Source organism: Gossypium hirsutum, chromosome D06 (genome assembly GCF_007990345.1).
Source record: "Gossypium hirsutum isolate 1008001.06 chromosome D06, Gossypium_hirsutum_v2.1, whole genome shotgun sequence".
Lineage (NCBI taxonomy): Eukaryota > Viridiplantae > Streptophyta > Magnoliopsida > Malvales > Malvaceae > Gossypium > Gossypium hirsutum.
In genome coordinates this window covers 3637596-3781774 of record NC_053442.1, presented here as the reverse complement: position 1 = coordinate 3781774, position 144179 = coordinate 3637596, and the positions used below count along the sequence as shown (strand labels likewise).

Below are 144179 nucleotides of genomic sequence, written 5' to 3'. Positions count from 1 at the left end.
TCTCCCTTGCTGATTTCGTTCACCATGGAGAAGATGAGCACATTTTGCCATCTTTTTCCCTTTTTAATTCTTTTTATTACTAAATGACTAAAATGCCCCCATTTAAAAAAATCTATTTCACTCATTTCTTATATCTATTTTTGTCCATCAATTAACTAATGGTCTAATTACCATATAAGGACCACCAATTTATAATTTTATAACAATTAGACACTTCTAATATGTAGAACTCAACTTTTGCACTTTTTACAATTTAGTCCTTTTGACTAAATTGAGTGCCCAAACGTCGAAATTTTCGAACGAAATTTTTACGAAATTTTTCCGTGAAATTGTAGATCATAAAAATATAATAATAATATTTTTCCTCGTCGGATTTGTGGTCCTGAAACCACTGTTCCGACTAGGCCCGGAATTGGGCTATTACAAAAAGGGTTAAGATAATGTATTTCTTTCTTCCTTCATTCCTTAGCCTTCTTCTTTCCTTTTCATTCAATTTTATCCTCTCCCTTCTTTTCTTTTTATTCAATTTCATACAAAACATATAATATTTATAAGTTAAAACTAAAATCAAATAACTCTTCTATGTTAGATTATGAAAATAAACATATATGGCATGATAATTTCATCATTTCTTACCTTAACCCCTTGAAAACCCCAAACCCTAACTCTTGTTTTTTCTCTCCTTTTAACACATCTATGGGGGTTCTCTCATGAGATTAAGATGCTCACTAGCCTTCTTTATAGTGTTTACAAAAGAAATTCTAAAGAAAAAGGAAGGTTTTGAGCTTGGTTTGTGCAACAACGGAGAAAGGATACAAATGAAATAAAAACAAAAGATAGGGTAAAGATAGATATGAAAGTGATATGGGCTTGGTAATAAGATGATAAATTTTCGTGTTTTCTCCTACTTTCTACACCATTCCATAAAAATATCTCATGATTTTTTTATTAAAAATGTCAAATTGCTAATAAGTCCTTAAGACATCCAGCTTTACACTTTAGTCCTAATCATTATGTCTAAAAATATCTACTTGACTAATTATCATCTTATCATTTTTCATCTTTTATAATTCCTTGGATGACACTTTAGTCCTAATCATTATGTCTAAAAATATCTACTTGACTAATTACCATCTTATCCTTTTTAATCTTTTATAATTCCTTAGATGACTCATAACTATTTTTGAGTAAAATTTCTTCTTAATCCTCCCTTTCTTTCCACTACTACTATGTATCTCCTAACTTTTTTTATATTTTTCCTACTTTGGCCACAACAATTTCTCTACTCTTTCAATTTAGTCAATACATCTATTTAAAATTTTCCTATCTAAGGAGTATTTGCTAATCTCATATCGGGTTTAAATACTTTCTAATTTAATACTCAAAATTCCTATTGTTCTATTTCAAGAATTCTCCTATAATTCCTAACTCGATCCATCATTGTACCTAACTCCAAGTTAAAACGCAGATGTTACAATTATTCATTGGTATGAAACTTGGTTAAGATATGTTATAATTTTATTTTAGTATGCTTATTTACTTAATACTTTTATGTGTTTGAATTTGAATTATGTTGCTCAGTATGCAAATTGCAAATATGTTTGTTTCCATGCGTAGGTATTAAGTAGACTTTTGACTAACTTGTGAGGTTCATAGCATTTAGTACTCAAGCTCAACTCATTACGGTGTACGTAATGCTCTTTTGAAATTAAGATTATAAATGGCATGTACCTAGCTTTAAGAAGTTTTATAAGTCCTTAATGATTTTGGTTAATTGGTATTCGTTGGTCATGTGTATAAATTAATGATCTTATTTTGGATTTATAATAACTCAAGCGATGAACTTTAAAGCTTGATTTGTTTTGATATATGCATGTCGTTGAATATTATTCATAAACTATGTGCCACGCTTCTTGATTCTCTTTTGACGTCACATTTCGGTTTATTAAGTTGTCTCGGCAACGAATAGATATCCTGCATTCGATTATATCGATTCCCCAACTTCCCTTATCTTTGAATTACGCATCTGAATCTTCCTGTCATTCCTAGTTCCTTAATTATGTTACTCAACAACTTAAACTGAAAGATATAAACTGATTTAAGCCTCCAATTCAAACATCGACGATTCTTGCAACACATTCAGATACCTCAAGCATATTCAAGGTGAACTTGCTAGAGGGGATCAATGAACCGTAAGGATCAAACCCATTTTTCGGTTTTCAAGTTGGTTCTAGTGTCACGGGGCTAGACCTTTCATCTCGCAAACCGTGCGGCCTTAGGCGATCCGTTTGCTCCAAACTCGCCTAAGTCAGCCTTTACGCCCAAAAGTGAGGATTCCTTAGAACTCCTCCAAGGCACCAATTTGTATAGCGGAAGCGATTGTGCCAAAAGAAGCTACAAAAGAACAACAGAAAGCCAAAGAAAGAATACACACAAAGTGTTTTAGTAAATGCTCAAGAATTCTATTACTCTTAAGAATTCAAGTTACAATGGATGATTTACAAATAAGAGGGAGGCTCTTTATTTATAATTGAGCTCCCCCAAAACAGACGGTCAAGATACATTTACATCGACGGACGAGATTCACTATATCCTTTGATTTTAGGGATTTACAAGATTTGCCATATCAAGTCTAATCTAATCTTTACAAGATATGATTTACTCTATCTTTTAAGATTAGTTACCATATTAGCCTAAGTTGCCATCTCTTCGCTATCGGGCCAACCAGGCTCTAATCTGACAGGCTTCTCCAATATCTCTTTGAATCGGGTCAGTTCTCATGGGCCAAATGATCCCCATCTGAGCAATAGACCTCCATTGGATGCATTTGGTGTGATGGTCACGGGCTTTGCACTTTGGCCCGTGACATTCTCCCCCACCCAATCTCACAACGTCTTCGTTGCGACTTTCGAATGGCACTGACTTGATTCACCTCGGTCTCGTCTCGACGCCTTAGCCTCTCCCTTCCTTCGGGACTTTTTCTTTGGCTTACGTGGCTTCTTCACTTGAACCGTCCTACTCGTCACATTTTCTCTGGTCAACTGTCCCACATGCATCACTTCTTTTTCCTTGAAGTGAGATGCACCACCCACCTCTCCCATAGGTGGAAGCCTTGTCGATGACTCGGCCAACTCTGACGTTTCACTTAGCTTGAGCCTCATTGGTCCCAACTTCACTGTTTTCATCGCAACTTTCTCCACTAAGTTCGATGACAAACTCACCTCTTCCTTGGGTAGAAGCCCCTCCGACGACTCACCAAGCTTAGACGTTGTCTTTCTTTCGACTCCGGCTTGCTTTGTACAGTTTCGCAACTCATGCGGACCACGGCACAAGAAGCACTTAACTTGCTTCTTTTTGCTCCTCTTTGCCCTTTTGGCTTCAGCTTTTCCCTTGCCCGAACCAAGCTTCTTGGGCTCCTTGTCTGCTCCATCGTTCCCCTCGATGACAGACTTCCTCGGACACTTCCGCAACCTATGCGGACCCTGACACAAGAAGCACTCTACTGGCTTATTCTCGCTTTTGGCCTCGTTGGCTTCGACACCCCTTGCGATCGAACCAAATACCAAGGCCTTACCCACTGGCTTCTCCTTAAGCGCGAATTTTCTCGGACATTTCTTCAACATGTGTGGACCGTCACAGAGAAAGCATTTTAGCTTGTCCCTTTTTCTCTTAGGTTTCTTCTTCCCAACTCGTGGTTTCCCATTACACCCATTGTCGCCGTTACCTTTGCCATCAACTATATCTTCCTTGTGATCCATTTCACATACGCACCTTCTATCAGACTTGAAAGACCCAAGCTTGTCTTTCCCTAGACCAAGCTTCACCACGGACTCAACTACCGTCATAGCTTCCGACAGCTTTTGGACACCTCTTTGTTCCACCTCCTGTCTGACCCACGGCTTCAATCCATTCTGAAAAGCAAGCAACGCTTCTCTTTCGGTCACCTCTGAAACTTGGAGCATGAGTTCCTTGAACTCTTGAACATACTCCCCTACTGTACCTTGTTGCGATATACTTTGCAACTTTGCCCGAGCTTCTTCCTCGACAAACTCTGGGTAAAACTGTCCCTTCAACTCGCATTGGAACTCTTGCCACGTCCCAATCTCCCATTGCCTTTTATCTGTGGTCCTACGTCGCCACCATAAAAGCGCAATGTCAGTAAGAAACATTGAAGCAGTATTTACCTTAACCGCATCATCCACGATGCCTTTGGCACGGAAATAGTGCTCCATCCTCCACAAGAAATTGTCCACATCGCATGTAGATCTTGTCCCCACAAACTCTTTCGGCTTTGGGACATCCTCGTTATTGAGTGCTGCATTTGCCACTCCTTTCCCCACGGCTGCTTGACACAATGCCAGCTCTCCCTCAAGCTCCTCTATTCTTGTGCTCAAAGCCCTCGTCGTGGCCATTGTTTCCTCTTTCAAAGCCATCATCATGGCGTCGAGAGCATCGTTCCTCTCCGTCAGCTTCTTCCTTTGGGAATCTAGCAACTCTCGCACATTATCCCTTTGGAAAGTGAGACACTCGGTAACAAAGTCCCTGGATTGCTCCCTTAAGTCATCAATTCTTTCCCCAAGCGCATTGTCTGACTCTTTTGCGTCTTCCATGGACTCCTCAAGTTTACCCACGCATTCCTCAACAGCCGACAACATCTCTCTCAAAGGCTTTCTCGCCCACAATTGTTCAAATGCTTTTCTCGATATCCCAACGGTGCCTTCGAACCAACTCGAATAGCACTTGGCTCAAAACTTGGCTCGGATACCACTTGGTTCAAAACTTGGCTCGGATACCAGTTGTCACAGGGCTAGACCTTTCATCTCGCAAATCGTGCGGCCTTAGGCAATCCGTTTGCTCCAAACTCGCCTAAGTCAGCCTTTACGCCCAAAAGTGAGGATTCCTTGGAACTCCTCCAAGGCACCCATTTGTATAGCGGAAGCGATTGTGCCAAAAGAAGCTACAAAAGAACAACAGAAAGCCAAAGAAAGAATGCACACAAAGTGTTTGAGTAAATGCTCAAGAATTCTATTACTCTTAAGAATTCAAGTTACAATGGATGATTTACAAATGAGGGGGAGGCTCTCTATTTATAGTTGAGCTCCCCCAAAACCGACGGTCAAGATACATTTACATCGACGGACGAGATTCACTATATCCCTTGATTTTAGGGATTTACTAGATTTTTCATATCAAATCTAATCTAATCTTTACAAGATATGATTTACTCTAGCTTCTAAGATTAGTTACCATATTAGCCTAAGTTGCCATCTCTTCGCTATCAAGCCAACCAGGCTTTAATTTGACAGGCTTCTCCAATATCTCTTTGAATCGGGCCAGTTCTCGTGGGCCAAATGATCCCCATCTGAGAAATAGACTTTCATTGAATGCATTTGGTGCAATGGTCACGGGCTTTGCACTTTGGCCCGTAACACTGGATCATTAGAACTTATTTTGATAGGAATTAGGTGGTTTTGAGGGCAAAGAAGACATAAAAATGAGTCGTGAAAGTAGAAAATTTAAAAATTATAGCAATTGAGAAAATAAATAAAAAAGTACTAGCCTAAAATTCAATGCTAGAAAAAAAATTGTACATAAATTCTACACGTTTATCATATAGGTCTAATCCATTACTTTCATTGGAAGAAAAAATCCTTTCTCTTAAACCATAATCACTAATAATAGTGAAACATTTAATATCTTAGTGGCCCATTGTATACCCCACCGCATTAAATCCGTACGGTAATGGTAGGTAACGTTGTTGGCAACCTTATAAATTCTACACGTTTATCATATAGGTCTAATCCATTACTTTCATTGGAAGAAAAAATCCTTTCTCTTAAACATAATCACTAATAATAGTGAAACATTTAATATCTTAGTGGCCCATTATATACCCCACCGCATTAAATCCGTACGGTAATGGTAGGTAACGTTGTTGGCAACCTTTTCTTTAATAAATTAGTTTAGGTAAATTCCATCATTAGTCGCTAAATTATAGTTAAATTTTTATTTTGGTTATTTAATTAAAAAATTTACAATTTAGTTATTAAATTATTCAAAAGTTTTTATTTAAGTTAATAAACTATTTAAAAAATTTTATTTAAGTCACTGAGCTGTTACGTTTTTGTTTTTTAAAAAGTTCTGTCAATGAATTTCAAATGGTAATTAAACGATCGGTACAGTGAATTAGTATTCATCAACAAGTAGAAGAACATACTTTAGATTCAGGTCAATCTGACGATCAATGTCGAAGATTGAAGAAACAGGTTATTTAAATTTTGGTTCGCGGATTCTTAATGTTTAAAGTTGTTTCTTAAAAAAAACTAACCTTAAAAAATATTAGGAAAAAAAAAATTTCGATTAATGCAAGCAGTACGAACAAAAAAAATCATATAATATCGATTTTAAAATTTAAACATCTTAATAAATTTTTTTAGTTAAATGACTAAAACGATAACTTTTTCATAGTTTAGCAATTAATGGTATAATTTACCCATTAGTTTATTGTCAACTTGGTATACATACGGAGTATATATGTTTGTGTATATATATATATGCATAAGTAATGGCCATAGCTTCTCGATAAATTAAAAAGGCTACTTTTATTAGCCAATCTCGTAAGAATCCAAGATATGACAGGGGTTGAATATATCTCGAGTGATATGATTCACAAGGCCGAGTTGAGCCAACTGAGGGTTGAGTTAACTCCATGGGATCTTCAGTTTCTTCTAGTCGGTCCTGTCCAAAAGGGTCTCCTTTTTGCCAAACCACAACATGAAAACTCCTTTATCAACCACTTAAAAGCCTCTCTTTCCGACACTCTACTCTACTTTCCACCCCTTTCGGGCCGCCTAGCCACTACCGAACATGACGACGAAAAGGTTTCGTTTTTCATCGATTGTAATAATACCGGGGCCTTGTTTATCCATGCTAAAGCAGATGGAGTGACCATTTCCGACATTATCGAACCTGTTTATGTTCCTTCGATTGTTCATTCGTTTTTCCCACTCAACGGTGTTAAAAACATAGAGGGCGTTTCTAACCCATTGCTCGGAGTGCAAGTGACTGAGCTTGTGGATGGCATTTTCATCGGTATCACGGCGAACCATTCTGTGCTCGACGGTACATCCTTTTGGCACTTCTTTAACTCATGGTCCGCCATTTCAAGAGGTTTAATCCACTTACCGAAGCTCCCTGTTTTTCAACGTCGGTTTTTTAATAGCATCAATTTCCCCATTCAGATTTCTAAATCTCACGTCCAGAATTTCCCTGACGATTTTGTTGTGCCACATTTTAAAGAAAGGGTTTTCCATTTCTCAAAACAAAGCATTGTAACCCTCAAAGCAAGAGCCAATGCAGAGGTCGGCACCGGCACCACCAACCAAATGGTACAAATCTCATCACTTCAAGCACTCTTGTCCCATCTATGGCAATCTATTATGCGCAACAAAAATTTAGAGCCAAATGAAGACACCCATTACTGCTTTATCATTGGCGGCAGACAAAGATTACATGATTTGCCACAAGAGTATTTTGGGAATGTGATAAAGAACCAAAAAGTGACAATGAAAGTTAAACAACTGCTAGAACAAGGAGTTGGCAGCGTAGCATTGGAAATGAACAAGGTGATTGCTGCCAATACAGGTGAAGATTTCAACAAGTTCATTGAGACATGGATTGCAAGCCCTGAGCTGTTGAAGATTTCTACCATATCAAGTCGGACTTTGGCCACTAGCAGTTCACCTCGGTTCGACATGTATGGTAATGATTTTGGATGGGGAAAGCCAATAGCTGTAAGATCTGGGTCGGCAAATAAATTTGATGGAAAAATAACTTTGTTTTGTGGAGCTGAAGAAGGTAGTATTGATGTTGAAGCATGTCTTTCACCTGAGACATTGAATGCTTTGGGAAATGACGAAGAGTTCATGGATGCTATTATTAACAACTAATGTCAGACTTATTTAATGCTTTCCACGTTCTAAAATGGGTGGATATCCCTATTTTTTCTTTATGGCACCTAATCTATTATTGTTATGCAAAACAAGGCTTCTTTTCTTTTTTTACACCAATATTATAAAATAAAAAATTAAATTCGAAAAATGGTATGTCCAATTATATATGAAAATAGAATGTTTGAGGGATGGAGGATGATGCATAGCTTCTTCTTTCTTTTATTTTTTTTTTAGAAAATGGTTTTATGTAAAAGAATTAATATTTTAATGGGTCACACCATTATGATTGGCTACACTTAAAATATATAAGTTTATACTAAACCCAATTACAAAATACGAGTATAAGTCAGCAGGAGATGGTGCCAGGTAGGTAGGCGGCAGGCAGTACTAGTCACTCCTCCCTGACAGGTGATATTGGTGCCAGGCTTCAGTCTCATCCGTCAACACTATCTAGTCTCATCCTCAGAGAAGAAAGAGGGAGAAGAGAAACGGTTAAAAAAAAAAGATAAGAAAACAACAACAGTGGAGAACAAGAGGAGAAGAAAAAGATAAGGATGAGATATTTTTGTTTCTTTTCAAATAGAAGGAATTGTTATAAATTATTTTCTTAGTATTATTTAGTTTTTTATTGTGATTTTTATGCTGTTTTTAATTTATTTTAAAGTTATTTTGTCAGTAACTATTGTAAACTGTTTGTTTAGTTTAATGATTGTGATTTATTAGGTTATTAATGTAATTTTTTTTATGTTTTTTAAATTTATTTTATTAGTAATTTATGATTAGGTTAATTATTTATTTAGTTTAATGTTTATTGTGATTTGTTATGAATGTATTTTTTTTATTTGATAATTTTTTTATTTATTGAGATGTTGATTAATTTTGGTTTTATATATTTTTATAGGTTGTTTGAAAGAAACTAAACAATTATGTTTCTGTTTTATTTTTGGATTCGTATGTTTTATTTGTTTAGATAATTTTGGTTTATTTTAATTGTATTATTACTGTAAACTAAAATAATTTTTATGTAGATAAAATATTGGAATTTATGAGATTTTTATTGTAATTATATTATTATATTATTATATTTATCATAAAATCCAAATTATTTACCTATCGTACTTTGTTTTTTTGCAACAAACCAATTAAATTCATTTTTTAAAATTGTAGATTTCTAAATAGGTTCTTTGATTAATAATGATGATCACATGTCAAAAATGTTAATGATATGGTAAAAAAATTGTTATTTGTTATTTACGTAATTTACGGAATTAAATTAGATTATATTAACTATTTCGGTAATTTAATAGTGTTAGGGTCTATACCGCCCATTGAGGGGTTGTGTGAATAATGTAGGCTATCTGTCGGATGAACACCTCGTGCCATACTTGGAGTTAGTCGAATTCGAATCAGTGGCATTGATCCAAACGTTTAATTTGTGGTACAACTTAATATCCGCTTTGGTCAAGCGATGGCGCCTATAGACTCACACATTTCATTTGTTGTATAGGGAGTGCACCATTACTCTACAGGATGTTGCACTGCAACTCGAGCTCTCCATTAACGGGAGTGCAATCACGGGCATAAGTTCGATCTCTGAGCTGGCCACTCTTTACTATAACTTACTTGGACGCTTGCCTAATGAGGGGAAATTTACGGGTTTGAGATTTTCATGGCTGAAGGCTAATTTCGAGCATTTACTGAGTACTACCACTAAACGAGAAATGACGTACGCTGTTTAAACATACATTATGCACATCATAGGGAGTGTACTCATGCCAGATGCAAACAACAACAAGGTCCACTTGATGTACTTGTCCATATTATCTTATTTGCATAACATTCGTTCGTATAGTTAGGGGTTCGTAATGCTAACTATGTTGTATTGCGAACTTTGTTGAACAACAAACCTTTTTACCGTAGACATAGGCGGATGCCTCATATTGCTACAGTCTTGGGCGCTTTACCGGATGTCATTATTGACATCGACTAGTCACCAAGCATATGTATTTCTACTCATGAATAGGTGATAAATTTTTACCCATTATAGCAATTATTTGACATTTTTGCATAATGATATTATTTTAACAAGTTTTTTTCGTAGATAGAGTACTAATCCGGGTATCTGGAGGTCATACACGATTCCGATATATCATCTAATGATTGAAAATCATGTTGGAGGAGGGTAAGTTATTCCAATATTCGTGATATTTAATTATTTTATCTTACTCGACCGCTGTTATAATAACCATGTTATTAATTGTACAGTTCATCTTGATGCCCTATTCTCTCGTGGAAATTTCAACTGTTATTCCCTTGTCTACCCACTCCACTCAGACTGATAGTGCATTAACGTACTAATTATAAATTTTCAGATAGTGGAGTGGTATCATGGAGATCGAGTACTCCGGCAGTTCGGTTGTATATAGTATATCACGGCTCCGCCAGTACAATTGGGGGACATCTATGGGATTAACAAGAGGGGGAAACATGAAAATAATTAGGCGGTAGTACATCAACAATATATTGCAAGATGGGGATGATACTTTAGTTGGTCATAGTTTCGATCTGTAGCCCTCGTTAGAGTACATACAGTGGTACTTTGAGATGGGAAAACAATATTTATTTCGTAGGCAGTTGGTGATAGTCCCTCTGCACATGACACGACTTGGGCAACTGTCTCATCCCCTTCCACATCCGTCTCTTACACCCGAGCCAAAGCCAGAGCCAGACCATATTTCAGAAATAGTTATTATTAATTAGATTTGGGGGGTCGATGACTATTTTCTAGGCTTGTCAGGACATAAATATAATTTAGAGTTTGATATCTTCAGCCACCTACTACAATAGTACTCCACTCATTCTGGCCCATTAACACTGCAATACTCCACTCCTTCCAGCCTGAGTTCATCAATGATTTTGGGGCATATGATTTTTCTTCTATGTTTAGCACAACCCCAGGTTCGAGTGAAGAGAACATTGATCGTAGTGATCATCTGTAACGTGAACGCTGACCACCACAAAAATATACCTCTAGGACCACATTATCAAACCATCAATTTTAGAGTTTTTGCAATTTAAATAGTTAAATTTTGTGTTAATTTAATTGTAGTAAAATATAAATGCAAAAATTCAAACTTTGTAATTTTAAATGACATTTGTTGGAACAAATTTGGAAAAAAATTTGTATTTATTTAATTGAGATTTATTGGAACAAATTTTGTAATTTAAGTTAGATTCATTGCAACAAACTTTGTTATAAATTAGATACATTAGAATACATTAGTTTAATTTCTATCAAATCTCGACAATTATCCAATATAAGTTCACTGCGGGCATTTACTCCGATTATGCCTAGCTAATCTACATACACTACAAAGCTTTCCATTAATTCTCTCTAATGTCCATTTTATTATGGACTCTGGTTGATTGCGGACAACCTTTCAGATTCCTACACAACCTTTTGTCTAGAATAAGCTTGAAAGTAGTCGGAGGCACCTCCCATGTAGACAGATCAGGTAGGACAGGGAATTTGTTCTCTCAGACACGTAACGTGTGCTCGAGAGTGTACACCTCATCGATAAATTGTTCAACATTAAGTGATGTGTGCGCACAGGCTGCTACAATGTGCGCGCAAGGATAATGAAGTTTTTGGAACCTCCTACAATCACCTTGTATGTTTCAGAGATCAACTTCATAAGACCTAGGTGGTATAATGGGTCGATAATCAATGGTCTCCATAACTCAAAATGTTTGAAGATCTTGTGAATATATTTTTACATTCATTGACATTGTCATTCAATAGTTTGCAACCATTACATCCCTAACATTTTTGAAAAACACGTGTCCCGCCTTCATCTGATTAACTTGCTGTTGTCCCATTCTTGGTATCAAGGTACCCAACTTGTATAACGTAGCCGAGAACACAGATGAAATCAAAAGATGTCGTGTTTTCCTCAATACAAAGTTAACCCCCTCTGCCAAGTTAGTGGTCATATAACCATAGCGAAACTGCTTGTCAAAACTTTGAGCCCATTGCCACGGCTTCAGGTACCCAACAACTGTCGAAAAGGTATGTTCGTTTCACCTTTCATGTCACTCTCAAGTCGAGTCATCCTTTACCCAAAAAAGTGTGGCTCTAGCTCATATGTTGTAGGTGTATTAAGAAAAGATAAGTTACAGTCTCGAGTTAAAATATTAAAACATATATTAAAAAGATAAGGTTATCCTTTACCCATTTTCACAACTTGTCTCTGCCAATCTGCATTTTTATACTCTTGGTAAAAGTTTTTCAGGATATGTCAGATGCAGTAAACGAATCTCCATGGTATACCAGAACGTCTAATGGCGACAATTATTCACTTCCCTCTATCAGAGATGATGCAGATATTATTGTCACTAACAACATACCTCCGCAGGTTCATGAAGAAAAATTATCATGATTCCATATTTTTCTTATCCACAATGGCAAACGCTATCGGGAGCACACTTTTGTTACCATCTTGAGCAACCGCAATAAGCAGGATATGCGTATATTTTTCATTTAGACATATATTATCTACTTGTACAAATGGCTTGCAGTAGGAAAATTAGCGCACACATAGATCAAACGTCCAAAACATACATTAGAAATTTTTTTTTCCTAATTGTAGTTGGTCACCTCGACCGTAATAAAGTCATGTTTGTAACTCAATGACAGTCCCCCATTACATACTCTCGCATAGCGACTATCCACCACTGTAGCTCATTATACAACACATCGAAATCTTCATATAATTGCTCAATTGTCATATGTTTAGCTATCCATGTTTTCTAGTATAATACTCGATACTGGAATCATGCTTGCATTTCAACAATCAGTACTGAAACTTTAATTGTCGGGATGTCATTCACCATTAACATGATGCATGTACAGATAGTTTTGGAATCAAGTTTCCAGTGATCTTTTGTTATAAGTGTTGAAGTGCATGTGTAAGGCCTAACAAATTTTTGTATCTCCCACATCTGTGACTTTTGGATAAATATATCTTGTATCCGCCAATTGCAACCCTCCGTCGACCTCCAACACTCCTAATGTATAATGTAACAGCTCAATTTTGGGCCTAGTCAAAATAGTAGTTTCGAGACCCCAAATCTAACGTAATAAAATTTCTTTTATTATATTTTTATGGTTTACAATTTCATAGAATAATTTCGTGAAAATCTCGTTTGAAAATTTCGACGTTTAGGCACTCAATTTTAGTCAAAAGGACTAAATCGCGTAAAGTGCTAAAGTTGTGTTCTATTAGCTAAATGCGTTAATTAGCCATAAAACTTAAAAGTTGAGGTCGTTATTGAGTAATTAGACCATTAAAGGAGAAAGTGGATGCACATGGAGTGTAATTATGATGTTGGATGGTTTAGGTTGGTATTAGGTTATTATATGATAAAATAAACAAAAAGGAATAAAAATATCATTTTTATTTCTTTGCTCATCTTCTCCCACCGTTTTTCACCAAGAGAATAGCCATTGGAGAACTCAAATTTTCAGCAAACTTAAACCCTTGCATGTAAGTGAAATTTATGTTTGTTTTTGTTGATTTATATGTTTTTGGAACCCTTGAAGCTTAAGCCAGCTAAATAGGGGACTAATTTGCAAGATGATTGAAAGGCTAGGGTTTTGGGCCATGAAAGCATGATAGTTGACTATGAAGTTTAATGGAGGAAAATGAAACCTTGTTGTGTGTTGAACATTTCTTGTTAAGTGATTTTTGTTGTAAAATGCTAATAGGGGTTAATTTGTAAAGTATGAAGATTTTGAGTTATATGAGTGAAATTGGGGATTATACGGGCTGCTATGAGCACCTAAATAATTCAGTTAGTCTTTTATGTGGATAAAATTCCATAAATTTTGTTTTACAAGCATAGGGACTAATTTGTAAATATGTAAAAGTTTAGAGGCAAAATTATAATTTTAACAAAATATGAACTGTGGACTGATTTGAATAATGTGACTAATAATTAGGCTAAATGTGATACTATAGATCAAAGAAAATGAGGTTCGGACCTAGAACGGGGGGAAAAACGAGAATTGACGATTATGTTCCTTTTTGCCCTTTTGGTGTCAAGGTAAGTTTGTATGTAAATAATATATCGTTTTTACTTATGTTATAATATTTTGTTATATTACATGAGATGTAGTTGTAAATTGAATGATTATTTGATGTAAATTATGAACTAAGATTGACTATGGATGAAATTGACAAAGTAAGAATAAGTGAGAAATTTCCTGGTTGAACTTTCAGAATAGAAAAGAATACGAAGGATGTCATGAGAACTCATGTGTAGTACTATGTGTAGGCTAATATGAGTATAAGATTTTTATTGTAACATGTGTAGTACTAAGTGTAGGCTATTATGTGTACTGGATAGCTTTAGTTACGTGTGTAGTACTATGTGCAAGCTACTACGTGTATTAGATGGTATTGGTCACATGTGTAGTACTAAGTGTAGGTTACTATGTGTACCGGATAACATTAATCATAAGAGTGGTGCTATATGCGGAACCATAGTGTATCTGTTATTATTTCGAAGTGTTCATCGGGAAAATCGACTAAGTGAAATTATGTATGACTATGTGGTGATAAGTGCAGGTATATATATGTGTATCATCATGAGCAATGTGTTCGGTAAGTTATCGAAATGTGGTAAAATTTCAAAGGAGTAAGTGAAGTGATAAAGTCTTGTATCATGCATGCAAGTTGAATTATATTATTGAATGTGAGCATATTATTATGATGTTTCATGAAAGAGTGAAATTTGAAATAAAACAGTTTTAGAAAGTAGCAGTTGTGTAATTTTGAAAAATTACCAAAAATGGTAAAAATTGAATTAAAGGTTGAATGAGATGTGAAATTAAATCTTATTGAGTCTAATTTCAAATAAAAGAAACAGAGTAAACAAAAGAATTTTATATTATGAGATATTTGAATTTTAGTGAGACAGGGTCAGAATGATTTCAGAATCCCCTACTCTGGCTTGGGAAAATCATTAAAAATTGTAAAAAAATAATCATGGGATATAATTTATATCTTTAAAATCCTAAATGGGTTTACTTTCAAAAGAAACAAATGGGAATGTCATCTGAATTCTGTACGAGAAGATAATTAATTTTTAGTGTAGAAAGGTCGAAGCTGTCAGATAGCAGAACAGGGGTAACTTTAAAGAATAAACTGTACTTATTGGCTAAACCAAAAATTCTAAAAATTTTATGGTAAGAAGATATGTGAGTCTAGTTTTGGGGAAAATTAGCAGATCTTAATTTGGAGTCTTGTAGCTTAAGATATAAATAATTTAGTAACTATGACTCGAGCAGACAATTTGATATGAACATGAATAAATAGTGGCACTATGTGCAATTATGATTGTATTATCTTAAGTACATATTGTGGAGATTTACAAAAGTTTGTTAATAAATCGCTTATTATTTACGTACCTACTTACTAAGCTATAATGCTTACCCCCTTCCTTTTATTTTTCCTATAGTGTCACAGATGCTAGCTCGAGTTAGAGGTCGTCGGAGATTCTATCACACTAACAAGTTATTGATTGGTATTGTATCAATGATCTTCAAGTATTTTTAAGTATATGGCATGTATAGGGATTTGATTATGTGTGTATATGTCATTATAAGTTGGCCTAAAATGTTGGCCTATAATATTTGATAGTTCATTTTGTATAAGGCCATTGAGGTTGGCTGATATTAGTTAAGTTATATGTTTATGATGTTGTATTTTGTGGTTGTGCAAAACATGTATGACTCAGTTTAATACGTTTACAAGTGTGTATGTTCTGGTAATGCCTCGTACCCTATTCCGGTGTCGAATACGGGTAAGAGGTGTTACATATAATGTCAATTTAGACATAGCGACTTTGTAATCCACTAACGCATTCATGTTATACCGCTTAATGGAAGATATGCACTTTTCCTTACTTTCGAATTTTTGGCGCATAAACAACTCCTCAGGATCGGAATCTACGGCCAACCGGTGAGCAAGTAGTATATCAGGGTACTTCGAAAACTCAGTTGTATGCGTCACATCGGGGTCTATGAGAGACATGTGTGTCCCAAGATTATTGTGTATCACAATATGTTGAATCTAGTTCTCGGCTATAGACACGTTAACATTTCCATCGTCATTCGCGCATTCGTCATCAATATCATCCGAGACCTCATCCATATCGGGACCACTATCACTATCGATCTTGTGATAAGAAGGATCACTACTATCATATACATTATCACCAACCGCATCAGTCCCGGATGCATCATTAAGACTGATATCTTTCTCGCGTATAGTCGATTGACTATAACGTATAATATCGAAACTACCATACACGACTTTTGAGCTCTATGTTCTTCACCTAATGGAGTGAGATTTTCAGTTGGCTCCACATCAGCTAACTCAGCAAATAACTGAATTGATGCATTTTGGTTACTCCAATTCCCACGATAAAGAGCGACCATTGTCTCCAGGTCATCATCGTCTACAAGTTCCACCTCAGTGAATTTAATGGGGTCTGTCGAAACTGAAAACTTGTAGAAAAGTTTTGAAATCCTTCTCCTACAACGTCTAACAATTTTTGCAGTAATCCTTTCCTTCATATCATCAAACGAGACATTTCTATTAAATATCATTGTTATTTGTTGGCGACATTCAAATATACATCCAACTGTTGTTGTCAAGATTACTCCATCGAAATAAACGTATACGAAAAAATTGATTATCCATCTTCAATGCTAAATATGTTAAAAAATATATAAAAATTCTCAATACAATTTCGAACAGCAAACAAATTACTTTAATAAAAGAATTACTGTAAATCTTGCACTTCTCTCATCATCCTATCAACTTTCTTCCTTTGTGCTGAAGTGGTTATCTCATCATGCAATATCATATTTATTGTCAATTATTCCAATATCTATGATAGAATTTTTTTCAAATTTCAATATTTATCTATTTTCTTCTTGTGTCATCACTAACTAACATTTAATTTATAGTTTTTACTAACAAAATAACTTTAATTTAAATTCAAAACAACATAAAAATTACATTCATAACAAATCACAATAAACAAACTAAAAAATTGCTAACAAAATAATTTATAAAATTCCTAATCCCTTTCTATTTAAAAAAACAAACATACCTTCTGCTTCCTCTTTAAAAAAAAAACAAACATATTTTTCTTCTTTCTTTTCTATTTTTTTTTCTCATTTCTTTCTTTCTTTCTTCTCCTTCGCTTCTTCTCTACTGCTTTCTTTTCTTTCTTTTTTTACCACTTCTCTTTTTCTCTACAGGGAGGACCATAGAGCTGTTAGGGAGGCATTTCAAATTCCCAAAAACCATCTCATCCCAATTCCATGACCATCTCAGTAGAACATGGAAAAACTCAAACGACACTACCCCCTTTAGCAAAACCTCACACCATTCCCCTTCCATTATCCCAAATCCAGCAACCCAAAACCATCTGAATCTCCAACCCAGTAGCACAACCTTCCCTCGAGAAACCCACCCTTCCATCAATCCTACTCAACCTCAGTCCTCAAGAAACAACTTGGGTTTGTATAATTAAGGTTAAAATAATATGTAATCTTTATAAATTTATAATTTAGTTTTTTTTATTTTTACTTTTAGGAATTTAATTTTTTTATTTTTCAGATTTAGTCCAATTATTACCGCTGTTAATTTTTTTGTTAAATTTGTTAGTGTAACTTTTTGAAATTAAAATATATTTACTCAATGTAATTTAAAATTTGACATTGTAATTAACTTGAATTTAGTAAAATAATTTTAACAGTATTGTTAACTGATAGACCTGAATTTAAAATTTGAAAAGAAAAATAACTAAATTCTAAAATAAAAATACAAAGATTAAATTTTAAGTTTTGAAGAGTAGAATGACTTATAACATATTTTAACCTAACGATGGCTTCAAAAGTGGGAATATTACATAAAAAATTTGCATAACTATATTGTTATTATCTTTTAATGCACTATTTTTTAAGGTTAAAGTACTTAGGAGATCCCTGTACTATAGGAACTATATTAAATTAGTCTATTTATTATTAAATAAATTAATCTAGTTCTTATACTATTAAAAAGAATTAAAGAAGTCTAAACTATAACAAAGTTAATTTTTTATATAAAAACTATCTTGAAATTTATCTTTTTTACAATTGCAGTTCAATTTCAAATAAAAAATTTCATTTACAAAATCATGAAAACTTTAAAAATATTAACTTTGTTAAACCATAAATTATTATTTTTTAAACCGTAAATGTTAACTATTTCCAATTTGATCTCATTGATTCCTTTTAATAGTTTAGGGACTAAATTGATTCATTTAGTAATAAAAAAAACTAATTTGAACTCAATTAATACTATCGTCACGAGAAAATTTTAAAATAAATTTTCATTTTTTTTCACCTTAAGAATCTTTCGAAAAACTCATACAAACTCAGTTTCCGATGACAAAACTATATTTCAACTAGTTCTTTCTCTTTTTTAAACCTCGATTTTAATTCATTTCTCACTCTATTTCATAAATCATGTATCATTTTTACTAAAACAACTTCTTCTTCTTTTTTTACTTCTATTTTATTTTTAGAATCAAAACCCAAACTTTAAAAAAAATTAAACATTTGTTGGATTAATTGGGAATTTGTAAATTAAGGGCAAAGAAGACTATATAGGGTTTTCTTTTTTCTTTTTTTTTGAGAATAGAGTAAAGGAATTAAGTTCACCTTTAATACAATACTATGTTGAAGTTAAGGAAATTTTATGACAAATTTCGAGTTAGGGGTGCAAAATGTAGGTTCTTCACAAGCAAGCCTTAGGTTGCAATATCATCTTGTATTTAATGGGTCATATAAGCAGCCTCTTACCGAGTGATGATTGTTGTTGTAGTTCGTGTAGGAGAAGTGAAGAAGAAAAGGGTAAAGAAAGAAAGAGAGAAAAATGATTAAATAAATAAATATCCTTTTCCAATTTCACTTGAAAACGGTGTTATGTATCACTATATTATTGACTAACAGATTTTTTTAATTGAGTTAACACAAAGTGATTATTGCAAAGGAAATATAATTTAGATATTTTTTTACCAAAAAAACCATGTACCTAAGTGAGACAAATGACTATAGTTAGGGGGTTAATTTTAAATTTAAGCCTTTTAAATATGATATTTATATTAAGGGGAGGAATACACTTTGATCAATGTAGAATTATAAGAGTTTTACACATTTTCATAGTTTTTAAATATGATTAATATTTTAGTAATCTTATTGTTATATTTCAAGTTCAATTTTTGTATATCATACATATAAGATTTTGAGTAAATTAAAGTTGTTTAACTATTTGTTTTATATCATTTTCTATAGGGTGCGCTTTTGCCTGCAATATGTTAGCAGTATCTTTTAGCTTAAAAATGCATCCTACAAGTGTGCTTTTGTCCTACCAAGGAGCTATTTGCAATTAATCATGAATGGGTAAAATCAAGGTAATTGGTACCGTATTGATGGACCATATCGTTTTTCTATTGGAACTGATATATATCAATGTCAGTATGTTTTGGTGTATCATTTTGAATTTATCAATATTTTTAAAAAAATTAATAGAAGTGTATAAAAATATTTCAAATATGAAAGGAATGATACTGAACAAATTTCAAATATCCATGCACCAGTTGATGCACAATGTTTCGATAAAGTTTTTATTATTTATACCATATTAGTAAAAAGTTAGAAAATTTATATTTTTTAATATTATTCATGTACCAACCTATGCATAATGTTCTAACCAGTGTAATTGAAATTGGGTAGAATAGATCAATGCGAAAAAGGGAGTTGGTTGCACTAGTTTATTATTGAAACAATGCAAATCGATTAAAACAACCAAAATCAATATAGAAACAACTACATTGGTTAAAACCCTAATTTAAAAAAAGTGTATATCCCGCTAAATTTGCCTCTATAAATATTATTGTGTTGAAATTTCTTATTAATTGTAATCACCAAATTATTATCTTTTGTTGGAATACGAAATTCAAGCTATAATTTTTAGGCATAAGGACAAATTTAACTTTCAATGTCCACAATTTTTTTAATTAATTTTATCATTATTATTATTTTAGCTAAATTTGACTGCTAACCTCTTAAATGAATCGAATCAGTTATTGTAATGAAAATGTTGACTAAAGCATTAAATTTGTTAACAATGTTGGCGTGGCAACTCACATGACAACTCAATTGTATTTTTGTTGTTATGACACTATTTGTCTTGTATATTGTGTAAAAGTTATTTTAAAAATTATAAAAATAAAAAATTTAAAAATTCAAAAAATTTACATAAAGTACACATAAATTGTCATGTTTAAAGTTTTAATTATTTAATTAATATTTCCGTTACAAAAACAAATCAACATTTTGATTATAAAATGTTCTCATGGTTAATTCTTTATTTGATCATTTTCTCCCTTGTAGGCCTGATATTATTTTTTTACAATAACTTCAGTCTCTTCTTAGAAGTGTAAACTTGGTTTTGCTGCAAACCTCAAAATGACATTGTCATGCTAAAATTATCATTGCCATGTCACTTTTCCTAAAGAAACTTGTATTGCAACAGCTTGTATGTGCATTTGAGTTTTGCAATCCATTCGTTTCACTATATGTTACTTGAAAAAATACGCTATAAAATGTCACTCTAATCACTTAAACATATTTTAAAAAGAAAAGAAAACCGCAGCGCCAAGCCAAAGCCACCTGAGAAGCAGAGGAACTGAAAAGGAAAAATGCATGGCCGGCCCCGAAAAGCACCGAAACCTGAAGATGAAGCGGCTTCGTCTGCCAAAGCCCAGAAGCTACGCGCTCTCCAAACTCAATTCTTCTCCTTTCACCATAATAAAATGTAATCCTCTCTCTCTCTCTTTTTTGGGTTAAATTTGTAATATTATTTAGAACTTTTTCTGATCTAATTTAGGATGACTTTTTTGTTATCATTTTGATTTTTCTTGGTATTTAAAATTGGTCAGTTACACCAAAGAGGCGGTTGAACTTAGTGCCAAGCTTCTTGAGATCAATCCTGAATCGTACACCGCTTGGAACTATAGGAAACTCGCTGTTGAGCACTATCTGAATCTGCCCGATTGTAATCCTGACTCGATCAAGTCTGTTCTAGATGATGAACTCAGAGTGGTGCGTTGCTTACTTGCTTTAAGGATTTCATTTTACTGCCCTATTTTAGTTAAACAAATGTGATTTTTTTTTACATTTTCTAAAGATCGAGATTTTCTAGTTTGGATTAGTTAGGATCTGAATGATGCTATAGTTTTATCCCATTTCACTTTATTTTAGAATTATATTTCTTTCTTTGCGTATAAGAACATATAGATATTCCTTCTTTGAAATTTATTGATCGAAGGAAATTGTGCAGGTCGAGAACGCATTGAGGCAAAATTTTAAGTCATATGGAGCATGGCATCATCGAAAATGGGTTCTCAGCAAGGGCCATTCATCGATCGATAATGAGCTGAGATTGCTGGACAAGTTCCAGAAGGCTGATTCTCGTAATTTCCATGCATGGAATTATAGGAGGTGAAATTAGTATGCCTTTTCTGTTAATCTTGGTGCGTGTAGGTGTGGAGAATTATTACTTTGTGCCATTCATGTCTTCTTTTATTATTCTTCCCAGATTTGTTGCAGAGTCAATGAAGAGATCAGAACAGGATGAATTGAAATATACTGAGGATATGATTTACGCAAATTTTAGCAACTACTCTGCATGGCATAATCGAAGGTAAAATTGTTTCCTTAAATCTAAGGTCATAATGTTTCTTTATGGTGCTTTGATTTTGTATATAGGAAGTGAATACCAATTCCTTGTTTGATAAATATATTAGTTATTTGTGCTAGATAATTGTTGATGTTTTCTGTGGCCAAGTTTCTTTTCGCTGAGCTATAGTCAAAGTGTATTAATAAGTTCAAGCAATTCACTGTAATCCTGCCCTTGATATGGTATTTGTTGTTGGACTTAGGCTCTAATTGTGTAATCAAATTTTGTTTTAATGAATAATTATTCCAAATAGCATCTTGATTGCTGGACTATAATGTGTCTCTCCATGCTCAATATATCTGCTAATGATATGAATCGCATGAATAATTTCTGCAGTGTATTGTTGTCTGCTTTATTTGACAAAAAGGCTGAAGGATTTCTCTTGAAAGAGAAGGTCTTGCCAGAGGAATATGAATTCATACACCAAGCCATATTTACGGACCCTGATGATCAAAGTGGATGGTTTTATCATCTTTGGCTACTAGACCAAACAGTTACAACTGACTCTCCTCTCCTTGCTTCATCTTGGCCTGGTCATGGTTCTGATGTCCTTCTAGTGGGAGATAGATGCTATAATGGTTCTGCATTTTCTCCATTTTCAGCTTTGCATTCTGATTCAGGGTCATTTCCCATTGTTCTTTATTTTAATCAACCTGTTAGGGGTGTAAACTCATCTACAGTTACCGTTGAATGTGGATTTAATAAAAATGAAGATCTTCTTTGGAAACCACTTTCTGCAAGTAACTCACAAACTGCACGAGTTTGGGTTGCACATTTAAAAGTTTCATCTTCAGATCTTCATTCTACAGTTGAAGTTAGTGTTGGACATACTAAGGGAATCATTTCAACAAGAGGGTTTGAATATAGCCATCCTTCAATGCTTTCATTTAAAGTACATGTACAGCCTATGGAAAGAGATTCCTCTCAAGTTTCAGTTGCAGAAAGTATTTCATTGAGAGAAGAAAATTTTAAGGTCTATGGAAAACAATCGGAGGAATCAATTATTGACTCTTTTGATCAACTAATTATCAAGAATGGTCATGAAACAACTGCATCTAACTGGCGTTTTGAGGCTTTAGCTAAAGAGATTGAATGCTTCCGTGAACTGTTATCGTTGGTGGACTGGTGAACTTGGATAACTTAATTATTACCTTTATTGAACTCTTAGGAAGCACATTTTTAATAATGTCTCTTATTTTTGGTTTTTTTCTTCCTTTTCTGTAGTAAAATTGGAAAGCTTACACTTGCTAGATTACTGAAGGCTTATGATGCAATGTCATATCCGTTCGCTAACAAACTGGTGCATTCAGAAGAAGTTCTTGAGCTGTATAGTGATTTGATGAAATTGGATCGAACACATTACCAGTTCTACAAGGATGAACGTAGCATTGTCTTGCTACAGAAGGTGAGTGCATACTTTCTCAGTGATTTGGTCACTAAAAGCATCATCATTTAAGCTTTAGAGTTGGACTGTTGTTGTTTCCGATGTTTTGTGCAAGTAGCCAGATCTTTTCTACAACGTCTAAAATGTATGTTTACTTGTTAGGTTACTGTATTTTATGTATGTTTATTTGAATTGGTACTTTGTGGTGGAAAAAAAACCTTCCCCTAGACAGCTAAACTTTGTGTTATAAAGATTCTGTGCATGTTTGGTCCTCTCGTTTGTTTTTTTTTTTTTTCGTTTTTCACTATTGTACTAATTTCTGGTGTAGATTGTTAGATTTGCATATAGGTTAAGTGAGAACCTTTTGTCTATCTATTCTGTAGGTGACATCTAGTAAAGGGTCTTTACTTCAACATTGCTTTCAGTATAAGGACTCGGTTTCATCAGCTATATGTGGTCCTATCTGTCTCCGGCTGAATAACTTATCACTATCACGGATGGGAGCTTTTGAGAAATTATTGTGGGTCCAAATGTTAGATCTCAGCCACAATGAACTACAATCAATTGAAGGTACTGTACTCACACTAATGTTTCAAAATATTGTTTGTCGAATTGGAGACTATTCAATAAGTTCCTTAATACTTGAGCTGTTGTTAGTATTTCTTACAAATTTTCAATTTCTGTCTTCCCACTCCACTTCATACCCTTTTATTCTTAAACGTATGAAAACAAAGAATCCAATGTGAATGTAAAAAATGCATGATGCTCCTTTTTTGGGCCTTTTTCCTACTAGTCTGCCCTGACTTGGAGTAGAACCTTTTAAGCAATTTACACTTGACTGAATGTATTGTTTTAATGTTAGGATTGGAAGCTATGCAGCTCCTCTCTTGTTTGAGTTTGAGAAACAATAAACTGAGAAGTTTAACTGCTCTGGAGCCTTTGAGAAAGCTCAAGTTGTTAAGAATACTGGATATTTCATACAACCAGATTGGTGATCATTCTATTGACACAACAAGGTACGTGTGCTCTTCTCCTTTGTCTCATTCAGTTGGAAGTGAATTGAACAGGGATGAAACCGTGACCAGCGATGTTGCTCTTATTAACAATTGGGAGGCTTTTTATATTTTTAAAGACTTCAACTTGAATCAATTAGATATAGTGGGGAACACAATTGCTGATGAAAAGTTTAAGTCAGTTCTGGTTAAGATTATGCCTAAACTTAAGCAACTAGATGGCAAACTCTTAGATTGAGTTTCAATACATTTGCTTGGTAATCTCTACATTTGATATCCACTTTAGTTCCCACACATTACCATATTCTTGTTATAATTTGAGACTTTTTCTTGTCGTAGCATGAGAACTTATTGAAGATGTTGTAATGTTAAAAGGTGTTGGTCATAAAACATTGAATAAAAGTTTGACCAATTATTTTGTATGTGGGATGATTATCTGCTGTAAGAGGTAAACCATAGTTCAATTTTTGTACCAACAAAAGAAAAGTACTTTACTTTTAATTTTTATGGCGTTCTTGCTGTTTTAAGCTTTAGGGGTTCCTTACATCTCAGAGTCCCCTTAGCAGCTACTAGTTATACAACTTTCACCATTTTTGCTTAATTTGTACTTCATACAGGTTCGAGTCTAGACCCAAAGTGAGAATAAAAAAAGTTACAATCTTTTTGACTTTTGTTTTTGGCTGTTTTAATGTCATGGTTAGAACATTTCTTTAAAACATGAGCAACTCTGAAAATCCACTTTCTATGGTCGATGTTCATTGCCTTTCTTTGAAACTTGAACTGGTCTTATGCTGTCGCAATGATTTTGTTACAATTGCAACCCAAATTTGGAGAGTGCATCATGTGGCTCGGAATATAGTAGCATTGGATCACAAAAGTCAAAGATGAATCAAAAGTTATTGTAGAGGATTATCCGGCATCGATGAGATTGATCGAGTAAATGCTACCCAAAAAGACAGCGACATGATCGAAGGTGCCGGAAATACAGCTGGTGAGTATCTAAACTGTAAGCATCTTGAAATGAAGAAATTTAGAAATTTGACTGTTAAAGTGACAAACCCCTGTTGTACACGCATCACTGCACAATTTATCCGCAAATCCCAATTTCAATATGGTAAGTCAAATCAAAACCATGGAGAACAAATGAAAGGACCTAACAGAATAATGTGGTAGAAGTAACATGGACGCCCCTGTTAAGACTCATATTACATTTAGTCAATTAATCTCTTTACATTAATTCAAAGAACTAAATTATTATTTTTGTTAAGAATTTTATTCATTTGTACTATTAAAAACTAAGGTGGTTAACGGAATAATCAGACAATGACATGTGACGTGTTACGTGTTACGTATATTTTATACTAACATATGGGGACTAGTTTTTAACAGCAACAATAGATGAAATTTTTAATAGAAAGACTAATTTGTTATTTGATTTAACGTATAGGGGTTAATTTGTTCAATTTTTAAGTAGAGGAGGCAGAATGCAATCAAATTCTTAGTATAGAAGCTTTTATGGTACTTTTATTGAATTAGGACAATAAATAAAACGTTAAACTCACCAAATTGTCGCCCAAAATAGCTTCCATTTTTTTCCTCCACATGCTTTAGCAGTCCCTCAATACATGAACGAGCTAAGATACCAAGAACTAGCCCAAACATAGCAATGAAAAGATAGCTTTATTCATGTTTTTCAACTTAGATGCCATTATAATTTGGAACTTGCTTTCTGGGTTTGTAAGAAGCAACCCAATTGAAATGAATAAGGAACAATTTTGGGTTTTCGATGGTCTCAGATTTCTCTTATATAGATGATAAGAAAACAAGTTGATTTGCTGAGTCAATGTTCATATATTATAAACAAATATTATTCAATGAAAATCTTCTCTAGTCAATAACAATGGGGATTCCATATAATTAAGAATTAGCCAGTACTTGCGTTTCATTTAAATATGTTGGTTTTGTTTGGTTGATTGATTTGAAACTTGCCAAGCACGAAGTCAACTTCTTTGTTTTGTAGAATATACGTTGTTATGTCAACTCAAATCTTCCATGTGCTTGAGGGGTTTCCCCCTTATTCGAATATAGTTTAATTAATTTAAGTTGATATCTTTTAAGAAATTCAAATTTTAATTTTCCTTGTGTTCTAAACTACTAAGTTTTGCTAGTTTCTTTTCTTTTTAATTGTTACTTTAATAACTTGGGATAGATACCAAAACTATACATAAGCTATAGTTTAATGTGCAATTGTATACATGAATTTTGATTTGATCTAACTTTTTTTGTAAATTATTAACACAATTATTGATATAACATCATTTTATGTAAATAATTATATTTATTCAATATAAAAATAAATTGATGTATTTATATATTTAAATGTGCATGATTAAATCAAAATTGAAGTTTTAAGTATACATTTGAAGCATAATTAGAGTTTCACGTGTATAGTTGTACCAAATTAAAGTTACTGTATACAATCGTACATTAAATCAAAATTCATGTATAATTTTAAGATTTATCCCCAAGACAATGCCAAATTTTGTGTAATCGATTTCTAAAGTTTATTTTATGTTAAGTATACATGGTAAGGTAATTTCTGTATCAAAATTAGTACAAGTGACCTCCTAATTTGTTAATGGTAGAACTTCAGTGATGTAACTTGATGTTTGTGACCTACATGAAAGCTAAGTAACCTAAAATATAAATTATCTACTTTTGGTCCTTAGATCTTTTCATATTAATTTCATGTTCTTATTTAAAATTGAATTATATAAAGTATTTTTGCTTCATTTGATTACTAGCGTAATAATATGAATGAAAATTTTATTTATTGCATTTGTATTACTATAGTTAGTACAAATTTAAATTTGAATTAAAAGACTTATGTAAAAAGAAATAAGATCTCTTTAAAATAACAAAAAAAAATTCATAATCTTTACCAAAATAAGTCATGGGTGTGATTAAATATTAGCAATTTAATTAGATTATTGCCAACTTATATTAAAACATGTGTAAAAAAATAATACTCCTAGCATTTAGAATTTATGACAAATCCTATTACTTTGTTTATTTGTCAATTGCTCCTCTTTAGCCACTAGCAAATTTTCACATTTCCAATCAAATAACATGGCATTCCAAGAACTAAACAAATGTTTATATTGCAATGAAGGTCAAATATTGATTGTTTGTTCACAACTTCATGGCTAGAAGCTAAAGAACCAATGAACAAAACAAAATGATTAAAAAAAATTGAAAATTATACTTAAATCCCATGATTGATTTTCAACTGATTTAGCATTTTCTTTTCCTTTCCCTACAATTTGTAACACCATTACTTCGGCTTGACAGTCATTTTCAGTTCCAAAACCTCTTTTGCCTGCCAGATTTTGGACCAAAACATTGCCGATGGCCAAGTCACCATGATTAATGTGTTTTAAAATTACAATAATTTACAGAGGAAAAGGATTATCTGCCATTGATGAGATTGATCTTGTAAATGCAACCCAGAATAACAAAGACATTGGTGAAGGTGCAAAAAGCAGGGATCCCAAATATCTAAACTGTAACCACTTAGCAATGAAGAAATGGAGGAATTTGATTGCCAATGTAACAAATCCATCCTTGATACTTCTTATCACAGTGCTTCCAGCAAGTTCATCTGCAAATTTCGAGGATCAATTTGCAAAATTTTAGTACAATTTCCAATTTAAAAAAAAAGAAAATGAAAGAGAATAATATTATCAGTTTATAGTTCAATGACTATGAACAATATTTCAACATTGAACTCACCAAGATAGCTTCCAATTTCATTGTTTTGTGACCCATGAAAATAAGTGCGAGCGATGACCCCAACAAGTAGTCCAAGCAGGGCATGGAATATTATAGCCCGGTTCATGTTCTTCAATTTGGTTGCCATTGTTATGAATCGAAAGCTTGTTTAGGCTTTTTGTGTGTGTGTGTGTGTGTGTGTGTCCTTCTTTGCACTCTTTTTTTCTTTGATGACTTTTTCTTAAAGCAAATGGTCTACAGCAATGGAGATGACAAGCTTCTGGTTTTCAAAGGACCTCACTGTCGTCTTATATATCCGATTAGAAACCGAGTTAATTCACTGCGTCATCATGCATAATTTTTAGACTTAATTAAACAGTTGACCCTTCAATGTTCTTTTTTTTAGTTAAGTAATTAAACTTTTTTTAGTCGAATCAAGTACTTAAAATTTATTTTCGTAACCAATGTTATTTTTACCTTTATATTAATTAACAAAAACTTTTATATTTAATTAAAAAGCGAAACCTCATTAAAATTTATTTACATGAATTTCACTAGAAAATTAAAAAAATATATATTAATATTAAATAAAATAAAAAACACATCCTCTCTCTCTCTCATCTTCTCCACCTTAATTTATACAGGGAGAGGGAAAGGGAGGGAGAAAGGAAGGGGAACGGAATTTTTTATTTTATTTAATATTAATATAATTTTTTATTTAATTATTTTTTTCTTCATTTTCTAGTTAAATGAAGGTAAATTAATTTTTTAATGACACGTGTTACATTCTAATTGGTTGCAAGGTTTTTTAATGGACGTAATGATATGGATCAATATTAGTTACAGAAATAAAGTTTATGTGCTTGATTTTACCAAAAAATAATTTAAATATTTAACTAAAAAAATCATAATTTAGGACCAACTATTGAATTAAGGCTAACCTTTAATAGAAGATTTAATTTCTTAGTAGGAAGCTTATTCCGTCAAAAACTAAATGGGAGTAAGGAGAGAGATTTATTAGTTATTAGTGTTTGTTCCCTCAATAAAACTTCACGTATTTATTTTTTTACGTGAACTATATTATTAGTCATTAAATTATGGATAAATTTTCGTTTTAGTTATTTAAATTATGGGTCAACATTAGTTACAGAAATAAAGTTTATATACGCGATTTGACCAAAAATAATAATTTAAGTACCTAACTAAAAAAAATCATAATTTAAGGACCAACTATTGAATTAAGTTTAATTTTTAATAAAAGATTTAATTTCTTAGTAGGAATCTTATTTGGTCAAAAACTAAACGGGTTAGGAGAGAGGTCTATTAATTATTAGTCTTTGCTCCCTCAACAAACCTTTCCTTATATTTTTTCTTGGGTAAACTATATTATTAGTGGGTAAGTTTTTGTTTTAGTCCTTTAACTAAAACCTATAATTTGATCATTGAATTATTCAAAAATTTTTATTTAAATCATTAAACTATTTAAAAATTTCTATTTAAGCCACTAGACAGTTAAATTCTATTTTTTTAAAAAGTTTCACCAGCTCCAAGCGAAAATTTGATGATCGATATAGTGGATTGGTACCCATCAATGAATAAAAGAACATATCATAGATCTAAGTTGATTTGACGATTTTTTCGTGAAGAAAAACCTATTTGAATTTCATTTCAAAAACTTGTGACGTCCAAAGTTATTTCGGGAAAAAAAACTATTAAAAAGAAAGAGAAGAGAGCTTTTAATTAGTGCATACAATACAAACATAGAAAGCCATATAACATTAATTTTCACATCCGAGTGACTCAAATGAAGACTTTTGAAGTGACTGAAATGAAAACTTTTGAATAATTCAGTGACCAAACTATAATTTTTTTAGTTACGTGACCAAAATGAGAACTTACCCCTAGTTTAGTAACTAATGACTAATTTACTTTTATTTCTTTTAAAATATTTAATTTCTTCCGTTTATTTCGACCTTAATATATGATTTTTTAATCAAATGTTGAATATAATAAGATGGCATACTGCACTTTTAAGAAAAAATATAAGTTCGAATAAAGCACGCTACACTCTTTAAGAAAGATACAAATTCTTAAAAATGACATTATTAGAAAATGTAACTATATTTCTAAAATAATTAACTTTCGTAAATAATAAAATAAACATGAATAATACCTTAGTTATACCACAAAATATACGGACCAATCATTTTTTTAAATTATATATATATTTTTTATTTGACAATATATTCGTAACTTAGTTTATTACAAATTAACGAAACACCAATTTAATTAAAAACTTATTAACATATTATTTTATATACAAAGGAAATTATATAATGAAAATACTTTTTTTATATTTTTATTTAAGATCAATAAAAATTTAACCTTACGATTTGAACCACGACGGAATAAATTTTAAACAATTAATTTTAATATAAATGCCGTAGATATGTGATAATCTAGTTATAGCAAGACCCTAAATCCAAATTTGACAGACTGTTAATATCTCCATTCAAAGCTTTTAAGTCATCTGAATATAAGAAATGGTTGGTGACTTGCAGATGAAGGTCTTGCAGAGCACGAAGGCGAGTACATCATATAGAATAAGGTTAAGCCTCCTTTTTATAAACGTTTTCAACTCTGCAGATTCCTTGGACCCCTACCTCTCTTCAATTTTAATTATAATACTGTCAATGCTATGCTTTGAAGTGACTCCTATTAAAGAAATAAAGGAAGACGACATTACGTTGAATGAAATGAAAATCTTTAATATATATGATTGGTAAATAATTACTTATGTGGAATATATAGCCTCTAGCACGATGGCATCTCTAGAGCAACTTAATTTAATTTTGGTTCAATCCCATCCCACCGTCACAGAAGTTGAGAAACTGTTTGTTCATACACTGGAGTAATTTAATAAAACATAATTTTAATATATATTATTAGCTGGTATAAAAATACTTTTAATAATATATTTTACTAAAAATACCACTTCCTATTCTTGAATCCAAACACAGATTCAAGCACATACCTCACCTATTCGATCTCACTGCCACCCTCACTCTCATTCAATGCTGATTTGACAGGATCTTAACTTCCAGTCTATTACAAACGTGGCAAAATGAATAGAAAAGTAGGGGCTAAAGCAAACTTTTTTTCTTGCTGAATCATCTCCCAAGTTTTTTGTTCCATCATTGGCATGATTAAGAACACCAAAAACACAAAACGGGAATTACCAACATATCATAACCAATCCGAATTCATAAACATTTCGGAGTTTACATACACTGGCAAATTGCTTTATGTAAGAAAAGGCAACCCCCCATGCAAAACCTACATATAATGAACACAGCAACTCATTACAGCTTTGCTATATTTTTTCCCCTTATTATTAATTATCGTTATAGGCCTCAAATTCTAATGGGAACTGCCTTCCAAATGGGTTAGATAAAACATCTACAGTTGCCTGGAACCAAAAACAAAGGTTAGTGGAATCTCCAAAATCAGCTGCTTTCAGGTTATTCTAACGACACCCATTGTTACTGTTTTCCTTTCCGCATCGCTACAATGGAGATTTTAGCAACTTCTTTAGTGTTATTACTATATTACCAAAAGACGGCCGTTGAGCGGGATCACTGCAAAAGTGCACATATAGCAACTATCATCAGGAATTTTTAGTATTCTCAAATATAACTCCAGCAAATCCAAGAAATACTTGGCCCCCATGTTAGTCGGGATAGATGTGACCGTGAAGTTCAAGTATGTTCAGTGAAACTTGGGTTTCTTTTTTTTCATTTCTCTTTTACTTAGAGAGTATAAGCTACTGCTAATCTCTCTCCTTATTGGCCGTAAAGCTGCTGCTTGGTCCTACCCGGACCGATGCATACAGAGAAAAGATAGAATAGGGAAGTCTCTATAGCTAACTCATCATCATATAAAATTAAGTGCAGTGAATATATCTAGGAGAAAGTATATACTTACTCGGCCCAACAAGATTCCATGAGGGAAACCAACTTGGGGGAGGTGTTAGGAGGAATGGCAAGCTTCCTATTCTGGAAAGCTACAGCACCAACCACCTACAATTTGCAGCACCACAAGAAACGGGGTGACGGAATTATGAAATACAGCATTGAAATACTTCAACAGTTGGTCAATTACGTTGATATTTATGATTGCATTTGGTAAGAATAAGAAAAGACCCATAATGAAAAATAAGAAAACCAAATTTATCAACCTGGGCAGGACTGAGTCCATTCCATGGTTGTTGCATGGTAATAAGTTCCCATAGGATTACTCCGAAACTGTAAACATCAGATTTTTCATTTGAAGGCTCTCCGCGAAGGAATTCTGGAGCCATCCACTCAGGCTGAAAATGAAAACAAGGGATTTAGATGCTGATTGTTGCAATAGGAAGAAAAGTGTTCAAGGTACATGAGATTGAAAGAAACATCCAACTTCATATAGAATGCGAGTCTGCAATGATTGTATCTGTTCATCATTGTACAAAACTGAACAAGGACGGGGTTTTATGATAATGATTGTGATTGTTGTCTTTAATATAGATTTAATGTCATGATTTGGAATCACCCACATAGCAAACCAACAATAGCTGTGGTAACGTATATATTTGATATATTTGAAATAATTGCCTTTAAAAGCAAGCTACCTACTGGTGTGTGCACCAGCTATAAAGCCAGTACACAAGAGAAAAGGAGGTTACGGGGTACTTACTGTTCCCGCCACAGATTTTGATGATATAAAAGTGCCCCCTTTGAATCTAGACAATCCAAAATCACAGACCTGGGCATGACATAAGAAATTGGAAATTGTTCATTTGAAAAGAAAAATTGCAAAACAAACAAACAAACAAAAAAAAAAAGCAAAATGAAGAACTCTTTATTTATATACCTTAACTGTCCAGTTCTTATCAACCAACAGGTTGGGTGACTTGAGATCCCAGTGAACTATGGGAGGATTAAGGCAATGAAGATAGTTGATCCCCTTGGCCTATTTCCAACATAGAACATTAATGTTGTGCTAACAGCAGATTGCGACAATAGATAAAATGTGCAAGTAGAAAACAGTACGAACCACATCCAATGCCATACGCAATCGCCGCCTCTGATCAAGTGTTTCTCCAGCACTAGGCCTATGAATGAGGCGGTATAAACTACCCCTGTTTGACAATGGCAAAAACCAGGTGTCAGCCATGTGTTATTTCTCATAGAGATATCATTTCATTATCTTAAAATATAACAGTTATTACCTAGGAAGATACTCTGTCACAATTGACAGATGAGGTCTTTTTGTAACAGCACCCATAAAAAGGACCACATTTGGATGTCGAACACGTTTCATTATAGCAACCTGAAAAATGCATATGAACAGAAGTTATAGTTAATATCAAATGACTACATCCATCTCACTCAGGAATTTATAGGAGTTAGTAACATGACACGTGCTCCTTCACATCAATGCATCACTAAGAAATAGCCTTCCATGCAAGGGTGAATCTAGAATTTCTTTTAGTAAGCGCCAAAATTGAACAATAAATTTTTGGGAGGCTAGAATATAATTTTATCATATATATTAGTGTATGATTTCATCATTGTTGATAGGACTAAAACAGAATTTTTTTTCTTTTTTGGGAGTGCCAAAGTGCAATTTTACCATATATAAATTTATAATTTAATTATCCATAAAGGGGCTCAATTGAAATTTTTTAATATTTTTGGAATCCTCCCCTGCTTCCAAGCACAAATACAAGTAATAATTAGATGATTGCTTTTGATGATCAAGCGCAGAAACAGATCATGCAGGGAAAAGAATCCCAAAAGAATAAGAATAAAAAGCAGAAAACTTAATGGTACGATATTAGATGAGGAGGAGCATGCCTCAACTCAATACACAGAAATAGTTGCTGCATAACATGTATTACTTATGCAATGAGAAAATGGCACCTTCCAAAGGAAATGGAAAGTTTTAACACAATACGGATTATAACATTTATTGATTTTTTAGGTTTTATCCACTACAAACCTCTCTCAGAAACTCTTTCAACTGATCATCATGAAAATCTTGGACAGTCAAGACTTTGACAGCAACATCCTGCAGTGGAACAGCAGTTGTTTATTACCATAAGACTACAGCAACCCCGCATTCTATACATTCATTAACCAAGGGAAAAGAATTATATCAAAATCATCCATCATCCATTAAATCCACACACCAGTGATTTTCAGTTGCAAGAAAGAAAAAGTACTAACCGATCCATGCCACTCAGCACGATGAACTGTTCCAAATGAGCCTGCAAAATGAGATTTGAAACAAAAAAGTCAGTATGAGCTTCACTGTTTATCTTCTGAGAGAGCCAATTTTTAAAATGCTTGAAGATAAGGAAAGATGAAGTATAGAAGGCCTAAGAGAAGTACCAGCACCAACACGCTCCTTAATACGCAATTCATCCCATGATATCTCAAGCCAGTCCATTGCAAGAGAAGGTTCAAGATGTAGATATCTCGGGATGGAAACAGTGGAGAACCTGCCTTGATTATCAAGTTCAGCTCCTATCTCCTCTAGATCTGACTGACTAGGTAAGTTAACTTTCAACTGCTTTTCTCTTTTTACCACTGGACTTCCAGATAAACCAATTTCTTCTTTAAGTGTTTGTTCTTTGGCAACTTTATCTCTGCAATGTCTAGAATTCATTGTTGATCCAGCTGCTGTTTCCAAAGGCATCCCCTTTCCAGAAGAATCTCGATCAGTTGCTGCATGTATTGATGGCTTTTGGTTTCCAAGCAAACCATTGTCCTTCAACTGTTGAGATTTCTCAACGCCACCTGCAGGAGATTGAACTTCACTGTTTAGTTTCACTTTTAAGAGTTTGATTTATTTTGCAGAATATGTATCCAAATGACTTACCAGAATGTAGAGGACTCCCAAAATGAGAACTAGAACTCTTTGAGTCTATTATCTGACAGTAAGATGAATTATCCATGTAAGGTTGCTGGAATTCTTTAAGATGAGAAATTTGAAATGGTGAAGGCATGGCAGAAAGGAATCCTCCATTGATAGATGAATCTGGACCATGCACATTTCCTGGCTCCCCAACAAGATCAACTACATATTCCCTGCTAGACAATGTATTAGCAACAAACATATAAAAAGAAAGAGAAAATTTTGGAAACGAATGAAATTCTATTAAAAAAAGGAAGTTTTGTGCACTTCTTTATATCCTGACATAACAATATAATGGAATGGTGAGAACTGTGATGATATTAAGTGTAAAATAACTACACCGCTCAGACAACTGAACAAGATTAAGTAGAATAACTAAAATTTTGTGTAGCTTACCTTGATGACTGTCGGTCATCTTCAATTTTAACAAGGCAAGAAGAACGATGATCTGCTGCACAATATTTGCATCCTTTAGCAATCCTACACGGCAAGCCTATATAATCTGCCAATTTCTGAATATGTAAACAATACACCATGTTAGTGAAAAATCCCAAACCAGAGCCATCAGCTGCAAGACATCTACATTTTTAGGGTGACCAGGCCATAAGTACACGAACATTTTACACATCAGCATAAACTCATAAATCGATAAAATCAAACACTCATTCTTCATCAGGTATCCTGGTCTAGCAAAGAGAATATCATGAAGTGGAACACTCGGGAACAAGCTAATGTCTTTTAAATATTTTAAATTCTGAAGAAGAGAAGATGTCTATCTAAAAGCTTTAAAAGTTCATTTTACAACACCAGGTTTCAGAAAGCAAAATCCATTCTTAAAAAATGAAAAAATAATTGTTAAGAGGGGAAATGGCCTGGTCCTCCCATGAGGACCCCATAAGAATCAAATATTTCACAAAACCTTGTGAATTCACCATGGCAGGCTACAAATACCTCACTGAATGATCATGGAATAGGGAGAACTCATAATAGACTGGCTATAGTTCTGGGTGTCACTGATGCTCCTAATTCAGTTGCAATACCAATGCCCCCTGTTAAAGACATTCATATATGATTTAAAAAGTTCTTGTACTATAGGAAAAGGTAGTCCTTGTTACTGGAAACTTATACATGAGAGTCATTTCCAATAAAAAAAATTTTGAAACACTCACTTTCAGTCAAAATAAAAGAAAACTTATCCAATCCAGACCTTCAAAAATACATACAGTAGATATGCACCCACAAAGAAAATGCTTTTCATTCCAGAAGAATTTCAGACCAAAGAAAAGAGAATAAGAGAAACAGAAACTTATACAAGAGAGTCATTTCCAATAAAACAATTTTTGAAACACTCACTTACAGTCAAAATAAAAGAGAACTTATCCAATCCAGACCTTCAAAAATACATACAGTATATATACACCCACAAAGAAAATGCTTTTCATTCCAGAAGAATTTCAGACCAAAGAAAAGAGAAAAAGAGAAACAAACATATAGGGTAAATAAGATCACATATGAAGAACCCTTCTCAAACTAGGATCACTCAAAAAGTTCCCAAACTTTTACCCCAGCACAATCTGCCTTACTGTTCTACATCCCAGCATTTACTAGCAGTTACTTCTACCCCAATTGAACTTTGAACTTCCTTTTCAAAGTTTTAGTCGTTGCCAAAAACAAAACAAGGAATATAGTTCCATCGATGCTATAGGGGACCTAATACTAGAAGTTCAACCCAAGATTTAAACACCCAACCACTTCAAAAGTACAATAAAAATAAACGTCTAACGTTCAATACTACCTATACAAAACAAGGGTTTGAATTTAGACAAATTTATACATCAGTACTTCTTCCATCACAACCTTTTCTCTAGTGTTTTTCTTTGTGTGCGTGTGGGTTGATCATAAGTATTTGAGATGATAAGCTACACCAACAAAAAAAGGCTATGTTTTGGCACCTTAAAGAGGATTGCACGATGCCTGCAAAGTCCAATGGATAGGCTGCCAATGGGAAGCACAATACACTTATGAAAATCCTTCAATCTCGTACTGACCAATTTCCAGCGTTTGTGAAGATCCCCTTGCTCCACCGGAAAAGTTCCCCTAAATATATAACAATTCAAACACAAAGGAAAATAGATTAAAAAATAGTGAAAAAAATTAACCCTTAAGGGAAAAAAGGGAGAAACCTACCCCATGTATATAGCAACAAGTTTTCCAAGCTTCTCGACCAACACTAAGGTATTTTCTGAAGCACAATATAACTCTTGTGCTTTATCTTCGAGTTCTTTGAGACGGTTATCCCCGCGTTTATCAACAAGAACAACCTCCATAGATGTCTCGTTGGGTTCAATTTCTTTAAGAGACATTAAAGGTGGTAAGCGTCTTCCTTCTTCAAACTCATTACACATCACCCATAGATATGGATTCATCCCAAGAATACTATAAAAACCATCTGAAATCTTATCACTATAGGATAAACACCCACTAACCTGCAAATTAAGCATACAACAATCACATATTCACATTCAATACCTAAAAGAAACTATTAAGATCAAGTTCAGGATATGAGAAAAAAATCAAGCGACAATGACGAGAAAATAAGATACCCATAGACGATAAGAGACAGTTTCTGCATCGGTGGCACCAGGTCCGCAAAACTCTTGTAAAAGCAAGGGTTCACTGAGGAGACTTGCGTGAGAAGTAAGCCTTCTAGCTAGCATAATCTGCAAATAATAACTCTCCTTTGACTTGAGAGCTAAGCTATCTTTTTTCTCCTCCGACCCCGGTTCCTGTACTTCCCCTGTCGCCGGCACAGCCGCTGGAGATGAGTCCTTAGTCCATGTATCTTTAACCTCACTTGACAAGTTACAATCCAATGTCGTCCCAGAAAACAAGCTCCCTTCATAACTGCTACCACTCGAGAACCTCGGCAGTGATACCTGGCGGTCAAAGTTTCGGTCAACACTAAGGTCATTAACAACGACGGTGGTTTCCGGCACGGGAGGAGGAGGCGTCGGAGCTGGCTCTGGAGGTAACAACAACTCGCGATCTTCATGATGATGATCAGTAATCGATGGTTTCACGTAACGTGATCTGTCAGTAGTAGTTTTTTTCTTGAATAACAAATCGCGGAAAGTAGCGAGCTGTTGTTTCTTAGCTTGAAGCTTCTCGTCGGTGAAAAGATCCGACAACGGTGAGTAATCAGGCTTAACAGCTTCCACCGCAAACTCTTTCTGAGCAGCCGCCCTTGAGATCGACTTGCTCCGGTCATTTTCACTAGCCGCAGTTGTAGCAGCTACGGCTGATGTTTCTTTATCGACCTTTTTCTCGTGATCCAATAGTTGTTTCGTAGATGTTTCGACCCCACGATCGGGAAATTGCCTAGGGAAGAAGTAAGTCGTTCGATGAGGCATTTTCTCACGGGCCTCACGAGATCACTTACCCTTCACTCTCTTTTTCTCTTCGTTCTTTTCTCCCCTTTCAACACCCAACTCAAAAACCACCTTCACATTCCGTACAACTCCTGCAAATGAAAGTACCCCAAAAACCCAGATTCAAGCTACAAATGAAAAGAACCCCAAAAACCCAGATTCAAGCTCTGATAAAAAGACGAAGAAAAAAACCCGATGATATCAGCGAAACTGATGAAATTTTATGAATGAAAAAACAAAAGGCTTATAATATCGAAAGAACAACGTAAAGTTGGCTTGGCTTTTAGTATTTAGTAATATAACCGAATAGAAAGCTGAAGTCTAAAAAAGGTTTTCAAAGGGTTTTTTTCTTTTCTTTTTTTTGCTGTAGTGCAGCTAAGAGAAAGAAACGGTGGCAATATTTATTATGAAATATTAAAATATAAAAGAAGGGAGGTGAAGAAGGTGTTGAAAGCTAACGTGCACCGGATGCGTGGACCTGTCGTTGCGTAAAAACGGCACACGTAAAATTAGAAGCAAACTGGAGATGACACGTAGTCGTAGAGCTGTGGATGTGCGCACCTAGGGGTAGGATAGCAGCAGTAATGGCTAATGGGAGTCCCCGCGGGTTTTTCGTATTAAAAGAAGGGAGGAAGGAAAAAAAAGTAAAAAACAGGAGATTTAAATACATACAGTCTCGCCGTCGAAATGGTGGCGAATGAGAAGGGGCTATATCGTCATCGGGAAAATTCCAAAAAAACAAATAAATAGAATAATAAAAATAATAATAATAATAATAATAAAAGGTGAATTAGAAAATTGACGAAATTTATTTTCTTAGATTTTGTTTTTTCAAATAACGGGATTGGACAGGTTTTCTGTTAGCTTTGATTGACGGCATGTGACGTTTCCTTTTGTGCATGAATAAACTTTTATCTAATTTTGCTTTGAGTTCTTATATTTTTGTATGTTTAAAATTTTAGTCTTTATTGTTTAATTTAATAATTGAAGCTTGATTGATAATCACGGTTGAAGGGGCTGATTCTTTTGAGTGAAGTTTTTAAAGTGTCATTTGCCTAGAATTAATGGATTTCTTGACATATTAGTATTGTCTTTGATTAAGGTTTTGACTCTAATTTTATGGAGAACTTGAGTGTCTGAGGTAGTAGGTTCAATAGAGTGGAGACGTTTTGTTGAGATAGAACATGCATGGGCTGGTCTTAGTGATAGCGTAGTTGTCCACAAGTGCCCTATATATTGTAAGGCATGAGCTTAAACCCTACCAAGTGCAAATGCTCATATTTTCTTTGTAAGTGGTTGTACGTTACGCATGAACCATCTCAATAAAGCATTCTCACTTTGTTGAACCCATTGCCTCAAGCACTCAGGTTCTTCACATAGTTGGGAGACAAAACCTCGATTAGGGAAATAGTAGCCTATTGAAAGGCTCGTCAACTCTAAACAAATGATATTTTAAAGACTTCTCTTGAAGGAGATAGCTTCCTCTCCATGATTAACTTGCTTTATTAAAAAATATTTTTTTGAAAATAAAATTATTAATTTTGGGTTAAATTATATTAATGGTCACCCAACTATTAGTAAATTTCTTTTTTGTCATTTAATTATAAAAAGTTACAAAATAAGCACTCAACTATTCAAAATTTTTTATAACCAACTAACTAACGTAAGTATAAAAATACTTAAAAATCCAAGATAACTGGGTGAAAAAAAAGATTACTATAAATATAAAATATCTTTTTATGTTTACCATATTGTAATAAAAACTCCTAGAGATTTGATATTTTAGTATTGAACGGTTTAGATATGTTCTTATCTTCGCCTTTTGAAAAATGAGTGATGTTGATGGTTTTTGTGTTTCTTAATTTAGCAAAATTTGCTTAAAATATAAGATTGTTGTTTTCTAATAAAATTTATTCTTTTGAGTTAATTTAGATGTTTATGGATTTTGGGTTTCCTAATTTATCATTTATTATTAAAATAAGATTGTTGTTTCCTCATAAAATTTCCTTTTTTATGTCTTTTAAGTGTTAATCTAGATTATGATGTTTGACTCGTACAAAACTCTTTATGCAAATTCTTTTGACTTGAACAAATGTCCCGTTCTTTTACGGCATTTTTTGGGAATCGATTAAAAAAACCATATATATTTACACTTGAAACTAAATTTTTAATAAAGCTTAATATAGGGTAAATTGTTAAGATAGTCACTTTTGTTTGCGTCAAGTTATATTTTAGTCACTTATGTTTGAAATGTTACGTCTTAGTCACTTATGTTATCGTGTTGTAACATTTTAATCACTGAGCCATTAATTATCATTAACGGTATGTTGACGTGGCATGTTAAATCATCATTTCAAATGAAAATTTTAAGTTAAATTCTACAGTTGGTCCTTATAATTTTTCATTTTGAGCAATTTAATTTTTTTCTTTTATGCTCTTTTAAGTTTTTTTTTCTTTATTTTCCATTCTCTTATAAAGAAGGGAGGAAAACAAATAGAGAAGCATAAGAGAATGGAAAATAAAGAAAAAAAAAAGAAAGTTAAAAGAACATAAAAGAAAAAAAATTAAATTGTTCAAAACGAAAAAATGAGGACCGATTGTATAAATTAATAGAAAATTTTTATTTGAAATGATGATTTAACGTGTCACGTCAACTTACCGTTACACCGTTAACGACAATTAATGGCTCAGTGACTAAAATGTTAAAACGCGATAACGTAAGTGACTAAAACGTAGCATTTCAAACATAAGTGACTAAAATATAACCTGAGGTAAACAAAAGTGACAATTTTGTTAGTTTACCCTATATTAATTGGTTATTCAAGTTTCAGACAATTTAGTAATTGTATTTGATAAAAGTTATATATTTTGCTTGTTGAATATTGGCAATATCCCACATTAGGAAAAGATAGAAAGGGAGGGGGTTTGGTTTGTTATATATAGAACCCCTCCCCCTTTGGTTGTATCATCCCAAAATCTTCTCCTTTGTAATATTTCTAGAGGAAATATTAATTTGGTAGTGTCCGAGGACGTAAGCTAAATTGGCCGAACCTCGTTAAAACTCTGGTATTTTATTTCTTATTTGTTTGCTTTTATTTAATAGCTTTATGTTGGTTATATTTATTTAGTTATTATTGCTATAAATATCTAAGTGAGTTCTGTCTAGTTGTTGGGTTTTAAGCGGGACCATTGTGACCCCTCCAATTTAACTGGGAATTTTCTTAGTATAATTGTTGGCATAATAATTATCTAAATATTTCTGATAATATTGTTATTAATATTATCGTCGCTTCCGCAACAATTGGTATCCGAGCCAAGGTTTTGTAGTATGCTCTGTGTTTGCAGCTTAGTCTGATCTTACACATCAGAAACATTTCCTAAAGCTTGTGGGTATTCTGCATTTGGTGGCTATTAAGTAGAAGCTATGGCAAAAATGACAGAAGAAAAACCATCCATATCAACAACTTCCACTTCGTACATTTTGCCGAGGATTGGAACTGCAAATACGAGATTTGTAGTGGAAATTTTTGATGGAACAGGTCATTTCGGCATGTGGCAAAGTGAGCTTCTAGATGCCCTATTTCAACAGGGTCTAGATATTGCCATTGAGGAAGAAAAACCAGAAGGGGTTGATGATAAAGAATGGAAGACCATCAACCGATTGGCATGTGGTACAATTCGATCATGTCTTTCCAGAGAGCAGAAGTATATATTCAGTAAAGAGACTTCTGCAAGTAAATTGTGGAAAGCATTGGAGGAGAAATTCCTGAAGAAGAACAGTCAAAATAAGTTGCATATAAAGAAAAGACTGTTTCGTTTCAGTTATGTTCCTGGTACCACAATGAACGAGCACATTACCAATTTTAATCAGCTGGTGGCTGATTTGTTGAATTTGGATGTGACTTTTGAAGACGAAGACTTGGCGTTAATGTTGTTGGGATCGCTTCCAGAGGAGTTTGAGTACCTTGAAACTACTTTACTTCATGGAAAGTCGGAAGTAACTTTCAATGAAGTAACTGCTGCATTGTATAGCTATGAACTACGCCGAAAGGATAAGTTGAAAGGTTCAAGTGAAGCAGCAGTGGAAGCATTGGTAACAAGAGATCGTCAGAAAAGTCAGTCTAAGGGGAAGAGAAGAAAGTCCAAAGGTCGAGTTGTTGCCAAAGATGAATGTTCCTTTCGCAAAGAAAAAGGACATTGGAAGAAAGATTGTCCAAAATTGAAGAAAAAAGGGAAGACTCCGCAAGATGCAAATGTTGCAGAATGCAATAGTGAAGCAGAGTCAGACTTTTCTCTTAGTATGACATCTTCAACATTACATGCAGATGAGTGGATCATGGATTCTGGTTGTTCCTATCATATGTGTCCCATTTGGGAATGGTTCTTTGAATTTCAAAAACTAGATGAAGGGGTTGTTTACATGGGTAATGATAACACGTGTAAAATAGCCGGGATAGGTTCAATTAAACTGAGGAGTCATGATGGATCTACTAGAATTTTGCGGGATGTACGATATGTCCCAAAGTTGAAGAAGAATCTCATCTCTTTGGGGTCGTTAGAATCTAAAGGCCTAGTTGTGACAATACGAGATGGAGTTCTTAAAGCAACTTCAGGAGCATTGGTGATGTTGAAAGGCATAAGAAAGAACAATCTGTATTACTACCAAGGTAGTACAGTGGTCGGGACAACAGCAGCAGCAATTTCGAGTACCAAGAAGGACGCTGAGGCAACACAGCTGTGGCATATGCGTTTGGGCCATGCTGGTGAAAAATCCTTGCAAACTCTAGCCAAGCAAGGATTATTGAAAGGTACAAAGACTTGCAAACTTGAATTTTGCGAGCATTGTGTTCTGGGAAAACAACGAAGGGTGAAATTTGGCACTGGGATTCACAATACTAAAGGTATTCTGGATTATGTGCATTCTGATGTATGGGGACCGTCCAAGACTCCATCACTTGGAGGAAGACGTTATTTTGTCACCTTTATTGATGATTTTTCCAGACGAGTTTGGGTGTTTCCTATGAAGAACAAAGATGAGGTGCTTGAAGTTTTCCTTAAGTGGAAAACTAAAGTTGAAAATCAGACAGGAAGGAAGATTAAGGTTCTCCGATCAGACAACGGTGGAGAATATAAAAGCGATCCTTTCCTGAAGATATGCCAAGATTGTGGCATAGTAAGGCACTTCACCGTAGGTGGAACACCGCAACAGAATGGGGTGGCAGAGCGTATGAATCGAACGCTTGTGGAGAAAGTTCGATGTATGTTATCTAATGCTGGATTAGATAGAAAGTTTTGGGCTGAGGCTGTGACGTACGCTCAACATCTCATCAATCATTTGCCATCATCTGCTATAAATGGCAAGACTCCTTTGGAGAAATGGTATGGAAAACCTGCTACTGATTATGACACCTTGCGCATTTTTGGTTCTATTGCATATTATCATGTGAAAGAATCAAAGTTAGATCCAAGAGCAAAGAAGGCTCTATTCATGGGCTTCAATGCTGGTGTTAAGGGATATCGTTTGTGGTGTCTAGAGGCAAAGAAGACGATAATCAGTAGGGATGTTACCTTTCATGAATCTGCCATGTTGAATAAGGTAAATCCAGAAGGAGTGAGTAGTACTTCGCAGCAGGTGGAGTGTACTCCGCAGCAGGTGGAGTTTGAGCAGAGTGTGGTAATTCCAGCAGAAGGTACCACTAGTGATTCTTCATTGGCAGATGCAGAGTCAGATGAGGAAGAGGTTTCTACCCAAGAACCTCAACAGCAATCAGAGCCAATTGCAGTCAGAAGGCAGAGACGAGAAATTCAAAAACCAGCTCGTTTCACTGACATGGTAGCTTATGCACTTCCAGTTGTTGATAATATTCCATCCACTTACACCGAAGCCATTCAGAGTTTAGAGAATAATAGATGGTTAGGTGCAATGGAAGAGGAAATGCAATCTCTAGAGAAAAACAAGACGTGGAAGCTGGCACAACTACCAAAAGGGAAGAAGGCGATTGGTTGCAAATTTGAAGACACTATTGAAGTTAGTGTTATGAGAAGATGTTCGAAGATGTGGAATATCGCCAAGGTGGAGATTTGTTGAATATTGGCAATATCCCACATTAGGAAAAGATAGAAAGGGAGGGGGTTTGGTTTGTTATATATAGAACCCCTCCCCCTTTGGTTGTATCATCCCAAAATCTTCTCCTTTGTAATATTTCTAGAGGAAATATTAATTTGGTAGTGTCCGAGGACGTAAGCTAAATTGGCCGAACCTCGTTAAAACTCTGGTATTTTATTTCTTATTTGTTTGCTTTTATTTAATAGCTTTATGTTGGTTATATTTATTTAGTTATTATTGCTATAAATATCTAAGTGAGTTCTGTCTAGTTGTTGGGTTTTAAGCGGGACCATTGTGACCCCTCCAATTTAACTGGGAATTTTCTTAGTATAATTGTTGGCATAATAATTATCTAAATATTTCTGATAATATTGTTATTAATATTATCGTCGCTTCCGCAACATTGCTATTAAAAATAACGGTGCTAATTTTTTAATTTTTAATCCGGGTTTTAGAGTGAATTTGATGAAAATTAATCACTAATATTATTAGGTTTGAAATTCTCATGATTTAGTTAATAGAATAAAATTAGTGTTATTGTGAATTTATTTAATTTTACGCCTAATTTGTCAAATATAATTTGATGGATATGATTTAAATTGAGTTTTTAAATCGATTTGATGAAAGTTAATTGCTAATATTATTAACTAATTTACGAAATTTCACTGAGTCAACTCTAAAACATGGGTCAAACACTAAAATTTTAATACTGTTACCTTCAAGTACCAAAATTTACAACTTTTATCAAATACAGATATCACATTAAACAAAAAAAAAACATTATATTAAAAAAAATATCAAATTCATTTACCGTATTAAACCTTTTAATGACCATAATAAGCATTTAAATTCTATTGAAATAAAATAAAATGTTGAAAATCAAATTATTATTATTGAAATTTGTTGTTATGGTAGTGATAAACTTTAATGGACCACCATAGTATATATTTTAAGTAAGCAAATTGTGACCTTTTCCTATAAAATAAGAAAATGCTTGCCTCATACTTTCTCGATTTTGAGCGTAGCTTTCGACAAAAGTAAGTAAATCTCATAGGCTAATTTTATTTTATGTGACAAGTTCAATGTATTTAATCCATGTGAATTATTACTTAATATTTATATTTATATTAAAATATAAAATTGGTTTGGGTAGATATTACGGATTAATCTATTACTAATTATGCACATTCACGTGGTTGATGTGCATGCTTCTATTTAAGGATATCCAAGTGTTTTTTTTTAAATTTTTATTATATTTATTTTTAAATTTGTTTTTTTAAATAAAAAGAAGAGGATTGGATTGAATTATTCAAATTCAAAGGTTTGGTTTATAAAAATATGTTTATTATTTGTTTAAATTAGAATATTATTATTTAAATATAAATTAAATTAAATAAATTTTCAGCTAGTTATCATAATTCACTAAATATTTATTTAGTAAGTAAATAATATAAAATTTTAAAAAGTAATACGCTTAATGAATTCTGATATTCAAATTTAAAATTGTTAATATATTCATCTATTTTGAACTCGTGGTGAATGGTAATTAAAATACCTGAATTCATATAAACAATTGTTGAGTACAATGATAAGACATAATTTACTGTTAAGGGAAGGACTCGAATTTGAATTTTGAAAATGATATTGTTGAAAAGAACAATCACGAACCCTTATAAGATTAGTTTCTAACTTTCTATGAACCATAAAACGGATATTAAAAATACCTTAGTTCAATCATTAAAATATCTATCTAAATTCCGAAAAAAAATCGAATATTACAAATATTAAATTAATTTTCAAGAATTTGCTTATGAAGAGCTCTTATCAAAAGGGGAAAAAATTATGCTATTGTATTACACGATTAAAAAAAAACTCGTCATTTTATTTAATATAAAAATAATTTATAAATGGCATCAGCTAATCTTTAAAAGATTAATATTTGTATTTTTTACTCCAATTTAACTAAATTTTCTCTTGAAAAAGGAATATATATTTTAGTATAATCGTTGACGCAACTTATCATTTAATTAATAAGGTTGTTAGCCTAATTATATTTGTCGTTTTTTGAAATTTCTTTATTGGTCTCCATTGAATTTCTCTTAATCCAATTGAAGCCTTCCTCTATAAGATAAAATAAAAGCTTAAAATGTTATAAATTAATATATTATAAAATTACATTTTGGACTCCTTAAAATGTTAATTTTGTGATTTAATCCTAAAAATTACGAAATTATAAGCTTGCAATGATAAAAAATTATATTTTAATTCTCATAAAAATAAATTTAATTTTAGCCTCTAAAAAAGTTTCTTAACTTCGCCTCTGTATTTAATGCTTAAGCTGACAAGTCGGTTGAAAAACCTAACCAATACGATATTGATATTTTGAAAATTTATTCAAAAATTTTTAAAATTTAGGGACTAATAAACCATAACATGGGGACGTGTAACATAATTAACCCTAATTTTTTGGTTAGGTACTTAGCTTTCTTTATTGGGTAATTTGATTTTATTTTAATTTTTTCAGTTAATAGAAAAAGAGCCTCGAAACCGCAAACTCGAAGCGTGGGGCATTTTGCCTTTCGTAGAGAAAAGAAAGTGTGACCCAACACTTATCTCCTTTCTTCTTATTATTTAAAGCCAAGTGATTAAAATAAATAAAAGATGTTTTTTTTTCCAAATAGAGAGAGTAGATGTTGATCCATCACGGCTTCCTTCATTCTTTGAAAATGGAAAGCACAAGGACAATTTTTTCAAAAATCCTTATCAACTTTAATTTTTAGACATGAGGATAAATTTTATTCTCAATATTTACATGTTATATATCTCCGCTATCTAGATACGTGTTAGCGGCAGAGACATTGGTGACTTCATGTGAGAAAGCATCCCATTTGATCATCCGTCTTGGTTCGAGGAGTATCAACCTTTCGTTCTCATGACCTTCCGCTTGACAGGTCTTTTGACAAACCCTTCCACTCTTTTAAGATGAGACAAAAGCACTCACTTTTTAGGTGTGAACACTCTTCGAGTGTGAACACACCCTTAAGACAATAGGGGCTCACATGGGCGTAACAACCTCATATTGATTGAAGACATAACAGAATGGGTCCCGCGATGAACACCCTTCACGTATTGCATGATAACAATCTTCTTCATAATAACTTGTCATGTCACGCTGTGGACAATATGACCTCTCCTATAAATATCCTCCTAAGGATGAAGAATGGATTGACCTTTGTGTAATGAACCACTTTTTACTGGTGTTGAAAAATACAATTTTGAGATCCCATTTTCGTAAATCGAGCCTATAATTATTTAATAAAAATATTTACAGAATTATTATATTGGTGAATTGAATTCTGGATAAGAAATTTAGTCGAAATTGTGTTTATTTAGGGTCCAGGGACTAAATTGTACAGTCTAATTGTTATAGATTTTTAATTAGAAAATGGCTTGAGAAATAAATTTGCAATTAACCAAAGGTCTAAAATAACAATTAGACCATGTCAAAATTATGTGTTAGTGGATGGCTAATTAAGAGGCATTTGCTTAATTAATTTAAGTTTTATTTAATTAAATTAAGTTTAATTAACTTAATTAAGGTATGTATATTAGAGATAGTGGAAGAAAGAGATGAATGTCATCATTGTCTTCATCTAAACACCAAAAATAAGAAGAAAGAAAAACTAAGGAAGCTTTGAAACTTCGACCCTAATTGGTAAGTGCAATTTAGTCCATTTTCTTGTAATTTTTATGTTTTTATGTTTTTGAGGTCATAGGAACTTGATTTAGCTAGCATATGTACCAATTTGTAAAACTATTAAAGCTTCAGGAAGTTTCCATTGTTGATTTCTTGAAGTTTTAGGTGTTAAATTGATAGAAATTAAGCTTAGTTTGAGAAAATAACTAAATTTTAAAACTTAATCGATAATTTTGTCCATTAGGAACCAAATTGAATAAAACTAAAAATTAAAATTAGGAATAAGAAATAAGAGGTCCCTAATGAGTAATAGTGAAATCGGATTTCAATTTGGAGCTTTAAATTGAAAGTTAGGTTGGTCCTGATTTTAGGGACTAAATTGAATAAACTGTAAAGTTTTTACAAATTGATTATTGATAGTGCTATATGTTTTGTGTCAATCTCTAGCTAACGTCGAACCAGATTCGTCGAGAGGGAAAGAAAAATCCAAAGTTGTCAATGAGTTGCTTGGAATTTTTAGTTTGTATTTCTATGATTTAGAAACACTTAATTTTCTGCATGTGTATGTCATTTTGCATTGTATGGTATTCAATGTAAGTTATTGAAGTTTACTTGAATCAAATTGATGTGCTTGAGGTTAAATATCAAAATAGGGACTAAATTGAATAAAGTATAAAGTTTTTGGGTTACTTAATATGTGATAATTGATATAAACCTATGTTGATTCATGTTATATATGTTATGAAATTGTGAAATGTTGATGGATTGTGAATATTTGAATGTAAATTGAACTATATATAATGAATTAGAATTGGATACCCTATTAGTTGTTCGAACCATGTTGGATATAGTTGGCATGCCATAAGGTCAAGTTATTGATTAAAAACCATCGTTGTTGGGCAATCCGGGGTAGTAGAGTATATTTCCATAGCTTCATTGTTGTCGGGCAACCCAGGGTGATGGATCTGTGTATCCATTCTGAGTTTGTGTTGGTTAATGGAGTAATAAAATATGATATATGAATGTATATATATATGTTTGCATCTCTTATATCATGAATGCTAGATTAGTTAATGAGAATGATTGGATGATTGGAAGTAAATGATGAATAGAAAATGATGCTTATATGTATAGAAGTGCTATGACTCAATATTAAACCTATAAATATTGTATATTTGGTTAAAATGAGGTAGAGGCTTGATTATGCTTTGGTATGTTTAAAATTGCAAGTTTGTGTATATTGGATTTGTAGAAACAGTATGTGATGTAGCAACGCCAAATGTACCACGTTGCGACGAGACAAGGAACCCCGACGTCTTGACGAGACCAAACAGTATGTCACATTGCGACGAGGAATTCCCTAACGTCACGATGTCAACCCTAAAATTTGAATTTCTTTACAATTCAATCTTAAATCGATCTCGGATTAGCATTAGAGCTTTCGTAAGCTTGTATGAGACTCGAGAATGATTATTTATCATATTAATTGCTTATAATGTTCAAAATTGTATGTTTAATAGTTTGAATTGTATTTATTTTAATCGTAGTTGCTCTAACAACGAATGTGGCACACCGCAGCTTGAACCCGATGATCGGGTTGGGTATAGGGTGTTACACTTTGAGCCCCTAAAGCTACTCTAAACAAATATCCTCTCTTCCAGCAATCAGTTTGTCCTTTTGTTCCTTACCGACTCTCTGTCTCTTTATGTGATTCGACCTCCTTAGCACCACCTCCTACTCCTCCCTTATTGTACCCTGTATCAACATTACATATTTTGTCAATTTGACACATTTTTTTGAGCTAAATTTGAGCATTGACATTTAAAAAAGAATCAATTTGTTTTTTTTCCATAATGGAAATGCTAACTAAAAATTGAATTTTTTAATGATATAGGCGTTGCAACTAACATGGAAATTCATATGTACTTCATGCTAAAATGACACTATTTGTCTTATATGTCATGTTAACAAATAATTTAAAACTTATAAAAATATTCAAAAAAATAAGTTCACAAAATACAAAAAATTAGAAGTACACATGGATTGTTATGCGAACTGCCATTTTTAGAAATTTGACATTTCAATCAATATTTTCATTAAAAAACAATTCAACTTATTTTAAAAAGTTGATAATTAAATTCGACTCTTCTTAAAAGATTGAAGATCAAATTTCACTCGAAAAATATAGACATTAAAGATTAAATTTTTATATTTTTTAAACAAAAAATTTAGTGGATGATAATATTAGGTTGTGGAGATTCGGACCCTAAGTTTAACATCTACAGAAGTTTCAAAGCAATAGAAGGACAAAAGGTAGAATTACTTTTAAACCCTCCAAAAATAAAAATCATTCAATTTAAATCCTTATAACATTTACTTAAATGAAAAGAAAAAGAATTATGACTCCTTTGAAATTTAAATTTTTTAATACAAAAGTTTTGATTCTGCATACTCGAAAAATATTTTTTCAATCTTTCTAAATAAAATTTTTGGCTTGTATGTGATTTTTTAAATAATTTTATATATTTTATCATATTACGATTATATAAATTCAGAAAAATTAATTGATATATTTATGTAATGTTTTTATATTTTTATTTCATTTTTTTAAGAAAAGACGAAAATACTTTTTCTTCTTTCCGGAGTTTCGGTTGCATGCTTTGACAATACAAGGCGTCGCGAGTTGATAAATGGCATATTTGCTGATGCGACATCGTTTACTGCCCAGCACATGAAGAAATTTCAGACCCATAGCTGTATCCTTCTAAAAGCATTTGTCTTTGTTATATCAAATGGTATTGATAATACCAGTCCAGTTGAATTTGGTTGAATGAATTTTTGCAATAAAATTATTATTTTTAAATAATTTTATTATAAGTTCTGATTATATTTATTTATTTTGATATAATATTTAAAATTATTCATAGTTCTTACCCGTCTATAAATAAGAGGATAATACGTTTCATTATACTCAAAGTCTCAACCACACATTCTCTAATATTGATAGCAACATATCAATTAAGCTAGGACTCAATCAAAAAAATTATTATTTTTCATTTAATCATTTTGATTTGAGATAATTTTTAATATTTATTTATATATTGTATTTCTAAGTTCCAATAAATAATAAAAACAAAGTGAAATATAGATTAATATAGTTTGTTCTGATCATCAGAGACAAAAAATCACATCGGTGGGTCCATATTTGACAATGAAATATAAACATTATGGTAGCTTTCTTAGAATATACTATACGAACATAGCCTATCTTGAGTAGGAGTAAGAGTGGAAAAAAAAATTAATTAATTAAGTTGATTTCAAATTTTACTTAAGGCATAACTTCAACTATTTAACCAAAAGATAAAAGGAAGGTTAAAATTTGTAATCTGTCTTTGTATTTTGTTAAAATTACGATTTAGTCTATATACTTTCAAAGTTAACAATTAAGTCTTCATACTTTTTTAATCTAAAAATCATACCCCAATCAAACTTTGCTAATTTGACATATTGGTTAGATTACTTTTGTTTGACGTGACATATAATTAATAGAAATTAAACATTTCATAATGATAAATTTTAATGATTAGATTATAATGTTTAATTTAAAAAATAAAAAAATATTTTTAAAATTTTAAAATATAAAAATTAAATCTCAAAATTTTAATAAAGGTAGCAGCATATTTTTGACCAAAAACAAATATAAAGAGAAAAAGGTTCTCCATAGCAATTTTCATTACCCTTTTTTCATACAATTATTCCCCAAAAAAATTACATACGATCTTAGTGAGTGCTCCTATCAACCATTACAATATTCGCTTAATATATTTTAGGGTTAATATATCATTTGGTACATAAATTTGATTTTTTTAATGTGGTACTTATATTATTTTTTGGTCTAATTCGGTATTTGTATTTAATAAACGTGATACATTTTAGTACCCAAAGGTAATAGTGGCAACTTTTTAGTGTTTAATTAGGGTTTTAGGACTAATTTGATGAAAGTTACTTGCTAATATTATTAGATTTAAATTTTTCATGCTTTTTTTAATAGAATATATTTTGTGTTAATTGTGAATTTGTTTAATTTTACTTTAATTTGTCAAACACAGTCCAATGGATGTGATTTAATTTCAGTTTTAGGGTTGATTTAATGAAATTCCATTGTTAATATTATTAGCTAATTATGAATTTTCATCAAATTAAATTTAAAACCCAAAGTAGACACTAAAAAGTTAACAATAAAATCTTTGAGTACCAAAATGTATAACTTTTGTCAAATATAGGGACCACATTGGACAAAAAATAATATAAGTACCACATTAAGAAAAAGTATCAAACTCAAGTACCAAATTATATATTAAGCCTATTTTTTAATCCTTAGTAGCTAAGAAAAATTGAAATTTATTTGAATTAATATTTGGTGATTAATATTAAATAAAAAATCAATATATCGAGGGGGCTAGTCCTCTAAAATGAAAAGTTGCACTTTTGGTATTTTAAATTTTATAAGATTTTAATTTAGTAAATGGTAAAATTATGTTCTGGCCCTTCAAAAATAATAAATTTTGATTTGATTCTTTAAAATTTATGAAGATATAAACTAATAAAATTATGAAATTACGTTTTAACTCTTATAAAAAATATACAATTGGATTCTACCCCTAGAAATTTTTTATGACTTCACCCTTGAATATATCAAATATAAATGAATTAATTTATGACTAAAAAAAGTTGGCACAAATCTTATAATGTCTCAAATTCGAGTCTCACCCCATGTTTTTTAATAACCAAGTTGATATCGAATTGTTTGACTACTAATTTGATCGTCGGTTCAATAATAATCTTTTTAATAATTAAGGGAGGGAATGTAGTTATTTAATATTGAACCCAAACTTTCATGCCTACAACATAATGGTTTAATCACTAAATTAAGAGGTTGCCAGCGTCCAATAACAAATTATATATATAACTGATCTAACAACTGATTTTTTGTCTCAATTTTCAATTATTTATTGGTTTTGAGCAATTCACTTAGAGAACTTTCAACCCTTATGGTTGGATCGAGATACCAACTTGCTTTGCTTTCGATTCAACTAATCAATCCAATTTAATTTAAATAACATTCATCTCACTATTTAGAGATTTTCCCAAATTTATTTAGAATCTAGTGAGATTGTGTGTGAATTTTATCTTAATATAATCAAATTGGGAATCACATTTTTCACCAAAAAGAAAATATCAATCACATTGGTACCATTGAACCCGGTCTGACTTTGAAAAAAGAGTGTTAGATAGAAGTGATAAATTAATGTGAGACAAATAAAGTTAGGTTGACTAACTCCCAAATTACACGTGAATTAAAACAATCTTTACTTGTGACAAACAATGCTTTTGCTAACCTTCGCTTCTTTATTGTGTTTCGTAAATTTGTGAATCTTATTAAGAGCATTAGATTTTATGAACCTAGAAAAAAAGTAATAGATTGCGGTGGTCCAATATTTTGTACGTACCATAAATTGATATAATCAAATATTAATTTTGACCTTAATAAAAGAATTGACATAACAAAGTTAGGTAAAATTATCATAGAGGCCTCTGTATTAAGAGTTAGATTGTATTTTACTTCCTCTACTAAAAATTGGATAAATTAGTCCCTATACATCAGATTAGAAAGCAAACTGGTTATTTTTGTTGAAAATTTCATCCATTTCTATTGTTAAAAATTGATATGGTTGACAGAATAACCAGCCACGTGTACCTCATTCTAGTATATAGGGACTAGTTTTTAATAGTATAAATGGGTGAAATTTTAGTAGAAGAATCAGTTTACTCTTTGATCTAACGTACATAAACTGATTTACTCGTTTTTTGAGCAGAGAAGGTAAAATGCAATTCGACTATTAGTACAAGAGCCTCCATGATATTTTTATCAACAAGGTGGTTATTTATAACAATATTTATATAATTAAAAATATAGGTTAAAATATATCATAATTCCTTCTACTCTTTGTAAATTTAAAATTTAGTCTCTATACTTTTATATTTAAAATTTTATTCTTTTTACTTTTTCAGATATCAAAATTTAGGTCCAATTATTAATATTGTTAAAATTTATTTTGTGGAATTCAAGTTAATTACATGGCTACTAAGTGATTTTCTTTATTTTAAAATGTCGCACCAACAAATTTAACAAGAAAATTTTAACAGTGTTAACAATTGGACCTGAATTTTGAAAATTAAAAAAGTAAAGGGACTAAATTCTTAAAAATAAAATTATAAAGATTAAATTCCAAATCTATGAAAAATACAGGGACTTATGACAAATTTTAAACAGAAATTTATTAGATAGGCCCTACTTTTTCATTTTCCTTTTATTTTAATGTGGAAATTGGTATTTTGTGTATCTCAAACATGCAAGTTGCATTAGAATAGAATATGAGTACATTGGGGTTTATTCCATGCTTAGTTTCTAACATTCGAAAATAATATTATTTATTTCAATTAATAATGAGTGATTAGACCTAATCTCACCAATCAACACCACCTAATTCCAATATTATGGAGTGGTCACAAGCAATCTATAATGCTTCTTTGTCATTCATATCACATTAGAATAACACAATTTGTCTATTAAAAAAGTAATTTAATAAAAAAACTGTTCAACAATAAGACAATGTCAAAGGGATAGGGCTAGAAAACTCACATTCTTAATGAATTTCACATAAAGTAAAGTTATTTTAAACACTTTTGTAATTTTTGTAAAGTTAATGTTTTAAGTATTAATATTGTAAATATTTTTATTTATAGGTTATGTATGTTTGCGGGATGTGTTTCGTATTTATTGGATTCTTTGAAAGTATTTAGAAAGACGATTGATCAAAGAAGGCTCAAAATAGGCCCGACATCACGACAAGGAGTGTGGGAACTTTAATATTAATCTAGGAATATTTTAGTCATATTAGGACTTTAATATTAGCCTATTTAAAGGGACTTTGTAACCCTGTTTTGGGGAGTTGATAGAATATTTCTTGTGTGAGATTTGATGAAGAGTTTTTGAGTAAGTTTTGTATTTGACCTTTTTTTGGGATGCTCTTTTAAGGTTTTTTTTTCTATCTTCGTTGGTTTGTCGATTAGAGAAACTTACTTTGCCCATGATTTTTATTCTCTTTTTTCCTTCCCTCAAATTTTATGAAATTCCAATTTAATATAATGATCAATTTGAAACTTTACGTTTAAGACAAATATAATTATATTAATAAATTCAACAATTAAATTATTTTTTTATAGTCTACTTCTACCCATAACCCCTGGTAAACCTTTAAATTAGAAGACCTTTTCGTTATTTCAATAACAACAACACCAACTGAATTAAGACTCAATCAGCTCAATAACTAAATTATTAAAATAGTAAATAGATTTATGTAAATATATATTTTTTGCTTAACATGGTTAGAACTTGGTTGGTGTCAAAGAGCAAAACAATAAAAGTGGGAAGAAAACAACTCACCTAGATTCAAATTTTATATTGTTTATTTATTTGAGCATAGTATATTTAATTGGTTTGGTTCCATTATTTTTGCTTATATATAAGTTTTAATCATGTATGACTTTTATAATTCATAGATAAATTTTACAGAATGAAAAAGTAAACCTACACTTGCCAAGTTGAGTCCAAGGGAGGAGGCATGCACACTTATGGCATAAGTAACAGATCTTAAAGTCTGATCGGTATTACTAAAGGCGAGCCTATACAACTTTCTAAAGGCATTAAGCATTAGAAGTTCAAGAAGAAAGGCACCATGAATACTCGGGCAGGCCAAATCTCCCCATACACATCAGAACTACCACTGACTATTCTTGCCACTTTGTATGATTCACCACCATCCTCGTAAACCAGGGACCACGCCAAGGGGGTAGGGCCTCAAATGGCGAATTATCATTTTTATCCTTTTAAGTTTATTAAAATTATAAGTTAGTTTAATGGTAAAAATACACTTTGTCACCTAAAAATGAATAAGATTCAATTCAATTCCTTTAAAATTCTAAAATAAAAAGCATATACAAAAATAAAATCGTGCTTTATCCTTTTTAAAATTTTAAATTTTTTTTTCACAAAAATAAAATATTTAGACTTCTTCAATTCTATTCTTTTTAATATAATGCTTAAAACTACTCATAACCTCTCTCCAACCCTTAAATAGGAGGATAATACGTTTCAACGCACTCGAATTCATGTCCTCCTGCACTAACAACAATACTAATACCAATCGAACTAAAACTCAATCTACAATTATTATATGAATTCTTAAAATGTTATACTCATAAGTAATTTTGAATTTTTCATATTATTTTTAATAATCATTAAACCATATTATATTGAAATTATTGCCGGTGCCAATTAATCTTGTAGAGGATAGGCCAATCTCTTCCCATGAAACGATAAGCAAGAAGTGGGAAAAACTCAAATATATTATATTATATTTATAATGTATAGTCACGTTCTCATAAAATTTGACGACGATTATTGCACGGGAAATTGATCCACTTTTTGTATTTTTTAACATAAAAGAGCCAATAGTTTGAGATAATAAAAAAAGTAAAAAATATTAAAATGGACTAAATTAACTAAACTTGTGAAACCAATGAATTCGTGATTGTCAAATGTATGACTTCTCCAAAAGGAAATGAAAATGATCTTTCCAGGGACTGTAAATGGACAAAGCTCACCAATGGTTACTCTTCAACCTTCCATTTTAGTAATTTTATATCCCATTCATATATAAAACTAATTTATTAATGGATTCGACATTCGAGTATGTTTAAGTACGTTTTTATTTGAGAGATCTCTCTATTATAAGAATTGGATTAAATTCATCTCTCTATTATTAAATAGATTAATATAGTCCTTGTATTATTAAAAAAATTCAAATAAGACCAATTTTGGAATAGAGTTAACACGAGGGGATATAAAAGATTATAAGGAATTACCAAAAATTTTGAGGAAGCACAAAAAATTATGAGAGAAAACTAAAAATACGAGAAAATATCAAAAATTATGAGAGAATACCATAATACCTAAGGAAGTATAAAAAAATGAGGATGTACCAAAAATTTTAAAGATGCACCATAAAACATATGAGGAAGTACCAAAAAATATGAAGGAATACAAAAAAAAATGAGGATGTACCAAAATTTTTAAAGATGTGCCACAAAACGTATGATGAAGTACGAAAAATTATGAGGGAATACAAAAAAATATGAGGATGTAAAAAAAATGATGATGTAACAAAAGTTATGAGTGTATACAAAAAATTGCGAGAGAATACTATAAAACTTGAGGAAGTATCAAAATTTATGATGGAATACTAAAAACCACGAGAATGTACGGAAAGTTATGAGGAATATAAAAAAAATATGAGGAAGTACCAAAAATTATGAGAGGATATAAAAAATTACGAGGATACTAATTTTTGGTTCATATCAATAAATTTTTTTTATTTAATTTTTCGTATTTTTTTAAATTATCATGAAATATAAGTTTTTTTACCAATTTTTAGCATTAAAAATTACAATTTAACAGTTAAAAAATTTTAGTTACAAAATGTCATTGAAATTTCTTAATATTTAAAAATATTTTTTATTTACTCCAAAATTATATACAGTACCAAATTTTCTTTTCAAAATAATACCAACAATTATGAGAAAGTATCAAAAAATCTGAATGGATATAAAAAATTATGAGCATATACCAATTATTATTAGAAAATACAAAAAATAAATTATACCAATTATTAACTTATAACCTGAAATTCACAAAAGACCCTCCTATTGTATTTTCCTTATATCACAAAAGACATAAATTTTAATTTTTAAATTAAAATAAAAAGCTAAATGCTTACACATTTTAACCAATTTTGTAGTAAAGTTAAAGGAATGTTGATGTGTTTAGAATAAAACACGTAATAACTGAATCAAATATTGCTTGAAAAGAAAAGAAAGTAATCAAGACATAATTTGAGAAACCTTATTCGAGCACTTTAAAGATATTTGCTCTTATCAGGCCCGACCATGGGATTGTTTGAGAGTACAACCACCCAGGACCCAGGGCTGGAAGGGGCTCAAAAAAAGTATTTTTCAACTTTTAATGTGAGAACAAAATTTTCAGACTAAAATAAATTAATTAAATGCCTAAGGCTTTTAAATTTTCACCATAAATGCTGCCTCTCTTAGGGCCTCAAAATTTTCAGCTTTTATTGTATTACATTTTATAATTTTTTTAAAAAAAGGAGCCCAATTTATAATTTCGCTTAGGGCCCCAAAAATATCAAGAACGGGTCTGACTCTTATTTGACTATTTTGAAAAGTTTAATCTTAATTTCAAAACTTTTTATTAAGGTGATATCTTTATATCACCATTTAAAAAAAATAATTCTTAAGCGAACGGTCAGGTTTAATCCAATTTGAGCATTTAGTAAAAATAAAATATAGAAAAAAAATCAAAATTTAATTCAGCCAAATTTAACCAAAATTATCTCTATCATATAAAGCAAAAAAGGAAAGAAAAAATCTCCACAAGCTCACATGATTTTTATGAATGAATCTAAAGGGTTAAGAATAATGAAAGAAAAAATAAAAAAAGCTATTGATGTGGATACTCTTATGGGCCTAGTCACCCACTAAGGGGAAAAACAATATAAAGGCATTAGTGGAGGAGTTTTATTAATGTAAAATCCAGACAAAGAGATATGAGAATTGGAGAGAGCATCTAAATGCAAAGCAACTAGCATTGATAACAATATTTTAAATAATTTATTATGGTTGCAAAATCCACTTTCCACTTATCAATTTATATATATATATATAGATAATGGTGCATTAATATTTAACAATGTATCTTAAAAAAAAAGTTGATTCTCCACAAAATATCTAAAGGCATCCTCTAAGTGATAAATTGTATATTTATCTATAATTTATAATATATAAAATTTTAAATTGATGAAAATATTATTTTATTTTATCATATTATTAAATTGACACTTAAATGTAATTATGATTTAATTTAAAATTATTAATTCACGTTTAAAACTAATTATAGTATATGTAATAATTACAATTTAAAATTAAATATAGTATAGTCATTTGAGTCATAATTTGATTGGCATGAATTTTGTTGTCAATGCAGGAGAACATGAGTTCGAGTACGCTGAAGCGCATTATCCTCCTATTTATGGATCAGGGAGGGGCTATGGGTAGTTTTAGACTTTGTTTCAAAACAAAGAGCAGCTATGATTAAAACCTAAAATGAGATTATTCGGAATTATATTAATTAATATTAAAGTAAAATACTAATTAAAATTTAAATTTAGTTCTATAAATAGAATATGGTAGTTTGACATAATCAACCGAGTAGCACCTAAGAAATTGTCAGTAAATATTTATTCTTTTATGATATTTTAATTACTTTGTAAATTATAATTATAATTATTTATTATAATTATGTTTTTATAAATGTTTAGGTAATTTACAATTCCAGAGTAATTTAACTATCATTATGCAAAGTTAAAAAAAATCTATTGAGTATATTTGGATAAATATTTTCATAAAATATTATTTGCATTAAATGTTATATATTATTATCTTTTATTTAATTAATAAATGTGTATGCTACGTGTAGCACATGTGAGGGGAAAGACTAATATATTATAAGAGAAAGGGTTTGTTTCTATTATTGAGACTTTTTTTTTTAATTTCACAAAACAAATTAAAGATTTAGTATTTTTTTTTAATTTATGCTTTGGTATCCTGATTATAAAATCTTGAAGTTTCATTGGAAATGGACTATGTGCAATGCATACTTTTGATAATGGAGAAATAATTTATAAGATATGAGGTGTATTCATTTATATAGCCTAAAAATTAAAATAGTTTTTGTATAGTTTTGTAATTATTTATATTATTAATATTTTGACGATCTAATTGTTATATTTTTTAGTTTATTTATGTAGATCATAGTGGTGAATCTAGAGGAGGACTAGCATGGGCTCTGACTTCCCCTAAAATGTAAAATTATTATTTAAGCCCTTAAAATTTTTAAAAAAATTAAATTAATAAATGTAAAATTGTACTTTGGCTCCCCTAAAATTATAAAAATTAGATTTAATCTTTTAAAAATTATAAAGATATAAACTATAAAAAATTAAAATTTCATTCGGCCCCCCTAAAAGATTGTTCTGGCTTCGCCCCTGGTAGATCATACATGTTAAATTTGATATAAATTTAAATTTAAATTTTTTAACTATTTATTTTATGTAAAAAAAATTAATCGTTATAATATATAATATATAGAGAGAGAATTTTAGATTGATATGATAAAGATATTAGATTGGTTTGAAAAGTTACATGCATTACATGTATATATATAGGTAAAATCAACAGTTAGATAATTAAAATATTAATCATATAAATAATTACAGAAATATGTAAAATTATTTTAATTTTTACACTATATAAGTGGATCCTACCAATGTAAAAGTTAATAATTTTACACTATTTTTAAACCATTAGAAAGCCCCAATTAAAAGAAAGTATAGACATTGTGCAATAAACTAGTTTTAAGAGAGAAATTATCCTTAGCTTGGATATTGTGATAAGAAAAATAAGAACACATAGATTTTATGTGGAAAACCCTTTTAGGAAAAACCATGGACAGTACAAGAGGAGTTTCAATTACATCTATTTAAGAGTTGAAAAACCATGTTCTAATCAAAGTCAAACTGAAGAAGAATAGTTCTATATGGATTCAACTTGTGTTGTATGGGGGACTCCGTCCCCGCAGCCACAGTCCAATTTTGTGCTTAATTGAGATCTGTGGCGACCTTCGGCCCTTCGCCCCTTCACTCACACAGATCTCCTTATTTTGTCACTGTATTTATTTTGTCAATAAGATATTTTTATTTTATTTCGATATATTTTATTTTGCATGCATAATAAACTAGACAATCATTTATCCAAGTTCATTTTGAATGTTTTTATAATTTCAAAAGCAACAATATAATTTAAAAAAATAATCGTCAACAATATAATTCAAACAACAATATACTTTTTATTTTGCATGCATAATGAACCAGTTGGACTGGTTCTATCTATGACTTTTATCGTAGTCAATATTTTTAGAATCGAATTGGTAGTCGAACCGGTCAAACCATCGATTCTCAATATGACTGATCCAATCAATTTTATTATCAATCCAACCAATTTACTATTTAATAATATAAAATAATAATATTATTAAAAAAACTTAAAATAAAACTTAGGACCAAACTTTTAAATAAAATAAACTAAGAAAAGAAAACTTGGTTTTTACTTTTTCCTTGTTGCCTCTTTTCTCATCTTATTTATCTCAATATGACTGATCCAATCAATTTTATTATCAATCCAACCAGTTTACTATTTAATAATATAAAATAATATTATTAAAAAAACTTAAAATAAAACTTAGGACCAAACTTTTAAATAAAATAAGCTAAGAAAAGAAAACTTGGTCGCCAGAGATCTCAATTAAGCACAAAATTGGACTGGGGTTGCGGGGGCAAAGTCCCCCATACAACACAAGTTGAATCCATATAGAACTATTCTTCTTCTATTTGACTTTGATTAGAACATGGTTTTTCAACTCTTAAATAGATGTAGTTAAAACTCCTCTTGTACTGTCCATGATTTTTCCTAAAAGGGTTTCCACATAAAATTAGGGGTGTGCATAATTCGGTTAAAACCGAAAAAATTCGGTTAACCGACCGGTTTCGAACCGAATTAACTGTTAACTGAAAAATTAAAAAATAATTACCCGACCCCCGACCGAAAAAATTCGGTTAACCGACCGCTTAACCGAATTCGATCGATTAACCGAATTTTTTCGGTTTTAACCGAATTATGTACACCCCTAATTTTATGTGGAAAACCCTTTTAGGAAAAACCATGGACAGTACAAGAGGAGTTTCAACTACATCTATTTAAGAGTTGAAAAACCATGTTCTAATCAAAGTCAAATAGAAGAAGAATAGTTCTATATGGATTCAACTTGTGTTGTATGGGGGACTCCGCCCCCGCAGCCCCAGTCCAATTTTGTGCTTAATTGAGATCTGTGGCGACCTTCGGCCCTTCGCCCCTTCACTCCCACAGATCTCTTTATTTTGCCACTGTATTTATTTTGTTAATAAGATATTTTTATTTTATTTGGACGTATTTTATTTTGCATGCATAATAAACTAGACAATCATTTATCCAAGTTCATTTTGAATGTTTTTATAATTTCAAAAGCAACAATATAATTTAAAAAATAATCGTCAACAATATAATTCAAACAACAATATACTTTTTATTTTGCATGCATAATGAACCAGTTGGACTTTGTTCTATCTATAACTTTTATCGTAGTCAATATTTTTAGAATCGAATTGGTAATCGAACCGGTCAAACCATCGATTCTCAATATGACTGATCCAATCAATTTTATTATCAATCCAACCAGTTTACTATTTAATAATATAAAATAATAATATTATTAAAAAAACTTAAAATAAAACTTAGGACCAAACTTTTAAATAAAATAAACTAAGAAAAGAAAACTTGGTTTTTACTTTTTCATTGCTGCCTCATTTCTCATCTTATTTATCTCCCTTTGTTTTTATGAACCCTAGGGATTCTCCATGCTTCTATTAACCCTCCTTGATCTCAGTATTTGAGCCTAATAGAGGCTCTGTTACTCCCTTGCCATTCTTCTAATCTTCTTAAGGGAGTCTTCTTCTTCTTCTTCTCTATCAGCTTCAACTGATTCAGGATTAACAGGCAGAAAAACGGTAAATCATGATGCCCATGAAAGCAATAAGCATTTGAACCTTTTCTTGAAGAGAAAAATAAAGGAACTAAAAAATTGTATACATTTTTAAGAATTTTATATATTCAATAAAAAATTATATATATTTCAAAAATATTTATGTATTTTTTTTTTATATATTTCTTTGATTTTTTTTAGAATTATGACATAATTAAAGTAATATGTAAATATTGAGAGTTGAATTTTTTAAATTTATAATTAAACGATACACTACATATGAATATAAGGATAAATTTATTATTTTTCCAAATTTTGAATTGCCACCCTGTCATTAAACATCTAGCAGCAATTAATGGAAAGTGAAAGAAAAATCCAATTAATTCGATGATGAATTTAAAATTTTTAATAATTAGATGATTAAAAAAATATCGACGATAATTAAGTGACTTGAGACATAATTTATCCAATATATTTTTATTCATTTAGATGTTCGTCCTTAAAAGAAAGCCCCATTGTTATTGGGTTACTAATACGTTTTAGGATTGGTGTAGGTACAGCCAAGCCTCGTCACCATTCAACCAAAACCCATCACCCTCGTTAATTAGAAAAAAAAATATGTTTTTCTTAATTATATATTTTGTACTACATTTGGTTGGAGTATTATTTTTTTCGTATATTTTAGTCATTGGTTAGCCATAAATCAATCACAATTGGTAATTTTTAGTCACCCACAAGACTTATATGTGGCAAAAGAAATAAATTTTTTTGCTTATTTTTAAAATACCTTATTTTTTTATAAGAATTTTTATTCATTTTTTAATTACATATTTAAACTTATACTAATTATTCTTTATTTTATGTGTAACTATTTTAGAATATATGTATTCAATAAATTTTTTTATTTATGTTATTACATTAGTAACCTAACATGACATTAGTGATAAAATTTAAGGATGATAATGGTTTTGAACGGATAATTTTTAAAAAAGAAAAAACTGAGGTTACCATGTATAAATATTTTTTTAAATATAATATATCTAGTTTGGTTCATCATTTTCAAAAATTAAAAATACTTTTTTTATAATTTTCAAGTTATTTTCACTTATTTATATATAATATTTATATTTATATTACAAAATATAAAAACTAAACCAAATAGACTTATATAGTAATGAAAGTAAATTTAATTGATTATTTTCAAAAATAAAATTATAATTAGGGATGGGGAATGAGATTTTTTTAGATCAAATTCAAGATCTCATGTTTACAACATAATACTCATGGCACTAGACCAAGAGTTTATTCGTTTTTTTTTTCTTCATATTTTTGGTTGCTCAACATAATACTCATGGCACTAGACCAAGGGAAGACTAAAAGGGAAAATAGACCCACATGAGATGGCTGAGGCGGTGTAACGTGAAAACAAAATCAAGGATATTATGTGATTAAGGGCAAAATTGGAATTAAAACAGTTTATATGGCCAAATGTGATTTTAATAGTTTCTAGACATTTTCTTCATCATTTTTCTGTCAAAAATAGCCATTGAAGAGGGTTTAAGCTGGTCTTTCATATTTTAGCTTCATGTAAGTTTAATTCTTGCTTTTTCCTTGAAATTTTTATGTTTTGGGACTTTTACAATTAGGTCCAACTTACTATTTCATTAGTTTTTGGTTTTGTTGAAAGTTTTTGAAGATACCATTGATAATTTCATATGATTTTAGTTATTAGATGATGAAATTGAGATGTTGATGGGTATTTAAAGGTATTTTGTTAAGGAATTTTGGATGAAATCATGTTTTAGAGATTAATTTGTAAAGTTGTTTAATTTATGTGAAATTATAAAATTATGGGTTGCTATTGATATATATGAAAGTATTTAGGCTTGGAATAAGGAATAAATTACATGAATTTCATTTTTCGAGCCTAGGGATGAAATCGTCATTTAGTAAAAGTATAGGGGCAAAATAGTAATTTTTCCTAAGATGTGACTTGGATAGAATTGAATGTAAATAGTATTAAATTGATGTTAAATTTACTCGTATAGATCCAGATAGATGAAGTACGGAAGTAGATCGTGGTAAAGAAAAAGTATCAGATTAGTAGATTACAAGTCATGAACAATTAGTTGAGGTAAGTTCGTGTAACTTAATTTTATAATTATATGTTTGAAATAATTTGAATGAATTGTATGTGAATTGTGTATTGGCCATGTATATGAAATCTGATCACATATCTGGAAAATACCTAATAAATGTTAAATCTCGTTTGAATGAATGAGATTCAATTGGATATAGGATTCTGTTTCCCGAAACGGTAGTGGTCCTACATTTGTTGCAGACATACCATAGCTCGAAATGTCACCCTGATATAGGCCCTCTCAAGCTTCCCGTTATAATGTTCTTGCGAGCTTCTTGTTAATGCTCTTCAGAGCATCCCGACTGGTTGTGATCTGCATATGTTGTAGACACACCCATGCTTTTATGAGCGTTTTGTTTATAGGCTCTTTGTGAGCTTCCCGTTAAAGGCTCCTCGGAGCTTCCCGTTAGTGCGTACTTGAACTTCCCGTTATATGGTTATCCGGTGCTTTCTGATTAAGTACTCTTCGGAGCTTCCCGTTAAATGCTCTTCGGAGCTACCCGATATAGGCTCCTTGTGAGCTTCCCGTTATTAAGCCCAGATAAGCTTCCCGTTACATGGCTCAATTAGCTTCCCGTTATAGTGCTTGAGAGAGAGCTTTCTGGTTAAGTGCTCTAATAAGTACTCTCATACATGAATTGAAGGATTTCTGATTTGTACACTTTATGTGTACTACCTTCATATCCATCGAGATTTCAAATGATTCAGTGGGTGAAATTCTGACACGAAGACAAGTGAAAATCAAAATGAAATCAATATCTGAAAAATACATGAAATGCATGGAACTTGGTATTTAATGAGCTCATTTTGTTATTGATATTTATATGAAATGAATAATTAACATATTTGATGAGATTGTGTGCTTAGGCTATGACCAAGTTGTTTGGAATGCATGTGTATGTTTACTTAATTTACAAATGAATGGTAAGTTTATTTCCCGTTATACGAACTTACTAAGCACAAAGTGCTTACTCGGTTTTATTTCCTTTGCTTTATAGTACTCGGAAGCTCGTTGGGTTGGAAGCTTGGCTGATATCACTCACACTATCCACCGGCTCACTTTGGTATAATTATGACATTATTTTTCGATATTATGACATGTATAGGTTTGGTTAGCCAAAGTTGGCATACAAATATTTTGGTTGTAAATAGCCATTGGAATGACTTGTGATGAATGTGTTTTGGTATATTAACATATGAGTTAATTTCATGTTTGGTATAAGTGCTTAATTTGGTTTATGAATATTAGTATGATATTAAGTAAATATGGTCAAGTAGATAAATTCACAAACATGGATTTATGAAATGATATGGTATGTATGAGACTTGAGTTTTGCATGATTTTAAATGTTTTGGATTGGCTTTTGGATGTGTTAAAATATTTGTGTAGGTGAATGATCAATTGGGTGATAAATAAGGTTTGGAAATGACCTTATTTTGTCCACACGGGCAGAGGCACGGGCGTGTGTCTCAATCGTGTGTGACACACGACCTAGCTCATAGGCGTGTGTTCTGGCTGTATGACCCCTGCATCTTAAAATTTTAAAACAAAATGCTCAAAATTGATCACACGACCTAACACACGGGCATATGGCTTGGCCGTGTGACCCTTGCACTTAAATGTATTGCAAGCCAGAGAGTTACATGGGCTGGGGACACGACTATGTGCCCTACTTCAAATACCACACGGCCTAAAACACGGGGCGTGTGACCCCTGCACCTTGAAATTTTTTTTTAAATTTTGTGAAAAATTCACTGAGTTCCTAATTTAGTCCCGACTTGTTTCTTATGTATGTTTTGGGCCTCAAAGGCCCTAATAAAAGACTTTACGATAAATTTTCTAACATGTATGATAAAATAATATAAAATATCTGTATTTATTTTGTAAGTTTTGGTAATGCTCCGTAACCCTGTTTCGGCGACATATACGGGTTATGGATGTTACAGAGCCAAAATGAAAACTTACTATTATATTAGTTTATATTTCTACATTTTTAGAAGGATTAAATTAAAATTATATTATTTTAGGAGATCAAAATGTAACTTTATCATGTATTAATATATTCAATTACAACTTTTAGAGGAATCCAAAGTATATAAATTTCTGTTTTAGGGAGGACTAGGGCTCCCACTAGCCCTTACCCATTGCATAAACAACTTAGAACTAACATAGAAAAAGCCAACCTGTAATGCTTTTTCCTTTGTACTATTTATGAATGTAATAGGTACACATATATTTACAATTTGATTTGCAAGTTTTTAATCTACTCCACGCCATATTTGAGATGTCATTTAGCATTCAAGCTAAGGGCTAGACCGGTGGAAGGACGCGATTGATACAATATTTAATACATTGAGGATTCAATTAAAATATTTTGAACTTCAAAAAGCAATTTAAAATATAAGCAATAAGTTGAGGACTTCTGGTGAATTAATCCTTTATTTATTATTTGAAAATGATACAGATAGCCTACATCAAGCATGAAGAAAGCAACATTTCGTCGCAAACTAAAAAATCCGAATCTCTAATGCATCCATCAAGAAGATAAGACCAATTAACTAAGGACAACGACGCCGTATAATTCAAGTGTTTTAAAACGACATCGTCTAAGGCCAGATGAAGTTCTGTTAGGCGTTCTATTTTGTTTTATTTTATTTTATTTTCTATATCGTTAAACGAACTTGAAGATATTCTTATTCCACCTTTGTTTCTATCCCCCCCCCATTTTTCTCTCTATTTTCTTTTATTCGCTCATTATTATTTTTTCATTCCTCACTACATTGAAAAAAAAGCTAAGGAAACAAACTCAGATCGAGAATGATAAACCCTAGAATTCAAGGCATGACTTGAGCCGTTTGATTCGGTTTGGTATAGCCATCTTTTCATAATTAACAATTGCTTTATTTTTTTCGTATTTAATTTAAGTTGATTGAATTTTTGGCAAATATTGATGAGATTCGCTTCAAAATTTCTTTTTCCTGTCAACATTCTTAATCTCTTATAGCGTGTTTTTTGAATGTTCGTCATTTTAAAGAATGTGCATTGGCTTCCACTTGATCATTCTCTGTAATTTAATTTTCTTCGTGAAAAATGTAATAGCTGGGGTTGATATTAGTTGATTAAAATGAATTTAGCTCTTATATATATTGGCATAAAATTTTCTGTGAAGCAGAAGAAATTAGAACTTGATGATAACAATTGTTTAAAAAAGAACGAAGAAAAGAAAAAAAATTTTTGCTAATTATTTGTATACTGAATTTAAAACTGTCTAGTTTACTATATTGAAGCATTTGAATGTGGTTTAATTGAACAGCTGGGTTGATATTGGCGGAAAGTAATGGTCTGGAATGGCCATTTGTTTATTGATTGTTGGATTATGAAGCTGCAGTTGTTGCATTGGCGGGAAGCATGAACATTGTGAAAGGTGTTGCCGACCTTATCCGTCGGTCATCTAGTGGTCACACTGGAGAATCGCCAGGGTCACAAGGGGAGAGGCTGTCTCCTCCCACTCCAAGGATTCGCTTCAGGTACATGATGCTAGCTGATTTCTATTATCACACATGATTCAGTAATGTGTACTACAATGGAGTTTCTGAGTGAGTAAAATTTGAAAAATGTTTGAGCACTTTTGTGTAAACTTATTGTTGAACAAGTTGATTAGTGTTGTGTGCAAGAGAATAAGAACAAGTCACAAGGGCGGTGAACCAAAAAATTCTCCTAAGAGCATGGATTTACCCTTGTTGGATCGTGTCCTTTCTTGGATGAACCTAGGCAAAAAGGATAATGAAGGCTCTTTAGAGGGAACCTTCAAACCTTAAAAGAATAGAAAAAAAGAACCAAACTTTTCTGCTTATTTCATATTTTTTCCTTTCTGACGGCCTTAATATAGTAGGCATGATATTGTTTAAAAGGGAAAACATTAATAAATTGTAGAATTATAGGAGAAAAATTGCCAGCAAAATAATTTCATATTTGCATTGACTGGACTTGGTCAAATTTTATCTTCTTAATCCCTTTGTTCTTGTTTCCATTAGGCCCTTCAGATTCTTTGTTGTTTGTCTTCTATTATAGACTTGACCAACAAATGTATCCTAAACTCCCTCCCTAGAGAAAGAGATTGTCGTCACCCTCGAATTGAGGGTAAGCATTTTGGAATTCTGGAATAGTTTCCATGTAGCATCAACTGTGATCATGGCTTGCCATTGCACCAGAATTTCCCATGTTCCACGATTGAGGTATGATCACAAAACATGCTAAGGTTGGGGAATTATTTTACCATTCAGTAGTGGGGTCAAACTAGGAATGGAAGTTGGAGGGGTCTTCTTTAAAAACTTTGAGGAGAAAGACATGAAACACGTTATGGAGCTTGCTGGTAGGCGAAGGGTCCAATTGATGGGCCAAAGGGCCGACTCGTTGTATGATTTGGAAAGGTCTATAAATATTAGGTGAGAATTTGGAGTGTAATTGACCTTTCAATGAAGTTTACTGTTGGGTTGTAGGCACAACCAAATCTATTCTTCAGGAGAAATTCAAGATCACGGTGGCCTGAGTCATAAGTGGTCTTCATGTGATTCAGTGCTTGCAATAAGCAATATCAAATTATAGTCAACATTTCATCTTTTTTTTTTATTAATGTTTGGTCAACTGCATCCACTTGCGAAAGCCTATGATTGTAAGGAAGTAAGCGAGGAGGGTTGTGACCATAGACTACTTGAAAAGGTGAAGTTTTGAGGGTTGTGTGAAAAGATGTGCTATAGCAATATTCAACTAAGAAATCTAGTTGATCCCACTTCGTGGATTATCTCTTACAAAACAAAGAAGATACATTTCGGCTGTGCGGTTGGAAACTTTCATCTGAGCATATATTTATGGATGATAAGCCGAAGAGAAATAAAGTTGAGCATTGCATAATTGAAAATTTTCTTCCAAAACATCTTTGTCACAAACAATTGATTAAGGTAAATTGTGTAAATGAAAAATCTGCAAAAAGAAAGGGTGAGCAACAGTAACGACAATGTATGTATAGGTCGTAAATATGAAATGTGCATGTTTGGAAAATTTATCAAACATGACAAATAGTAACGACTTCCCTCTGGTTTTGGTAAGCCATCAATGAAGTGCATTGGGATGTAATTGTTTTACTTTGTTCATTTGGTAGGTGGGGCCGGATGCCACAAAAGCTTGAGTATCCATCTTCATGCCTTTCCAATAAAGGTCTCCACGAATTTGTTAGAGAGTTCTTTTCACCCCTTCCTCTATGCTGCCAACTAATATTATAATAGTAACAAGAAGGGAAGTGAGTAAGACACATACCTTCCTTTTTTACATCATTAACCTCTCTCTAATGGTCTAACAAGTATTAAGAGCCTCTTGCTCAATTTCGGTACGCATCTCTTTGAGAGTGTCCAAGGCATTTATCTCTTCTCAAATTGAAGGATCGGATACTGCATCAAGTATGACTTTTCTTCATCTCTGTGAGATAAGGCATTGGTTACCTTGTTGAGTTTTACTGGCTTGTACTCAACTTTGGGAATTGAGCCAATGTTGTGGGAAAGTAGTTAACTGTTGCTCTAACAAGCATTTGAGGCTGTAGTGATATGTTTGTATGAGAAAGGCAAGACACCACAATTAAGGTCTTCAGTTTTGGACTGCCTTGGCTGAGTCCTGTTAATTCTCTCTCATAATTAGGTAACTTGAAATGATGGTTTGTCAATTTGCGACTAAAAACAGCTGTGGTGTGTCTTTGTTGCTGTAGGACAGCTTCAATTCCTCTTTCTGAAGTGTCACACTCTACCAAAAGGGTGTTTGTGAAATTTGACAGCTTAAGGACAGGGCAACAGAAAAGGTAGCCTTGAGTTGAGAGAATGATTCTATAGCTTCGGTACTCAAATGGAAAGAATTCTTCTTTAGTAAATTGGTTTAGGGTGCTACTAATCGTCTATAATCTTGAATGAATTTCTATAATATCCAGCAAATATAAGGAATCCTTTAAGAGCTTTGGTGGAATGTGGTTTGGGCCAATCTCTTACTGTCTTGATTTTTCTAGGATATGCTGAAACTCCACTGGCTGCAATGATTTAAAAACTGAGTTGATAGTAGAAACAGTGGAATTATTGGTTTTCGGTTCAATTGGACAATTTTAGTGGGTTGAGCTATACCGCCTTTTTACTTTGCTTGGACTTTGTGAGAATGGCAACTATCAAAATAATGGGAATTAGGTTTTCTTGCAAATTATTTTGGCTTTATCAAAATGGCAACAATATCAACAAATTATGGGAATTGTGAGATACACTTGTTGCTAAATTTTCCATTTAACCATGTTTAAAGCATGAAGAAACTAATAAAGATAAATTCATCAATATCTTTTTGATCTCCCTACCTCAATTCTTCTACTTTTTTCTTGGTTTTTTATTCCCCTGTTTCTCTAGTTCCGAGCTTCTATCAATTTCCTAGCTTTAATCCTTATTCTTGTGAGGAACCTCTAACTCCCATCTCCTATCTTCTTTCCTTATTCCTTTTCTCTTTTTTCAATTCAATTTTCAACCAATTTACACAAAAATGATTGACGAATTTGTAATAGTTTTTTGATAAGTAAGAACTAATAGGTTCGACAATAGCTAGAAAGATTAGTCGATTTGGGAGATATTTTAAACCCTAATCTTTTGGGTAGGGGATAGAGATGAGTTAAATGCCTAAATTTGAAGGTGGAGACTCAAATTAGAGGTTAATGGTAACATTATCCATGGTTAGTGGCCTCGAGATATACTTAATGGGTTTAGCATTTTTTATTCCATAAGCATCCTTGAAAACTTGACATGTCTCTTTTTTAAAAATATTTATTTATCTTTAATATTTTATCGTACCCCTATAGGACACTTGTCAACCCTTTGACCCTGCTTCTGGAGTCTAAAAACTCCATTGGCAGGGTACCAAATAATTTCCCTTTTTTAAATTGGTTTCCCATGTTAGTTTGAATATATGTAATTAATTGCTGAACCTGTCGGTTCCTAGTTGAATCTTTTAAACTGTCCGATCCCGTTTGTTTTCAACATCATTGACTAGCTGAATAATGTGCCCCAAGTATGTCACTTGTTTAGCTCCAAATGTGCATTTAGTCTTTTTCAAGAATAAGTGATGAGCACCTAAGTGTTCCAAGACTTTCTTGATGCGTTGAAGATGTTTCTCCCTAGACTTGTATATTAAAATATCATCAAAGAAAACGGGAATAAGTTCTCTTAGTTAGGGTTGAAATATCTCATTCATCAATGCACGAAAGGTTGAGGGGGTATTCGTCAATCTAAATTATATGATTAAGAATTCAAAGTGACCATGGTTGATGTTGAAGATAGTCTTTTCAATGTTTGTTCAGTTCATTCTAGTTTGATGCTAACTTGATTTGAGGTTCAGTTTAGTGCAAAGTAGAGCTCCAAGTAATTCATCTAGTAGTTCTACCACTATAATTAGAAATTATCCTTGATAGTTCAAGCATTCAATTCTTTGTGGTCTATGCAAAATGTCCATGTGCCATCTTGCTTTTTAACCAATAGGGTTGGTGAAGAGAAGGGAGATGTATTGAGTTGGATAATTCCTTGGCTCAACATTTCGGTACACTGTCTTTTAAATTCATCCTTCTACAGATGCTAATACTAATAAGGGTAAGCCACCACAATGCCTGATCTAGAAGCATACCTATCTTGTGGTTACATGCCCAAGTTGGACAAAGCCTAGTGAGCTCTTGGAATAATCTGAAAGTTCTGCCAGCAAGTCTTCTAATTCATGGGCTTTATTTGTGGCTCTTATTGTGCAAATTCTAGGCTGGCTGTTTGTTGACAACCAATGCAAACTCACATGTTCTTCATTTAACTCAAAACCCATGGTTAGAAAAGAGAAATCGCATGATATTAGTCCTAAATCCAACCATTTTACCCTAAAACAACATCAAACCAATATAGTGAAATGACAAAAAAATGGTAATAAAAGAGTGTTGGGACTTACAAACTTGAAGCTAGGTATTTTTGCACCATTAGCCACTTTCATGTTCATACAAGTTGCTTTGTTGATTGGAAGTCCCAATTTCTTGGCCGCATTTTCACTTAGAAAATTATATATGTTGCCTAAATAAACCAGAATTTGTGAGAGGGTAGTTCTAAACTTGTGCTAACAATTGCATGGTTTTTGAATGTTGAACTCCTATGATTGCATGAATGGATTATTTCATCTGGGTCCAATCTTCTACTTCTAGCCAAAAAAGGTTTTTTGCACTGATGCTCAAAAGTGTAGGGTTTGTTGCAATTGAAGCACCACCCTTAGACTTGCATTTTTCCATTTCAACTCATGTCAAGCACTTAAAGATAGGTTCCTTGGTGCTGCCTGTGCTTGAGATTGAGGCTAATTTTGCTTGAGCTAAATTTGTAGCCCGCATTGCAGGAATAGATGGTGTGAGAAGGCCTTTGATGATGTCTAACTCTTGGTTAGTTATGGTTTCTTCTTGGGCTGAGCCAAATTTTGTTTTCTTTCGAAGGCACAAGCCGAACTCATGATTGCAACTAGATTTTGGGGACACTGAAGTTTGACTTCCACTCTTATAATTACTTTGACAGGCTTGTGGTAAAATTCTTACTGTTCTGGTTGGATTGAAATGGCTTGAGCTAATAATGCCAAGAAAATTTCCTCAAATAATCATCAACAATGCTGATTTGGCAAAGGTTGATGAGTTCTCCTAATCATTTGCTCCTTAATAGTGGACCAAGCCTCAAACCGTCAGTATTCTTTGAACAACACCCAAGGTAAGGTTGGGCCTCTCCTGTCACATGGAAGGATGCTAATGGAAACTTATGAATATCATTAGCGCACTGGTTATTAGAAAGCTACTGACATATTTAACCAGCCCAAAGATCATTAGTACCGTCACAGGTGGGAAAATCAAGTTTGGTGTGCTTGGGAATGAAGTTTGTTGTTTGAATCCTAATGGGTCTATCATCTTGGTCAAGATGGTGTCCTTGGCATCTAGAGCTTACTGCCACACCCCCGGGTTGTTGCTGGTTGAATTAACATAGGATTTGTGACATTTGATTGGACAACTCTTCTAGACGACCTTTTCTTTTGTATATTTGTGTCCTCCATTTCCTCATATTATACATTTCCTAGGACTATCAGCTGCTTTGATACCAAATTATCGTGTGCATGAGAATAGGCCCAAGTCACAGGGTGATGAACCAAAAGATGAGGGTGGATTTTCCCTAGTTGGTGCTATGTTCCTTCTTGGACAAACCTACGGTGGAAAGGATAATAAAGGATCTTTAGAGAGAACCTTCAGACCTCAAAAGAATAATAGAAATAAACTTTTATGCTTATTCCATTTTTTCTTCTCGATGACCTCTATATAGTAGGCATTATATTATTTAAAAAGGAAAACATTAATAAATTACAGAATTATAGGAGATAAATTACTAGCAAAGTAATTCAGATTTGTGTAAGTTGGGCTTGGTTAATCACTTATTCTTGCTGCCATTATGCCCTTGGCAGATTTTTTGTTGCTTGTCTTATATTGTAGGTTTGACTGACAAATGCACCCTCAACAATTAGTTCCTTATTTGGTGAGGGTCTAGCTAACTTAGAGGTGTGATTTATCTGTTGGTGATGCTGCATGCACTTGATTTACCTTAATTTCTTGTTCCTGAAGTTCCATTACAGTTCATTTAGTTCTTCATTCATGTTGGCATTTTTCTTCCAGCGAAGTAGATGATGAGGCAGTTTTGAGTTCACTGTGGGAGAGATACGAGAATACTGCTGATAAGGTATGTCTTCATGCGTTAAAACTTTTCTGAATCCTTTTTAAGTAGTTCTAGTTTCACTGCATTTGTAGAGTCTTCTTTTACCTACTCATTTTAGTTAATGAGTTTCATGTGTTCTTTTTCCTAGATTTGGTCCAAGAAAAGGAATGATTTATTAACAACTTGGTAGGAGGTGAAAATGACATATAATATAAGCCGTTATTAGACTACCTCTAAATGGAGTGTGGTCATTATGCTAAAGGTAAAAGATTTAGAGAGGAAACCTGTCTTGAACCTTCAAGCATGGGAAGTTCATTCATGATTGTTTAGTATTATTGTAGTATTCTTAACTACTCACAGAGTATAAAATTCACAATTTTAAAGGCTCTTAGGTGATGCTTGGAAATAATTTTACTAGGTCTTTTAAGTGTTTTCTCACATTAGGTGGCCTCTCATCAGTTTTGAGCAATTGCTTTTCTGGTTTATTCTTTTTCCCTCCTGGAATTTAGGTCTTTTACATGTATGCTCATATTTATAAAAATAGTATCTTATTATTGAAATATTTATGCGAAAATATTAACGTTCATCTTTAAGGTTTATTTATTGATGAAATTATCTTCAGTTTTCTATATTCATGTCTTGCCTCCCCAATTTGCATGACTTTAGGAGGAAAAGAAAAGGTTGTTTCATGTTTTCCTCAAGCAGTTTCTGATAGTATTCAAGAATTGGGAGCCTGTTAATTATGGCCAGTTGCCAGAGGCTGCCCCAACGGCTATTCAACCTGGAGAGAATTCTACAAGTGGTAATGATATTGTTGGTTGTTTTGCTGGGCATCCTTCTGAGATAATTTTGACTTTGACTGAAGAGATTATGCAATTAACCACTTTGGTCTCTGAGAGTAAGTTGATGTTTATCTTTTCAGGAAGTTGCTTTCATTTGGGCAGATTATTTGTTGGTAGGAAGGACTTACTTTTATCACATTTATAGGAAAAAAGACAAAAATTGGAAATTGAATTAGAATGGGGAAAAACTTCTACATTTTAAAACCTTTGTTCTTTGAGGAAGAAAAAAAAAGTTAGCTATGCTTAAAAATATAAAATTTTATATGCAACCTAAACTTTGTTAAGAACTAGTTCAGTTAAAAAAAAAAAAACTAGTTCAGTTTAAAGTTTTATTTTTTAATGTGATAAATTTTCTGATAATCATTTTTTACTGTGATAATTGATTAAAATTTTGTTTGCTCTTTGTAGTTTTATAAGATATCCCTTGTAATTGCTAGAACTCCTATTTATGTTATTACATTATTGTTATGTCCTTTATTGGAAAACATTGACTGTTTATTTGAAACTATCAATCAAAAGAGATTGTTACTGGAGATTATTATGGGTGGAAACGGTAGTATGCTCTCTTAATTCTCTCATTTTTATGATTCTCTTTTCTTATATTTTGATTGATTGAGTATCTAGTATAAATGTCTAATAGGTAATTTTATTTTCTTTGTTCTTTTCATTATGAATCCAGTAAATACTAGTGCGGGACGAACAACAACAGACCTTCCTGCTGCAACCATAAGCTTCATAATCACTTCCGAAGGGTTACCTGTTTTGTATGCTTTAAAAATTATTGCTCGTTCACTGCATAATTGTAGAGTTTTTGGCTACTATGATGGAATTCAGAAACTTACAGCACTAATGAAAGGTTGATTAATTTATTAATGGCCTATGTATTGTTACTTTAGATACTGTCAGTTTTTGTTTGTAGTGTACTTTTACTGAAATTCAATTTGCATTTCATTAGAGGTCTAATGTTTTCTGTAGTGGTCAAATTTCTTGTGATGTTGCTATTTTGTAAAAACTTGTCGATCAGGTCTTGGATTGTTTGAGGCTTAACTGGTATTAATTATGTATCTTTTTCAACAGGGTCTTATTCTAATTAGTAATTCTTCAATTTGATTCTTCTTTGTATTCTGATTTTTCCCATTAATTCTGACACGAACTTGTCTTTTTTATTTGTACTTCTAATTAAACTTAAATGGGAGTTTGAATTTTATTGCTGAATTCCTTTTTTTCTTTTTCTTTCTTTTTTGTAATTCCAGGGGCAGTTATCCAACTCAAAACAATGACTGGTTCACTTTCTGTCGATGAGAATCTTTCTAATTTTCTTACAGAGAAAATAGGGTTCTTACAGCGACTACTTGTATATGTGGTGTCAATCATGTGTAGCTTAATTGATTTAGATTCAAATATATATGAGAAAGCTCAGATGTACAATATTACTGAAGGTTCTTATGAAATTGGTGCTTCATCTTCAATTGACTCTTCTAATAGTTTAAAGGGTTCTCTTTCTGAAACAAGGCTACACTGGCATCAGAAGGCTATTGTCTCAGTGATGGAAGCCGGTGGCCTTAATTGGTTAGTAGGTAAGTTAGGCAGTTCTGTTTATCATCTCATGCAACTTGGTAACATGCGTGAACCATTTGCTATGGCTGCAAAACATATATTACTTTGAACAGCAACAGAATAGAAGATACCATGAGGCTGTAATAAGTTTATTTGTTATGCTAAAAATTGAAAAATAATATCCTTATAATTGGTAATTGGTACTCTTCTTTTTATACATCTCATACTCTCATTATTTGTTAGATTATGCTTGCTTATATCTTCAAGACTGATTTTTTTTGGGTTCTTTTAGACTTAGTATGACCTCCTCTCCAATATTCTCCATCATTAATTGTTATCTTGCTAGCATTGATTATTTCTATCTTGTTTAAATATTTTGTGTGCTTGCTATAACTTGCTTATAAAAAAAGTTAGATTCCCATTATTTCAATTTGTTTGTTTGCATTCATATTAATTTAATTAATCCCTTGGCCATCCCAAATTAACCTTCATTTTGGGAGTGTAAGACTAACTTGGTTGGCATGTGTGATTATGTTGTCATCTCTCATTTCTTTTTTCAATTTCCTAAATTAGAATTTGCTGAGGGTTATTGAGTTGTGTACTTTATTTATTGCTTTCTGACGTTGACTCCATCCTTAAACCTCAACGAACCCTCTCACTGTATTAAAAGGATGGCAGCATTCGGAAACCTAGGGCCTTGAAGATTCACCCACTATTTGATTACCACCTTACACCATGATTATAATCTTAGTTGTGTTTTTAGTTGAAATGTTTCTCAATTTGAAACTAACTTAAACCATGATTATAATCTTAGTTGTGTTTTTAGTTGAAATGTTTCTTAATTTGAAACTAACTCAATATATTCTTTGCATTTATTTTTGTTCATCAAAACTGTTTGTTTTTCAGAGTTGATGCGTGTCATGAGAAGGTTGAGCATGAAAGAACAGTGGACAGATATGCCACTGCAGTGCTTGACTTTGAGAACCCTTTTTGTTGCGCTTTCTAATAATTCTCGTGGTCAAAATCATTTCAAAAGCATTGGAGGGCTTGAAGTTCTATTGGATGGACTTGCACTTCCACCAATTAATATCTTACTTTTAAAGAGTGACTCAAATGCTGATGGGCCAAGGTACTTTGTGAAACTATTTAGGGTTTTCACTTGTGTCTTGATATTCTATTGAACTTACTAGTTAGAATCAGTAAGTTCCATTTGGTTTTGTTGTTGAGGAGGTAAAACTAGAATGTTTCCTAGTCACCTCCTTTTAAGTTTCCATCAGCTGCATCTCCTCCTCACCTTATTTTTGGCCGCTTGATGACATAACTAAGCTTATCATGTGTTTTTTTGTTCTGGTTAAATTTTCTTTCTTTTTTGTCCGCTTCTATTTGTTGTTTAAAACCTGAACCTTTTAATTATTTAGTGAACGAACATAGATACATGCAATGGGAAAAGGTGTATTAGAAATTCTAAGAGAAATTATGAAGAATTCATGAAGAATTCTTAGAGAAACTTTTAAGATTCATGAAGATATCTAAGAGAAATTAAGATGAAGAAATTCCAGCCTTGTATATAGAGAAAGGTAGAGTGTAATAAGAAAGAAAAATCACACTCAAAATCCCTTTATTTTAGCCTTTCTGTAGTGAATTTATCTATTAAAATTTTAATTCAATTTTAAAAAATACAGCTTTTATGGTATCTTATATATACACAATTTCAACCTTACCAAAATTGATATTTCTCTTGGCCTTGTAATTTGTCCCTCTAAATAGAAGTTTTGGGATAATAAGACACATTTTTCACAAAGGTTACAACCATAGTGTTATACATTTTCCTAGTTAAGGGACAACAACACTTGTAACCCTTTTGATGAGATGAGTGCCCTAGAAAGATGCATTTGATTAACTTTAGATCAAGTGCACATTGTTGATGAGAGGAAACATGGACATAGATTAAAATTCAAAGACTTTGGGTGGAATATTAGTCACGACTCTGTTTGATGGAAAGGGGTATCAAATTTCAAGGTTCGTGATGACAGTCCATAGATCAAATATGTAGCAGTTAATATTGTTCCCCCGCCCCCCAAAATGTTTAGGAACATTACCAGCGAGCGTAATGGATCCAGGTACCTTAAGAAGGTGTTTGTTTTTCTTTTTAGCTATCTGATTTTGTTTAGGAGTATCTACACATGAACTCTAATGAATAATCCCATTTTCTAGGAGATAACTTCCTAGAATTGAATTGAAGTACTCTTATGCATTATCAGTCCTGAATATATAAATACTACCTTGAAATTGATTTTGAAGCATGGAATTTGAACAAGGCCCATCCTCAGATTTATCTTCCATAAGTAATAACTAGGTGATTTGGGTGTTTTTATCAACAAAGAATGCAAACCATCTTGCATCAATAATATTTGGAATCCGAAATGGTCCATAAGTTTGACTATGGATGATTGAGAAAGGTTGAGATGGTTTGTATTATTGAAGAAGATAGGTGTTACAATTTGCCAAATAACAAACCTCACATGGGAAAGATTTTGGAATTTTATTGATGAACAGTGATAGAAACAACTTAGACAAGTACATGAAATTTGGGTGTCCTAGATAAAAATGCCATAGAATTATCGTACCATCTTTATCAGGAAATGAAGATAAACTCGAAACATTGACAGTAGAGGAGGCAACATAACGAGTCTAAGCATTCTAAGGATCGTTACCCCTAATTTGGTAGAGATCTCCAACTTCCTTAGTAATGCCAATCGCCTTCCTCGAATCCAAATCCTAAAATAAGCAATGGGAGGAAAACCTAGCAGTACATTTTTTTCTAATTTTATTATTTTACATTATTTTAGTAGATTATGTTTGAAATGTATTCATTTAGTGTATTTTTTTATTTGAATTTAAAAAAAAAACTCTTATTTTAGCCCTTTGTTCGTATTTTTTTGCCGAAATTTTATTACTTTTAAAAAATAAACTATTTTCTAATTTTATTATTTTACATTATTTTAGTACATTATGCTTGAAATGTATTAATTTACTGTGTTTTTTAAATAAATTAAAAAAACCATTATTTCGGTCCTTTGTTCGTATTTTTTTCCTAAATTTTATTACTTTAAAAAATATACTATTTTCTAATTTTATTATTTTACATTATTTTAGTACATTATGTTTGAAATGTATTCATTTAGTGTATTTTTTAAATAAATTTAAAAAATTCTTATTTCGGCCCTTTGTTCGTATTTTTTTCCAGATTTTATTACTTTCAATAAAAATATATTATTTTCTAATTTTATTATTTTACATTATTTTAGTACATTATGTTTGGAATGTATTCATTTAGTGTGTTTTTTAAATAAATTTTAAAAAAATCCTTATTTCTGCCATTTGTTCGTATTTTTTCCCAGATTTTATTACTTTCAATAAAAATATATTATTTTTGTATTTTATTATTTTACATTATTTTAGTACATTATGTTTGAAATGTATTAATTTACTGTGTTTTTTAAATAAATTAAAAAAAACCCTTATTTTGGCCTTTTGTTCGTATTTTTTCCCTAGATTTTATTACTTTTAAAAAATATAATATTTTATAATTTTATTATTTTATATTATTTTAATACATTATGTTTGAAATGTATTCATTTAGTGTGTTTTTTAAATAAATTTTAAAAAAACCCTTATTTTGGCCATTTGTTCGTATTTTTTTCCGGATTTTATTACTTTCAATAAAAAAACACTAAATGAATACATTTCAAGCATAATATACAAAATAAATGTAAAATAATAAAATTAGAAATATTATATTTTTTAAAGTAATAAATTCTGGGAAAAATACGAACAAAGAGCCGAAATAAGAATTTTTTTAAAATTTATTTAAAAAATATACTAAATGAATTACATTTCAAACATAATATACTAAAATAATGTAAAATAATAAAATTAGAAAATAATATATTTTTTTAAAGTAATAAAATTCGGGGAAAAAAATACAAACAAAGGGCCGAAATAAGAGTTTTTTTTAATTTATTTAAAAAACACAGTAAATTAATACATTTTAAGCATAATGTACTAAAATAATTTAAAATAATAAAATTAGAAAATAATATATTTTTTTAAAGTAATAAAATCCGGGAAAAAAAATACGAACAAAGGGCCGAAATAAGGGTTTTTTTTAATTTAAATAAAAACACACTAAATGAATACATTTCAAACATAATCTACTAAAATAATGTAAAATAACAAAATTAGAAAATAGTATATTTTTTTAAAGTAATAAAATTCGGAAAAAAATACGAATAAAGGGCTGAAATACGAACATGCTGGTGCCGCTTCTGCCGCAGGCACCATTGGTGCCGCCTGTGGCACACCCTCCATTCAGCTGTTTTTTTTTGTATTATTTTGGTAAATAAACTTTTTTGTATATTATTTTGATTATTTTTATTTTTTTTTGTAATATTTTAGTAAAAAACCCCACTTTTAATCTTTAGTATGTTTACTAATTCACAGCAAGTTGCATGTTAACTTTGGAACCAAAAGGATAGAATGAAGTACTAATGTGTTGGACATGATCATATTCCCATTGCCAATGACTTATGAAAGTGACCAATTGACACTTTTGACTTTATAATTCTCGTGACAAGGGTTGCATTCTTGTAAAAATGATGCATTACCTGCCATGTGGTATGAGGCTTCAAAACAGATAATCTTGCCAATGCTCAACATAACAACACTTTTTTGGGCAATGGATTGTATCAGTCAATTGTTTCAAATTGAACAAACAAAGGCAAAACATGGGTAAAATCTTAAATTAAAAAAGCCAAATGGCTTTGATACCATTAAAAAAAATCATAAGAATGTAATAGCTGTGCACCTCCTATTTAGCTGTACACAGTTCTCCAAATTAGTCAACCAAATCCCTTCAGTTTAGTCTATCAAAATCCCAATAATCTTGGAATAAGAACCCCAAATTTCCACATATTTATATTGTACAATTAGTTTATTTTGCATTAGATTTCTACTCTCTATTAAAGGGTTTTGCTCCATTCCATTACTTTTGTTCATTCCTAAATGTTCAATACGTGTTTAATCACCATTCACAAGTTGATTTTCACATTTTATAGATGGATCTCACATGGGTCCTACACATTTAAATGGTGATGATCATTGTATTGAATAATAATGGATGAGAAAATAATAAAGTGGATCTTAACCATTATTTAAAGCATTCTGCATTTAAATCTTAGAATTTTAGCGGAATATTTTATTTCTACTTCTCTTTCTTGATCTTTTATTCTGGCGGTTAACTTGTATGCAGAGAAAAAAGTACATTGTTGAAAATTTTTGAGCTCCATGTTCTTTCATTAGAAGTTCTTAGGGAAGCCGTGTATCCTATATACCATTTCTCTTGTATTCAAAATCTTGTGTGGTTTTGTTGTTTGCAAGTTAATGCTTTACTTGTTTCTGTGTGAAAAATGAAATTTCTTAATCTTTTGAATGCTAATTGGAATAATATCACTTCTTGAAGATACAATTATATCTTATGTAAGTGCATATTTGCTACCATGCTATACTATCTTAAATCTTATGCTTAGTGCAGTAATATACAGCACACCTATTTTGTTTTTGTGATTCCTCCAAAGTTTTGTAAAGAGTATCTTATGGTGAAAGTATCTAGGAGATTCTTGTATTATAGAAATTGTATCAAATTAGCTTCTGTATTATTAAATGTGTAATCCCTGTACTATTTAAAAGTATCAAATAAGACCAAATTAGAATAGAGTTAACATTTACCGTTTAAAAAATATCATTTATTTTTTAACAAAGTTAATATTTTTAAAGTTTTTTTGGTTCAACAAATGATGTCTTTTATCTGGAATTGAACTAGAACTGAAAAAAAAAGTCAAGATTTTTTTTATACAACAAATGTTAACTTTGTTATAATTTAGACTTATTTTATTCTTTTTAATAGTATAGGGATTAAGTTAATCTATTCAATAACAAAGACTAATTTGATACAGTATCTCTTAGGTACTTTCACCTTTTTGTGTTATCAGTTGTGCATGAAACGCATATTAATGACCTTAACAAGTAATCAGCTTTGAGAATGTGAGTAACCTACAATTCCTATGTGAAAATGAAAGAGTCCATAAATTTGCAAATGGCTTTTGTTCACCTGCTTTCATGCTTCAAGAGTACAAGCAACAAATGAACGATTCTTTTATGCAACAAGACGGCAACCAAGCAGCCATTTTATACTTAACAAATGAGGATAATGCTAATAGTTCATTGATGGAGCCTTCTATTCCTTTAATTGACAAGGCTTCTTGTATTCAGCTTTGGAATGACTGTATTGTGAAGCTAAGCAAAGTCCTTTGCTTATTCCTTCTTGCTCCAGAAGATGTTAAATCTCATCATGAACAAATTTCTTCAATTTATGGTGAACTTTCAATTAAATGGGTCATAAAGGTTTTGCTTGTAGTTTTCCCATCCATCAAGACGTGTGCATATAAAAATGAACTTCCAAGACATTTATGGTAAGGTTTCTCTGTGTTTTTTTTTTCTATTGTAGTTCTATTGCAGTATTAACAGGGGCGTAGCTAAAGGGGCGGGCAGGTCCTTAGTTGAATGGTATGATTGCCTTTCCAGGCTTTCGTGAATTGGATATTTTAATTAATCTCTTTTGACTCTTTAAATAAATGAAAAATTTGCATTTACGCCCCCTTGAAGAAATTAATTAATCAATTTAAGTCATTTTAACACAAAATTTTTAGTTTTGGCTCTTCCAATTTTTTTAATTTTATCTTAGCCCCCCCTCCCCTAAAGTAAAATTTCTGGCTTCGTCCCTGGGTATTAAGCAACATGCAGACTCTTGCGAGCGATGATTCTATTTTCGTTAAAATATGTCATAAGTTCTTATACTTTTCAAAATTTTAGAATTTAGTTATTGTACTTTTTCAAATTTCAAAATTCAGGTTCAATCATTAGTAATGTTTTGTTAAATTTGTTGACATTGTAATGAACTTGACTTCAATAAAAAAATTAGCAGTACTAAAAGTTGGACTTGAATTTTGAAATCTGAAAAGTATGGAGACTAGATTCCTAGAAACAAAGAGTACAAGGACTTATAGCATATTTTAACCTTCTATTCTTCTTTTAGCATTATTTTCATCCCCTAGTCTATAACCTTTCACATTGTTTCTTTTTCTTGAAGGGTCTTCATCAATACCTTGCAACATTGTGTTCTCAAGGCCTTCAAAAAGATTCTTACTTCTTCACCTACATTGCTTGAAGTGTTTCGCAAAGCCGGAATATGGGACCTTATCTTCTCTGAGAATTTTTTCTATTTAGGATCAGCTTCCGAGGAACCTTTTAAAGAGATTAGTACATACAATGAAGGGTCTCTAGAAAAGCTTGAAAAGTACTCTTCTTGTTGGAGCAATGTTGTTCAATTAAAGGATAATGGGGTTGGAACTATTCAAAGAGAAGTGATAACTTTTGTGGAGTTAGCAGCAACATCTAATGGGAGTCTCAATAACTTGGTAAGTCGTTGTCATATCTAAGGTATTATTTATGAAACAATTGATCTTCATTGCACTTCATTCATGAAAAAAATAATTTCTTAGCTAGTTACTAGTTAGCCCTTGTTATATAAATTGTAAATATTTAAATTTATACCTATCATATGGTTATGTATTAATTGAAGTATGATTTGGATGTTTGACTCATTGTTTAATTTTGGGTAAATATACGTTTTGGTACTTGAACTTGGCTTCAATGTTTAAATTGATTCCTAAGGTTTTTTTGGTCCAATTAAGTACCCAAACTTGGCTTTTTGATTCGAATTAGTACCTGAACTTGAGTTCATAGTTTAAATTGATTCAAATAAGTTCAGGTACAAATTTGAACCAAGAAACAAGTTCAAGTACCTAGTCAGACAAAATTAAATTTTAGGTACCAAATTGAACCTTAAAGCCAAGTTCAAGTGCTTTACTGGACAAAAAAAATCCCTTTATAGTACCAATTAGAATCTCAAAGCCAAGTTCAGGTACCAAAATGTTTATTTACCCTTTAATTTCGTTGCATATATGTGCTTGTATGTGTTATGGTATGAATGTTCCAGTTTGTTTTACACTTCTAGCAGTAACATATAAAAGATTTATTCTTGATTAGGTTGTAAAGGGTCGGTAAAAGTACCATGGAGGCCGTTGTATTAGGAGTCAGATTACATTTTGATCCCTCTACTAAAAGAATAGACAAATCAGTCCCTGTATGTTAAATAAAAAAACAAACTGGTTATTTTATTAAAATTCAATCCCTTTCTACTGTTAAAAATTGACTCATGTATGTCAAAATGAGGTACACTTGGTACGTCATGTATAACTGTATAGTTATTTTGTGAGCCAAACCCGTTTTCAACAATAGAGATAGATGAAATTTTTAATAGAAAAGACTAATTTACTCTTGGATCTAACATATAAGGACTAATTTGTCTATTTTTTTAAATAAATGGGACAAAATGCAATCCAACTCTTAGTGAAAGAGCCTCCATAATACTTTTACCTAAAGGGTTGTATTTTTGTGCTTCTGAGTTTGTTTAACTTTTAACTTCCTCACTATATGTTGTGACAGCCTGAATTGTCTGCTTTAATAAAGGCTCTTGAACAATGTGCTTGTAACCCTGAGATTGCCAGTGTTCTCGCAAAAAGTCTGCTTCAGATATTACAGCAATCAGTTGAGAAAACTATTGCTTCCTTTAACTCACTCAATGCAGTTTCCAGGGTTCTTAAGGTTGCTTGCATTTTGGCCCAAGAATCAAAACAGTCAACCAACATTAGCCTTGTGACTGATAATAATTATTTGGAAGGGTTTCCGTCTAATGGTCTCCAAAGATTTGATTCACGTGAGATATTCATAATTGAAGGCACGGAGACATGCATGGAAATCTTTAAGGAATTTTTCTCAGTAGCAGATGATGCTAAGAGTTTAATTTTGCATGATTCTACCTGCATTGACTGTTTGTTTGAATTGTTTTGGGAAGAAGGCTATAAAAATCATGTTCTTAAATACATTCTTGACCTCATGAAGGTATGTTTTCGATGCTGTCGTAAATATTTTATTTTTTTGGTTATTATTATCATTATCAAGTACCATAGAGGTCCCTAGGGGTCAAATTACATTTTTCTTTCTCTACTAGAAAAATGGGCAACTTGATCCTTGTACTTTAGATCAAAAAGCAAATTGGTCTTGTTAAAAGTTTCATGTACTTCTACTGTTGAGTGATTATTACTATCCGGTTGTTTAAATTAGTCCATCCATGTCAAAAATTTCATCCATTTCTTCTGGTAAAAGTTCCATCCATTTTGCTTGAATCAATTCTTTTATGTCAGCATGAGGTACATGTGACATGTTAAGTGTCATTATTTGGTTGTTCCATCAACCAAATTGGTACTTAATAGTAAAAATGAATGGAATTTTTAACAGAATGGTCAATCTGCTCTTTCATCTTACATACAGGGATGAATTTGCTCATTTTTTGAATAAAAATGGTAAAATGCAATCTAACTCGTAATACATGGGTTTACACGGTACTTTTATCTTATTAACTCCTTAATAAATAGACTTGTTCCTCTTTTTTTCCCATTTGTTTAGGTTGTATCACTAGCAGGAGAAGATCGTAAAGCAATGTTATATGTATGCTCAAAATATTTAGAGACCTTCAATCTTATAAAGGAAAAGGAGAAAAGATTTGCTGAACTGTCTATTAATCTGTTGAATGGAATGATGGATATACTCCAGACTGATCTAGTGGTATATTCCCTGTGCTCACTTTAGTGATGCTCATATTTCAGTTTTCCATTTTTTCAATTTTCTTTTCACTTTACTATTAGGATTTGTTTGGTAAAGTGTAATGGAAAATTGAAAGGGTAGAAAAATAGAAAAATGAAAAATATAATTTTTCTTTCTATAGTACTTGGTAGGAAAGATGGAAATTTTGAAAGAAATTAATTTTCTTTTCATTCATTGCTTGGTAGGGTTAAAAAAGAAAAGAAAAAAATAAAACATTTGAAAAATATATAATTTTGAACTAAGATACATTTCTTTCATTTTCCCCCCTCTCATCATTCTAATTTGAAATGATTGGTTTTTATGCATTAGGATGAAAAATGATAATCTTTCCTATTTTCTTTCCTCTCTCTTTTCTTCCCTATCAAACATACTTTAAGATTTAGTTCCTTTTCGCTTTTTCATTTTTTCCTTCCATATCTCCACTTTTTCACCCAACTAAGCATACCCTAAAAGTTGCGTTTACCTTTGGCAACTTGGCAATTGAATTTGTCTTACAAATTTGATGTTTGTATCAGCATTACCAAGCTTTATTTAGAGATGGAGGATGCTTTTTGCATGTTGTCTCTTTATTGAATGGCACTCTTGATGAAGCACGTGGAGAGATGTTGGTTTTGGTTGTCTTACAAACTCTTACCTCTTTGCTTGCAAGGAATGATGCCTCAAAGGTAATTTTCATTTCATTTTTTTGTTTTATTTGTTTCCGTGTTGGTTAGTTTTTTTTTTGGAATAATTGAATGCTTTAGGTTAAATTCTGTTATTAGTCATTGTACTTAGTGAAAGTTGCAGATTTAGTCTTTGTACTTTTTGAAGTGATCAATTTTAGTGTATGTACCTTTTGAATTTTGAAATTTTAGTCATAACCTAAATAGTAGTACTTAAATTCGTTATTTAATTACTAGTTATGTACTATGTATATGCTTGTAGATTTAGTTCATATTTTTCTATTGGATCATTCTAAGTCCTTATACTTTTCAAAATTTGAAATTCCAATCTTAACACAAATGACAATCGTTGATCCATTAACTAGATTAGTAATGAGTAATATATGGAAATTACAAGCGGGCATGACATTTTATGTATAATAATATATTTATTGCATCAGATTTTGAAAATAGTAGAACTTAATTTTATAAATTTGATAGTTATAATTTGGTGAGAAGTGAAATTTTAAAATTTAAAGAGTAAAATGACTAAATTAAAGTACATGAGCTAAATTCAGAATTTTTGCAAAATACAAGGACTAATAGCAAAATTTAACCAATCCTTTATCTATGCTTTTCCTTAAGGGTGCAAAGAAAGTGATCTTTCTTGGTAAAGGACTTTTATTTATGCTTATCCATTCACAAGGTCTAGTTTGCTTTACCATATGTAATGATGCATTTGGAATTCTTCTATTATTCTCATTTTATGGTGCATTTTTATATTTATTTATCTTTACAGGAAGCTTTTAGAGCTCTTGTTGGCAAGGGTTATCAGACATTGCAAAGTTTGCTATTAGACTTTTGTCAATGGCATCCAAGTGAAGCACTTTTGAATGCACTTCTTGATATGCTAGTTGATGGAAATTTTGATATAAAAGACAACCCTCATATAAAGGTGTGATTTTATTTTTCTGAAATGTCTCTTTGATACATTGTTAGATCTAAAGATGTTCATGGGTCGAGCTAGTTTCACGTCAAGCTTTAGCATAATATTAACACATTTTATATTTGTTCAAGTCCGACCCAACCTAAATTTTTTAAGTCCACTCATTATTTTTAAAAAAAAATTAAATTATTTTTAATTTAATGTTTAATAAAGATATATTTATTAAATTTTTATATATAATCATCTTGAACAGTTTTAGTGTTTAATTTGAAGTAGTATTATATATTACTATAAATTTTATTTTTATATATATTATAAATTAAATAATATAATATAAAAAACTATAAATTTTATTAAAAGCACCGTACCAAGTTCAGGTGTTGGATGTTCAAGTTCGGACTCATCTATTTTTTTAATTTAATATTTTTGTCCAATCCTCCTGCGGATCTTTTGGCTTTAGCAGATAGCTCATAGCATTAACAGGTAGTTACATCCCTATTGTCTGACCATGTGAACTAATTTTGTAGTCTTTTTTGTCATTTTCCTCATGGTGCCACTGTTTTTTCTTCTCACATGTATTTCTTTGGTCCTTCAATTCAGAATGAAGATGTGATCATACTGTATTTGAGTGTCCTACAGAAGGTTAGTAATTCATTTTTCTTGCTTGTTTCTTCTGTATGTGATAGTTACTAAATTTCCTATTTATAGATGATTCTTACTATATATAAGCTGTAGTTTGTTTAAATTTGATGTCATTACTTGCTATTTTGTGATTGCCCAGAGCAGTGAATCTTTGCGGCATTATGGTCTCGGTGTGTTTCAACAGCTGGTTAGGGATTCCCTTTCCAATCGAGCTTCGTGTGTCGTGGCAGGAATGCTTAATTTTCTTCTTGACTGGTTTGTCCAAGAAGGTGATGACAGTATCATTTTGAAAATTGCGCAATTGATTCAGGTTATCGGTGGTTATAGCATATCCGGGAAGGATATTCGCAAGATTTTCGCTCTCCTTCGAAGTGAGAAAGTGGGGACTCAACTGCAATACTGCTCATTATTGTTGACTACTGTTTTATCAATGTTAAATGAGAAAGGACCAACTAGCTTCTTTGATCTCAATGGAAATGACTCTGTAAGCCCTTACGATTTCTTCTGATATTCATATTGTTACAAGTCCTTTTGGAACCTTTTGCATTCAATTATTGTGTCACTTGACTAATTTGTAACTGATATTTACATTCCAATATATATATTTGTAGGGAATCATAATTAAAACACCTGTGCATTGGCCTCTGTACAAGGGTTTTTCTTTTTCATGTTGGCTTAGGGTGGAGGACTTACCCAAGAATGGAACAATGGGGCTTTTCAAGTTCTTCACTGAAAATAGGAGAGGGTTCTTAGCAGCAGTAGCAAAAGATAAGCTTATATATAAGGTAAAAGATGTGTTATATGTTTGTTTCTAGAAAGGTTCTTCCAAAGCTTAATTCATATTCTCGGTTGAAATATGCCATATGTCCCTCTAGGCCTAACTGTTAACACTGTTAAAATTATTTTTGTTAAATTCAAGTTCATTACTACATTTTTTTAGTTACATGGTTATCAAGTGAGTATTATTATTATTATTTCAAAATGTCACACTAACAAATTTAACAAAAATAATTTGTAAGTGTTAGCAAGTGGACTTGAATTCTGAAATCTGAAAAGTAGAGGGACTAACTTCCAAATCTGTGAAGAGTATAGGGACCTATGTCATATTTTAACCTAGAAAAGAAGTTCCCTTCTCCACCCCGGGCACAAATTACTCTAGACAAAAAGGATTGGCTTGTTTTCTCTTCACTTTATGTCTTGTGCATTACTGCCAATTTCATGCAGTTACTGATGTACTTCTCATGTCCTTCACAGTCTATCAATCTGAAACAATATTCTATTCAGACACATGTTAATCTAGTCAAGAGGAAATGGCACTTTCTTTGTATTACTCATACCATTGGAAGAGCATTTTCTGGGGGTAGCCTATTTAGATGTTATCTTGATGGCAATCTCGTATCTTCTGAAAGATGCAGGTAACATGCCACCTTTAATCATTCTCAGTTCGTATTCTTTTTTTATCATTAAAACATTTTTCAAGTGTACATAGTTAGTCAACCCGGTAAGTTCCCTGACCATCATATTCATGCCTCAGATATGCAAAAGTCAGTGAATTATTGACTAACTGCTCCATTGGTACAAAAATGGTATGGCCTCAAAGTGAAGATAATACACGGAACTCCAACCCAGATTTTTTGCCTTTTTTTGGTCAGATCGGTCCACTTTATTTGTTTGCTGATGTCATTTCCTCTGAGCAAGTTAAGGCTGTACATTCCCTTGGACCGAGCTACATGTATTCCTTCCTGGATAATGAAGCTACTGCATTTGGGGGTAACCCATTGCCTAGTGGAATTCTTGAAGCAAAAGATGGTCTTGCATCAAAAATTGTGTTTGGGCTCAATGCACAGGTTCTTTATCTCTACCTTTTGGGCACATGCATGCATACACACATTTGTCTTAAAGGTAATCTGCTTTTGTGTATAGCAGAACCCTAAATATCGACTTCTGTTTTCAGGCAAGTGATGGCAAGAAATTGTTTAATGTTTCACCTGTATTGGATCATGCATTGGATAAGAATTTATTTGAAGCAACTATAAAGGTTGGTACACAGTTATGTTCCCGGCGCTTGTTCAAAGAGATAATTTACTGTGTTGGAGGTGTTTCTGTGTTTTTCCCTCTTATATCTCAGTCTGATAGATATGAAAATGATGAAATTCAAGTTTTAGAAAGCACTCTAGTCCTCCCAGTTGCAAAAGAGCGTTTGACCGCTGAAGTTATTGAGCTTGTTGCTTCTGTCTTAGATGAGAACTTAGCAAATCAACAACAGATGCATCTTCTTTCTGGATTTTCAATACTGGGATTTTTATTGCAATCGGTTCCACCTCAGCAACTCAATATGGAAACTCTCTCTGCATTGAAGAATTTGTTTAATGTTGTATCTTCCTGTGGTATGCATGATGAACCCTATAGTTTTATGATTTTGTAGTTCTTTTCACAACCATTTAAGAATGTATCATACATCTTTTGATGTTTCCAGTTTCCTCTTTAGGATTGGCAGAGCTGCTCATAGAAGAAATCATATCTTCTATTTTTCTTAATCCCCTTACCTGGCTGTACACAGTTTACAAGGTGCAACGTGAACTGTACATGTTTCTCATTGAACAGTTTGATAATGATCCGAGGATGCTTAAAAGTTTGTGCCAGTTCCCTCGTGTTATTGACATAATACGGCAGTGCTATTGGGATAATGTGAAATCTCGGTTTGCAATTGGAGGCCAACCTCTTTTACATCCTATTACTAAACAAGTTATTGGAGAAAGACCTAGTAGAGAAGAAATACAAAAAATTCGTCTTCTTTTATTAAGTCTTGGTGAAATGAGCCTCAGGTATATGTCTCAACTGGGTGAGAGCATCTGGTGTTGCCTGATGTACAGTAATTTAATCGACACATATAAGACATTATTTTTACTGGGTACAAAACTGTTGTATGCAGGCAAAGCATTTCACCAGCTGATATAAAAGCTCTTATAGCTTTTTTTGAAACAAGCCATGATATGACGTGCATTGAGGATATTTTAAATATGGTTATACGTGCTGTTTCTCAAAAACCATTACTTATGTCCTTCCTTGAACAAGTAAATCTGATAGGTGGCTGTCGCATTTTTGTCAATCTGCTACAGAGGTATGCCTTCAGCATTAAGAGTTAAATGTGCAAACTTTTGGCATGAGAGACAATGTCCTGTTTGATATGTTTCTGTTTTTCCACTATGTGGTGACGCTATTGTGTACTGCAATTTTGTTGAAAAATTTTAACTATTTTTGTTTGTTCCAACTGCTGATTAGAAGAGTATGCAGTTGCAGAAAATGTTCAAGTTTCTGGGCAAGTGCTTGATTAAGTATTTTGTATTCTGATAGCTAAGCTTATAGTTTCATTAATTAACGTGTTTCCTTCTTCTGAATGGCTGGAATTGCTTTGATGTGAAACAGTAAACATGGTCTGTTTTAAATCAATGGCTAAGAATTAAAGTCTTATAGTGACCCTCCAATTTTGTTTCATATAGGGAATATGAACCTATCAGGTTGCTCAGCTTGCAATTTATAGGAAGACTTTTGGTTGGTTTCCCATCGGAGAAAAAGGCAACAAGGTTTTTCAATCTTGCAGTTGGAAGAACAAAACCTCTTTCAGAAAACAACAAGAAAGTCAGCTCAAGGTTGCAACCACTCTTCTCAGTTATATCTGACAGGTTGTTTAAATTCCCACAGACGGATAATTTGTGTGCAGCCTTGTTTGATGTTCTTCTAGGTGGTGCTAGCCCCAAACAGGTGATAGACCAATCATGGAAATTTCTCCTCATTTTTCTATTAGTTGAGTATGTTCTAGCTATTCCTTGAAATTGTTTGTTTACAGGTGTTACAGAAAAATAGTACAACGGACAAGCAGAGAAGCAGAGGCAAAAATTCTCACTTTTTCCTTCCTCAGATGTTGGTTCTGATTTTCAGATTCCTATCTGGTTGCAAAGATGCTTCCGCAAGAATGAAAATAATTAGTGATCTACTTGAACTTCTTGATTCAAATACTTTGAATATAGAGGCATTAATGGTACTGCATACAATTAATTATTCATATTTTTCTGTTCAGTGTCTTCTTTTAAAGTGTTTCTAATTATTCAAATTTCGCGATAGGAATTTGGTTGGAATGCTTGGTTAACAGCTTCCGTGACACTTGACATTGTAAAACCCTATAGGCCTGATTCAAGATATTGTGGTGACTATGAGGCAAATGAGAAAAATCTTGTGATGAAGGTTTTCTCTGTTGTGCTTTGTCATTACATACAATTTGTAAAAAGTGGCTGGCAAAGATTAGAGGAAACTGTAAATTTTCTTCTTGTTCATTGTGAGCAAGTATGTCAAATTTTCTTGCCATGCTACAAAGTGTATTTATTTTAATCTACTTAATGATTTTTTTTAGCCATTGATGGATAATTTACTTTGATTTCTGTCATTGTTAGGGTGGCATATCATGCCAAGACTTGCTTTATGACATATATGGCAACTTGATTCAAAGGCTAGTAGATTTATCTTCTGAGGAGAATATTTTTAGTTCACAGCCTTGTCGTGACAACACATTATACTTTCTGCGACTGGTTGATGAGATGCTTATATCTGAAGCTGGAATTAAACTTCTGGTATTATTTTACTCAAGAATTTGACTGCATTACATCTATTCTTATATAAATATTTTAGGCTAGAGAAGTTTGCTAGTCCACTTAAGTATGACGTTAATTTGATATCTCTATTTCTTACAGTTTCCAGCTATTAGTTCGGAGTCTTTTCTGGATTCTTTAATGGTAGAAGGCCAGAAAGATTATACCACTTTGTTACATGAGGTCTTGCGAGGAGAATTTGATGACAAAGTGTCTGGGTACTGCTAGCTTGGTTTCATTCTTTGCCCCTGGAACTGATATATTTTATATCATTTGTTTGCGCTTTAGTTGAGATGATCTAGGGTGCTATCACTTGGCATTTTATTCTTTTGCACAAATGGCATCTACAATATCTCAAACAGAATAAGGAATATCAAGTTGGCCTCAGTTTCATTAAAGTTGAATATTCATATTTCATGCTAAGATGTAGAATTCATGATTTCACATGTATCGGTTATTGGCAAAGCAGTTGCTGCTTATCTTTAAGTTGCACCGTCAAAAATTGTGTTTGAATTATTTTTTGCTGTGGCCTGAGAATTGAATACATCATCATGTGGGTATATAAGATGTCCAGTGATAAATAACTTAGTATTTTGTGTGAATCTTTTTCATTGTCAGAAACGCATTGGCTTCTGAGGAATCAATAACAAGTGAAGATGATATAATTAATGATAAGTGGTGGAACTTATTTGACAACTTATGGATTGTTATTAGTGAGATGAATGGGAAGGGTCCAAGCAAGATGCTGCCTAGAATTACAGTATCAGTTGGTCCATCTTTTGGGCAAAGAGCACGTGACTTGGTAGAATCTCTTAATATCCCTGCCACAGAAATGGCTGCTGTTGTTATATCCGGGGCTTTGGCAATGCATTGAGTGGAAAACAAAACAAAGTTGCTGATAAAGCCATGGCTTTGAGGGGGAAAGGTGTCCAAGAATTGTATTTCGACTATTAATCATATATCTCTGCAGAGCTTCCCTAGAAAGAGCATCACGCTGTGTCCAACAGTTCATCTCACTTCTGCCTTCCTTTTTGGGCACTGATGATGAGCAAAGCAAGAGTAGACTGCAACTCTTCATCTGGTATTAGTGTTTACCATATGCCCCAAGTCTCCAAATTTTTTGTTATACAACTGGTTATATTAGTTTTGGGGAAGGATATAGATTAGTAATTTTTTCTTGCCTTATAACATTGTGCTCAGGTCTTTGCTTCTTGTACGATTCCGGTATGGAAAGTTGGATGATGGTGCTCGTTTTCATGTTATAGCACATGTGATTCGAGAAACTGTAAACTCTGGGAAGTCAATGCTTGCTACTAGCATGATTGGTAGGGATGACTTATTCAATACAAGCAGCCTCTCAAGAGAAACGGGCTCCTTGCACAATCTAATTCAGAAGGATCGAGTGCTTTCTGCGGTTTGTTCTAAATTTCAAATTTGTCATCTCCTGGGCTTAGGGCTTAGGAACTTCCATGAATGTTTTGCTGGTTATCCACCATTCAGTCCTCTACTTTCTCATTTCAGGTTACTGATGAGTCCAAGTATGTGAAGATGTTGGAATCTGACCGCAGCAGACACTTGCAGGAGCTTCGTGCTAAAATGGATGAAAATTCCTCTTCAGAAATTAATACCCAGAAGACATTTGAAGACGAGATACAAAGTAGCTTACGCAGTATTCTTGCTTCAGATGAGAGCAGAAGGGCTGCATTCCTTCTTGCCCATGAGGAGGAGCAGCAAAATGTTGCTGTATGCTAAAAGTTTTTCTGTTGTAGAACTTGCCTTTCTTTTGGTCCTTCACTTCTTTAATTGTCTCTGTCTTTGTTTCTTTTTCTGTTCTTCCATGAATTAATTATATTGGATTTTGTGCTCATATGTATGTAAATAATATTTTTTTTTGGACAGGAAAAATGGATGCACATGTTTCGTACTTTAATCGATGAAAGGGGCCCGTGGTCTGCTAATCCATTTCCTAATGGTGCTGTGATACATTGGAAACTTGATAAGACCGAAGATATACGGCGGCGTAGACCAAAGTTAAGGCAGAATTATCATTTTGATGAAAAGTTGTGTCATCCTCCTTCCACTTCTCCTTGTAATGAAGCTACTCTGCCAAGTAGCGAGAGCAAGCCAAGTTTTGTGGGGCATATTCCTGAACAAATGAAGAAGTTTCTGCTCAAAGGAGTACACAGGATAACTGATGACGGCAGCTCAGAACCTGCTGAGAGTGGTGCTGGACCTGATGATCCTTCTGACATTCACAGTGCAGAAATTATTAAAAGCAGTAGTGATCAGATTGACATTGTGCCAGATAGAAAAGAGCTTTCATCACCTTCTCAAGAAACAGAAACTAGTGAGGTATATCTTATCTGTATCACCGGAACAAGCAAGCTATGTTTCTTCTCATTAAAACATCTGAAGTAACTTCATTGGTAATTTGTGGTTTGATGTTGCAGGTTCTTAGGTCAGTTCCATGTGTGCTTGTAGCCCCAAAAAGAAAACTGGCAGGTCGATTGGCAGTCATGAAAGATGTTTTGCATTTCTTTGGTGAATTTTTGGTTGAAGGTACTGTGGGGGCTTCAGTTTTCAAGAACTTGAATGAGTCAAGCCTTTCCGAGTCCGCAAGGGCTGATCACAAGCCAAAGTCTTTTAATTGGTCCATCCATCTTGGTATGTTTTCTGAGAAGGGGACTTCTCCTGACAATATGGAGGCAGAAGATTTGCATAAGAAGGAATTACGAACAGTTAAGCGTCATCGGAGATGGAATATTAGCAAGGTAGGGAACCATTAATTTTTCTTTAGCTGTATTGTTTGTATGCTTACTCCATTTTGATATCTTCTTGTTTGCTTTGCTGGCCGTAGATAAAAGCTGTTCATTGGACTCGGTATTTGCTTAGATACAATGCAGTTGAGATTTTCTTCAGTGATTCTATTGCTCCCATATTTATAAACTTTGCTTCACAAAAGAATGCAAAAGAGATTGGAACCCTGATAGTTTCTACCAGAAATGAGCTGTTGTTTCCCAGAGGAAGTAGTAGGGACAAGAGTGGCATTATTTCATTTGTTGATAGACGTGTGGCAGTGGAAATGGCAGAAACTGCTAGAGAGAGATGGAAGAGAAGGGATATAACGAACTTTGACTATTTGATGATTCTCAACACACTTTCAGGAAGATCTTATAATGATTTGAGTCAGTATCCTGTCTTTCCTTGGGTTTTGGCTGATTACTCATCTGAGGTTCTTGATTTTAACAAGTCAGCAACTTTTCGGGATCTCTCCAAGCCTGTTGGAGCACTGGACTCAAAACGGTTTGAGGTCACTTCTCTCTGGCTCATTCCTCTATATCACCTTTCTCTTCTCATTCCACATATCTCAACATGTTGCTTCATGATTCAGGTGTTTGAAGACAGATATCAAAACTTCTGTGATCCCGATATACCCAGGTAACCTCCAATCATAGTTTGAGGACATTTGTCATTTCTTTCTATAGATTTTGCTTTAGGTAATTTGTCTAATGTGTTGCTCTGCATCTACTTCCTAATGCAGTTTCCATTATGGGTCTCATTACTCAAGCATTGGGATTGTGCTTTATTACCTCCTTCGAATGGAACCTTTCTCATCTCTTCACCGTAATTTTCAGGTATCTTTTTTTAATCATGCGAAGCCTGTTATTTAAAGCAGCACCTTGTCTAATCTAATAGTAATAATATAAAAGCGTAACAAAAGTATGCGGTGATCTGTTGTTTCTTTGTTGCAGTGATGTTCTGAGTACTCACTAAAACAGTTTTAAAAGCACTTATTTTGGTTTGATCTTTGTAAAATGCGCCTTTTTTTTACTGGTATCAAGCAGAAAAGTACTCCCTCCATATGGAGGAAAGTCAAGTACATCTGAAATTATTACTTGAAAAGTTTCCATTGCTAACGGAACTTCATACTTAGGTTTTTCAATATATATATAACAATTGCATTTATGAATAAAGGTTATGAAATGGTTATTAGCATTTAGCTTGTAAAGGGCATGTAAATGCTGGAGTTTTGTGTGAACCCAGTAATTAATTCTTTCACCTATATTCTACCAACAAAAAATGTAGGGAGTAAAAGTGATTGCAGTAGTCATACAAAGTCTGATGATTATGTATTTTTCATAGGTATGATTGCTTTAAATATGGTTCAAATACTGACATATGAAGAATATTCATTTTCATTTATTATGTCTTGTATGCAATTTGGTTTTCTAACCTTTTCTTGTTTATCAGTTAACTGGTGTGTCAATTCATAGCATGCAAACCTCACTAATTCATCAATTTTTCATCAGGGTGGTAAATTTGACCATGCAGATCGTCTTTTTCAATGCATCGAAGGAACATATAAGAATTGCCTTTCTAATACAAGTGACGTGAAGGAGTTGATTCCCGAGTTCTTTTACATGCCTGAGTTTCTGATCAATTCAAACTCTTATCATCTTGGGGTGAAACAAGATGGTGAACTCATAAGTGATGTTTCTCTTCCTTCCTGGGCTAAGGTATGTGAATTCCCCTCGAGAATGTCACGTTTCAGACATTGTCAAGCGTCTGTTTGATTTCTCAAAAGGTTGTTTCTGATTCAAGAACATTTCAGAGTTTATGGTTGTCCTATTGTTTATATGATGATGGGATCCTCCTTCAGAAACTAATTGTTCAACCTGAGGATTATCTGGTAGTCAGAAATTTTGTATTGTGTTATGTTGTTGGGACCTTCCTTATGAAACTACTCGGTCAATCTGCGAATCATCTTGTAGCCAGAAATGTTGTTGGATTTGTATAGGAGGAATAAAGTTAAAACATGCCATAAGTCCCTATACTCTTCATAAATTTGAAGTTTAGTCCCTATACTTTTATTTCTAGGAATTTAGTCTCTCTACTTTTCAAATTTCAAAATTCAGGTCTAAATGTTAACACTGTTAAAATTATTTTGTTAAATCCAAGTTCATTACGTCATATTTTTAGCTACATTTTTAGCAAGTGAGTTTTTTTTGTTTTTTTTTTTTCAAATTGTCACATAAACAAATTTAACAAAATAATTTTAGCAGTGTTAACAATTGAACCTGAGTTTTGAAATCTGAAAAGTAAATGGACTAAATTCCTTAAAATAAAATTATAGAAACTAGATTCCAAATATGTTAAGAGTAAAGGGACCTATGGCATATTTTAACCGAGGAATAAATATGATGGTTGTGCTACAAGGTATATAATGTATCTTAATTGTGGCAAGGTGATAGAGACTTCTATAACCAATTCCTAACAGTTTCTGTTTATAATATATTTATATGCTTTGTATGATAGTTCTTATCATATCAAATTTGTTTTATCCTCAATCTGATTCTCTGCAAGTACATAATTGTATTGTTTAATACTTGCTTTCTCTGCAAATTAAGCTCCACTTGAGTCCTTCACTTGTTGAGCTAAAGAATCCTTGTTAATTTGAGGTAAATTTGTCCTGATGAAAAACTTATTTTCGCTTTGTTGTAGGGTTCACCTGAATTGTTCGTAAGTAAAAATAGAGAAGCCCTAGAAAGTGAGTATGTTAGCTCAAATCTCCACCACTGGATTGATTTGATATTTGGTTACAAGCAGCGTGGTAAACCAGCAGTAGAGGTATCCTGTGAACAACTATATCTTAATTTTCTTCTTTTATCTTTTGTATCCAAACTGATCTCAGTTAAAATTAATGGATTTTGCAGGCTGCAAATATCTTCTATTATTTAACTTATGAAGGTGCTGTAGATCTGGACACCATGGATGATGATCTCCAGAGATCAGCAATTGAAGATCAGATTGCAAATTTTGGCCAGACGCCTATCCAGATTTTCTGTAAAAGACACCCTAGAAGAGGGCCTCCAATTCCAATTGCTCATCCTCTATCTTTTGCACCTGCTTCTATTAGTTTGACATCTATTCTTTCTTGTATGAGTAATCCACCATCAGCTGTTTTGTACGTTGGATTACTGGACTCGAACATTGTCATTGTGAACCAGGGGCTTACTTTATCTGTTAAGATGTGGTTGACAACCCAACTCCAATTCGGTGGAAATTTCACCTTCTCAGGTTCTCAGGTTAGATCTTTACCATATTGTTTCTTTTTTTAAGTTGAATCTTTAGGATGTCTTGAACTTGCCTTAGATATATTTTTGTTCAAACTTCTCAGGATCCTTTCTTTGGAGTTGGTTCTGATATTCTTTCTCCTCGTAAAATTGGGAGTCCTCTAGCAGAAAATGTTGAACTTGGTGCACAATGCTTTGCAACAATGCAAACACCATCCGAGAACTTTTTAATTTCATGTGGTAATTGGGAAAACAGCTTCCAGGTCATATCTTTGAGTGATGGAAGAATGGTTCAAAGCATTCGACAGCACAAAGATGTTGTCAGCTGTGTTGCAGGTAATTTTTCTTTTAGGGAACACTCTGAATTTGCCCAAAAAAAGAAATGTGAAGCTTGATTTTAGTTTTATACAAATCTCAGCTAGTATCCCTAGTCATCTGGAACCTCTTTCTGAAGTTGCATTTTACGTGAATAACTTATGTTAAAGTTCTTTGAAAATGTGACCTCAACTTCCTAATGGTAGTTATAATCTGCTCAAACTTGCCAGTTTCTTCTTTCACTGTCAACCTTTCTTCATAGAAGTGGTTCGTGTTAGCAATATGAGAAATGAATAAATTCAAGTACTGAAGGTAAGGAGTGTTGTACTTCAAATTAGGAAAGGAAGAGAATATACTTGGATATGAATTGTATCTTGTCTTGAGTCTGATTAAAGATGATCCGTGTTGATGATGGATTGGTGCAAGGCAGAGATTGTAGCAGAGATGTACAGTTCACCCTGTTTAATATAGGGCGGAGAGCCATCGGATTGGGTGGCTGGAGATGATAGGTGAAGGAGGGTAAGAGAGTGGGAGTCGAAAGGGATATCTCTTCTATCTATGCGTTCTGGGCCTCATATACCATTAGCTACTTGTCCCGAGGTGTTATGTGTCCTACCATTATTGGTGGGTTAGAGTCAAGTGGCCAAGTGGTATGATGGCATAGGTCTAGGTAGGGTGGCACTATAATGTGCTTTGTGTCACTTCGGACAGGATGTACGATGTAGTGATAGAAGTCTGGCATGGCAGATAATGAGTGGGGCCTGCTCGGCTGTTGACTTGTAGGGTTCCTCCGAGGGGTTTGTTCTTACCGTTCGTGAGCCTATTGCTCTGTTCGAGTGGTTGGGATGTAGCAATCTGTATTTAATAAATGTTTTGTAACTTTTGTTAGAAATTGTCTGCCTGTGTTATAAGTGGTGCTTCTTGTAGTCTTTCTTGTCTTAATGAAAATTGATAATCTGCTGCAGTTACAGCTGATGGAAGCATTCTTGCTACTGGAAGTTATGACACTACGGTGATGGTGCGGGAGGTTCTTCGTGTTAGATCCCCAGAAAAGAGAGCTCCTCGTAAGGACTGTATCATTGCTGAAACTCCCTTTCATATTCTTTGTGGTCATGATGATATAATTACATGCTTGTATGTCAGTGTGGAGCTTGACATAGTTATTAGTGGGTCAAAAGACGGAACTTGTGTTTTCCATACCCTGAGAGATGGAAGATATGTAAGATCTTTAAAACACCCATCTGGCAGTGCGTTGTCAAAACTTGCAGCTTCTCAGCATGGACGGATCGTACTTTATGCCGATGGTGATCTCAGTTTAAACCTCTATTCTATTAATGGAAAACACCTTGCCTCTTCTGAATCCTATGGGCGCCTTAACTGTGTTGAACTCAGTGGATGTGGTGAGTTTTTGGTTTGTGCTGGTGACCAAGGACAGGTTGTGGTTCGCTCTATGAACGCACTCGAGGTTGTGAAAAGATATAATGGGGTTGGAAAGGTAATAACATCCCTAACAGTGACTCCAGAAGAATGCTTCTTGGCTGGGACAAAAGATGGAAACCTTCTTGTATATTCTATAGAAAATTCTCAACGCAAAGCAATTGTTCTTCGGAATCCAAGAACCAGAGTTATGATACCAAGCTAAGCTATGATTCAGGATGGCAATGGCTGACAATTAGGCTCTGCTTGGTGAAAATGATCTCAGGTATTATGCTCACTGGTGTTTATTTTTAATCATTTCATTCATTTAACTTAATTAAGTTAATTCAGTTCATAACTTCTATTTCCACTGCATGCATTTAGTTAAGCTGATCTCCAGCATGTAAAATAAAAGCCTGCTTAATGTGGTTGTTGTGGCCTATGTTGATCAAGTATGTTGCATAGCTGTTTGAAAGGTCTCTACTGCCTTTTTTTTTGGCATATAAAATATCATGTTGGTTTAACTCGGTTTTATACATATAATATGTCAAAGGTTAAATATATGTCATAGGTCCCTGTACAATTAACAAAATTGGAATTTAGCCTCTCTCTACTTTTCGGATTTCAAAATTCAGGTCTAATTGTTAACATTGTTAAAATTATTTTGATAAATTCAAGTTGTTAACACTATAAGAATTTAACAAAATAATTTTACCAGTGTTAACTGTTAGACCTGAATTTTGAAATTTAAAAAGTAGAGGGACTACTAAATTCCTAAAAATAAAAGTATAGGGACTAAATTTTAAATTTACGAAGAATACAGTGACTTATGACATATTTTAGCCATATCATTCCATGCATTCAAGACCCAGTTTTCTGAAAATATTTCAAGGAATTTTAAAGCATGTAGGATTTTTTCGAAAGAGTTAGTTGTGCTTAGCAAAAATTTAGGAAATAGAAGAAGGGATTTGCTCAACTTTATTTCAACAAATATCTTGCATTTTGTATTCCGTTTTCATCATTTTCTTTTTTCACTTTTTGACAGGAAATGCTATGAAAACTATAGGCTCATAGTTTCAACCATATATTTTATAGTGCATGAAGATGAATACTTCTGATGATTCTTTCTGCATGATCCATCCAACATACATACAGCCTTCTTATAACCATTTTTGTAACACTACAGAGATAGGCAGGTAGGTTTACTTTTAGTTTATAACATGATGAGCTGAGACAGAAATTGGGATATTTAACACATAATGTAAAATAATTTTTGGTTCTACAAGCCTAGGTTTTCAATTCATTTGTATTATCAATACCAGCATCTTTCTCAGCTAATTGTTTTTGTTTTCTCAAAAACAACAAAATGTCAAGAACTATCAACCCCCTAGCATTGTATAGATGGGCTTACCATGCCTGATTCTAAATTGAATGAAAAAAAAATACCCTATTCTTTTCAAGCATCACCATTGGCAAGATATTCAAGTGCTCTGATTGTGCTGGCAAGTTGATTCACATTGGCTGATCTTCACTACTGGTAATTGAGCAAGTAAATACCAGTTCTTTTAAGGAAAACATTGATTTTTCGCTTTCCCCATCAGGTTTACTTGGAGTCTATTAAGTAAGGTTAGTTTACCATTGATGTTGAAAAATGTTACAAAAAGTGTTTTCGAAAATTTGATACTGTATACCATTATTTTTTGAAATATAAAATGTCTATTTTACACATAATATAGAGTAGAAAATTAATGAAGGAATGAAGAAATAATTTTATTGAAAAACACTTTTCCAAAACCAAAAGCTAAAAATTTTTAAACCAATTTAAAATCAAGATTTAATTTAAAAAGCTACATGTTTACTATATTTTTTATTTGAAATCACGGGTTGAATTGAAAAATGTTTTTCAACCTCAATGGTAAACAAAGTCTAAATCTATTTTTTGTAGTCTCTCCTTGCTAGGGATGACAATGGGTAAAATAAGTCGATTTTTACTTGTCCTAAGCTCGACTTGACTTTTAACCCTTCTCTGAATTTGATTTATTTGAAATTTTTAACACTTGAATTCAACTCCAGAAAAAAGAAAGATGATGTGACTTCAATTCTTTTTGAAGTAAAACATTACATGATTTTTATACTATACTAATTTTTACAAGATTAAATAAATTATAAATTATAAAAGAAAGTTTTAAAAAATTAATTAAAAGTTATAGAAAAAAATATTTTATAAAGTGTTATAAAAGTTTTAAAATTCTAGCGGTCGATTAAATTAAAAATCGGCCAATATATTAGTTCACATTGCGTATAGATATGGATCAATTGAATGTGATTAAAATTTTTATTGAATTGAAATTTATAATTTTTTTAATATTTTTTATTTTTATAAAAATTTTAATAATTTATTTAATTTAAATAAGTTGAAATATAATTAATTTCACCAGATTCGACTGCAAAATGATTGTTTTTCAGCAGCCAATCTCCTGAAAATTAGAATGCTGTGAGTTTCAGAATTTACAAGTCTTAAGAAGGCAATCAAGACGGAAATCCCCCTTTTTTTTTTTAGATTTTATTAATTTGGTACATATTCTCATATTTATTCAAATATAAAAAGCTAGCAGTTGCTGTCACCTGCTCATTTCCTATAATCCACAAGTTGACTAACAAATTTATCAACATACCCATCGTTCTTCCCAAAATCCCCAAAATACCCCTCCATGGCTTTTGCTGTTTCTCTCAACACCTTCCCCGATTCCTCCACCACCGCCAACCTAACCGACTCAGCCACCGCCTCGCTCGTAAACCACCCATCCAACTCGTTTCTCGGTATCTCTAACCCCACTTTTTTTTCATTCAACAGCCTTGCATTCAATCCTTGATCATTCAACATTGGAAGCATTATCAAAACTCGCCCTAAGCCTAATGCCTCTATAATTGAGTTCCAACCACAGTGAGTCAAGAATCCCCCTATTGATTCTTGACTCAGTATCTTCACTTGTGGAACCCATCCCAAGTAAAGAAACCCACGTCCTTTGACTCGCTCCTTAAACCCATTAGGTAACATCTCCAACTCTGACTCACCTGTCCCCGGTGAGTTCTTCAATACCCAAATGAAAGGTAAACCTGATTTCTCTAACCCAATAGCCAACTCACTGAGTTCTTCTTTACTTAAATGAACTTCAGTCCCCATCGCTACGTAAACCACTGAGTTGACTCTCTGTTTATTTAACCACGTTTTAACAGCAACCCATTTTTCATCATCTTGGATTTCATCGGATTCTTCCAGTATTGGCGGTAAAAACCCGACCGGTATCACCGGTTTTTCATATAACTCGCCTAAAAGATTGAACCAGTCCGGTTCAAACTCGGTAGAACTTCTAACGATAACAACATCACTCTGTTGAATAGTAACACCGAACCGGACCGTGTCGGGCGGTCCAAAGTTATCCTCGTCCGTTCGTTCAATATATTTAGTGATTTCATGCAAACGATAAGCTAAGTTAGATTCAAAAGGAACCCAATTGGGGATTTTCGTGAAATCCTCAGCCGTTGATCTTGCATTATCACCGTCATCACCACCGCCGATCAACGTCGACGGTGAACCCATGAAAGATAAGCAAGCAGCTGTAAAAACAGCAAAGAAAGCCCGTGAGATACCTAGCTGAGCTGCAACCGAGGGAAGCCAATGAGAAGCGTAGTCGTAAATGATCCAATCAGGTTTCGAGGATTGAAGGAAGGAAGCTAGTTGTGGTTGTAGCAGATCAAGGGCGTGTTTAAGTGGTTGTTGCTGGTTATGAGTAATGTCCATGGAAGACTCTGCGAGGGATGGTAAGTTGGGAACTGTAGGCAAAGAGAAAGAGATTAGGGTAATTTGAGAAGATAGATTTGGTGGGATTTTGGGAAGTTTAGAGAGGTTTCTTGGGGTTGAAATGAAAGAGATTTTATGACCCTTCAGAGCTAAAAGCTTGGAGAGACGAAAGAATGGGATGAAATGGCCCATTGCAAGCCATGGGAACATCACTATGTGCAGAGATTTGCTCTTCTCCATTGAATTGAGCACTGGATATAAAACTTGAACTAGCACTAGTTACTTACACCAAATTAATGATTTGAAAGGAAAAACATAATGTTATAGATTTGAGATTTTTTTGATGATGAAGAAGGGCTATATGGATAGAGGCTAAGAATAAGTCAACAAGGCAAAGGTGGGTTGTTTTTAACTTCAAACCATTTGAAATCTTTCTTGGCATGAAATGTAATGTAGGGTTTTCATGATATTATATCAATTTTTTTTACTAATAATAAAATGCCAACTGCACGTGAAAGGGCAGCCATGGTATAAGATGTCAAGTTGGAATTTGCTACCTCTTATAATTTAAAATTGAAGCTAATAATTTGCAATAAAATGCACGTGCAGGGGACTTTCTTGCAAATAAAAATCTGCTGCTGTAAATTCCATACAGAATATATATAAGGGACTTCCTTGCAAATAAAGGGCTTGAGAAAACCAATCCATGCACTCTCGCTAGCTGGTTTCCCTAACCATTTCACCAGAAACCTCCTATATTTTTCTAGACCTCACTTCTTTCACATCCAACACATCTTCTGCACTTGGTTTGAAATTTCAGCAGCATTTCCATCAAAACCCTCCAAAGAGTATAAGTTAAGACACATTACAAACTGGATGTGCAAATCTGGTGACAGCTCAATCACATTAGCATTAGAATTCTATTTTCTTCAACACCTTACATGGCCCAAACTATTTTTTTTTCAACTTGTGATAAGTACCCTTTAGAAACCTTGTCGCCTCAAATGTACCGGAATTAAGTCTCCCTCTTCAACTCCTTAACCCGACGATGTAGATTAGCTTCATTAGCATAACCCTCATTGCTTGTTTTTAAGGCAGCCATCACCTCTTGATGAACTTGTCTTATATGATCAGCAAAAGCTTCTCCATCGTTACTCACTCTAGTTCCTAGTGGCGAAGGAACTAAATCAAGAACATGTTGAGGTTTGACTCCATAGGCAGAAGGTGTCTTTTTAGTTGTTCTATTCACAAAATTGTTGAGGAATAACCAAATCCCAGCTCTTCAAATGATTCCCAACAAGACACCTAAGCAAATTTCCTAAACTTCAATTAACAACCGTTGTTTGCCCATCTGTTTGTGGATGACAAATGCTGGAAAAATTCAATTTGGGTTCCCATTTTCTTCCACAAAGTCCTCCAAAAGTGTCCTACAAACTTAACATCTCTTTCTGAAACTACAGATGTAGGAACGCCATGTAGTCTTACCACTTCCTTGAAAAAAAAATTCAGCAATATGAGTAGCATCAGAAGTTTTCAAACAATGAATGAAATGTGTCATCTTCGAGAAACAATCCACAGCAACTAAGATTGAATCATAACCCTTTGTTGTCTTTGGTAATCCAAAGACAAAATTCATGATCTTAAATGAATCCATGGCACCTCCAACATAGGTAACGGAGTGTATAACATTGTATTTTGCGAATTACCTTTGCCAAATTGATAAGACACATTTTCACCAACCTGTCCACATCTTTGTACTTTCTTAGCCAAAAATATTGATCCGCCACTAATTGCATGGTCTTGTCTTTTCCAAAGTGACCTCCCAAGCAATTTCCATGTAGTTCCCTCATAACCTATTCTCGTAAAGAACTTTCTGAAATGCACAAACGATTTCCTCTAAATAAATATACATCATGTAATCGATAAGGCAAATGTTCGTGTTTATTTGATTCTTCCAATTTAGAAATTATGGGGCCAAAATATGGGTCACTTTTGTATTGATTCCTCAGTTCTTCAAAACTCATCACCTCCGCACTCATTGTCTCTAGTAGTGAAGAACATCTACTAAGTGAGTGCCACGACATTCGTCTCATCGGTTTTGTACTTCACTGAAAAATTGAACTCATTAAGGTAGGCACTTAGCATGTCGATCCTTAAGTTTCTTTCTTGAACTCAAAAACTCTAATGATCGATGATCTGAATAAACCACAAACTCTCAATAAGCCAAGTAGTACTCTCAATGTTGAACGGTCCTTGACAAAGCATAAAACTCTACGTTGTAAATGGAATAGCGTCGTTTAGCATCGGATAGCTTCTCACTAAAAAAATCAACAGGCTTTCCTTCTTGGCTGAGAATAGCCCCAACTCCTACTTGAGATGCACACATTCAATGACAAACAATTTTTCAAAATTTGGAAGTGTAAGAATCGGTGCTTCCGTCATCAAAACTTTAACCATCTCACCTTAATAAAACTCATAACAGTGTTGAAATTTTCCATAAACCTCTTAGAATATCTCCAAAATTCGAGGATGTAGATTATTCTCTAATGTTTAAAATAACCGGATAAAACCTACACATAGACAAAAACTCACAATCACAATTGTGTACAGTAAAACTCAAGTCTAAAAAATTTAAGGCCCTTACCTTAACCAACAAACTAAAATCTTATTAATTATATGAGATTTTTATTATTATTTAAATATGTGTTTTAGTTTATATGATGTTCTATAGTTAGACAAATATGAAGGATTATTTATATTTTATATTTAAATATTTTTAAATAATTATATTTAAATATTTGGTTACCTTTAAAAAGAAAGAAAAAAAATATTAGTAGTAACTAACTAAATATCAAATTGAGGCAAAGGGGAATTGGGTTGAGCGAATCTTTAGGGGAAAAGATGAATATAAAGCGGTTGTAGTAATTGTTCGCTCAATCTTATTTTACTATATAAATTTATTATTTTATTATCATTGAATAGAATTATTAAAAAAGAAAAAATGTAAAAAAATGTAATTTATGTACATGATGAGAAAGGGATAGACGTATCCAATATTTATGGAGATGGTAATCATAATGATTTTTAAAATTATACATTTATAGTGAAGTGGGACAGGAAGTGTGGCAAAGTACACTATGAAGGAGATGATGGATTCAATAACATCTGTCTCGTACCATTTCATTATTGTCCTTAGTTGAGAGGCGAGTTTTTTTTTTTCTTTCTTTTTTGAGGGTGAAACTCACTTCATATAATAAAAATGAGAACAAGAAAAACACACATAAGAGACACAACTAAAACCTAAGCCAATAAAGTTATCTCGTATGTGTCTCGTCCTCATAAGCACTCAATACAATGTTACTTTAAGGAAAGGTAAAAGAGTATTTAAAGGAATTTTAAAACTCATTAAAAGAGGTGTAACATAATGACCACCCTAGTCAAGTTATGAGCCATCTTACTAGCCTCCCTTCTAGTCCAATGGAAAGATAAATCAGAGATAAATACGGTCCTAAACAAGAATACTAAATTTAAACAGATCAATTCTTGATTGAGTCAAAGCAATGATAACATTTTGACAATCAAACTCAATCACAATATTATTAAGTACAAAATCACAATAACGCCTCAATGAGATAAGGGTCTCAAAAATTAATCAATGCATCAATTTGGTGAGAAGTATAAAATTAGTTAACTCACAAATCGATAAATATTAATTGAATTAATTTTTAAAAAAAATTTTAAATAATTTTTATTTTTTAAAATTTAATAATTTATTTACTTTTAACCGTTGAAATCAATCAGATGGAATTAAAAATTGGTGATTTGCACCAAATTAGCCACCAGTCCAATTCCAAATAATTTCAATTAGGTTGATCGGATTGATTTTCGATAATTTATTATATAAAAAAAATAGAATTGTACATTATCTTAAAATTAAAAAATGAAATGATTTCAAAATATTTTTAAAAAAAAAGTATTAATATAATCTCACCCATATTGTCTCCACCACAGCTTAGCTGTATTTCACACTCTCTCCTCTCTCTTTTAATTTAATTTAATTTAATTTTAATTATATTATTATTATTATTATTCATTAAGGTTAACACTTAACAGAACTCTGTTCACTTCACTGCAACTAAAATTGAAAGTGTAGCGCTCTATACTATTCCACACACATTCCTCGCGTCTTTTTAACTTTTTTTTTCCCTATTCGATTCATTCTTTAGGGTTTTTTGCGCTTTCGATTTCATTGCCTGTAAATGCTTCCTCAATGTACGGACAATCTCAGCCAATGAACATTCCACCTCAGATCGCCGGCTCCGGCGCTGACATCGACGACGATGTTTCAGCCTCCGTATCCGTCGATAACCACCACATCGTTACTTACGAGGCTCCCTCCCTCGACGACGGTGGTGGAGTAGACGACGTAGCCACCAATCCTTTCTACGCCACTGCCGCCGCTACTTCCGCCTCTGGCTTGGATGTTGTTCCACGAGGCGATGGTGCCAGCCAACTCACTCTATCGTTTCGTGGTCAGGTCTATGTGTTTGATGCTATTACTCCTGAGAAGGTCTGTTTTTTTTTTTGTTTCAATTATGCCCAGTTAGGGTTTGCTTAGATTTTTTGTTTTTGAAGTACCAAATTGATACCTTAAACTGGAGAGTGATGTGACTTAGTTACAACTTATTTTAAGTTATAAAATAAAATTGCACATTGTAAAGATTTTCCTTTTGAATCGAATTTTTGCAGTTTCATGCAGTGTTGTTACTGTTGGGTGGATGTGAACTGACTTCAGGCCCCCATGGTGTTGAAATGTCATCTCAGAACCTAAGGGTAGTACTCTTAAATTTGTTTTGTTTTCTCTTTTCTTGCTATGATTTTTAATTACCTTTTCCCCCTTTTTGCTTAGGTTGGAATGGACTTTCCGAGATCTAATCAACCGCACAGAGCAGCGTCGCTAGACAGGTTTCGCAAGAAGAGAAAAGAACGATGCTTTGATAAGAAAGTTAGATATGGTGTTCGCCAGGAAGTTGCTCTTAGGTTTGCATTTTCCTTCCCTGAAGTGCCTTGTGAACGTTTTCATCAAATTTTGAACTAGGAAAGTTGTTTTTATTGATCTTGCAGTTGATGCTAACAAATTTGCCTGGGAACTAGTATAGTTTTAGTAACAATGGCCCTTTTGAGGTTTGAGGAATTACATGAGCATTAATACTTAAAGGAGGTTATGATTTATATACGACAGGAGATATGTTTGGTGTTACCGGATTGCCAATGTAAATTATCTTTATTGCAAATTTTATATTTATGCAAATTATGTTTCTCCTTTTCATACATTATATGAGCATGATCATCACATGCATCAATAATGTTAAGATTAGTTCACTGTTTTTATGCATGCTATTCATTAATGTTAGAATCTGACGATCTTTATAAATATGTGTTTAATAAATTACCGTCCAATTCTAAAGAGCAATAAATAATCATTTTCGCAGGCTCATGTAGCCCAGATAGATAAGCTTTTATTAAAGTTGTGTTCTATGTTGAGGAATCTTGTTAACAAGATATTGCAGTGTCGTCTAGTCTTCTATGGGTCTAATTTTCTGTAAAACCGTTAGAATTTAACAAAATTATTAGGATCTAGGGAGTATATATAGTGCTGATAGATTAACAAATCAGGAGTTACAAGGTAATATTTCTTAGAACATCAGACTGTACTAGGATAACATTTTTCCACCTGTTTAGTTTCACTATCATCAAATTTAATTATTAATTCATGGATGCTCGTGTTGCTTTTCACTGACCTCAGCATTGTTCATTTTGCTACAAAATTATCAAACTCAATCAACAAAATTTTAGAGCAGGATATCTACTGGGAATAAGCTGGGTTCTGGCATATCTATTCATGTCCTTAAAACTTATTATAAGTTAATACAGTGCTTATTTAATGAAGAAGCCATTACTGAAAAGAACTGCTTTTGAATAAAAGTTTCATTTAAGAATCACTATAAGCTCATATTTCTAATTTCATGATCAATGTTGTGTAAAAATTCAATTTGAATTCACTGAAAACACCTAATATTGACGATTTAGGGGATTTATATTCACTGAAAACACCTAATTTCATGATCGATGTTGTCTCTTTAAATTGTTTTCCGTCTGACATGTGTCTTATATAGGTCAAGTCTGATAAATAAATGGTCTCACAAACGGGAAAGGAATTTAAAGAATTCAAACAATGGCAAAAAATATTTTCCTTCAATGTTTAATTGTCTGCTCTAGGAGCAATAGAAGAACCACACAAACAAATGGGAGAGCATACCCTTTTAATCTTTTAGGGAATTTTCATCTCTATTAATGATTAAGTAACAGAATAATTTAGAAAGAAAATATATATACACACACTATTGAGTTCTTGGAAACTGAAATCTTAATATCTTGGATGTTTTATTTACTGAACAGGAGTCTAGAAAGCTCATTAGGGACTGTCTGTACTTATTGGCAACTTTTATTGTTCGATATTTGGTAATTTCTTATCTCTGTGATTGCATCAGGATGCAGCGTAATAAGGGTCAATTTACATCTTCCAGAAAATCTGATGGTGATTATGGCAGTTGTAGTCAGGATGATGATAACCTAGCAGATACTGTGTGAGTTTTATACCATCTTCAACTGTGCTGTTCTTTGCATTTTCTTTCAATGAAGATCTGGCTAATGTGTTTTCTGTTTTACCTTCAGGCATACTGCCAATATATTTATCATTTCTCTCATTTATAAGATTTCCTGGTGAAATCTCAAGATAAGATCCAATAATTGAAGTTACTATATAATGTCATTTTCTCAATCTTTCCAGTTGCACGCACTGTGGCATTAGCTCAAAGGCCACCCCTATGATGCGACGTGGCCCATCTGGTCCAAGGTCACTATGCAATGCTTGTGGACTTTTCTGGGCAAACAAGGTTGGTGTCTCTACTGTGATTGATAGTTCATATTTCTTCACTTTCTCCACGTTTCTCATTTACAATTGAGAATGTCGCTGTTCCATGATTCTTTGCAGCATTGTCACTGTAGTTCTGTTCATATATTGGGTAGTTTTAGATGTATTTAAGTCACTTTTAAGTTTTTAACTGCTTGTTGAAGATTTATTAAATTGGATTGGTTATAATTAAGATTCCAATTAAAAATTTTCAGTGACATCTCATTGACTCACGCTATAAAGCTATTGTCAAGGAATAAGATTTACATAGTTGCTTTAGCCTTCAGTATGAGCCAAGTAACTCCCTCACTTCTCCCTATCTCTGTTCTACATGAAAAAACAAATATCCAGAGTGATGGGGACGGGGAATGTGATTTGTGTCCTTGCCGACTGTACATTATGCAATTATTTAGTATGTAATATTTATCTCTTTTTGTGTGCATAGAAGTTGAAGATTTTGATTGTAGCTATATTTTAAGTTTCCAAGATTTTTCTTCTACACTTTTCTCTGCCTTCTTTACAATTGAGAATGTCGCTGTTCCATGATTCTTTGCAGCATTGTCACTGTAGTTCTGTTCATATATTGGGTAGTTTTAGATGTATTTAAGTCACTTTTAAGTTTTTAACTGCTTGTTGAAGATTTATTAAATTGGATTGGTTATAATTAAGATTCCAATTAAAAATTTTCAGTGACATCTCATTGACTCACGCTATAAAGCTATTGTCAAGGAATAAGATTTACATAGTTGCTTTAGCCTTCAGTATGAGCCAAGTAACTCCCTCACTTCTCCCTATCTCTGTTCTACATGAAAAAACAAATATCCAGAGTGATGGGGACGGGGAATGTGATTTGTGTCCTTGCCGACTGTACATTATGCAATTATTTAGTATGTAATATTTATCTCTTTTTGTGTGCATAGAAGTTGAAGATTTTGATTGTAGCTATATTTTAAGTTTCCAAGATTTTTCTTCTACACTTTTCTCTGCCTTCTTTATCCCAACACCCATCCCCCATATTTCTCTCCTTGCATGTGCGCTAGCCCACAAGATTCTACATCAAGAAAAGGAAATGTACTTTTACGGACATTTGTATTCCCTCCCCATTTTTACCTTTTCGATATTGATTTTTTTTTTTTGCTTACAAGTGTTATCCACCGTCTCTTTACGGACATTGTTTTAAATTTACTTCTAGTTTTGCATGTAGATTAATGTTTTCCCCTCTTCATAATATTCAACGTGCTTTGAGTTCTTAACTATTGTAACTTCATGCAGGGTACTTTGAGAGATATTCCCAAGAAAACTCATGAACATTCCCCGACTCCAGTTGAGCAGGTATGTTTCATAAGATTGTGAAGTTGTTCGACGTCTGGACCCCCTGCTAACATAAACTTTTTTTTCTGACATAGGGAGAAAGCGAACCAAATGACTCGGATTCTGGAACTGCTATTCCTACAGAAAGCAACGTAGTACCTTTCTCAAACGGGGATGACTCGGCTCTAATCGGCATTGCCGAGCACTAATCATCCATGCCAATATTTGCCAATGTGTCAGTCAGCTAGATCTTTCATTAGTAATTTCTTTAAAACTTGTCCTACGTGTACAGATATCATAGTTGCCTTGATCAAATATACGAGGTTTCTCCTCCTATTCCTTGAGTGAGTACCTTTTGCATTAATTAAAACTCTTTTTTAAGAGAAAAGCTACTTGAGATGTATCACTTGAAGCTTCAACAACTATCCTTTTTCATATGCCATAAGCTTCCAGCATCTTTACCCCTCGACTATCTAAGCCTCTTTTCATATATGAATACATATATATATATATATTGTTGAGGGCGAGGATCTGCTTTGGAGTTTTTCACTCCCTAACGGTGGAGATATTGTTTTTGGGATGTTTATATTCGGTTGTAGTTATGCTTTTGTTTCTCTAGTCCAAGGAGAGCTCAAATGATGAAATATTTTCTTGGTGAATCTAGGCCTCTTGTTGAAATTTCGTGAATTCCTTTTTGGCTTTGGAGATAAAATCCAAGGTTAAAATTGAGCATATCTTCACCATTGAGGGAGAAAGATTGTAAAGCAGATACTCTCCCTGAATATATATAATAAATAATCAAATTCATCTTAAGATCCATATCTTCACCATTGAGGGAGAGATATTGAGAGATATTGTAAAGTAGATACTCTCCCTGAATATATATAATAAATAATCAAATGCGTATTTAGTTCACGTAAAGTATGAATAATCACTTATATGAAGAGTCAATTGGAGTTCTTATATATTATTCCTTCTTTGTCAGATCCTTGTCGTGACCCATCGTTTTCTTTATGGTCATTTGAGCCAAGCTGAAAATACAAAAGAATATCAACTATGGAATGTCTTGATGTGAATGTGGTAGCAATAGCATGGCAGTTGTTTTATTCCATTTTTATTATTTTGATTATTATTCGTTGACCATTAGCTTCCATTTGTAGGATTAGTAGTGGGCCTAGTAGTGTCCTTGTCATGACCGACCGACCCACCTTTTTACTTATCGAATTTCCTCGTTCTCCTATGGGTTGACTTTGCTGCAACTTCAGTCTATTTTATTCGCGCTAATTACATGGGGAGCGTGTCTAGCCTCCATTTAGCTATTCACATTCAAAGTAAGGTTAGAAGGATTATTAGAATTAAGTGAAAATTTTTTAGTTAAATGAGTTGATGAGTTTTATTTTATCATTTTAATTTAATTTTAATTTATTTTTTAAATTGAGTCGAGTGAAACTGTTTGAGTTTAATTTTTTTTAAAAAATTAAACATGTCAAATTAAAATTTTGTTAACAATATGGTTAATTTTAATTTAGAGCACATAAATTTGAAATCATATATATTTGCAAAGCTGTTTCAAGGTAAAATAAGATAAAAGAAAAACAAGATACTTTAGTATCATAAACTTAATTTGATAATTATTTATCATTTTAATTTTTTTTTTAAATTTTCATTTTATATATTTTTTAGAGTTTTATATAATGTTATATCTAACTTTTAATTGTTCTTTTTTAATTCTTTTATGAATTTTTTTTATTTTTTTATATTTTTTATTGAAAGAGATCAATTTTCTTATTTTCAAATTTAACTTGTCTAAGTGCTTACGCCCACTTATTATTTGAGTTGTAAAATTCAAATTAACTTGAACTCAAAAAATTAATTTTTTTAATAAAGTTGAATAAATCAAATAACTCAATTAGATTAAGTCATAATTTAAAAAATAATAATAATAAAATTTGAGTCATGGGGTTGTACAAATTTGGATATTTGAATTTAGCACTTTTTTTTTCTAATTTGGTACCTAAGCTTGTCAAATGTTATACAAATTATTCTAAATTATACATGAATTTTGGTCCAATGTGTAATTTGATAATATGAACTTTGATTCGGTGCAATTATATGCATGAAACTTGAATTATGGTTCATATATATACATGAAACTTTGATTTTAATTCACATGTGCACATTTAAATAAATGAATACATATATTTATTTCTATATTAGATAAATATAATTGTTTGTGTATACAATATATCAAACGTAAAATAGTGTTAATTTGATAATATTGTCAGTGATTTATGAAAATTGAATCAAATCAAAATTTTCATGTATAAAATTACATAAAATTAAAATTCATGTATAACATTGTACATTAGATAAAAGTTCATGTATAATTTAGGTACTTATACCTTTATTTATTTATATGAAATTGTTGCTTTTAATTTTAAATTAATTCAAATATTTGCTTTCAAACAAAAAAAAAAGAGTAAGTTGCAACACATTTTTTTACTCTTCCCTAGTGTAAAAATATTGTTGTTTACTATTTATTTGATGATATTTACATGGGTAAGTATTTGATAGATTGACGGTGCATTTTTTTTATTCTACAAATATTCTCAAATTTTTTACATTTGTCTTTTTTTTAATATGTATTTTTTAATAATTTACTATATCCCATGCATTATGATAGGAACTCTCAATTCTCTAGTACACACTGCTCTTTTGATCATTTCTTCACTGTATCTGCAGTAGCATTCAAGTAATGCCCTTTGATTTCACCTGTTTCATCCTGTGATTTATAAATTGCTTCGACACAAAATAAGAAACGGTCTCTCCAGCGCATAAATGGTTGGGAGTTCATATAAGACATTTATCAACCCCCAACCCTGCTTGTAGAGTTTAAAAACTTCATTCACAATTTACCAAATATTTTATCTATTTATAAATATATTGCTTAAAAATGGTGAAATTATTTTGGTTCTTAACATTATAGTTACTACCTTAACAACAATAATTTTTGTGGTGCAACAATGATTCGAATCTAAACTATTTATGAGACAGATGAATATCCGATTAATAGGCCACGACTTAGAGTTAACCTTAACTACAAGATAACAAAGCAATGGCTTTTTTTTTTATGACAGGTAATTAAATCAATATACTTTTTTGTTAAACTAATGAGACTAATGACTAGTGTGGTTTGAATAGGTTGAGATATCAGTTTGAAAAGTGCTTTTGAACTGGTTAAATAGAGAATCGATATAAACCGACTAAAAAATTTTCGCATCAATTTTTTAACTCTTTTTTTGAATATTTTTAAATTTTTAATATTTTTTAAATCAAACCAATTAAACCAATTAGACTAACAAATTCGTGGCCTGATCAATTTGACACCAATTCGATTTAAAAAACATTAGTATTTACATTACTCATCATACATGCAATTATTTAATTTTAACCAGATAAATTCGTAATTAAAGTAAAATTATTATAATAAATTATGCAAATATAAAAATTAATAATCATGTGAGAACAACGTGAAATAATATGGGTAAATTTTCGTTTTCATCAGTTAACTAAAAAAATTACAATTTGGTCACTAAACTATTCAAATGTTTTTATTTAAGTCACTAGGCTGTTAATTTTTTTTTAAAAGTTCCGATAGTGAGCTTCAATCAACAATTTGACGATCAGATGGTAGATCAGTACCCATCAATGAGTAAAAGAACATACCTTAGATCCAGGTTAATCTGACGATTAATGTTGGACATCAAAGAAAAAATAGTTTGAATTTTAGTTTGCAGATTTGTAACGTCCAAAGCCATTTCATGAAAAAAATTGAACTGTAGAAATGAAGGGAAAAAAGAGCTTTCGATTGGTGTAAACAATGTGAACAGAGAAAGCCATATAATATCGATGTTAACAGTCCGGTAACTTAAATAAAAACTTTTGCATTTATCAATAAACAAATTACTATAAATTGAGTAGCTATAGTAACTTAGGCAAAACACTAAATGATAAAAAAAAAACCCCTTTATCACATAAAACAAATTATCAACATGTAAAAATATATTTATAATATTCCGAACTCACAAAAATAAAATAAATATAAATATGATATGAAAAATAACATGAACGAACATGAATACATAAACGCGACAAAATCGATACTATTACAGTAACTTTCAATTTTTTGTGTCATATATCTTATTGATTGTTTTTTTTTATAGTAATATTCAGTATCATTTTATAGAAAATTTGACACATTAATTAAAAAATATATAATTATTTGGTGCCGTGACGAAATTTTTTAATTCCACAAACAGCGTTGAGATTTTGCCGCATATCTTTTAAGTTGTTTAAAAAAAAAGAGAGAGTATTTGACATATTGAGAATATACTTTTTAAATTTCGCAGGTAGAATTATAAATTTGCCATATATTCCATCCTTTATATATTATATATACTTGTCATCATCTAACTTTATAGAATTTTTAAATTTCAGTCGGCATCAAATATTTTCCCTTTAAAAAACTGTGACAAAAATCTCAACTCTACTTATGAAGTTAAAAATTTCTACCGCTTGTATACCAAAAACGACCTTTTTAACAAATGTGTTTATTTATATTATCTTTTATATCGTTTTATTTATTTTTTTATTATTTCTCATATTAAGTATGTGTTGTTATGAATTTGAAAGTTGTTAAATGTAATCAACCATGCTCAAATAATTACAATTTATGCCATATTTTAGGTAAAAATATTATGGAGGCCCTTGTAGTAGGAGTTTGATTGCATATTACCCCTCTATTAAAAAAATGGACAGATTAGTCCCTATATATTAGATCAAAGAGTAAACTGATTATTCTGTTATAAATCTTATCCATTTATGCCATTAAAAATTGGTTCTTGGATGTCAGCATAAGGTACACATGACATGCCAAAAGTCACTTTCTAGTTATTCTATCAGCCACGTAAGTTTTAAAAGTACAAATGAATAACATAAAAGACTAATGCCATGTTTGGTTGGGTGTATTGGATTAGCCAATACACCCCTAATTTGTGGGCCCCACTTAAGCCGGTGTTTGGTTCGATGTATTGCCTAATACAGGCCTATTACGTTACGCCCCTAATCCCCGAAATTCTCTGTTTTTTAATCCCTGTCTTCTCCTCAGTTTACATCTATTTTACATCTCACGCCCTGATTTGCCCTCCCAACTCGAAATCCACCTCTAGCCTCTCCCTCCCAACATCAAACAGAAGCTGCGAGCGAAGTCACCTCCACCCGACTCCACCGTCTCAGGTCTCCGGCCCCATTGTTTCGGTAAGTGCTTCTTCACTGTATCTTTCCATCCTCTTTTTTACTGTTAGGAATTTTAGCTTTGATTTTTACTGGAAAATCCGGCAACTTCGGTTATTCCAACAAAACCAGCCCTTTGTCCCCTTATTTGTCTCTCATTTATCTCTATTTTTCTACTCAATTTGGATTTTAGGGTTTTCTTTCTCATGATACCATTGTAAGGGTAAAGGTTTTGTTTGATGCACATGCAAGTTTGTTGATACAATTAGCTCTATTTCAGGTGCATAAGTGGTTATAGGGTGCCTTAGCATATGCATAAGCGTTTAATTGTTCTCATTCACTTGCGTAGAAACTATCATCAACCATTTTTTATATTCTCAAATTGGTCTATTAGGGGGTTCATTGAAAATAATCAATGTGTTTGTATGAATTGGATGTTCTAGTTACTTTAACACATTTGGTTGGGTTTGAGAGCTACAGAGGGTTTCCCATTCATCAGAACAGATTTTTCTGTTTCTTATGTCTTATAAGTTGCATTATTTATCCACATAAATTCATGTTTAATCTTAAAAATACAAGATATTAGTGAGTTGTTTTTTTCTGAGTAATTTAGGTTCTTTGTTTGATGCATCCAGCATTCAAAAAGCTTTGAGTGCCATCTTTGCAACTATTTTCATCGTATAAAAATGGATTTTATTATTAGCGGCTGTCTTTAGATTTTTTTTTGAGTTACTTAATATAGAGTTATTTTATTTATAATGATCAGAGTTTAAAATGTTCCTAATCTGGACATGTCCTTGTATTGTATTTCCATTGTAACACAAAAGTTATGGTGAGGGGAAATGGTTTACATCGTGAGATTGTAAAAATAATAATGTAAAGAGGCCTTAGAATGGTGGTTTTGAAAGTGTTAAGTTCAGTAGAGTATATACAATGTGACTTGCTTGTGTCTTTTTCTTTACCCTGCTGTTAAGAAGCTTTATTTACAGTGTTAAGAATCGATTCCATATATTATTTATAGTTGTAGTAGGAGAGTGATGGATGTTGATTAAGGGCGTTGTTATAGTTGATCTAAAAGGATTAAATAAGATACTCGTAACAAATTGATAGATGATGTTAAAATTGATCCCTATATATCTTTTGAGCTTGGTAGATGCGATAAAATATTTGTGCAAAGCTTGTTGTTATTTTGATTAGGCCATAAGAATGAGTTTTCTCATGTTCTTGTAATAATTGGTCAAGTACTTGTAACAGTATTCTTCTGTGGCAACATTCAAGAATTTTCTCAACAATTCTAGAATATAAAAATTGAGTTCCAGGCAACCTTACCTTGTTGCCAATGCCAATTAACAATTCTTAGGTGGTCTCAAACTCTTTCATCCCTTACAATTGAATTCTCTTAATAAAATGAACACATCTATGCTTTGTCTCCCATGTATTCTTCTTTGATATGTTTTTTTTCTCTGTAGCTTTTGATTTGGACTGTGGTTGGATTATTTGGCAACGAAAGAACTTTATAATCCTCTTTCACGGCCTCCTCAAGGTAAGCTTCCATTCTTATTGCCCAAAGTTGATTAGAGGAACTATTTGGATAAAATTGATTTCAGTCTCCATTACACTCATAAATCTCTTAAGAGTATATTTCTAAAGCCAGTTGAAGTGATGGTTAAATATGATCCACAATTTTGGTTGTGGTTGTAAATATGAATGTGACTTAGGATTTAGTCGACAGTCTGTGAACATGTCTTTATGGTTAAGAAAAGAAATCTCTGTATGTCTGGTATTCAATTTGTCTGTTTCAATTGCTTTCATTGTGCTGTCTGTTAAAATATACAACTACTTTGAGCTTTTTAGGTAATTCCCAGATTTATTTTATTATCCAAGTCATCATGGAATGTACAATCTACTTGAATCTAAAGGTAGTTGCGTAATGATGTTATTTGCATGATTTTGGTGAATTTTTCGCATTCTTTTATCATGCTTGTTCATGAGTGGATTCAATAAATTATGCATCAACTAATTGAGGAAACTTGCTTACAAATGCATCCTATAGCAGTTGACCAAACTCATATTAATCACTGCTTCAAACATTTTAATACAACGTTATTCGATGCTTATATAATGTCCAAATTTAAGATTAAATATGTATATTTTAATTAAAATATAATTCGGTACTTATATAAACAATCAATCAAGTTCCAATTTCGATGCTTATATAATTGTTATTAAATTAATAATATTCAAATTTCTTATTTAATTCAAATTGATTATAATATTATTTTCAAATAAATTATCAAATTATAAATGACACTCAATTGACATAATTATTCATAAAGAGTTTATTTCTTTTCAAATGCGTATAATGTTAATTACTCATGTTTTTGTTGCATCAACGGATAAAATGTTCTAAAAATTAAAATTGATAAAATCTTACTGAAGATTAACAATATCTCAACAAAAATTGAATGAATTAGCTATTTTATTAATTGAAAAAGATATCTTATACGATATTTATTTTAATAAATTTGCATCTCTAAAGTCTAAAAATAAATTTTAAATAAACATTTATAATGTTTATTTAATAGTTAGTTAACTAAGTTGAAGGTCTATTTTTACAGTTTCTCTTTTTAAGTTTTTAGAAATGTTGAGACACATTAGGTAAATATATTAACAATTTAATTACCTTAGGTGCAATTTACCTTAAATTTAATGATTAGTAATAAATTTGATAAAAAATTTGATAATAATTATTAAGCCTAGTATAGTATTACTTCTTAAATTGCTTCTCAAAAGTGTTAGAGCCGTATGTAATACCAAACAAACAACTTTCTAAATCAGAATTATTTTTGAAAAGGGTAAAGGTAAAATTCAAAAGCAAAAGCTACAAATTTGACCATGCTTTATAATTTATTAAATCATCATGAGTTTAGTTATAATCTAACAAATACCAACAATTAATTTTAGTTCAATTATACATATACCTACAAATTTTAATTCCGAAGACGAAAAATTTATGCAAATTGCTATAGACGAAAAAATTTTATAATTTATAAGTATATTGATAAAGATTCTACTTTTTTGATAATGTGTAATTACAACTTCAGGGGATTGATACTGAGCTCTAATTTTAATATGGTGCAGTAATGGCTCGTCTGCCCTTAATTCCACAAAGTGTGAGGCGTAAAAGAATTGGTGCTGCATTGACAATATGGTTGGAAATCTGTAGAATTGCGATTTGGTTCTTATTTAGAATGGGTGACAGCCTTAGCCTACATACTTATAGACCAAGGATCATGTCCTATACCTTAGATTTTTATGCAAAACGAGATTATGTGAAAAGGCTTGTATATGCTAGTGACGAGACCTGTATTGAACAAGTTAGGATGAATAGAACTACCTTTTTTAAACTATGTGAGATGTTAGAATCGTTAGGAGGATTGAAGTCGTCCAGAAACATGCTTGTTGATGAGCAAGTGGCAATGTTTTTACATATCATCTCCCATCACCTGAAAAATCGAGTTATCAAGCATCACTTTAGAAGGTCCGGGGAAACTGTTAGTAGAGCATTTCATAGTGTTTTAAATGCTGTCATACACTTACAAGATGTGTTATTTAAAAAGGCGGAGCCAATTACAACTGATTCTTCTGACACAAGGTGGAAATGGTTTAAGGTATTGAACTGAGTTTTATATATAGTTTGTACAACATTTAGTTGATTTAGATTTAAATTAGTATTCTAACTCAATGTTTTATATCATCTGATATAGAATTGCTTAGGTGCTCTTGATGGAACCCACATCAAGATTAGGGTTCCAACAGTTGATAAACCTAGATATCGAACGCGAAAAGGTGACATAGCAACAAATATGCTAGGTGTTTGTACACTTGATATGCAATTTGTTTACGTTCTTCCTGGTTGGGAAGGTTCAGTTGCTGATGGACGGGTTCTTCGAGATGCCATTAGTAGGAGACATGGACTAAAAGTTTCTCATGATAAAGTAGATAGTTAGAGGACTTTGAATTATTCATTAAGATCAAATTTTTTTATGCTGAATTGGTTCTTATTTAAAAATAAATAAATTTTATAGGTTGTTATTATCTAGTTGATGCTGGATACACAAATTGTGAGGGAATTCTTGCACCTTTTAGAGGACAACGATATCATTTGAACGAGTGGCGTCAGGGTTATCAGCCAAGTTCTCCGCAAGATTTTTTTAATATGAAACATGCCTCAACACGTAATGTTATTGAAAGATGCTTTGGGTTATTAAAAGTTAGATGGGGAATACTTAGGAGTCCATTGTTTTATCCTGTAATGGTGCACAATAGAATTATTATTGCATGTTGTTTGCTCCATAATTTTATTCGAACCCATATGAGTATTGATCCCATTGGAGCGAAGGTGGGAGAAGGATTACCTACTAATGTGGTGGATGACGATGAACCGAATATCACAAATATTCATCCATCAGATGCTTGGGCTACTTGGAGGATGGAACTAGCCAACCAAATGTTCGATGAAAGGCAAGCATCTAGAAATTAGTTAGGTTTAGGGACAATTTGAGTTACAATTAATTTGTTGATGTTATTTTATGTATCTAGTTTATGAAACTTTGGTGGTGTTTGATTAAAATTCTGTATTGTACTAAACTTTGTTGAATTATAATTTAATTATCTTTTCATTCAGCATGTGTTATTTCATTAAATTTAGTATTGAGCTTTTGATTCATGATATTGAACTAACGATATAATATTATAAACTGTTCACCTTTTGATTCATGATATTAAAAACAGTAAATAATGTTAATTTTTTTTTCTTAAGATAATTATATCAGGTGTTCCACAATCACATGCTTCTTCTCAAGCTTCTCGAGGAAGCAAAAGAAAATGGATTCCAGAATAAGATGCAGCATTGGTTTCTTGCATGGTGGATTTGCACAATGTAGGAACATTTAATGCTGATACCGGGTTCAAGGCCGTTTATTTGAACGAGCTAGAAAAAATGCTAGAAAAGGCTTTACCAAGAGCAATGTTGAAGGCGAAGTCAAATATTGAATCTCAGATTAGGTGCCTAAAAAGGGAATGGTCAGTCGTCTACGACATGCTTAATGGCTAAAACAACAGCGGTTTTGGTTGGGACGAGCATAGGCAGCTTGTTGTTGCTGAAAATGCAGTTTGGGAATCCTATGTAAAGGAAAAATGTATTTCAAGTATTTATTTGTTTTTTTACAAAACTTATAACTAATATGATTTCCTCGTTTTTTTTAGAGTCACAAAGAAGCCTCTCAGTTCAAAAATCGTTCTTTCCCTTACTACAACCATCTTACTGCCATATACGCAAGAGATCGGGCGACTGGGAAAGACGCTCAAACAGTTGCTGATGTTCTTGAAGAAATATATGCTGAGGATGAACGTACTACAGATATGAAAGAAGAGAGAAACACATTCTATGACTGCGAAGCTAACGTCTCTTTAGACGACATGGATGTTTCTGGTACAGATCCGCGAGGAGATAGAGACCAAGGGGGTTCCTCATCTTCAAACAAGAGAAAGAAGAAATCAGATGCTCGTGATAATGTGTATTCTTCATTTGATGAGGCTGCCACTTTGTTAGGGGAAAAAATCCAGGCCGTTGGCGATCAAATCAGTAGGAGTATTGCCTCCGAGGTGGTAGTTCAACAGAAGTCAGAAGAACATCAAAAGATGGAAGAGAAATCTTCAAATTTATATTCAGCCTTATGGTCAATTGAAGGTTTAACCGACGATTAGCGGCATGATGCTTTGAGTAAAATTCCCGATCATCCAACTCAAATGATCGTTTTCTTTAGTTTACCTTCTGTTGCCCGATTGGAATGGGTCAGAAGATTTCTTTCTCACCATTAAATATCAATGTTCAAACTTTTTGATGTTGTAAAACTATATAACATATGGATTATGATGTACAATTTCATTTTCATCTAACCTTTTCTTAATATAAGTTAATTATGTTTATGCAGAATATAATTCTCAAGTTATATATTGATTTTAGTAAATTCATATAAGAACATTTTATTTTTAAGAATTTTATGAAATTATATATCACTATTAAATTATATTTAATATTAATTATTTTAAATTGTATAAATTCATATAAGAAAATTTATTATCAAGAATTTTATGAAATTTAATATTAATTATTAAATTATATGTAATAATTATTATTTTAAATTATACAAATTCATAAAATATAATTTATTAGTTATAATTATTTTAAATTTTATTAAATCATATATTTTAATTAAAATATATGATGTATTAATTATTTCAAATTTTCATTTATAGTATCATATATTATGATTTGAGTAAATTCATATAAGAATATTAATTATTAAGAATTTTATTAAATTATATATTTTAATTATAATATATTTAATAATAATTATGTTAATTTATATTTTACAGTATCATATATTATGATTTGAGTAAATTCATATAAGAATATTAATTATTAAGAATTTTATTAAATTATATATTTTAATTATAATATATTTAATAATTATTATGTTTAAATATGATTAAATTATTTATTATTGATATTAATAATCTTATTAAAATTTAAATAACAATAACAATAATAATTTACCAAAACAAATTTCTGCTAATTATTAAGAATTTTATTAAATTATATATTTTAATTAAAATATATTTAATAATAATTATGTTTAAATATGATTAAAATATTTATTATTGATAATAATAATCTTATTAAAATTTAAATAACAATAACAATAATCATTAACCAAAACAAATTTATGCTAAGAGTATTTAGTCATTTTAGTTTTTTCCATTATGCTATTACACCTCTATTCCATTCAACCAAACACAAGATTAATGTTACGCCTCTATTCCATTACATTCAACCAAACAGTTGATTTGCTATTACACCTCTAATCCAATACAGCGAACCAAACGCACCCTAATTTGGTATTTACTCTAACATACAAAGACTAATTTTCTCATTTTTAATTAAATAAAATAAAATACAATTTAATTATTAATACAGGGACTTTCATGATATTTTTACCTCAAATTCTATAATAAATAAAGTTATTAAACATTTAAATTATTTTAGTGATATATATATTATTTTTTGAGTTTACTGCGAATTATCCATTCAAATATAATAGTATACTTGCGTGCATTTATCTAGTAAATATAACAATCCTCACCGCACGCTTGTGTCGTTTCAATCCAGAGCCGTTGGATCTCTTTTATTCCTCCCAGATTTATCTCTAATTCTCTATCATTGTGGTCCCAACCTCTTCCAAAGTTTTTCATCATTCATCAATTCCATTGGACCTCACTTTGTCTCACTTGGTATAATTATGATTTTAATCATTTTAAATTTAATATCTTTTTAAAAAAATTTAAAGTTTAATATATTTACTTTACTTTAACATAATTTAATATGTTTAGGCTAAATTTGATGACCATGCATCACTTTAATGGAAAAAAACAATGGCTTGACAAGTAGAGCCCTTGGTTTAGAGTACTTAGATTCGAGATCTATCATGCATAATTATATACATAGGTTTATAAATTTCATTATATGTAGAGATTTTAATCCATTTAGTCCCAATTTGTTAGTTTTAGCTTGGATTATATCAATTTGCTAATTTGTAATAGTTTAATATTTGTAGTTACTAAGACTTATTTTTATAATTATACCGTACTTGGTACATCCAAATAATATTATTACAAAAGTAGAATTATAGTATAAGGACTAAAACCAGAATTAGACCATCTTACTTTATCCGCCACATATCATTACTGTACTCCCGCAGAACACCTATCAAAAGCCCTTTTCCTTTTTTCTTTCATTTATTTTATTTTATTTTACTTTATTTTATATTCATATAGGGAAATAGTACTTCTCGACAAGGCGACTCATTTTCTTTCTGTCAAAAAATAAAATTTAAAAATAAGAAAAATTTTCCAATTTGAGTTTCTTTAAGGAAACACGAGCTCAGGCCCCTGAAATCTTAGCTATATTTAGGGTTATTTTTCAACCTTTTATCATTCTTTTTTCTTTCAATTTTTTTCTTCTAATAATCGATTTTTTTCCTGTTCAACCTGAAAAATATTCTATCTAGGGTTAGGGTTTAGAAAATGGAAAAATATTGATGAAAAAGATTAATATTAAGTGAATTTTATGTAACCAGTAACTCGACGGAAGCCATGGCTTTTCAATGAAACAGGTGATAATCGCTAACTCGAGGGGGCATCGATTTTCGCTAAAGTTGGAAAGGTGCGGCCTTTGGTTGTTCCTTTTTGCTGTTTTTATATGGCGGCGGCGAATCCTCAGCCACTGCAGACGCGTCCGTTTGTGGACCACGCGCGAGGGACGATACAGATCGAGGACGACGATGGAGATTACGAAGATGACGCCATGGATGACGTGGAGGACGCGAATGCCAACTCTGTGAATGTGGCGGAGCATGGAACAGGAGTAGTAGGCGGCGTTAATGGTGGCGGAGGCGTGGTTATTGCATCGAGAACTAGCGAGCTTACTCTCTCTTTTGAAGGAGAAGTTTACGTGTTCCCTGCTGTTACGCCTGAAAAGGTTTTTAGCTTTTTATCCTCTTTCAAATAAAAATTATATTTATTGCTAGTTGTTTTTTGTTTTATTTTAGTAACAAAATAATTCTCTCCTGTGAGTCCAATTGTTTTTGCAAAGCAAATTTCGATTAGTACCGTTAGATTTTTATTTCCTTTTTTCCCCTTTTGTATTCTTATTTTAAAGTAATGTTTTGACGTGAGAAATGTGACCAAGTTAGCTGGAAGTGTAATAATGTGCCTGTTATTCGATTCTTAAATAAAAGGTTTAATATGCAGAAGCTGAATTCATTTCTTGGAATATGGTTGATGGATTTAATTATTGATTTGTGGCTGAAGTACTAATTTCGTTGAATAGTTTGTTGACTGAATTATGGAAGCAAAACAATTGTTTCTTTGCTGATAATAACTTCTGATAACTTTGGAAAATTACTGTTTCACTCTTAATCTAGCTAGAAGTTTATGTTTTAATAATTGGTAGGAAATATGTTGGATTCAAGTTAAAGTCTCCAAATCTAATATGCTGGTTGTGCTTTTTCTTGTTCAATATGTGTCCATCAATCATCAGTGAAATTAATGACAATTTGCTATTTTACTATAGTCAGCCCTTAAATTGATTTTTTGCATTAGAGTTTTAATTGCCTTATTTTCATTTTGAGGAAGTGGTTTTAATTGTTTATGTGCTTTTTCTGTATCGGTTGAGTAATAAGTAAATTATTTTACTATTCTATTCTTTCAATGCATGCACTGGTTTAGAGTTTCTTCCCTTTTCTTCTGAATAAGCATACGTTTTTGTTTGATTGTATGCAATAGGTTCAAGCTGTTCTATTGCTTCTAGGTGGTCGTGATATCCCCACCGATGTTCCTACAATTGAAGTACCTTTTGATCAAAATAACAGGGTATTGCTGCTGTTAAAATAATTATAAACAATTGAGTAATTGCATTCCAATATTTGTTTTTTTCATTTTGTTCCATATATCATATTGGATAGGGTGTAGGTGATCTTCCGAAGCGCTCCAATCTTTCAAGACGAATAGCATCCTTGGTTAGGTTCCGTGAGAAAAGGAAAGAGAGATGTTTTGACAAGAAAATTAGGTATACAGTACGGAAAGAGGTTGCACAGAGGTATGACTTTTTGTCCTCAATTTGTTTAGGTCTACAGTTTAATATTTTGAAATTCTGTTCTTTGATGTAGAACTTAATAGTGGAAACAACAGCTATCCAAAACTTTTGGTGGCAGTGGAAAAGGCTATAGACATTTATTATAAGTTGCCATCCTGAGAAGTGTTTAATACGGCGAGCAGTTGGTTTTGTTTAAGTTTGAATTTAAAAGCTTCCACGTGTTCTTGCCTCTTGTGAAAGAGATGCAGGCATAAAAGTAGGCTTGGACTTTGATGTCTGCTATATGTATAGGCTATTTAAATTTCACAATTTTATGTACTCATTATCTTATGAGACTAATAGAATAGTGAGTGGAGATGAACACATTAGTGTTAAATGTATTACTGCATTTTTATGATATATACAAGTGGCAGTGGTGCAGCTGATAGTTTTATTCTGGTAGGATGCACCGTAAAAATGGGCAGTTTGCATCTTTAAAGGAAAGTACTAGTACTTCAAGCTGGGATTTCTCGCAAACTGACCTTCAAGATGGTACTCCTCGTCCAAAAACTGTGTGAGTTCCAAACTTGCATGTTACCAGATTATTTGGATATAAATATCATGTTGAACCTTTTGAAGAAATATATCTTCAATGTGTTATAGTGTCCGGAGATGTCAGCATTGTGGTGTTAGTGAAAATAATACTCCAGCAATGCGTCGTGGTCCAGCTGGTCCAAGGACTTTATGTAATGCATGTGGGCTTATGTGGGCCAATAAGGTTTGTTAAATTAGTTTTGAATGATGCTTTCCTTGTGGATGCTTGATTTGCAGTTCCATGGTCTATTATTTCTCTTTCACATTTGATACTGCATGCTTGTCCCCATAGTATTCTCTATTAAGCATCATCTTGTGTAGTTATAGTACGTCAGCATAGTTTTTGGAGTGTTGCTGGTAATCTTCAACAATCCTTCTTTTTGTTGTTGTTGTTGTTGTGATTTGTTGTTTTCTGTAACTTCATGTTGAACATACAGGGAACGCTGAGAGATCTTAGTAAAGGAGGAAGGAGTATTTCCATGGACCAAAATGAACCTGTAAGTATCACGGGGATGTTCTCTACTTTGCAAATATTTATTTTATTATTTTCACTTGCTACTTTGGTTAAAAATTGTTGAATGAATTATATATATGGTATACAGGAAACAACAATTGATGTTAAGCCTTCAATTATGGAAGGGAACTTCCCTGGTAACCAGGATGAACATGTACATACTTATTCTTCTCCTTTATGATCGAGCTTTTTAAGGTGGTTGTTTTCTTTCCTCTAACATGTACATAGATTGTGCAGGGGAATCCTTTAAAAGATGTCACTGATGGATCCAATAATGCTTCTGTCAACCCAGATGAAGACGTAGGTTTTCTGATCCTAACTAAACTTGAATTACATGTTTTTATTTTGAAAGGAAAATCTGTTACCACCTGAAAGAAGTTCATCTTATAGCATTTAAATGTGATCTTTAAATATTGATGATTGTTATTGCTCATTTATGCATTTATTCCCGGTTGATACTTTACCATAGGTATCGACTTGAAGACCAAATTCATTTCTGGATTGGTGTTATGTATTGATTCTTTCTTGTATTTGATTGGGCCATCTCTGTTGAGTAGGATTTTTATGGGCATAGATTCTTAGAAGGGACAAATTCTTAAATCTTAAATTTTGTGTTTTAGGTGGATATTTATTTACATATTGAAGCAACTGAACAAGATTCAGCAGACCAATTCTCAGAACTGAAATAAATTATTGAACCAGTCTAATAGGTAATCTGTTCTTTTTCTTTGTAACTTGCATTTCCACTTGGTGCAGGATTTGCATGAAAATGCAGAGGATCTTAAAAACTCTTTGCCTGTGGGAATTGTTCATCCCGCTGCAGATGATGATGAGCAGGTAAAACATTAGGGATTGTTACAGAGGTATATAACATTAGTGTGTATATATATTTGAAACTAAAAACATTTCCGTTTTTCCCTAATACAATTCCTACAGCACAGCACATGTTCTTGTTTAGACATGGTTCTACTTTCTTGTAGGTCCCAATCAGGAAGTGGAGTATTTTTTTTTTGGTAAAACTACTAAAAGAGTTCTTAAACTAGTTTACTTTTGTTAAATAAGCCCCTATGCTTTTTTCATATTCAAATACCCCCTATATTTTGATTTGTATTTAAATTAGCCTTTATTGCAACTGAAATATTGATTTATATTAAGAGTTCTATTTAGGTATAAGTTAAGGTTAAGGCTTATTTGGATACCAGTTAAAGATTAAGGGCTTATTTGAATACCAATTATAGTTTAAATTAGAGTTCCAAGGGTTTATTCGGGTGTAATGAAAGTATAAAGGCTTTTCTAGATAAATTGACAAAGTTCAAGGGCTTATTTACTATAATGACCATTTGTTTTCTAGAAAGCGGTTTTACTAACTGCATGTGTTCCAGACTTATATGAAATAATATAGTTTATACAAAATGCAGGAACCTCTGGTTGAGCTTGCTAATCCATCAGATACAGAAATTGACATTCCTTCTAGTTTCGATTAGAAGGTTTTCAATTTGGCTCCCAATCCAACAATTTAACAAGATGTGGGTATTAGACACACTTTTACCCCAGGTAGTTTCTCTTGCATCTGTGTGCTTGGTACAGTTAAAAAAAAAAAGATTACCTTGTTTATATGGAGGCGAACATAGCCAGATTGTATGAGTTACCATAATTAGGAAACCAGCTTGACATTGAACCCTAAAGTACAGTAATCAGCTTGTGATTGGGAAAATACATGGTGCTGCTTTGCTTTCAGGCTGACATTTAGATAAACTTTGAATTGAAGGTTTTCCTTGTTATAATCTGTGTACATTTGATAGGTTAAAATGGCTAATGCTTTTACTAGTTCTATAATATGTGATTTCTTTAGTACTTTATACAGCATGATGAGATGCTTTTTTGTGTTTCACTGAGTGTCAATGGTTAATAAAAAGAGGCGGTCCAAAATGCTGTGTCATACATGTGTCAATGGTTATTAAGGGATTGCGTCTCTTTTAAATTAGTATGGTTACCTCCAATGTTTTGTGTTGGGTTGATTACTTATTCTTTTATTCTTTTATTAAATTATAGAGTAAAAAATTACAATATGTTCAAAGTTCTTGTACTTTTCATATATTTTGAATTTAATCTTCATATTTTTCTTTTTAGAAATTTAATCCTTCTATTTTGTTGAATTTTAAAATTTAGATTCATTTGTTAATATCGTTAAAATCCTTATTTTAAATACTTATGTTAAATTTGCTAGTGTGGTATTTTGAAATAAAAATAACTCCCTTGGTATCAATGTATAAAAAATGATTTTACAATGAACTTGAACTTGAATTTAATATGAGAGTTCTGCATTTTAATTCGAATTATGTCAAAATTAAGTATAGAGATCAAATCTCAAATTTGAGTGAAATATAGGGGTCAAAATTGAAATTTAATTATTTTTATATGGTCTTAAAAAGTAGATGGATTAGAATTGAAATTTAGTCATTATTTTCTTATGTTAAAAGGATAGAGAAAAAAGAATGGAGAAATGTTTAGATTATATGAAAATTAAAATTTAGAGATTAAAATTAAAATTTGAGTAAAATATAGGGATCAAAATTAAATTTTAATCATTTTTATATGATCTTAGAAAGGTAGAGGGATTGCTATTGAAATTAAACCGTTAATTTTTAAGTCAAAAGGAAGATAAAATGTATAGGTCTTTAAATTATGTAAAAATTAAAGTGCATATATTAAATATCAAACTTGAGTGAAATTTAGGGATTAAAACTGAAATTTAACTATTCTTATATAATCATAAAAAGGTAGAGGGGTTAAAAATGGTGTCTTAAAAGGAATGCTCAATATCAATTTGAGTGAAATATAGAGATTAAAATTAAAATTTAATCATCTTCATAGAATCATAAAAAGGTAAAGAGGTTAAAATTGAAATTTAACCATTTTTTCTCATTGTCGAAAAAGAAAATATAAACACTTTCCTTTCATATATAGTAGTATAATATAATAAGTGTGTGTGTTTATAGCTAATCTTTTTCATTGTGTTTTGTAATTTTGGAATTAGTTAAGAGTTTATTTGGGCAGTAATTAAATGGAAGTGTAATTATTAAGGTAATAATTATAAAAAATGTTATTTTCTAGACATGTTATATTTGGTAATACAAATTATAATTACATATTTATATAATTTATATTTTAAAAATATTAATTACTAGAAAAATATTATTATGATAAAATAATTTCTAAACAAGTAATAAAAATTAATCAAATAATCGTATTTATTTTGTTAGTCTAAAAAAGTAGTTGATAATACAATTATTAATGAAAATAACAAGAAAAATAAATGTCATATGCAATTTAATCCAAATATTCTAGTGCATATTTGTTGGGTTATTATTTTCTCTTTAATATTTAACATATGCTCTTTATAATCATTTGTTGGAGTTTTACCTAGTTCATCATCATTATGATTATCAAGATTTCCTTATTTCATGTAGTCTTCAAAGGATGGGCCATTTTAATTCCACCTATGATTGAAGTTATGAAATATGTAACATGCTAGTATGATCCATCTTCTTCTTTTTTTGGTTGTTTTACCAAAATAGCCCAAAAATAAATTATATTTGCAAAAATAACCTAAGTTCAAAAACAATCACCAAAATAACCTAAAATGAACAGTACCCACTCTTTTTTTTTTGCACCAATGATTGTCTAATAATTGTGTCAGAATTAAAACAATTAATTTTTTGGGTTTTGGCCTGTCAATGGCTGGAATTCATGTATTTTTTTTAAAAAATTGTATAATACTGATATACGAAAAAGGAAAAAAAAAATTTGGGGGTGCTGGCCTATCAATGGCCGGCACCCAACAGTAAATTTTTTTTTGAATTTTTTCTTTTTTTTCGTGTCAGAATCAGGTATAAATATACGAAAAAAGTAAAAAAAAAAATTTTGGTGCTGGCCTGTCAATGGTCGGCACCCAACCGTAAAAAATTTTTTTAAAAATTTTTTCTTTTTTTTTCGTGTCAGAATCAGATATAAATATACGAAAAAAGTAAAAAAAAAATTTGGGTGCGGGCCTGTCAATGGCCGGCACCCAACAGTAAATTTTTTTTTTAAATTTTTTTCTTTTTTTGTGTAAGAACCAGATATAAATATACGAAAAAAGTAAAAAAAAATTGGGTGATGGCCTGTCAATGGCCGACACCCAACAGTAAAAAAAAATTAAATTTTTTCTTTTTTTTCGTGTCAGAATCAGATATAAATATACGAAAAAAGTAAAAAAAAATTTTGGGTGCTGGCCTGTCAATGGCCGGCACCCAACAGTAAAATTTGTTTAAAATTTTTTTTCTTTTTTTTTTCATGTCAGAATCAGATATAAATATACGAAACAAATCTTTTTTCGTATATTTATATTTGATTCTAACACGAAAAAAAGAAAAAAATCAAAATTTTTTTTACTGTTGGGTGCCGGCCATTGACAGGCTAGCACCCAATTTTTTTTTTTACTTTTTTCGTATATTTATATCTGATTCTGACACGAAAAAAAAAAGAAAAAATTCAAAAAAAAAAATTTACTGTTGGGTGTCGGCCATTGACAGGCCAGCACCCAAAATTTTTTTTTTTACTTTTTTCGTATATTTATATCTGATTCTGACACGAAAAAAAAAAGAAAAAAATTTTAAAAAAATTTTTACGGTTGGGTGCCGACCATTGACAGGCCAGCACCAAAATTTTTTTTTAATACTTTTTTCGTATATTTATATCTAATTCTGACACGAAAAAAAATTTCAATTTTTTTTTACTGTTGGGTGCCGGCCATTGACAGGCCAGCACCCAAACAATTTTTTTTTACTTTTTTCGTATATTTATATCTGATTCTGACACGAAAAAAAAAGAAAAAATTCAAAAAAAAATTTTACTGTTGGGTGCCGGCCATTGACCGGCCAGCACCAAATTTTTTTTTTTCCTTTTTTTTCTTTTTCCTTTTTCATATATTAGTATTATACAATTTTTTAAAAAAATACATGGGTTCCGGCCATTGAGAGGCCAAAACCCAAAAAATTAATTTTTTTAATTCTGACACAATTATTAGGCAATCATTGGTGCAAAAAAAGAGTGGGTACTGTTCATTTTAGGTTATTTTGGTGATTGTTTTTGAACTTGGGCTATTTTTGCAAATATAATTTATTTTTGGGCTATTTTGGTAAAACAACCTTTTTTTTATGTTATACTAAGGGGATGTTAATATGAGATTTTTTTTAGAACAACAAATGTCTTATCAACCACATTTTGAAGTCTTTAATGTCTCAAATTAAAGAGTTCGAGAGTTATATATGATGCTTGTATCTGTCATAATTCTCTTAAATGGTACCATACTCCACAATATGGTGTAAGAAAATATTTTATATGTGTATAATTAACATTAACCTTATAATATTTGGGTCCACAGTTCAAAAATTTGTAGTTTTAATTAAAAAAAACCTTATATAAACTTAATTTGAAGAAATATCTATATTAGGCTATATCCCTTTTTATAACATGTAAATTAACTAAAAAAATATAAAAGTTATAATATATAACCTTTATAAATAAGGTTTTATAAATTATCCAATAACTTTCATAACAATTCTTAAAAATAATATAGGTTTTTGCCATAACTTTAGCAAGTTATTTTTTATAAATAAATTATGATAAAAAAACTGTAATAATTTTTTATTAATAAGTATATTATTTTTATAATATATAACATGAATACATAAATAAGTTATGTATTATAAAAAGGGATATAGCCTAATATAACATGTAAAATATATTATAACACTTTTATAAATAAATATATTATAACACTTCTATAACATGTAAAATATTGATTATAATAAATTTTTTGTCCTAACTTTAGAAATTTTTAAGATTTATAATGTAAGAATTTTTTTGTCACAACCAACCCAATTTTGGAGTGTAATTGGGATGCTCAAATTATATAATTACAATGGTTAGACAAACATGTCATTCTTATGTAATTATAAGCAATTACAATCAAATTCAATTATTAGATTGCTTTCCAAACACTACCTAAAGGACATTTCTTTATCAAGAGGAAAACACCATTATACACGAGTGAATTTTTAGAACATTCGTATGTGTGTAAGAAAATAATATATTTTTTAATATTTTATTTTTGTTTTTAATTTTTTGGAAATCTAAAAATAATTAAGTAAATAAAAAATAAAAAATTATTGTTTAAAGTAATATAAACGTAAAATTATTTCGGGTTTTTTAAAAAGAAATATAAGAAATAAAATTTACATTAAATGGCTTCGAAATCGAGTGAAAGATTTGATATTTTAAAATTATAGAGAAATATTATTGCGTTTATATCAACTTTGAATCAGAGTTGATGAATTTCTATTTAGTATGAATTTAAAAATCAAAATAAAATAAGAAAATATATATATTTATCATTTAATTGACAACTATTGAGGTAAAATTTTTTAAAAATTATTTATGTGAAATGTTTAATATGAGTTGGGTATAGAGGTGTTCATGGGCCGAGTCTAAGTATATATTAATATACTTTATGCTTGTCCAAGCCCGGTTCGACTCGAAATATGAACTTAAAATTTTGTCCAAACTCATCCATATTTGTAAAAAAACTAACCCAAGCCCATTTTAGGTCCGCTCATATTATTTTTTAATTTTTTAAAAATATTTATATTATATTATTTTAATATTTAATTACTTTATACATTTTTTATTTATTGAAAATTTTTATAGTCATTTTAACATTATTTTAATATTTACATTAGAGTACTATTATATATTTAGTATAAGTTTATTTTTTTAATGTGTTCTAAATTACTTAATATATAAAAATATCATAATATAAAGTATTATAAATTTAAAAGCGGACTAAACCAAGCTCCGGCCTTGAATGTTCAAGCCCGGCCTTGAATGGATCTAATTTTTTTGTCTAAGTCCATTTTTTGGGCCTAATATTTTTACATAGATCCTCTTAAATTTCGGACAGATCTTCGAGCCTAAACGAATAACTCAACTCATGAATAAGTCTAATTAAATGTGAATTTTAATATTAAAAAATACCCAAGTTTGAATCGAATTGGGCCCGCAGCACAATAACGGGCTCATATACTTATGGCTTAAAAATAGAACCCAATAGTCAACTCAAAATTAGAATGTTCTAGAGAAGCTATGCTAAGGTCGGGGCCATCAGATCGGATTGCTAGAAACGTGGAGCCCATGAAAACCGCAAAACTTATTGCCCAAGCAACAACACTCCTATATATAGCGAAAGGCCATGCCTATCATTCGACGCGTTACGACTCTCAACAAAGCCTGCCAATCTGTACTACTTATATATCGTTCACGCTTTTCCCAGCTTTAACCTATCATTCTTTTAACAATGCCTCGCCGAAGCTCTGGAGGTTAGTAAACGATCCGTTTATTTCTTCCCGTTGCTGTAGTATTTTTTTTATAAGATCGAATGCTGTATGTTGTGGTTATGATTTAGGTTTTGATCTTCATGTGTATGAATTTAGGATTTTTTATGGATCATCGCTTCTTAGTTATGTTATGTCTTCGTTTCGGAGTTTTCTCTGATCTTTTTTTTATTTGAATAAATCAATGTTTGTCATGATATGTAAAGATAATAATTTATTTCATTTAATGTAATTTTCGGTTTTCGTTTCATTCCCGTTGTTATGTCATTAGCGATTGTGAAATTTCGGCAATTTTATTTCGAGGATTTTATACCTGCGGATATTGGATGCATTGCATTTTTATTGGATTTTTTATTTGATTTTTTTTCACTATTTCTCCTTTTTCCTGGTAGTTTTAGACCTATAATCCCCGCAATATGTTAAAAGTGAAATGTTGATTTTTGCAGGAAGGTCAGCCCCAAGGCCTGCTGCTCGTGCGCCATCGAGCAACGTTCCTTCGAAACCCGGTATTTTTGCTTATTGACTTTATGAATAACTTTTTTTTGTACATGACTCTATGAATAATTAATTCTTGTGGTGTTATTTTTAATCTTTTGGTCTAAAAAAATCAAATGTAAAATAGTTCCAACAATTTGAGAATTAATAGGGTGCAATTAAGTTTTAATTTATAGTTAAATGCTAAAATTTATTGCATATTTCTTTTTTGATTTATAATTAAATGTTAATATTTGGTTACTCACGAATTTTTCCTTTTCTATCCATCTCATAATCCACGAAAATTTTCGTTTTATTTTGAAAAGACGTAACTGGAATGGAAAAATCATGTGAATCAACACGCAATTAAATACCAAACTGAATACTTGAGACTTAACTTGTACCTAATTTATTGATTTTATGAATAGTTAGTTCTTGTCGTGTTGTTTTTAATGTTTTGGCCTCCAAAAAAAATATGTGTTATGGAGTTCAAAGTGTCTAGTAGCTGTAGACTCTCTCAAGTTATGTTTAATGAACTTAATTGGGTTTTGATTTTTGCAGCTAGTTCTGCCCCTCCTCCAGCACCTGTGCAAAGAGGAAATGGACTTGGTGCTGCCATTGTAGATGGTTAGTTGAAAGCTATTTTTGCTTACAATTAGAATTTCTTATATTCTCTTGTAAATGAATTGTATTTATTTATGTTTTCGTTGTTTATGCGTAGGTATTGGATGGGGTGCCGGAACTGCTATGGCTCACAGGGCTGTTGATGCTGTCCTTGGCCCTCGCGTCATCAAACACGAGACTGTTGCTTCATCAGAACCAGCTGCGGCTGCTTCTGCTCCCGCACCAAACACAAATAGCATGAACATGGATGCATGTGGTGTTCAATCCAAAGTACTGAGTGATGTATGTATTTTTCTTCCGTTGTATTCTTCATCTACTAGCTTCCATATTGAGGGATGCTCTTGAATGTACAGAGTAATGTCCCTGGTTGCTGTGCATTCGAGATTAACGCTCATTGATTGGTTGCAGTGTCTGACCAACTTCGGAAGTGATATCAGCAAATGCCAATTCTATATGGATATGCTGCAAGAATGCCGCAAGAGCTCCGGTGCGTTGGGCGCTTAATGTTGAAAATCTAATATCCCCCATTAAGGTCATTGCAATTTAGGAGTTTGAGTAGGCGTGTCCTTTTTAGTTTGTCTATATTGATGCAAACAATGGGTTTGCTGGTGGGAAAATGGCACTATTTAGGAAAACTCACTGCTGTAAACTTAACATCGCATATCTAAATTAATAAATAATATTTTTTATTGCGATGTTTCTTTTGAGCTGAGATTGGTGAATTAGGTGAGGTTAGGTGAATAATATTTTCGATCACTCGTTTCAAATAATTTGAGCGCTAGCATTCGAAAACAAAGTGATTTTAATAGGGATGGTTTAAAGAATCTGTGAAATAAAGAATTGAAAATCTTGTAGGGATAAAATAAAATGATTGTGGGGGATTAGTTAGTAGGTTAAGGAACGGCTTGAAAATTTTTTTAAAAGGATTATCAGATTTTAAGATGGACGAGGTTTTTGAGTGAGCTTGTGGATTATGTCATGGAGATATTTAAATTGGTTCATTAAAGTGATAGTAGATGAGAATTTGTGATTGCGGGGTGAGAATAAGCGAAATAAGATTTATTTTAGTTTTAGCTTTCATGAAAAATAAAGAAAAGAAAAGAAAGGGTTTAAAGAAAAAAAATTAAATTGATTAAAACAAATAAATATAGGGATTAATTACATAATTTAACTTAAATTTTTTTATTCAAATGATGATTTAATATGTCATGTTAGCTTATCGTTACACTGTCAATGGTATTTAACGGTTCAGTGACCAAAATGTTACAAGTTAATATAGTTAATATAAGTGATTAAAATATAATTTGAGATAAAGAAAAATGACTATTTTGAGATTTTTTTATACCTATTAATACCTATAATTTTATAAATAAAATATTAATATTTATTATATTAAATTATTTAAAACAATATTAGACTGATACTTTTTAAATTAGACTTTGTTTTTTTTTGTCTAAGTCTATTTTTCGAGCCTATACTTTTATCAAAATTCTCTTACTTTCGAGTAGGCCTTCTGGCCAAGCCGAGTGACCCAACTCATGAACAAGTTTAATTTGAACTTTGCTTTCTACTTTATTTACTTTATTTTAACACAATGATCTTTAACTACTAAATGAAATGGAGGGATTTTATTAATATCCATGAATGATAAATCATAAATTAAATTGTTAAATTGAAAATTTTAAGTATCTTTTGATTGAATTGATACTATTTTAATCGGATTTTAATTTAATTGCAAAATTATCTAAAAATATAATATTTTGTAAAAGCAAAAAGTACAATTTTAAGATACTTTTTGTTTTGTACATATAATTTTAATATATATACTCATAATATTATTTGAATTTAATATCTTAAAAATCTTTATTTTTAACTTTATCATTTTAACTACAGTCATATTTATTTTTTCAAATTAATTTATTATATAATTTATTTTTACTAATGTCACAAGTGTGTTATAATTTAATATTATTTAATCCGAACAAAAACAAATTTAGATTGAAGTAACTAATTAATTAATTTTTCAATTCCAAATATAACCTTCAATTAGCAAGAAAAAGAAAAAAAGAAGGTAGCAATGAATTTTCTTCCATTTGTAGTAAAAAGGAAAAAGATGAGTATAATAATGTCATCTGTTTTTTGCCCATTCGAAGTTTTGCGAGCTGAGAATAAATACATACAAACTATTCATGCTTCAACTATTTGTTCATATGAGCGCCTGAACTCTATATCAGCTGCGATTGGTCTTCATTTCGGCGCCTACTATATATATGTTTTCACATATTTCCCAAAAATATTGCATCTAGTTTGGTATCTTGGTTTGACCATAATTCGACTCTCGGTCTTCGTCAATCCCCGACACTATTCTTCGTAAATAAGAAAGCCCAAATCTCAAAAGTACCGGTAAATGGAAATATCTTAAGACCTTTCATCTTTAAAATGCTGAAAAAGTTGAAGACAACAGCGCCAAGGAAGAGTTGAAAGAGATGGGTTTTTGGGAGGCTTTTGTTGAACTCTTAGCAAATATCTTCACTGTACTTTGTTGGTATGCAGATCTTTACGCTTTGTTTAATTCAAGTTCATAGCTTATTGTATTGAAGTCCCTAACGTTTTGTTTCTTTTGAAAATTTTGTTGATTTACAGGCCTTCATTCACTTTAATCTACCCCTTGTACGTAGCTATCTTGTTAGACTTTTGCTGAATTTGGGTTTAAATTTTTCGTAGGACTGGAATGTAGCATCTGTGTAGATGGTTATATTTTATTTTTCCTTGTTTAAATTGCAGGTTTGTTTCAATTCGCATTGTGGAGACTAATTCTTCCTTAAAAAATCAACAATGTTTGACATACTGGGTTCTGTTTGCTTTCATTACAATGGTGGAGCTGACACTTGGGAACATTTTGAAATGGTAATAATTCTGGGTTTTAATTGTTTAATCCAAATTTCCACTTGTTTTTGTAGTTTCAACTTGGAAAATTTTTGAGCTTGATAGATAATTTGATGGAACAAGTCATAAAGAGTTTAGACCTGATACCAGTGAGGAATGTTTGCAGGGGTAAAAGTAGCATAGAGGCTTTTATACTAGGAGTGGAATAACAGTTTTCCTCTCTACTAAAACAAAATGAGCAAATTAGGCAATGTGTCTTAGATCAAAGAACAAATTGGTCCTTTTAAAAATTTAATCCATTTTTACTGTTAAAAATTAGTTCCTATAGGTTGACATGAGCTACACATGGCACATCAAGTATAACTATCTGTTTATTCCGCCAGCGATGCCAATTTTTAATAGTAGAATTTGGATAAAAATTTTAACTAAAAGGATTAGTTTGCTCTTTGATGTAATGTATATGAACTAATTTTCTCATTTTTTGGTTAAAGGGGGCAAATTTCAATCTGACTTTTAGTACAAGAACCTCCATAATACTTTTATTGTTTGTAGAGATGAAACTATAAACCTTTTCTTGGGACCAGAATTAAATTATAAAATTTTGAGTGATAAAATGTAATTTTACCATTACATTAACTTACAAAATTTATAATTTTTGGAGGGACTAAACTAGCATTTCACCATATTCCCCTTGATGTTTGCATTTGCCAATCTCAGTGACCATTTGGATTTTTCTTACTGAATTTTGTGCTTGTTTTTGTTATCATAATGGCAGGTTTCCTTTCTGGCCTTATGCAAAGGGTGTAGCAACAATATTGCTTGTGACACCCTACTTTGGGGGTGCTTCTTATGTCTTCAGCCTATTGATCAGACCTTATTTTATAGAGAAAAGATGGGACATCATGTTCTTCCCAAAGAAGAAAGGCTTTGTATTGCATGAAGCAAACGGTACCGTTGGTGATGCCGACACAAGCATGCTCACATACGGGCCAAAATCGGAGAAACTTACTACTGACCAGGTAAGTTCATACATTGATGGTTTTTAGAATAATGTAATTAGTGAAGGCATGGTATATATGTAGATGAAAAACATTATACACTGCAACGATGGAGCACCGAAACAAGGAAGGTATTATGTATGTGAAAATGTTCTAACAGGTCACCAAATGGGGACAATAATGCTAAGATTTGTTTTCGCACTCTGTTTAATTCATAGGAGTTCAATAGTTTGTTTGTAAGTGGAGGTCTGTTTAATGGTTCTTCGTCCAGGGAAATGTTAATATCAGCTACGGCAATACAGAGGTGATTTCTACACAAAAGAGAGTTCAAAAGGAATGGAGCTGTGTACTTTGTCTAATAAGTACTTCAAGTGAATATTGTCTTAAAGAACACCTTTGGGGGAAGAAACACAAGACCAAGGAATACGAACTCCGAGTAGGTGCACTGCCATTGAAGGAAACTTGTATGTTATCTTCAATGCCGAAGAAAGCTGAGAAGGTTGTTTTGTTCCGTAATCTGAATATCGAGACATGGAGTGGCCTTCTACATCCAGTCACAAGATCAATTAGATGGTGTAAATGGAAAAAGCCAGAGATAGGATGTTTAAAGTTAAATACAGATGGATCAGTAGATGCGGGAAATTCGGGTTTTGGTGGTTTATTAAGAGACTACAAGGGTGAACCATTATGTGCATTTGTTTGTAAAGCTCCTCAAGGTGATACTTTCTTGGTTGAACTATGGGCTGTATGGAGAGGTCTTGTTCTTGCTTCAGGTTTAGGTATTAAAGTAATATGGGTTGAATCCGATTCAAAGAGCGTTGTGAAAACCATTAACCGAGAGCAGCCATATGGTCCAAAGAGTAGTCAGTGTTTAAGGCAGATATGGAAACTTTTAACTAAGTTTGAGAACTATCGGGTTACGCATTCATGGCGGGAAACTAATAAAGCAGCTGATCATCTTTCAAGGATGGTTCTTAGGGAAAATGATGTAGTGTTGTGGCCTGCTGACTTTCCTGATACACTTAGCAGTATTATAAAGGATGATGCAGAAGGCAAGACTTACTTAAGACGTTAACTTGGCCGTTTAGCTGTGGTTGGGGATTACAAATTGTGCAACACAAGGTGTTGTATATAATCTATATATGTATATATTGGGTTTCAACCCTTTGTGGGTGTATGGACTCCATTAGTGCCTTTTGCCATCTTTTGATGACTGCATGCTTCTGAGTGGCAGTGGTAACTTTGTAAACAAGAAGCAAGAGAACTTGAACATTGCAATTTTCAACCATAGGCAACAAAAGAGTCCCATTTGAAGTTCTGATTTTGTAAAAAGAACAGTTGGGCTAATTTCATTGGATGTGTTTATTCTTTCGTTAACTTAATGATGCATGTAGGTTCTCTTTTACACAGTACTGTTAACTTTTCATTGGAATAGGAAAATCAAAATTTTCAAACAGATTCTTTTTTGAATCAAAATCAGTATCGAATGTTATTTTGAATATAGGATAAACAGTGTTATTTTGGACTTTAGACAGCCAGAATATTCTGGCGAAGAAGTTACGCTTAGGCCTAATTTAAAAATGTTTATCAAAAGTACTTTTGGATCAATTTTTGATTTAGAGAAATATTTTTTTCTCTCAAAAAGTAGTTTATTTAAAAATACTTTTAACTCAAAAATATTGTCTCAAAAGTGTTTCTTAAAAACAATACTAAATTGACCCTTATTCATACCCTCACAACATTGA

At 32.0% G+C, this 144179-nt stretch overlaps 8 protein-coding genes, 1 long non-coding RNA gene and 1 pseudogene across 20 annotated transcripts; 8 read left to right on the top strand and 2 right to left on the bottom strand.

The window, feature by feature from the left end:
• Positions 1-6567: 6567 nt before the first annotated feature.
• LOC107943885 (uncharacterized acetyltransferase At3g50280-like) lies at positions 6568-8100 on the top strand. Its single transcript, XM_016877695.2, has one exon. It carries the CDS (start codon positions 6633-6635, stop codon positions 7947-7949), a length of 1317 nt encoding a protein of 438 aa, XP_016733184.2. The 5' UTR covers positions 6568-6632; the 3' UTR covers positions 7950-8100.
• Positions 8101-13427: 5327 nt separating this feature from the next.
• Positions 13428-15874, top strand: LOC107943886 (uncharacterized). Its single transcript, XR_001696099.2, has 3 exons — positions 13428-13498; positions 13973-14057; positions 15474-15874. It is a non-coding gene; the product is annotated as an uncharacterized lncRNA (long non-coding RNA).
• A 4604-nt stretch (positions 15875-20478) lies between these two features.
• LOC107943888 (geranylgeranyl transferase type-2 subunit alpha 1) lies at positions 20479-24712 on the top strand. Of its 2 annotated transcripts, none has more exons than XM_041095055.1 (8): positions 20479-20890; positions 21015-21177; positions 21416-21576; positions 21674-21778; positions 22151-22939; positions 23039-23219; positions 23582-23768; positions 24061-24712. In XM_041095055.1, exons 1-8 carry the CDS (start codon positions 20775-20777, stop codon positions 24447-24449), a joined length of 2091 nt encoding a protein of 696 aa, XP_040950989.1. In that variant the 5' UTR covers positions 20479-20774; the 3' UTR covers positions 24450-24712. The 2 variants fall into 2 exon arrangements, with proteins under 2 accessions (XP_040950989.1, XP_040950990.1); XM_041095056.1 differs by having other exon boundaries at positions 20543-20890; positions 23624-23768.
• A 6414-nt stretch (positions 24713-31126) lies between these two features.
• LOC121218203 (serine/threonine-protein kinase CTR1) lies at positions 31127-39048 on the bottom strand. 2 transcript variants are annotated; one of them, XM_041095054.1, is made up of 16 exons: positions 38830-38985; positions 37546-38462; positions 37130-37428; positions 36895-37039; positions 35339-35454; positions 34907-35115; positions 34417-34824; positions 34252-34292; positions 34025-34093; positions 33252-33352; positions 33077-33161; positions 32894-32992; positions 32717-32785; positions 32220-32351; positions 31967-32061; positions 31127-31620 (listed from the first exon to the last, which is right to left on the bottom strand). In XM_041095054.1, exons 2-16 carry the CDS (start codon positions 38350-38352, stop codon positions 31548-31550), a joined length of 2748 nt encoding a protein of 915 aa, XP_040950988.1. In that variant the 5' UTR covers positions 38353-38462; positions 38830-38985; the 3' UTR covers positions 31127-31547. The 2 variants fall into 2 exon arrangements, with proteins under 2 accessions (XP_040950988.1, XP_040950987.1); XM_041095053.1 differs by having other exon boundaries at positions 37546-39048.
• A 28768-nt stretch (positions 39049-67816) lies between these two features.
• LOC107942393 (BEACH domain-containing protein B-like) lies at positions 67817-103299 on the top strand (annotated as a pseudogene).
• Positions 103300-104357: 1058 nt separating this feature from the next.
• Positions 104358-106075, bottom strand: LOC107942390 (UDP-glycosyltransferase 91C1). The gene has a single exon (XM_041095052.1). The coding sequence runs from the start codon at positions 105876-105878 to the stop codon at positions 104466-104468; it is 1413 nt and encodes a 470-aa protein (XP_040950986.1). The 5' UTR covers positions 105879-106075; the 3' UTR covers positions 104358-104465.
• A 3567-nt stretch (positions 106076-109642) lies between these two features.
• LOC107942394 (GATA transcription factor 25) lies at positions 109643-114391 on the top strand. The gene is made up of 7 exons (XM_016876058.2): positions 109643-110208; positions 110388-110471; positions 110548-110678; positions 112190-112285; positions 112489-112594; positions 113884-113943; positions 114018-114391. The coding sequence occupies exons 1-7, from the start codon at positions 109909-109911 to the stop codon at positions 114129-114131; spliced, it is 891 nt and encodes a 296-aa protein (XP_016731547.2). The 5' UTR covers positions 109643-109908; the 3' UTR covers positions 114132-114391.
• Positions 114392-127076: 12685 nt separating this feature from the next.
• LOC107942391 (GATA transcription factor 24) lies at positions 127077-131855 on the top strand. 8 transcript variants are annotated; one of them, XM_041095046.1, is made up of 11 exons: positions 127109-127250; positions 127452-127816; positions 128623-128709; positions 128802-128935; positions 129375-129485; positions 129575-129689; positions 129943-130002; positions 130108-130173; positions 130257-130319; positions 130776-130856; positions 131438-131855. In XM_041095046.1, the coding sequence occupies exons 2-11, from the start codon at positions 127538-127540 to the stop codon at positions 131501-131503; spliced, it is 1062 nt and encodes a 353-aa protein (XP_040950980.1). In that variant the 5' UTR covers positions 127109-127250; positions 127452-127537; the 3' UTR covers positions 131504-131855. The 8 variants fall into 8 exon arrangements, with proteins under 8 accessions (XP_040950979.1, XP_040950982.1, XP_040950981.1 ...); XM_041095044.1 differs by having other exon boundaries at positions 130248-130319; XM_041095045.1 differs by having other exon boundaries at positions 127077-127816; positions 130248-130319.
• A 5404-nt stretch (positions 131856-137259) lies between these two features.
• Positions 137260-139245, top strand: LOC107942388 (coiled-coil-helix-coiled-coil-helix domain-containing protein 10, mitochondrial). 2 transcript variants are annotated; one of them, XM_016876041.2, is made up of 5 exons: positions 137260-137437; positions 137899-137958; positions 138488-138553; positions 138648-138832; positions 138959-139245. In XM_016876041.2, exons 1-5 carry the CDS (start codon positions 137416-137418, stop codon positions 139052-139054), a joined length of 429 nt encoding a protein of 142 aa, XP_016731530.2. In that variant the 5' UTR covers positions 137260-137415; the 3' UTR covers positions 139055-139245. The 2 variants fall into 2 exon arrangements, with proteins under 2 accessions (XP_016731530.2, XP_016731531.2); XM_016876042.2 differs by having other exon boundaries at positions 137284-137437; positions 138904-139245.
• A 1261-nt stretch (positions 139246-140506) lies between these two features.
• Positions 140507-143811, top strand: LOC107942387 (uncharacterized). Of its 2 annotated transcripts, XM_016876040.2 has the most exons (5): positions 140508-141095; positions 141194-141220; positions 141335-141457; positions 142212-142455; positions 142706-143811. In XM_016876040.2, the coding sequence occupies exons 1-5, from the start codon at positions 141037-141039 to the stop codon at positions 143507-143509; spliced, it is 1257 nt and encodes a 418-aa protein (XP_016731529.1). In that variant the 5' UTR covers positions 140508-141036; the 3' UTR covers positions 143510-143811. The 2 variants fall into 2 exon arrangements, with proteins under 2 accessions (XP_040950977.1, XP_016731529.1); XM_041095043.1 differs by lacking the exon at positions 141194-141220 and having other exon boundaries at positions 140507-141095.
• Positions 143812-144179: the final 368 nt, after the last annotated feature.

What these genes read in the sequence shown, in the direction of transcription:
- LOC107942390 (XM_041095052.1), bottom strand. Translation starts at nt 105,878, where the DNA reads ATGGAGAAGAGCAAATCTCTGCACATAGTGATGTTCCCATGGCTTGCA.
- LOC107943885 (XM_016877695.2), top strand. Translation starts at nt 6,633, where the DNA reads ATGACAGGGGTTGAATATATCTCGAGTGATATGATTCACAAGGCCGAG.
- LOC107943888 (XM_041095055.1), top strand. Translation starts at nt 20,775, where the DNA reads ATGCATGGCCGGCCCCGAAAAGCACCGAAACCTGAAGATGAAGCGGCT. An exon ending in TCTGCATGGCATAATCGAAG is followed by an intron (nt 21,779 to 22,150) that starts GTAAAATTGTTT and finishes TAATTTCTGCAG; the next exon opens with TGTATTGTTGTCTGCTTTAT. An exon ending in CTGTTATCGTTGGTGGACTG is followed by an intron (nt 22,940 to 23,038) that starts GTGAACTTGGAT and finishes CCTTTTCTGTAG; the next exon opens with TAAAATTGGAAAGCTTACAC.
- LOC107942391 (XM_041095045.1), top strand. Translation starts at nt 127,538, where the DNA reads ATGGCGGCGGCGAATCCTCAGCCACTGCAGACGCGTCCGTTTGTGGAC. An exon ending in CTGCTGTTACGCCTGAAAAG is followed by an intron (nt 127,817 to 128,622) that starts GTTTTTAGCTTT and finishes TGTATGCAATAG; the next exon opens with GTTCAAGCTGTTCTATTGCT. An exon ending in ACTCCTCGTCCAAAAACTGT is followed by an intron (nt 129,486 to 129,574) that starts GTGAGTTCCAAA and finishes AATGTGTTATAG; the next exon opens with TGTCCGGAGATGTCAGCATT.
- LOC121218203 (XM_041095053.1), bottom strand. Translation starts at nt 38,352, where the DNA reads ATGCCTCATCGAACGACTTACTTCTTCCCTAGGCAATTTCCCGATCGT. An exon ending in TGAAAGAGTTTCTGAGAGAG is followed by an intron (nt 33,353 to 34,024) that starts GTTTGTAGTGGA and finishes TGCATTTTTCAG; the next exon opens with GTTGCTATAATGAAACGTGT. An exon ending in ATAAGAACTGGACAGTTAAG is followed by an intron (nt 32,786 to 32,893) that starts GTATATAAATAA and finishes TGTCATGCCCAG; the next exon opens with GTCTGTGATTTTGGATTGTC.
- LOC107942387 (XM_016876040.2), top strand. Translation starts at nt 141,037, where the DNA reads ATGGGTTTTTGGGAGGCTTTTGTTGAACTCTTAGCAAATATCTTCACT. An exon ending in ATCTTCACTGTACTTTGTTG is followed by an intron (nt 141,096 to 141,193) that starts GTATGCAGATCT and finishes GTTGATTTACAG; the next exon opens with GCCTTCATTCACTTTAATCT. An exon ending in AGAAACTTACTACTGACCAG is followed by an intron (nt 142,456 to 142,705) that starts GTAAGTTCATAC and finishes TTCTTCGTCCAG; the next exon opens with GGAAATGTTAATATCAGCTA.
- LOC107942394 (XM_016876058.2), top strand. Translation starts at nt 109,909, where the DNA reads ATGTACGGACAATCTCAGCCAATGAACATTCCACCTCAGATCGCCGGC. An exon ending in TGTCATCTCAGAACCTAAGG is followed by an intron (nt 110,472 to 110,547) that starts GTAGTACTCTTA and finishes CTTTTTGCTTAG; the next exon opens with GTTGGAATGGACTTTCCGAG. An exon ending in GACTTTTCTGGGCAAACAAG is followed by an intron (nt 112,595 to 113,883) that starts GTTGGTGTCTCT and finishes AACTTCATGCAG; the next exon opens with GGTACTTTGAGAGATATTCC.
- LOC107942388 (XM_016876041.2), top strand. Translation starts at nt 137,416, where the DNA reads ATGCCTCGCCGAAGCTCTGGAG. An exon ending in CAACGTTCCTTCGAAACCCG is followed by an intron (nt 137,959 to 138,487) that starts GTATTTTTGCTT and finishes TGATTTTTGCAG; the next exon opens with CTAGTTCTGCCCCTCCTCCA. An exon ending in TGGTGCTGCCATTGTAGATG is followed by an intron (nt 138,554 to 138,647) that starts GTTAGTTGAAAG and finishes GTTTATGCGTAG; the next exon opens with GTATTGGATGGGGTGCCGGA.